This window comes from Peromyscus maniculatus, chromosome 4, assembly GCF_049852395.1.
Source record: "Peromyscus maniculatus bairdii isolate BWxNUB_F1_BW_parent chromosome 4, HU_Pman_BW_mat_3.1, whole genome shotgun sequence".
In the NCBI taxonomy this organism is placed as follows: domain Eukaryota; kingdom Metazoa; phylum Chordata; class Mammalia; order Rodentia; family Cricetidae; genus Peromyscus; species Peromyscus maniculatus.
The window spans coordinates 63,336,498-63,480,676 of NC_134855.1; the positions used below are offsets into that span (position 1 = coordinate 63,336,498).

Here is a 144,179-nt window from a genome sequence, read left to right on the forward strand (position 1 = left end):
GCTTAAACAGAAAGCCACTATAGTCTGTGTAGCACAGTGGTGACTAGAAATAATGAGTCCAGCTACACCAGTGCTATACTGTTCCCTCTATGTGACCACTAATATTACCTGTTTTCTTTTTCTTTTGTTTTTGAATTGTAAATGGACATCCTTCAGCCCAGAAAAAGCAAGAAACTCAGATTAATTCTCCTACTTAAATAAATTCATGTAAAGTAGAATATAAGGTAGAAATCATATTTAACTACATCTGAAAAAATAATGATCTAATCAATTAAAATTGACACATTGTGGTGTTTAGAATAGGAATGGCCCTCGTTGGCTCAGATATTTGAATGCTTGGTCCACGGTTGGTGGAACTGTTTGGAAAGGATCAGCAAGTGTGGCCTTTGTGGAGGAGGTGTGTCACTAGTTTTCAATAACTCAAGCCATTCCTACTTAACTCTCTCTGCCGCATGTTTGTGGAAAAGATGTAAACTCTCAGCCACTGCTCCAGCTCTATGCCTGACAGACTGCTGACATACTTCCTGCTGTGCTGGTCATGAACTCTAACCCTTTTCAACTATGAACCCCAAATGAAATGCTTTCTTTTATGTTACCTTGGTCCTGGTTCTTTATACAGCCTAGGTCAGAAACTAAGACAACATGAATTTGAGTTACCTCTCAGGGTTTCGTTCTTGTTACATAAGAAATGCTCACTTAAACTGTACATATTGTCATGGACTGTGTACAATGGAATATTTACTTTGAAACATGTTAGATGTTCAACCAAGTCAGGTGTTATAGGTATTTTTAACTGTTTCAATACATTGACACATACTTATAGAGAAAGACACACACATACATGCATATATAATTTAGAATAGCTTATTTTATGAACTATCTGAAATATATTTACTTTCTGGGTGATGTGCTTGAAAATATGCTGAATTTTAAATTTGAATAAAATTGTATGCTTTACATTTCTACAAGAAAATAATGTCATCATAACTCTTTCTAGTATGTAGAGCAGTAATGACTCACTGGCAACTACTAGCCACTGTAATAAAACTTTTCTGGTAGGTTGTCCATGCAGCAAAGGTTTACCCCATAATGATGCACATATGCGCATCACTATTTTGAATTCAAAAGTTATGAAAACAGAAGATATGAATTTGGGAGAGAGATGTGTTGGGAGGAGAGGTCCAATTTGAAGAGAGAGAGTAGATGGTAGATGTCTGATTGACATATACTCTATATATGTAGGAGATTTTTGAAGAACACATTCTTAAAATGTCCAAGGTTTGCAGATTTCTGGTGAAATTTCTTTTAGTTTCTACAGGATAAATTATTTAATCTCTAAATGGAGGAGGGCATATGACAATGAATGCCAATGCAAGATATCAAATTATATTGATATGTAAAATTATCTTCATATATCTTCTATACGTCTTATAAGAAAAGTACAGAATTAAAATTAGAGAGTATAAACACAATTCTACTTGCAAATTATGTAATTTTGCTGCCTTCCTTTTGCATGTTTCAAAAACAAATTGACAGTAAAATCATGAACTTTCATGGTCAGTTTCCCCACATATTTTATAATATATTGTGTTTATTTACAAATCTTTTATTTATTTATTTTTTATTTTTTTGAGACAGGGTTTCTGTGTATACCTTTGGAGTCTGTTCTGGATGTCACTCTGTAGCCAAGGCTGGCTTTAAACTCACAGAGATCTGCCTGCCTCTGCCTTCTGAGCACTGGGATTAAAGGCGTGGACCACCACCACCCGGCTCATTTCCATTATTTTTTTAAAGTTAAAAAGCAAAATAAGTCTTTAGAAGGTTGTTCTGTGTGAAATAAGTCCTGTCCCTGAAACAAGAATGAAGAACTGCCATTAAAGTATGTGATTGCCACCAGGGTGACGTTTTCTAAGGCAGGAACACACCTTTTTCCCTCAGGACTGACTCGGACACTGAGAAATGTCATTTTTATTCTTCACATGCAGTAAAATCCACATCATCTTCCAGAATTGATGGCTGAAGTGAATATCTCCTATGTCACTGAGTTCATCCTCAAGGGGATCACAGACCGGCCAGAACTCCAGGCCCCATGTTTTGTGATGTTTCTGACAATCTATCTGGTCACAGTCCTAGGCAACGTTGGGTTGATTATTATTATCAGGGTTGATTCTCGACTCCACACACCTATGTACTTCTTCCTCAGTCACCTGGCCTTTGTTGACCTCTGTTACTCGTCGGCCATCACACCAAAGATGATGGTGAACTTTGTGGTGGAGCACAACACTATCCCTTTCCATGCTTGTGCTACACAGCTGGGCTGCTTTCTTACCTTCATGATCACAGAGTGTTTCCTTCTGGCCTCTATGGCTTATGATCGCTACGTGGCCATCTGCAGCCCCCTGCATTATTCAACATTGATGTCGAAGAGAGTGTGCATTCAGTTAGTGGCAGTTCCTTATGTGTACAGCTTTCTAGTTGCCCTTTTCCATACAATCATCACCTTTCGCTTGACATACTGTGGGCCTAACGTAATCAATCACTTCTACTGTGACGATCTTCCCCTCTTAGCTCTGTCCTGCTCAGACACACACATGAAGGAAATTCTCATCTTTGCTTTCGCTGGCTTTGATATGATCTGCTCCTCTTCCATAGTCCTTACCTCCTATCTCTTTATCATTGCTGCCATCCTGAGAATCCGCTCTACCCAGGGGCGACGCAAGGCCATCTCCACCTGCGGCTCCCACATGGTGGCTGTTACTATTTTCTATGGCACGCTCATCTTCATGTATCTACAGCCCAAATCAAACCACTCCCTGGACACAGACAAAATGGCTTCAGTGTTTTACACAGTGGTGATCCCCATGTTGAATCCCCTTATCTACAGTCTAAGAAACAAAGAGGTAAAAGAAGCCTCTAAGAAAGCTTTAGATAAAGGGTATGAAACCTTAAAAATATTAAAGTTAAGAAAATAAGGACAGCATGTTTTATTATGTATGTGTAGGAAAATAAATCAAACTTTCAATTGTATTTCTTTTCCAAGCAGTTGAAAATGCCTTTCTTACTTGAACAGACTTAGACATTTTTTGTGATGTTTCAAACAGATCATGGGATATCAGTATGATAGATTCATTTTCCTCATAGTTGGATTATTGCATAAGTGTAATCCCAAGAGTTAGGAGAAAAATGCAAGAAGATTGTAATTTTTAAGCCAGCCAGGGCAGCATAGTGCAATACTGAATCAATTCAGTGAAACAATAACAACCCAAAATGACACTGCTCAAGTTCTTAAAGTCTGGACAGACAAGACAAGTCACATGCACATGTTCAAATTACACACCACACAGTGAACACAAGTGTTACAAGCAAAGGAGAGGTTTGTTCTAGTTTAAGGCCAGGATTTTGAACAAGCCTATGAACCCATTCCTGGTATTACATAATATTTATTTTGATTTCCCCAAATAACACAATGTTCATCTTTAGGAAATGTTTAGAACGAGGTCCAGTGGGAGCAAATGTGTTGTCAAGTGTCAGTTATGTGGATGTTGTCACATAAAGCTAAAGATTTAATTCATGGGGATTTGGAGAGTTTCCATTCCTTATGAAGAACAAAACCCATTTGAGTTTCCTGGTGCCTTTCTGATGCTCATTCAAATAATGGTACTCTTTATCATCGAAAAAAGCTATGAGGTGTGTGGCGTTTATCTACAATCTGCCTAACTACATAAATAGCCTTGTGAACATCGTACAAACAAGTTCAAGTATATATGAGCTATGCTTCTGGTGAAACTGTAATTGTGAAAAATGACAAGTATTAGATAACTTAGAGTAGACTGGTGCTGTATTGAAAGGCAAAGAGCATTTCCTTTTTTGAGATAGGTTTTTTGAGACAGCACATGCTGATGATGTACTCATTACATAACCGAGGATGACACTGAGCTTCTGATCCTTTTCCAAATACCTCTTAAATGCTGTGATTATAGGCAAGCTAGCAACTGAACCCAGAATGTCATCCATCCCAGGCAAGCACTCTGCCAAGGAGAATACACCTCCCACAGATTTTTTTTAAAAATAATTGAAAGAACAGGACTTATAAAAAATAGACTTGCAAATTCATTTGTATATTTATTTAATTAGAGTTACTTTATGTTTTCATGACGTCTATTTTTTCTTATATTTTTTTCAAATACATTTGTAGATCATGACATGAAATGAAAACCAGTGATTCAATAGATGTACACATACTGTTTGGATATTTCAGAAGAGTAATCAAAATAGTCAGTTTCTATTGTCCTATTATTTTTCCATTTTATAAGATTATGACAGCCATCTCATAAGGTTATCAACCTTCAGTGGTAATTTCCTCCTCTGTACTTTGTAGGTGAGTCAGATAGGCTTCTCCAAAGCACTGTCATCATTGTGAGTTCAACAAATTCGCTTGCGTGCTTTTGTTGCTGTTTGTATGATTTACTGATTTGTGGTATATATATCCATATATCCCAGAGTTGTTTCAAATGAGCTGTGTGGTCCAGGCTGGCTTTAAACTTGTGATCTTCTTGCCTCAACCTCCTGAGCACTTGGATTCAGGCCTAGCCACCATAGCTGACTTTTTTTATTTTGAGGAGATCACAACAGAGGAGCAGGTTGCCTTTATTACTTTGTTTGATATTGTACATATTTGTACATATGGATGAACACAATATACTCATCTGCCACAAATGTGAACAAAACTGTTTCTATGAGAAACAAGCCTTCCCAATGTTTTTTACTAATTGAAGGACTTTGGTTTTCTTGGTCTTTTTGTGTCTGTCACCTTCATAGAATTATTTATTTTCTTCAGTGATCCTTAAATATTGGACTAGAATTTTTATATTGATTTCATAGTTTACATTCCTTATTGTTAGTAAACACATATTAATGTAAACCATGGATTTTTTGGGAAATGTTCCAAAAGACTTTGGCTACTCACCAGCCATATTACTAAGCTTGTTCCAGAGCAAGTTATACATTCCTAAATTGTCTCTGGAATTTGTCTTAAAAGAATAAGCTTAACTTTATAAGTGGTCCCTTACCCGAATTTATTACTATCACCTTTGTCTCATGTATATTTAAATAAATATTTAATTTTTATACTTCTGTCTGTGGCATTTGTGAGGTTCTTAAATGGATGTGAAATATGTATTTTATTATTATTATTATTACTATTTTCATGTTCATGTGCACATGTGCATGTATGAAAATAGATGCATATGTGGCATATAACACAAGTAGAGAATGGATAATAACTTTTATGAATCAGCTCTCATAAAAAATTATACAGCATGATTTAAAAATTAAAATGGTGAATTTTTAGGAGGAACAAATTTTGTGTACAATATGCCTCTTTTTGGAAAGTCTGGATGCAAATTTTCTATTCATAGGTTTATGTTATAAAAAGATAAAACTAAATACAAAATAAAATAATAAAAAATATTCATTTCACAATAAAAACCATGAACATTTAAATAATGATTATGTTGATGAATGAAACCGTTTTATATTTCTTTTTATTGTTTATTCATTTTACATACCAATCAAAGATCTCCCTATTCCCTCCTCCTGCCCCACCAGCTTCCCCCTCCCAATCTACACCCCATTCCCTCCTACAAGAAGGTAAGGCCTCCCATGGGGAGGTACATTTAGTAGAGGCAGATCCAAGCCCCTCCCCTGCCCCAAGGCTGTGCAAGGTGTCACATCATAGGTAGTGGGCTCCAAAAAGTCTGCCCATGCACCAGGGATAGATTCTGATCCTACTGCCCGTGGACCCCTTAAGCAGATCAATCTACACAACTTTTTAGCTTTGCAGAAGGCCTAGTCCAGTCCTGTGCAGGTCCATAGATCTTGATCTAAATTTCATGAGTTCCCACTAGTTTGGTTTGATAGTCTCTGTAGGTTTCCCCATCATGATTTTGATGCCCTTGCTCATAGAATCCCTCTTCTCTCTCTTTGATTGGACTCCTGGAGCATCAGCTTGATGTTTGGCTGTGGATCTCTGTATCTGCTTCCCTCTGTTACTGGAGAAAGGCTGAATGATGACAGGGTATTCACCGATCTGATTACTGGGGAAAGCCAGTTCAGGCACACTCTCCACTATTGCTAGTAGTCTAACCTGGGGTCATCCTTGGGGATTCCTGGAAACTTCCCTAGGAACTTCCCTAGAACCTGGTTTCTCCCTATCCCCGTGATGCCTCCCTCTATTATGGTATCTCTTTCATTGCTATCCCACTCCATCCCTGTTCCATATTGACCATCCCATTCTCTTATGTTCTCATCCCCCATTTCCAGCCCTCCATTGCCCACCCCTCATCCGCAGTTTACTCATGGGGATCTCATCTATTTCCCCTTCCCATGGCAATTCATGTGTCCCTCTTCCGGTCTTTGTTGTTAGTTAGCTTGTCTGGAGCTATGGGTTGTAGTCTGATGATCCTTTGTTTTACACCTAGTATCCACTTATGAGTGAGTACATACCATATTTATCCTTTTGAGTCTGGATGATTTTTTCTAGTTCAATCCATTTGCCTACAAACCTCATGATGTCATTGTTTTTCACTGCTGAATAGTATTCCATTGTGTATATATACCATATTTTCTTAATCCATCTATGGTTGAAGGGCATCTAGGTTGTTTCCAGGTTCTTGCTATTATGAATAATGCTGCTATGAAATAGTTGGGCATGTGTCCTTGTGGTATGATCAAGCATTTCTTGGGTATATGACCAAGAGTGGTATAGCTGGGTCTTGAGGAAGATTGATTCCCAGTTTTCTGAGAAATTGCCATACTGATTTCCAAAGTGGCTATATAAGTTTGCACTCCCACCAACAGTGGAGGAGTGTTTCCTACAGAATGGGAAAAGATCTTCACCAACCCCACATCTGACAGAGGGCTGTTCTCTAAAATATATAAAGAATTCAAGAAACTAGACATCAAAAAAACAAACAATCCAAATAAAAATATGGGCTACAGAGCTAAACAGAGAATTCTCAACAGAAGAATCTCAAATGGCTGCAAGACATTTAAGGAATTGCTCAACATCCTTAGTCATCAGGGAAATGCAAATCAAAACGACTTTGAGATACCATCTTACACTTGTCAGAATGGCTAAGATCAAAATCATAGAAGACAGCTTATGTTGGAGAGGGTGTGGAGCCAGGGGAATGAAACCTCTTAATGAATAGGTCAATGTCTTTTTGTTGTTTTGCAGAGATCTGAAGCGTCTCTAGTCCAGTTTCATGTAACAAAATTTATTCAGTTTTGTTTTGTAATTTTTTTCTAAAATTCCCAATTTTTAGATGAAGATTATTTCTCTGGTTATAAAGCATGCTTTTCTCATGTTGTAACCAACAAAAGTACACAGTAGTTAAAGAGAACGCGGATTTTAACATTTGTGATCTCATAACACCTCACCCAGCATGTTTAGTCCTGGTAGCCTAACTGGGGAATGAGGAAATGAAAAAGAACAGACAGACATGCACACATGCAGAAAAGCTGAGGTTGTGTTGGCTGTGCCCAATCTGTTGGAATGGTAACAAACATGTGGTGACCAGAAACCTCAGCACTTATGTGCAATCCAAAGGAGGGTTTAGCTAGTCTTAGTAAGAGGTCTCTGCACTGGAGCAGTCTCAGATGGCAGTCATTTGGGAGGAGGAAGCTGCTGTGGTTAACTTCTGCAAACTCTGGCAGCATCTGCATACAAACCAGAGAAAGGCATTGCCAATTTCCTATGGGTCTGAGGCTTTGGTGCTTGTTAGTAATACCCATTCACTCAGGACTTCATCTCCTCCTTACATAGTCACTCATAGATTCCTCTCCTCCCTACACCACATTGTTAGACTTTGAAGTAACAGCTGAGAACCTGTCTTTTGTGTTTGAAAGAGTCACACTGATAGCAAATGACAGCTAAAGGCAGACAATGGTCTGCCTTCTGTGTGGTGACTTTTCCCTTTATTTATTTTTTTCCAATAGGAAAGCATCAGTATTGAATGATTCAAGATTGCTCTTCCAGAATCAGGTTTTCACATTTACTTCTGAAGAAATTTAATTTAAGTCTTGTAGATGGGGTCATAGAGCAACATACACTGATGGAAACTTCTTAGATGACTGAAGTTAGTCTGCTCTTCAACATCAGTTGTGCATTCAGGTCTGATGAAGGAACAAAAATAGGATCAAAGCTAGGCATCACTGCTTCATATTGCATCTGTGTCCTTTTCCCCTAAGCTTTTAATTGGATTTCTGCTCAATTCTTCGCAAACTTTAATAGTTCAATGACTGTTTAAAACAGGAAGAAAAATGCTACCTTAAACTAAATTTACCTTGTCTTTCTCCTACCACCAAAACAAGGATAACTAAGACATTTTCGAAATGTGGAGGAACATCACAATCACTAACTTATTAACCACTACTGCTGTCAATGTCCTGCTCCAGACCATGGGAAGAGTGTCAACGGCCAGCCAAGTGTACCAACTATAGCCCATTTTGTTCTTTATTTGTCATTTTATGCTTTCCAGCTTCTTTAGTTCTAGAAAACAGCTGCCTTGCATGCAACCATCTTCCTTGGGTATCTGGAGCTGAGGTAATGATCCAACATTCTCACTTTGACCAAATTGATCAAATATGCTCCTCTCCTGCCCCTACTACTTGTGCTATTGTCAATATCTCCTGGAGTGTTTACCCAGGATGTCTCTAGACAGAACTCTCTTCTCTGGGAGGTTACACTGAATATAAATTTTATTTCAGCTTCCTAACACTTGTCTCTGGTTAGTCCTTGTCTGTTGGAAACCCCACCCACCCCCTGATTCTGGCCTTCCAGTTAGAACTCTGGAAACATCGATATGGAACTATTGGGAAATACATTATAGCCAATAAAATTAATCTTTACAATTTTTGGAAATTAGATCCAATCCTAGGTTCTTCCATTTGCCAGATATATGTGTTAGTGAATCATACAAACTACCTTGCATGTATATACACTTTAAATACCGCCTCAATTGGCATTTGAAAAAAATTAAATGTAGCACTTCTTTTAAAATGATTCATGCAGGGTAATACAGGAAAATAATTTAGTAAATGTGGTAAGGTATTTTATAATGAAAAGCTGGAAACTAAAAAAATACCATTTTTATTAATGTAATCCTTGCTAAACATAACAACATTGCATTCTTTTTGTTCTTGGTGATAAATATTTTATGTAGTCTATTTAAGAGTACTTAAAACACTATTTGAAAATATGTTCATGCAAAAAATTTCAAATTCACTAAATATTTAAAAGTATTATAGTGAAATAACTCTACAATCTTTATTTGATTTCACATAAAAACTCTGTGTGCAGGTGTGTGTGTGTGTGTGTGTGTGTGTGTGTGTACTGTACATGGTTGGGTGCAATGTATGTGAATGTATGTGCATTTGTGGAAGTAGAGGTAAACAATGGGTATTATTCTCTATCTCTCTTCATGTCATATATTGAAATTGTTTCTCTCACTGAATCCAGAGTGCACTAACAGACTGATCAGGCTGGACAGGTTTCCTCCTGTCTCTGTTTTCTAGGTGCTGGAGTTAAAGGGGTGCAATGGCATACTGATTTTGTTTTTAATGTGAATGCTGAGGACCTGAACTAAAGTCCTTACTCTTGGGCAGCAAGTGCATCTCTGATACATATCTGTCTCTCCATTCCCTTATCATTTAAAACCTAGCCTACATTTCAATGTGTTCATTTTGTTTACTTTAAAGTGAAGAATACTGTTTCCATCTACTTCTCAACTAGTTATTACACAACTACCTGAAGCTAGGAAAAATAAATCCTTGATATTGTTACATGGTAATCAAACAAAAGGTCCAGAGATATTTTGAAAACTTTTACTACTTCCAGATTGTCTACATATTAATTTGAAATAGAAGATGAAAGATGTTGAGCTGTTACAATGCAAGCTGAGATGTTTAACATGGTACATTCATCAAAAAAGACTCTATTCCCATATACTATATTCATCAATGGAAAATATATGCATATATGTGTACATGTGTATATATAATATATACTTACAATTAACGATGATGTGGTTCATTGAGATTAAGATAAATTTTGACAGAGATATGTGTACATCACTAATAAATCTCTACTACATCATATGCAAAACTCTGAGTTTCACCATAGGCTATACACACACATATAGACATACATGCACACATGTATATGCAGATACAAACATACACATATATACACTTATAAAATCCTCAAGCACACACACAAACATACACATATATACACACATGCACATGTGCATACACACATACAAACATATACATGCATACACACACATGCACATATAGCACACATACACACATGCATACATACACATGTATCTGTGCCATTCCAATGAGTCATAGAGCTCAGCATGAATGGTGGAGCTCTGTCACCTAGCATTGTCATTTCAAGTAAGACAAAATTAAATGTCTTCTGACTACTTCCCAGTGTTTCTTGGATTAACGAGTGGGCAAAGACAATTTATCAGTAATTCTCTTCAGGGCGCTTTTTACCTCCTTATTTCTCAAGCTGTAGATCAGTGGATTTAACATGGGAATCACTACCACATAAAACACAGAAGCAAATTTATCTGTGTTCAGAGAATGGCTTGACTTGGGCTGCAGGTACATAAAAATGATTGTCCCATAAAATATGGTGATGGAGGTCAGGTGGGATGCACAGGTAGAAAAGGCTTTCCTTCTTCCATCAGCAGAGTGAATCCTCAGGATGGCAAAGACTATGAAGATGTAAGAAATGACCACAATCACCAGAGAGCAAAGGGTGTTGAAGCCAGCAATGATTAGCAACATCAGCTCCTTGACATGCGTGTCAGAACAGGCCAGAGCCACTAAGGGAACGTCATCACAGTAGAAGTGGTTGACCACATTGGAGCCACAGAAAGACAAGTGGAAGGTTGCCACTGCCTGTGCAAGGCCCACAGAGAATCCATAAACGTATGTGCTGGCGATCATCTGAAGACAGAGCTTCCTAGGCATGAGGACTGCATAGAGGAGAGGGTTCCAGATGGCCACGTAGCGATCATAGGCCATGATTGACAGCAAGTACATTTCACAGACTACAAATGTGATGAAACAGCACACCTGAGTGGCACATGCATAAAAGGTTATACTTGCGACTTCTTGAAGAAAATTTATAACTGTGTTTGGGGTCACTGAGGATGTATAACAGAAATCAACAAAAGCCAAGTGGCTGAGAAAAAAGTACATGGGGGTATGAAGCTGAGGACTGATTTGGATTAACACAATCAGTCCTAGATTTCCGATGACAGTAGTTAAGTAGATGACTAGAAACACAGCAAAGAGGATGACCTGAAGCTCTGGGTCATCTGTCAGCCCCAAGAGGATGAACTCAGACACTGCTGAACTGTTGTCTCCAGCCATAGACTGTACAAATGTTCGTGGTAAAGAGCCCTCACAGCACACCTTCCGGACTGTCTTCCTTTGACTATAATCATGTAGAAGACAATAGTTAATTCTGATTCATTGATCTTATGTTGAACACATTCTGAGAAATATCTTTACATTGAGTAAGGATTTACTGAAAATCATTTTTCCAGTTTAGAAATCCAAGTGTGAAGCTATTAGGAATTTTTTTTTAAGTAGAAAAATGGTCTTTTATACTTTTATATAAATATACTATCTATACATAAATATCATAGTAAGAGAAAATTTACAGTTATTTGAATATAGTGTATTACATATATTAGTGTATTATTTGAATATAGTGTAATCATCTGAATATTTTTTAGAAATTTTCATCCCTTCCTCTGGAATATTTTAATTGTAGATACAAAATTTAAAATACTGACTTTAGAAACACTTATATGAAAGATTCTCAACAGATTTTGAGTTACTAATGATATCTGTACCATATAACCTGGACAAGTTTTTAATTTTAAAAATTATATATATATTTATATATATATATAATTCTCAAATATATATAAAATATATATTTATATATATATATATAATTCTCAAATTTCCTTTAGCTTAGCTATTATGCAGAATTTGCAAATTATATGAAGGATATGAATATATACATATGTCATAAGTGTATGTGTGTATGTATATTCTATATAGGTGTGTGTGTGAGCATTCATATATATATTTATATGCTGTGTATGTGTCATTTCTATCATAAAACATTTTTAAGATTATTAGAAAGACAGAAACAGAAAAAATCATATTTATCATGTGTTCCATATGTCTGAATATAAAGCAGCAACTACAAACAGCTTTAATGAGCTTTTAAATGTAGAAGCATATTCCTGGCTCTTTAAAATGATGCAAGGCTAAGTAAATCCCTCAGTGAATTCAAATCACAGACTCTATGTAAAAACAAAACAAAAAAACTAGGTATAGTGGTGCATGCCTGTAACTCCAGAACTGGAAAGCAGAAGCAATAATATCCAAGGAGGTTTTGCCTAGCTAAGCTAGAAAAAAAATGGTGATCTTGTGGTTCCATGAGAGACTTTACCTCAAGGTAATAGGAGGGGAGTGATAGACAAAGACACCTGATATCCTGGTTGGCTTCTGAGTGCATGTTCACTGAATTGTACCATCACCCTCATCACCCTCATATGCATGCAATGCACATGTGCGCGCACACACACACACACACACAACACAACACAACACAACACACACACACACACACACACACACAGACACTATGACACACAACGCTGATAGTTTTTAAGTTTCTTGACTAGATTATTGTAAGAAAGAATCATCACGTCTGGATTCTGTAATCTCAACTTGAAGTTGATGAGATTCTCCTTCATTCACAGAGGCTATAATTGCACTCTCACCCCAGGCTCAGGCAGCTTTGGCAAGGCAATATATGATTTTATCCATGGTGAGGGCAAAGAACAGTGGATACCTCATATTTCATGACATATAAATCAATTTTAGTTCTCTATCATATTCAAAATGATCAGGCTGAAACTTAATCTGAAGAAGTGTCCTGCAGTCTCCTCGTAATTGCAACTATAGGAATTGAAACTCTTTTTTTTTTTTTTTTACAGTATTCTATCATTTCCCTGCTAACTCAGAACTCTAATGATTATCTTTCCCAGTTCTCCCATTTTTTAGTATTTTCCCTGGTATTTTGTGGTCTTGTTTACCTTTGACTGTGATATTAACCATCTCCTCTATATTTTTAATCCTAGGGTTGAAGTTTAGATTATCCTTTAAAATTGCTTCCTTTCAGACTAGTTCTTTGCTTATTTTCAAACGCTCTACACACATCACATTTTGCAGTAGGCTAAACTAATGTGTTATTGAGACCTGAAGCATTATGCTACACCTATTATTTTATAATGCATAGATGTTTTATACCTAATTTTTGTTTGTCTTTTCACTTACCTCTTTCGAGGCCAGTTATTTGTCCACAATCTCTCATCTGTAGCCACATACAGCTCTTGTTTAAAACAAGGCTCTTAACATCTTCATCTGAGCAACCTCATCACTATTCTATCTGACCTTCCCATCTCCACAGACTCCGTTTGAAAATTTGTCCTCTGAAAAATAATCAAATGATAAGTGTTCAAAATTAAAATATTAGTTTATGTTCACAATAGTTGGCTTTTGTCTTTTTTTGTTCATTTGCTCATATTCATACTTTGAACCCCACGAATTAGTTTTTACCTCGTTAGTTGCCTCCTTATTCAATGTTTATCCTACATAGGTACATTATTAGTTACTCAAGTATCCTTTCCAATATCTAAAACTGTCTTCATATCTTCAGCATTTTCAAATTCAGATATTTGTGAGATATTAGAACTGTGGTGCTGGCCATGACACAAGGGACAGTTTGAGTCCTGAGGTGGAGGGTGCTGCTTGACAAAGTTCCAGAGAAACTTTACTGAGAGAGTCAGTTGCAGGTGTACTGGTTTTTTGTTTGTTTTTTTGTTTGTTTTTGCTTTCACTCTTAGGAGAAATTGTTGTATAATGAGGAGTTCTCTGCCTATGTAGCCTCTGGGGAAATGTGTTCATGCTCTCAAAAGAAATCTTTGAAGACAGGAGGGTCACAGTAGAAAGAGGCTTCCTTGCACCCCAAGGATTATGCTACCAATAGTGTAGATTCTGAGAAATTTCTTGCTTAGTTCTGTATATAAGATGTCACAAGTATATCCATTGGCCTATCCTGTAGCCTATATAGAGGGAATAGGAATAATGAGTGGAAAAAGAATGGGATACCAGAATCTTCCCTTCTGGGAGCGTATGAAAAGAACAGGCTCTTATTATAAAACTGAGGAACAGAAACATGCCATAATCAGTCAATTAAATGCTTATTGTGAAATATTCTTTAAAGCTTACATTTTACAAAATGTCAATGAATCTACATGTAACTTGGTTAAGATAAAAATAATTTTAATCTGTTTAACATTATTATAACCCCATGAGTAGCCACCCTTGACACAGGTGGTAAAATAGAAAGTCCTATGCTTTGCAGACCCTGAGAAACTTGTACCTTTCTGATTTGACAGATGTTGTCTGAAATATTGTTTCAGATAAGCCTCTCTGTTTTGTTCTTTGCTTCTTTACTCTAGATATTTAATGAAGGAGCGAAAAGGAGATCATGGGCTCTGATGCTTGCCAAGGACTTATGTAATCAATATGCTACATAAATCAAGACTCTCTGTGATTGAGAGAGCTGCTGAACACTCAGATGTGCATTTATCCCCTTCCTCCCACCCCCACCCCTTGATGCCACACCTCCTCTTTGGGACCTGAACTCCACTGAAACTGGACTTTGGCAGAACTATTCATGGCTTTGACATTTTATTTGAACTAGCAAAAATGCTATTTACCATTCGCCCAAATATTAACTTTTTACCTTCAAAATTAGTCATTGTTGTCTTCTGTTCTCCTAGTAGATGGGATCGTTTCTGACAGGAGAAAAGACACTTCAACCTTTTCATCTTACTGTCAGACATTCCACAGACTATCCACTCCCCTGCCCTGAATTATTTCCAGTTTCATTTGTGGGAAAGATGAGTGTACTTAACAAAATTTTCACACCTATACTTTGTTCCTGTATTCATCCCTGTGAATATTTTCCTCCTATTTTAATTATTCCAGTCATTTGCATTAGCTTAAACTATGCACAAGGCTTCCCCATCATTCCCTGCTATGTGTCCTTCTACTTTTCTACTCACCAGTTATGTTCTTCTCTTTACTCTTCTAGTCCTAGTCTTCTAGGAAAAGCCAGTGTAACTCAAATGTATACACGTGTATGTTGTATCCACTATTTTTCTTGTGCATCACATAAAAAGGCAATTTTTTTCACATTTTTTTTTCATTTACTCAGTCTGACACCCCAGATTACGGAATGGTATCACTATATTAGAGACAGACGGATCTTTCTTCTTTCGTTTTCCCTCTTTTAAAATACTCTAATAACCAGCCCCAAATCTAATCTCGTCTACAACAGAAATAATTCAACACATATCTGTGGTTATTGTAGTCTGAAATTTGCTCTCAGCAGTCCAGGTAGTTGTTCTCTTCAAGTTCACCAGATCCTCCTTCTTCCCAACTGTAATGTGATTTCTCATTAGAAGCTTATTTGAGGCAGTAGGCCATTGGTAGCCCCTCTCACAGTGAAATAATGACTATTTGGGCTATTCTTCACCCACATCCCTGAATTTTCAATTATTTCTTTTCATCTTTATGTAGTGGCATGGATTCCTTTAGTTATGCTTAAATTAACACCCTTACCTTCATATACCAATTCACATTATACAAGTACATTCTTTATAGATATTGTCACCTACCACTAGGGGACAGCTGTCACTTTTTTTCTTGGTGAAGCAAAAGTATAGATTTCTATACTAAATGCCTGCTCCAACTCCAGCTATACATATCCAACTGGCTACATATACTTCTCAATTTTCATATTCCGCAGGCACCTCAATTTAACATATATACATTCAAAGAAAAGCATTTGATTAAAAATATCTCTACCCCAATAATATACACTGGCATACACACACAGATAATTCTTCTAAGCTTGGTGTGCAATTCTAAAATATATGTAACTTCTACCAAGAAAATTTAATAGCTGAATGTGACTCATTATTTAACATGCAACATGTAAGCAATCAATAGAAACTCTAAATAAATTACCAATGAGTAAAATGTTTGTTCCTCTAAACCCCCTTTGCCTATTTAGCTATCTTTGAATGTTTTTCTCCATAAATAATACTTTTGAAAAATTCCCAGTAAGTGAGTCTGATGTACCTTGAGGCAAGTTGTGTGTATGCCACCACTTGCTAATTTTACTATTATTTGAGTGCATTTCACAGTTGTCTTGGCACTATTTAGTGTTTTCCATGAATGACATAATTCTACATAAATTGAGCTAGAAATATGATGCTGTTCCACAAACATGAGTAATTATGCCGTGGTTGATCTGTTGGGACCTAATTTTTAAAATAGACAAAATAACATATTACCTGACAGATTAGTATACTGATCCCAGGTGTAATAATATATTAGAAAGCAATAACACCATTTTATTTAACATATGAGAAATAATACACAAAAAGTGTTTCATTAGTTTCTTACAAATTTTAGTTTTTATAAGTTTTATTTTTGTTTGTTTTTATTAAGAAATTTTTTATTCATTCCACATACCAACCACAGATCCCTCCTCATCCCTCCTCCCGCTCTCCTCAGCCCCTCCCCATCGCAGCCCACACCCCTTCCCATCCAGAAAAGTTATGGCCTCCCATGGGGAGTCAGCAGAGCCTGGTACACTCTGCTGAGGCAGGTCCAAGCCCCTCCTCCTGCATCAATGCTGTACAAGGTGTCCCACCATAAGCAATGGGCTGCGAAAAGCCAGTTCATGCACCAGGGATAGATACTATTCTCACTGTCAGGAGCCTTTCAAACAGACCAAACTACACAACTGTCTTGCTTATGCAGAGGGTCCAGCCCAGTCCTATGCAGGCTCCACAGCTGTCGGGCCAAAGTTCATGAGTTCCCATTAGCTTGGAGCGGTTGTATCTCTAAGTTTCCCCATCATCTTGATGCCTCTTGCTCATAAAATTCTTCTTCCCTCTCTTCTCCTGGACTTCTGGAGCATGGCCTGTTGCTTGGCTGTGGCTCTCTGCATCTGATTCTGTTGGTTACTGGATGAAGGCTCTATGATGACAGTTAGGGCATTCACCAATTTGATCACCTAATATTCAGCCCTAAGTAGTAAGTCCTAAACACATTTACAACACCACATAGATGGGCTCAGTAATGCAATACTGATAATAATAATAATAATAATAATAATAATAATAATAAATATCCTAACATATTACTAATAGAGAATTATCTTATAATGTCTCTCAAATTTTACACTTTACATCTAGTGATGTAAAGTGTAAAGTGTAAAATTTTTTTCTGAGATTCTTAACAAGGAAAACTATAACTATTTAATCTTCAACTCCTTCAGAGACCCAAGAAGGAAATAATATTACCTAATAAAATAAGAATTGCAAGCAAGTGGCTCCCAAAAAAAACAAGTTGACAGAAACAGCCAGCTGCCTGGACAGTCACCTGAGGTTTCTCCGCAATGTTGGGGCATCATCTTTAACCTATAGGCTTAGCATATCTGACAGACTCATTTGTTAAGTAAGATGTACACAAGGCCTACAGCTCAACCTCACATTTGGTACCAGTTTTCCATGTACCAGATAAACCTGAATTCCACCAATGTCCTGTCATGATTCGGGATTTTAAATTCTGGAGGTTTGCCACTGACTGGCCTATCAGGGTTACCACGACCGTAGGGGGACCTGAGCTTGGGTAGTCAGGAAGGCAAGGATTCGGCGAATGACAGACAGACAACACACTCAGAAGTGGTTTGAATCTGCTGCAATTTTACTTCTGCAAATCAGTAGTTTATATACAGAAAAGAAAACTATCAAGTCATACAAGGAACAACAAGAGCTTGGCAATAATTCAATTACATCATCTTTAAACACAGTAAGCGTATAATTATTAATTAGCGCTAGACATATCCCTTCACTCACAAGAACTTTACAACCCAAAGAGCAGTCTGTGTTTTATAAACTTAGTACAGTCCCTAGACTTGTGTAGGCTTCTTACAGCTGTGTCCTTCATCTTTATCTCAGCTGCTCGCTAGTTTATTATTCATTTTTACTTTTCTGGTTCTCATGACCCATTTAGCCAATTTGGATGCTGCAGATCCTCCCTAAGTCTTTCTTCAGTTCTTTACCATATATCTCTTCTAATATAAAATCTTTTTACCTGCCAGAATATGGACTCTTGTACTTTTACACCTGTAAGGGGAAGGGGTTCTGCTGTAGTCCTTAAGTTTTCCATACTGAACTTCCTCAACAGAGGGGCCCACTATCTGCCTCCTATGAGATAATGTTTTCTGCCATAAATCACTTTAGTTGGGATTCCTAAAGGATTCCTAGTGGGTGAGTGTTCATTCCCTAGAAGTGCCTGAACTATATTATACTTTCTATTATCTAGCGGCTTGAGGCTTGAGGTCTTTAAGAAATAGTTCATTCTGCTATATCTAAATAAGGTCCATGTCCAGCTTCCCCTTTTCTCCATAGTTCACAACCCAAGCATTCATTAATTTTGGCTGTGTTTTATATATTAATTAGAACATTATCAGAAAAGCAGTAATACAGAACCCATAGCCCAGGGAGCTCAAGATCTGTGAAGCACATCTCCTTCGAGAAGGAGGCATGACACGGGCACTCTGCCAGGGACCTCCAGGGAGCTTAGTCCCATGGGACACGTATCTCCCGTCTGCTATTATTGACATAATTGTTCATGTCACACGGACGATACTGGAGTTGGTGTGGCAGAGGTTGTTTGTGTTTTTGGAAGTTGGTTGTCCATTCTTCTTGGCTTGTGGGTGGCTTCATCTCAGCATCCCATTCGTCTCTACATCCCATTCTTCTTGGCTTGGTATCATATAAACATTGTCTTTGTATTTCAGCATATTGGACTTCCTGGGAAATTTCCACACCTCTAGCTCTACATTGATTTTCTATTGTCTTAGCCTCGTCTCTAAACCACGTATGCCATTGCAATTGTGCTCTAGGTTCCAGGACAGCTATTATTAATTCCTTCCAGTCCTGAGGAATAATCCTATTACAAGTTGACCACAAGTTTAACATTTGCTTTACAAATGGAGAATGCATGCTATAGGATACTATAGCTTCCTTAAATCTCCCCAAACTTAACATTTCAACTGGAGTCCAGTTAGCTTATACACCCCCTTGAGCAGGTAGTTCCTGTATAGCTACCAGATAAATTAAGTTTGATTGTTTGAAAACAGGCTGTCTCTCTGTAACCTTATAATTCAATCCTGAAATAATTTCACCTTTAAATTCTTCTGTCTGGGTCTGAATTTCTCTATAATTCATTTTAGTAGGTTTTTCTAAAGCTTTTATCTCGGCACTTAAATTGACCAACTTTTTAAATACTAAAATAAGGATAATTAAACAAATAATATGCATAATTTATGTTACATACATCCCATCAACATTAATTATGCTCTCATTTAATTATTCCATTTTCAGACTGCCTAATGTATTATCAAACAAAGACCAATTTCCTTCCATTGTAAATGTATTTCCCATTAAGCCAGATATAGGGGTGAAAGCCTTAGAGATCAAGGAAATGGGAAAAGTCACCAGCCAACCTTACCTCACCAACTCTGCAGTTTCCAAATGTGAGCTACTCTCTGTCTACCCACACCTTTATATGCCTTGCTTTTTTGCCTCTCACTGGCTCTTAGCCTAGCTACCTCACTTCCTTGTTACTGTCTGTCTGTATAGACCTCCAGGTCTCTATGGTTGGTACTGGTATTAAAGAAATGTGTCACCATGCTTGGCTCTGTTCCCTAGTTTGGCTTTGAACACACAGAGACCCTGACTGATAAGTGATTGGATTAATGGCATGTGTCCCCTGACTTTGTTTACTTAAAATGGCTGGCCTTTTCCCCTGATCTTCAGGCAAGCTTTATTTATCAAAGCACAAATAAAATATCACCACATTTCAGCACAAATAAAACATCACCACACAAGGCAAAGAGTAAATTAATAGAAATGGGTTAATTTAAGTTATAAGAGTTAATTTAGAAACAAACCTAAGCTAAGGCCTAGTTTCATAATTAGTATGTCTCCCTGTCATTGTTTATGAGCTGAGTCCCAAAGAAAAATACATCTACAACTCCTTGTATTTTACCCTTTTATTTCTAATTACTATATACCTGCCATAATGATATATTTTCCAGGATAACTGAAATAAATTCAGTCTAGTTGGAAAGATATCTGTATAAACATGGTAATTATGAGATTCTGAAAACTGCTAAGCATTTATTTTAGAAATATTAAAAGATCAGTTTTCATCTGTTCAATTAAGCACAAAAATCATTTGCTTTAGAGCATAAATAGTCTAGATTTTATGCATATTGTATTTTCATTATATTAATGTATAACCTTGTATGATGTTTTTAATTCTCTCATGTATCCTTAAATTTGTTATATATTAATTCAGCTCAGCCCATATATCTTATTTAATCATTGTGTTGATTTTAAATTACATATCTTATAAAACAGAACCATTAGTATTTATACAATTGTAGCCTACATAGATTTTTCCCAAGCCTTCTTTTTGGAAATTACTTTGATTTGCAAGTGTGTTAGATAAGGACAGAAGGTTAGTATTTTATTTTATTAAGAATTATATGAGTTGAGGAGCACTAAAGTTGTTTTTCCTAATTTGCAATTGTTATTGAGGAGATTATTTCTAAGAGTGGGTAATGGACCATTTCCAATATTTTAAACTAAGGCAGGAATATAACAGCAATGAATATTCAGTGCTGTCAAAGGGGGAAATGAAATATGATTAGACATTGTATGATCAGATATGAATCTGACTTGTGGACATATGAACCAGTCTCATAAACATTTGACATTAATATAATTAATAGCAAAGAGAAAAAATCTTCTGCCTTTTATGTGGTGATTTTTCTTTGTATTCTTTCCACAGAGCAAAGATTTTCAGTATAAGGAGGTGAATTATTTGTGTCAGAATGAGGTTAACTTGGCCTTCTGACTTTTTTTAAAAGTAATACTTTGAGAAGTTGATACATCTTGTGGTCCTGTTTACAATCCTTCTCTATTAATTCCTTCTGCAGTCACTGGCATCTCCCTACCCTCCCAACATCAAGTCCTTCTCCCCCTCCTCCTCCTTTCCTCCTCATTTTCTCCTCCTCCTCTTCCTCCTCCTCTTTTCCTCCTCCTCCTTCTTGTTTTTCTTTTCTTCTTTCAATAACTCTATAAAGATTTTAAGTGGTTGTAATAGTTGGACCTAAAATGATTTTCATGAAACACACAAAAATGAATAAATTGCTCATGAGATAAGAATGAAATAATTCATGGACGTTTGTACTTTTATTTTGTACATTTTAACATTAAGAATATCACATTACCGCTGGGCGGCGGTGGCGCACGTCTTTAATCCCAGCACTTAGGAGGCAGAGGCAGGCGGATCTCTGTGAGTTAGAGGCCAGCCTGGGCTACCAAGTGAATTCCAGGAAAAGGCACAAAGCTACACAAAGAAACCCTGTCTCGAAAAAACAAAAAAAACAAAACAAAAAAAAAAGTATATCACATTACCAAGGATTTCCTAAAAAGCTACTGTTAAACTGAAATAATCTACAGGAGAAAGTTATAGATCACCACACTTTATTAAGTCACTTAAGAGTATATTGAGTACTCTAGCCAGGGGAAAGTTTTTGGTGGCAAGAGAAAGGAGAGTGGGATTTTTAAAGTCAAAAAGGATGGTTTTACATCAAACCTCGTGCCAACCAAGGGGGGTTTATAATGTAAACTTTGATCTTGCAAAAAGTCACCTAAGCCCATTCCTCCAGAGGAACCAAACTGTGTTTACATATCAGGATCCTTTCTCAGCAGGAAAGGATGTCTCTTTGGAGTACAACACCTTTTCAAGAGGAGAAGCCATTTGTTTGGTCTCAAACGTGGCTTCCAAGAAATTGGGAATATTAGGACAACCTGACATTTTTTAAGCTGTTCCAGCACAATGACCAAAAGTAAAAGAATCCTTGCTATAGCTATATGCTAAATAAGGAAACTATACACCATGTATGATAGGCCTATGGGCTGGCGACAGTCAATTCTTTCAAATGATTTCATGAGGTCCTGGGTTCAAATACCAGTACTACAAAAAGAAAGATTTTATCATTCGTAATCATTGAATCAGGCCAAGAGGTATTACTTCTTTTTCATATGAAAAAACGGTATAGAAATGTGAAATCATGTATACACCATAACAATTGCTGCTCATGGCAAAATTGTTAGGTAAATTGTTCAGAGTCTAGCTCATAACAGTACACTGATATGGGCAGGTGATGAATTTCAAAGGAATGAAGCACTCCAGTGGTCCAATCTGGTACAATGTTGACCATCACATATTCCAAGTTAAGAGTACTCTGGTAGTTCCATTTTTCTCATAAGAGTAAGGATGAAATGGAGAGGTTGTGGAATACTAATGTAAAATGAATGAATATAATTCTCATCATTAAATTTTAAAGTTATTTCCATACTGTTATGTAACAAATTTGAAATATAAGAAAACAAATATTTATTTATATAAAAAAAAACCCTGAAATTACTCGTTATCCCAGAGCCTCAATTCTACTTCAACTTTCCAACAGTTTCTTATAATATTGAAGATTTTATGGTAAATGCTCTCTCTTTACACTCCTTTCTAAACATAAACTTGAGTGCTACAAAATGCACAAAATCACTTTCATATGTCACTTATTGAGAATGACAGAGCAAAGAAGATACATGTGGCATGTGCATCAGAGAACTCATCATATACATGGGGCCTCTGTCTCTTTCCAGCACTGTCACTATAGGGGACATACAACTGAAAGACACCTGACCTTTTTATCTAGTGTTTCTTAAGTTATTTGATAACTAAAGATAACTTTTCTATAATTCTCTTCAGGGCACCTTTTACCTCCTTATTTCTCAAGCTGTAGATCAGTGGATTTAACATGGGAATAACCACCACATAAAACACAGAAGCAAATTTATCTGTGTTCAGAGAATGGCTTGACTTAGGCTGCAGGTACATAAAACTAACTGTCCCATAAAATATGGTGATGGAGGTCAGGTGGGATGCACAGGTAGAAAAGGCTTTCCTTCTTCCATCAGCAGAGTGAATCCTCAGGATGGCAAAGACTATGAAGATGTAAGAAATGACCACAATCACCAGAGAGCAAAGGGTGTTGAAGCCAGCAATGATTAGCAACATCAGCTCCTTGACATGCGTGTTAGAACAGGCCAGAGCCACTAAGGGAACGTCATCACAGTAGAAGTGGTTGACCACGTTGGAGCCACAGAAAGACAAGCGGAAGGTTGCCACTGCCTGTGCAAGGCCCACAGTGAATCCATAAACGTATGTGCTGGCGATCATCTGAAGACAGAGCTTCCTAGGCATGAGGACTGCGTAGAGGAGAGGGTTCCAGATGGCCACGTACCGATCATAGGCCATGATTGACAGCAAATACAGTTCACAGACTACAAATGTGACAAAACAGCACAACTGAGTAGCACACGCATAGAAGGTTATGCTTTTAACTTCACGTAGGAAATTTAGCAGAGTGTTTGGAGTGACAGAGGAGGTAAAACAAAAGTCAATAAAAGCCAGATGGGTAAGGAAAAAATACATGGGCGTGTGAAGCTGAGGACTCACTTGAATTAATACAATCAATCCAATATTACCCACAACACTAGTTAAGTAGATGACTAGAAACACAGCAAAGAGACTAACCTGAAGCTCTGGGTCATCTGTCAGCCCCACAAGGATGAAATTAGACACTTCGGAGTGATTGTTGTCAACCATTGCAGACAGATGTTCCCTGTCCTGAAAGTCCTCTGTCGAGCTTAAATCAGAAGCTGATTCTGCCTGAGTTTGCATTGGACAGTCATAAGAAGACCTTCACTTGGCTTCAGACAAGGTTTCAGTTTTCAGAATGGCACATGTCACAAGTAGATTTATCAAAATATGGGACTCTGCAGGGACTGATAAAAACAGAAACTTTTGTTTTCAGAATTTTGCCCAATTGAATAATCAAACACGTACATAGTCTAATGAACAGAGAGGGAGAAGGGAGGGAAGGAGGGAGAGAGGGAGTTGGAGAGAGAGAGAGAGAGAGAGAGAGAGAGAGAGAGAGAGAGAGAGAGAGAGAGAGAGAGTAAAGTCCTAAGAGTTACTTGAAAGGACGACAAATTGATTTTGTAATTTATAGAAAATTATTGTAATATAAAATTTTTAATCATCTGGTCTAATGAATATTAAATTTGACTTCAGGAAGAAAATGTATGCAAGATCATTAACAAAATTTTGGATCTATATTATCTCTATACAAACTGTCAGTTGGTTTTGATTTTTCAACTTGTTCTTTTATTAACTCATGACCACCGTTTTCTTTCTGATTAAGTGTGATATTGTAATATAGGAAGTAACTCATAAAATACATTGCTTTGCTTAAAAGAAATCAATAGTTTAAGGCTAAATCATGTAAGAAGTTAACATTTTTGACAGTAGATGGAGACAGATTTTACAGGTAGTCATGAGATTTTACTCCTAGTACAGATTTTACTTCCGTCCGTGAGTTCCCCAAAAACCACCTACATTCACTTCAGTTCTTTCCTTTTACTTTAATTCCCCATGGACAATGTGGGGGACCTGTGTAGTGTCCGACTCTTAATACTTAAAGTTATATTTTGTTTCTGCATTCTTTTATGTCGTATATTCTCTTCCTTTCCTGAATTTTTCAATCCTTATCATCTTAGAATAAGATATGTAAAAAGCCCCCACATGATCTCTGGCCTCTATTACATTCTTTGCCCACTACACCTGCTTGTCTCTGTGATTCTTTAGTAACAAACATTCCGGCAAATATCCCGGAGCTCAGTTTATCTTTCATTTCATTTGCCAGCCTACTAAGATGTCATATTTATCTCTCTTGCAATGTGTTTATTCTGTGTTCACAATCACTCTCCTTTCTCTCAGATCTGGTGACATTTTCTAATTTGACTCCTATGAAGCATGAGACAATTGCCATCACCTTCCATGAGGGAAGCCATCATACTTTTGTTTGCAAGACACAAGAACCTATGGATTTTCCTATGTTTCTTCTCACTATTATTTTCTGTGGTAGTTCTTCCTTTGCCAATATTCAAATCAGTTCCCTTATGTTATGTTAATGAACTCACCTGACTCAAGCACATTATTGGCTGTTTTCAACCAAGTTAAGCAAGTTTCTTCTCTGAATTCTGGACACTCATATCTAATGGTCTCTCATACCACTTCAATCAGATATTATAAAGTGAGTAAATGTTACATAGTCAAAGAAGGTTCATCAATTAAAACCACCCTTCTTGTTATTCACTAATTTTGGAATATTTCTATTCTAATTCAGTGAATACTGCCACCATCCATGTGATCTTCCTTATGGCAAAATGACTGATGTATTTCACATAATCACCTAAATTCTACCAAGAAACATATCTTTTTCTAACATCCAACACATTTTCTTTATTTAGGTCCCAATTATGACAGTCTAGGGTAATCACTGCTACATTGGCTTCCAGTTTACCTCTTTCTGTGGGTGTGGTACTTGGACTGTAGTTTCTAACAAGTGAATCTTAGCTTAGACTAAAACTAAGATTTACTAACATTATTAAAATTTTATTAATAATCTTTTCTTTATAGATTAGTTACAGTAGTTACAAAATGCTTAATTCAATACATACCTATCAAACACCAATAGTTAGTGTTATTAACTATAGTCTTAGCATTATTGAAAAAATAGTTACAGCGTTTCCATTTCTCTAAACCATGTTACTACTTCAATTACTTGCTTTTCATCTCCACCACTTAGTTGCTTTTGCATAATCCACAGAAAGCCCAATAAGTCTAGTGTACCTTGAAGCAATTGTGTGGAAGCCAGCACCACTTAGCATTGCTTTCATATTTGAATATATTTTGTATGATATCTTGATCCCTATAGAATATTTTTCCTGAATTGCATCATTTAAATAATTCCTGAACTAGAAATATAACGACAGTTTGCAACTGAAGCAATTATGCTATGGTTGATCTCTTGGGATGCAATTTACTTAATAGGCAACAATACGTACTCGAATGACAACCACTATGAAGAGAAAGGATAGTAAATATCATTCAAGTATGTGGGGAATACGCAAAACAAACTCTTTAAGAGTTTTCTACACTTGAGAAATTTGAGAACTACCTTTGCATGTATTATATCTGCTGTATGATATTTTGTTTGTGTTCTGACAAATAAAGCTTGCCTGGAGATCAGAGAGCAGAGTTATCCACTAGTTAACAATTGAGGCCAGGCAGTGGTGGCATACATCTTTAATCCCAGCACGTTCAAGAAGGAAACAAGAGTATCAGGGGTTCAAGGCCACCCTGGGCTACCAGAGATTGAACCAGTGTAAAAGAGAAATAGAGCCAGTGGTGAGCAGTGTTGGCTCACACCTTTGAAAACAGCACTTGAGATCTCATTCCTTTGAGCCCAGTAGTAGGTAGGTGAAGAAAGGAATAGAAGATGGGTGGAGACAGGATGCCTCATTCAGGCTGAGATTTCATAGAGATAAGAAGTCTCTAGTTGCTGGCTGCTCTTTTCTGATGTTTCAGCTTTCACTGTCAATATCTGACTCTGAGTTTTTAATTGTTAAGACTAATTAGGATCATGCTTCATATTTCTAAGTAAATTGGATGAGCTTCTGAGAATCTGTAAATCATTTTATTATATAATCATTTCAATAGTAATGCTTCAGATTATTTACCTATATTTTGACACAGAGCTTTACTATGTAGTTCAGACTGTCTTCCTTCATCCTCCCAAGTACGGCATTAGAGGCATCCGTAGTCATGCCTCACTTACAATTTTTTTTCCTTTTCCCAAATCACAAATATACTTTCACAATTTCTTTCTGAAGCTGAATTTGTTTGTTTGTCTATCTATCATCTATCTATTTATCTATCTTTTTATCATCTATCTATCATCTATCTATCTAATCTATCTATCATCTATCTATCTATCATCTATCTATCTATCTATCTATCTATCTATCTATGTATCTATGTATCTATCTATCTATCTATCTATCTATCTATCTATCTATCTATCTATCTATCATCTATGTATTTATTTTGGTTTTTTGAGACAGGATTTCTCTGTGTAGCTTTGGTGCCTGTTCTGGATCTCACTCTGTAGACCAGGCTAGCCTGGAACTCACAGAGATCCACCTGGCTCTGCCTGCTGAGTGCTGGGATTAAAGGCATGCACCACCACCACCTGGCTGCTGAATTTATTCTCAAGATTTATTTTATTTTGTAGAAATGGTTGTTTGAATTCATGCATGTCTGTGTACCAAGTGCATGCAGTGACCACAGAGGCTGAAAGGAACTTTTGATCTCCTGGATCTGGGATTACAGACAGTTATGAGCCATTGAAGTCAGACACTGTAGACCACCAACTCCTGAATAATGACATGGAGACTTTTGATTAATTATGGAAGTTTGGACTTAGCTTGGGATTGTTCCCAATGGGCTGTTAAAACTTAAATTAACCCATTCATATTGTTTTACATTCTGTCAAATGATTCATTACCTCTACTCCATACTATATGTTGGACTTCCACATCTCGTACTGGTGAATCCCACTTCTCTCATTTGAAGAGTTTCTATCTCTTCCTGGAAATTCTGCCTATTCTCTACTGCCCTTCAACTGGCTATTCAGCCCTTTATTAAACCAATCAGAAGGTGTCTTGGCAGAGACACATCTTCACAGTGTACTAAAAGAGTATCCCACAACATTTCCATCCCCATTTGTCTAAATAAAAAGGAAATATTTTAACTCTAACACAGAAAAACTATATACAATAAGAACGATTATCGGGTAAGAATTACATTTACAACATCTGGTCAATTTGTGTTTGGCAAATTTGGAGAAAGTACTCTCTTATCTATACTATCTTGGGAAGTCCAAATTTTATACATAAACCACTCGCTATCCTAACTAGCATTACAAACCTAAAAATACCATTTTAGACCCTAAATTTTTTTTCAATAAACAACTTATACTTTTATGTCTCTCTTTACATTTCTTTTGGAAGTTTTTGTTTGTTTGTGTTTGAATTTGGTAAAAGAAAATGGTAAAACTATAGCTATTTAGTCTTCAACCCTATCAGAGACCTGAGGAGGATAAAATATTACCTGAACAAACACAAACGGCACAACAAGCCACTTCAAAAACTATATGACAAAGATAGTTGTCATATATTCCTCTACCCCAAGATACCTCTACAATGATAGGGCATCCATTTTGGGCCTACAGGCCTAGAATATCTAACAGATATTTCTGTGAAGCAGGATTTTTGAATTACTGTCCCATGTCATTTTGGCAAAGTTCAGCCATCTCCTTCTTTTGTGTCCTACTGGACCAATATGGATAGCATACTATCAGGGGTAGAGGCAAGGATAGTTTCCTGCCCAGTGGCTAGCTTTGCCATATTGAAAGCAATTTTTTTAAATTTAATTTTATTTTACAATACAATTCAGTTCTACATATCAGCCACGGATTCCCTTGTTCTCCCCCCTCCCATTCCCCCCAGTAAACCCCCCATTCCCACCTCCTCCAGGTCAGGGCAAAGCCTCTCCCAAGGACTGAGATCAACCTGGTAGACTCAGTCCAGGCAGGTCCAGTCCCCTCCTCCCAGGCCGAGCCAAGTGACCCTGCATAAGCCCCAGGTTTCAAACAGCCAGCTCATGCACTGAGCACAGGACCTAGTCTCATTGCCTGGATGCCCCAAAACAGATCAAGCCAATCAACTGTCTCACCCATTCAGAGGGCCTGATCCAGTTGGGGGGCCCTAAGCCATTGGTTCATAGTTCATGTGTTTCCATTCGTTTGGCTATTTGTCCCTATGTTTTATCCAACCTTGGTTTCAACAATTCATGCTTATATAAACCCTCCTCTTTCTAGCTAATTGAACTCCTGGAACTTCACCCAGGGCCTAGCCATGGATCTCTGCATCCAGTTCCCTCAGTCATTGGATGGGGTTTCTAGCACGACAATTAGGTGATTGGCCATTCCATCACCAGAGTAGGTCAGTTCGGGCTGTCTCTCAACCATTGCTAGCAGTTTATTGTGGGGGTATCTTTGTTGATTTCTGTGGGCCTCTCTAGCACTTTGTTTCTTCCTGTTCTCTTGTGATCTTCATTTACCATGGTCTCCTATTCCTTGTTCTCCCTCTCTGTTCTTGATCCAGCTGGGATCTCCTGTTCCCCCAAGTTCTCTTTCCCTCCACCCTTGCCCTTTATTACTCCCACTCATGTCCAGTCTGTTCATGTAGATCTCATCCATTTCTCTGTCATTGAGTGATCCCCGTGTCTTTCTTGGGGTCCTGTTTTCCAGGTAGCCTCCCTGGTGATGTGAGTAGGAGGCCAGTCAGACTTGTTCCACATAAAGCAAATTTTATATGGAGGTTCTTTGATGTCCATCGTCTTCTCTAAAGTGGATTGGTGCTTCCAGGAGCAGATGTATCTTACTGTCATGAAAAACCTTATCTCATTAAAACATGTTAAATGTCATGTTTTATAGATCTCTGAAGTGTTTGCAGACTACCTATCTATCTAAAATATATTTGTTTAACCTTGAAAACATGTCTAACATGACTTCAAATTTGATTGTTATAGATGACTAACTACTAACCTGCATTTCTTAATTATCTTAAACTGTTTGTAATAATAGCTTTCAAGAATTAGAACTTTACATTTTTAAATGAGTTTCATAGATACAAAACCTTAAACAAGAGTAGAAGGATATATATATAGTAGGTTGTAACAAAATGATCTTAAATTTGTATCATTATACAAAAATCTATATGAATATAAAATATTTGAAATGAGGAGGTTTTTTTTTAGTAAATTCAATAATGTGCTCTTTTATCTTACCATTCCTATACTCTTCCCCACCTTTTTCTCTCTAGGTAGAAAGAAAGAAGGTTAGAGGAAAGAAAAAGAATCAAAGAAAGAAAAAAAAGAAAGAAATCCCTTAATCCATTCTCCTTTTAGTTTCCTCCCTGAATATGATGAACAACAACCTGCAACTCACTACCCAAAACAATGACAAACATCCAAAAACCCACCAAATGCCCCAAAACCATCCACTGAATCTCTTGGGAATGTAGATGTCATGTTGTTAAAATTACTTTCTGTTGTCTGGGGGATGTCAGCATCTTTAGGAGATCCTGAGAAAATTGGGATAATGGCCAAGTCCTGGAAGAGCTAGCTATATCCTTTGTTGTCCATACTATGTGTGATGGGAAAGTGCAGAGTTTATCTGAAGTCCTGGTAGAGTAGTCTTTGAGATTGGGCCATCTCGGCTAGCTGCTTTGAAGTGGTCCTGGATGCAGATTTTTGAAGAATCTGCAGCAGAGGCATTCTAAGAGCCTGAGACATCAATTTTTTAAATGACTGCATAGCTGCCACACCTGAAGCTACTGATATTTTAACTATTGTCTGTGACCCATGGCCTGCAGTCAGCAACCCACTGCCCAGACCGTGGCCAAGGGATTTCTGTCCCGCTGGTCCTTGCTCTACTGCCAAATGTTGTTTTAGTCTAAGTTCTATTTACCAATAAAGGCTCAGGAGTTAGATGTTGTGGTGAAAACCTGCTTGATCAGAGAAGCTGAGAAGCAACCCAGCAAGACAGAGATCCTTTCGACTGTCCCAAACCAAAAGACTGAAAATCCCTAGGTCGCTCCACACTCCTTCTTGTGTCTATCTATCTGTATTGCTGTGTCCTCTGTACTTTCTATGGCTAATTCTTGTCAACTCTTGGCTGGCTCTGCCCCCTGATCAATCTAAGGTTGTTTTTTTAAAACACAGTCTCAGAGTTTTACAGTGTGATCAAATATCTTGTAACAAGCCATTTTGTGGGAATCTTTTCTGCAACAGCAGCAACTTCTCTTAACTGTCTATCCATCTATCTAGCCCCATATTTAGCCTTTTAAAGCATTATAATTAATTATGGGATCACGATCAGTCCAGATATCACACATTAGCCTTAGTAATTAAATTTAGAACAACATAGATCTTTTATTAGAAAATGGGCAACATTTTTAATATAAGTATATGTGGATATGAAGTTCTCTGTGTTCCATTTGAAAATGGTATTCTAAATAATTACAGTGGGTTGGATGAGTTAATAACTCTGATTAAAAGTACCATAATAACATTTTTATCTTGGCATTCTGGAGGTAGAGAAAGAGGTCCAGAAACTGAAGGTTGTCTCCTGATGTGTGTGTGTGTGTGTGTGTATGTGTGTGTGTGTGTGTGTTTATGTGCGTGTGCGTTTGCGTGTGTCTGAAACCACCCTGAGAAACCCAAGATCTTGTCCTGAAGCAGAAAAAAAGTAGTATGTTTTAACTTCCTGTTTTACTTACCTGCTTTTGTCAGGAGCAGAGTCAAGCTATACTGTTGGTCAATGGCATCGTGTGGCTCTGAGGCAATTTTGCAAGGAAGAATTGTTTTAGATCAGCTAGTTTATAGTAACCTATTAGCTGATGCAAATTCACAAGTGGAACCATATATAAGGCTTTGGAGCATGGCCCAAAACAGAAGCTGTGCATGACTCATGATAAGTCATAAACTCTGTGTATCTTTCTAAATTTTGAACCACTTTTGAATTATTGTTGTATTAATATAAAACATGCACTGTGTAATATGGAAAAATGCTAGTTGTGCATGAGTGCAGAGAAGGTATCCAAACTCCTAAACAAAAGCAAACTGCTATGAAACTCCAGCTGTGTACTGTAAGATGACCTTCCTTCAGCAAAGTCAACTTCTTAGCCTTTTATGTGACATCATTACTACTTAATGATACCTACAGTAAGCTGGTGAGAAGCAAACATCATCAAATATGTTTCATATTTAAGGGCATAATCTGTCTGTCTTTATGAAAATCAGCACACATTTCTGTTCAGGATTGGTGTTTATATCAGCCATGTGGCATCCTTACCTGAAGGCCAACTGTATGCATTATTTTTGCCTTTTTCTCCATATTGTGGTTTCAGGATGAGAGATGCTTTTCACAGCAATATACATTCATATAACTGTTAATCACTTATCATATACACTGTCACATGGAAGATTATACTAAAACTGTACTCCCCACTCACAGCTAGAATAAAAGGTAGTTGACCAAGGAAAGAAATAAGAGTGATGTCCCTCTCATTCTCCTTAATGATTCACTTGAGGAAACTGTTTTCTGCCTCTAAAACCAAATGCTTCTTGGTTATCAATTTGGTTCCCAAAGAATAGAATTTTCCTAGAGACACAGAAGTTCCATAAATGAAAGGCATGACTGTCACATGGATACCTTTTATTCCTTTTGCTAGTGAATCAGATAACTGAGATTATTTTGTTGGTGGGATAGGATAACCAACCCAGTCACATGAAGAACTTACGTTTCTATCACAGAATGTGGACAGATATTTTCCATCTATGTGTTAGAGGATACACTATAGCATGTCATATTATTTGCAAGCTCACAGATATCCATTGGTTATTATTTTCATCAAAGATAACATTGTAAATGCAAGAAACATGTCAGATGATAAGATGCAGGTCTAGTGTTCTCCACTGAGAAAATCAAATCTACCAGATTTACTGAGATGTGTGCTGAGGATGAGGCAAGTTAGTTTGGACTGGTTGAGCAGATGGATGAATAACATCAATTCTACCTATGAAGGACACTATGTCACTAGATTTGCCATACTTTCAAGATTGATGTTCTGTGCAACTTGATAAGAGTCATTTCTGTATGAAAAAGCTCTCTACATTTTGATTCTGTAGTCTGGTACCTTGTATAAGCTTCCTCTACCCTGTGCTATTCCACTTTATTTTCAATATTTATTGTTCTATTATTTTATGTTTCCAAAACTGTTAGCTACTTAAACTTTAAGTGTTTCATGTTGCTGTTAAGCAGAGAAAGAAACAAATTAAGAGAAAGTGGGAGATAGACTCGAAGAGATGGCTCATAGTTAAATGCACTGGCTGTTCTTCCAGTGGATTCTTGTTAGATTCCCAACAGCCACAGACTGGCCAAAAACATTTGTAATTCCTGTCCCAGGGTACACAAAACCCTCTTCAGGCCTCTGCAAGCACCAGGCACACATGTGGTGGGTGCATAGACATACAGGCAGGTAAAACACTTACACACACACACACACACACACACACACACACACACACACACACACTCTTTAAAAAATAGAAAATAGAGAAAACTTCTGAGAGTAGAAGAAATTCCAAGGTAGAAATGTTACTTTGATTGTTATTTTTGGTTTCCAGGTTTCCAGGGAAAGCTGAACTATATGTGATCTGGAAGACAGAGTATTCTTACAGATTATATAACATATAATGCTTTATTTTACAGATTAAAAATGTGTATCAGAGTCATTAAGTGTCTTGAAGAAATTGTGGTGTGTGTGTGTTGGGGGTACACATGAATGCATGTGAACTTCATGTTATAATATGATTGGCAGTATTATGAAATGCAAGTGTCTGCTCCAAACTGAGGATCTGCTACTCTCTGCCTTGTGGATACTTGTGACATTGTGAACATTAAAAAAAAAAAAAAAAACTTTTTTGATTCTTTGGAGGACAATAATATAGTTCATGGATTAATTCACTATATAGAAATTTGTAAATTCATGGTGATGTGAAGTTATATGATAAAATTGAAAATGATTGATTAATTACTGTAAGCATACATATGGGCACAGTACCATTTATCAAATGTCTCTGCTGATTTCTTTGTTTTTTATAATGAAACTGTTCATATCTGTCACAGCATTATTGTTCTACAAATATCTGGAGTAAATAGATATAAAACTATTACTACAAAATCAGATACACATTAAGCATGCAGTAGAGCTTAGTTTTTACTATTTGTAAAACCTTGACAAAACAACCTTAAAAGTTGCAGGAATTTTAAATTTAATCTTCATAAAATATATTACTTCTTTTTTATTTTAAGTGGTATAGAATGTAGAGATGATCAAATTTGAGGATAACCGCTCTTTCTCAGATATGGAAATATTTCCTCATTAAATTGTTCAAAGTGCTTTGATGCTTATTATATTTAAATGATGGCTACAAAACAGATTATTATCTTTCTACTGATAGTTTTACATTATATAAAGCAACTATTTTGACACTCAGTGAGGGCATAGATGCAAAATGAGCTGGGCAGTCATTTTATTAAGAAACAAATGCTTTACCCACTGTTGTATAAATAAGCAGAATTAGGTAAAAGGTGTTATGTTAATCTTGCAGACCGAATGAAACAAAACATATTACAAAACAGCTGTGTGACAAGTTGACTGTTTTTCTAGTTATCATGACTTACAAAACTGAAGGGAGACAAGTAAAATACAACATTTTTCTTTCTTTCCTTTTTTTTACACCAGATTTCCACAGAGCCAGACAGTAAATTGTTGGCAGAATTTAATGACAGAAAGTTATGAATGAATGGTTTATCCCTATCTCCCCATCTCCTCCCAGCATCATTTATTTTCTTGATCATTTCTTTCAATTCACATTAAAGTTTTAATATCACATCATTTTGAAAACACCCTATATCAAATCATCATCATTTTATTGACTATAATTTTAAAAAAAAATCATTAAACCAACATATTGACTCCAGTGTGCTACACCATGGGCACAGTTGAAGCATGGGGAAAGAGCGCTGAAAAGGATATGAAGGCAGTGTTGGTGTACACATGTATGAAATTCTCAACAAATTGCAATTAAACCTACTCAAGCACTTTGTCTCCTTCTGTCACAGTATTTTAAAGTAATTGTGAGAAAAAATATATATGTGAGAAATTAAGCCCAAGGGAAAAATGTTTATTTCTGTTTTCTTCTAGTGGTTTTTGTCATTTTGATTCCAGGCAAATTCAGACACACTGGTAACTTGGATCATTTACTAATACTCAGAGGAATCTTCTCTATACTTCTCTTTAATGCATTTTTCACCTCCTTATTCCTTAAACTATATATTAATGGGTTTAGCATGGGTATTATCACTACATAAAACACAGCAGCAAATTTGTCTGTATTTAGGGAATGGCTAGATTCAGGTTGTAAGTACATAAAAATTATTGTCCCATAGTATATGGCAATAGAAGACAAGTGAGAAGCACAGGTGGAGAAGACTTTCTGTCTCCCTTCCCCTGAGTGCTTCTTCAGGATTGCAGACACGATGAATAGGTAAGAGACGAGGACGATGAGGAGAGAGCAGCATATGTTGAACCCAGCCATGCTTAGCAACATCAGTTCCTTGACTTGAGTGCTTGAGCAAGCTAGAGCCATGAGAGGAATGTCCTCACAGAAGAACTGGTTCACTAGGTTGGAGTCACAGAAAGACAAAAGGAACGTTGTCACTGTCTGAATAAGTGCTGTGACAAATGCATAAAGGTATGTGGTAATGGCGATTTGAAAGCAGAGTCTCCTCGGCATGATGATTACATAGAGCAAAGGGTTGCAGATGGCCACATACCTATCATAGGCCATTACAGACAGCAGGAAGACTTCACACACAGAAAATGTGGTGAAGAAACACACTTGAGCTGCACATCCATAAAACGAGATGCTTTTAATCTCACGCAGAAAATTTACCAGAGCATTTGGAGTGACACAAGAGGTGTAACAGAAATCAACAAAAGCCAGATGGCTGAGGAAGAAATACATGGGGGACTGAAGCTGAGGGCTGATTTGGATTAACAAGACTAATCCTAGGTTACTCATGACACTAAACAAGTAAATGATAAGAAGGATTACAAAGAGAATGACTTCAAGTTCAGGATCTTCTGTAAGCCCCAAGAGGATGAACTCTGTTACTGCTGAGTGGTTGCCTTTGGCCATTCAGTACATGAAGAGTGTTATATGATCACGAATCCAGATGGTACCTTCTGAGTGATCTTGATTCTGTAGGAAACCATTCAAGTTTATATTAAAAGAGAGGAATCAAATATATTACCTTCACTCAAAAGAGAATTGTGGTTTGCACTCTGTTTGTAGGGTTTTGCTTGCATGGTAATTTTGACATGGACTAAATAGGAACTCAAAGACCAGAAATTCTTCAGGGAATAAAGCATAAGTTCAAAACTACATTTACTGCTTCATTACTTGAAATAATAATCTTGAAGTAGCATGTACACAATAAACTGGAAAAAGAAAACCTATGAATAAATATTGTTCCACAGAGCCTATAGGCAATAACATTAAAAAATACATCAAATATTTCTGTGTATAAAAATACTTACCATTAAGAAATGGTAGTGTACAAGGCCTTGAGACAAAGTATTAACCAAATATTTCTCTAGGGCATACAGTTAGGAACATTTATATAATTTCTTTTTTTATATATATATCTAACTGCTCTGAATTTCCTTCTGCTATGTGTGGTATTTATGAATTTCAAAAAAGAAGAAAGAATATCAATAATGGTTTAAAAGTAATATATCCAATATCCATAGATGCACACACATGCATATTCATGAATAGTTTTTCTAATTTAGATAAATAATATGTTTTAGTTAATTCAGTAATATTGGTTTATCATATACCTTCAAGCATTCGGCATCAGAAGGAACAAAATAAAATCAATATTTTTTTGACTTTTGTTTGTCTAGATTGCTCTCTGGTCAGTGGAAAGATGGTGGATTACAATTCTTCTTTTAAGCACAGCAGAGGTCGTACTGTTTCCACTTACCCTACTCTCAGTATCATCCCAGTCTTCTCACCAGCCTACTAGATTGACAGTGTATATAATAGGTATACTTATTGATACAGAATCTGCAATGCTTAGGAGAGAATATGTGACCCTGAAGACACTTATATTAGAAATTATAACCAATACTATTCCAGGTCCCTGTCCATAGCTAAAGGAAAAAAAATCACTGATTTCTGGAAAGGCCTGAAGGTTTACTTGTTTTAAAATTTTGGATTACAAAGGAAAAGATGAACTGAAATGATACCTGAAAAATTTCTAAAAGCCTCAGCGCTATTTCCAAAACCCAGAGACTTCCTTATTTTATTAGGACATGTTGAAGGTTTGTAGCTGTTGCTTGGGAAGCAAAAGAGCTATTGATACTTCATATGATCCAAGAGGTAGGATAGCTTCCATAATAATCAAATGGAGAACATTTGATTGTCTCATGCCCTAGTAGCTTGTTAGGCTAACATACACACACACACACACACACACACACACACACACACACACACACACACACACTCACACACTCTGCAGGTTTAAAACATAGATAGATATCTAACCATGTATCCTCCTCTAGCCTAAAAACTGAACAAAAAGTTATAAAGATACCACTAGGTTAGAGTCTTTTTTTTTTCTAATTTCTTAAGATTTTAATTATTTTACCTTTCTGTTTTGAAATTAAAATGTAATTACAACATTTCTTCTTTCTTTTCTTCTCGCCAAAGTTTTCTATATACCCTTCTTGCTCCCTCTCAAGTTCATATCATTTTTTATTAATTGTTATTGTATGTATATACATATATATTCCTATATATAAACTGCTCTGTTTGTATAATGTTCATTTGTATTTTTTAAGGACAGACCTAGTTGCAATACTCAGCATGCCAGTGAGAGATAACTATGATCTTGATTTTTGTGTTCTCTTTATGTATTTTCTATATAATATCAATCAGTCATCATATTAAGTATTTTTGTCAGTATATATGAACAAATTTATAAAAATGAAATCAATGATTTTGTCTGAAAAAAACAAAAATGTTACTTTAAGTACGCAATAAGCAACCATTAATATTCTTAATTTTATTTTTGATATGGGAAACTTGATAAGCTCTATTTTTCCATAAATGTAGTAAAATGGTTTGGCGTCTTGGGATGCCTCACAGAAAGTTTCTTCCTTCTACTGGGTCTGTTTCCTGGAGAGTCATCAATGCGCTATACAATTTCTTCACAGCTATGAAAATCACTAAACACTTGTAATATCTCCAACATTTTTTACTCTTTCTTTATTCAATAAGTGACTATCCAATCAATGGGACTCTATATTGTCTTTTTTTACACTGTGATATGCTATATCTATCTACTATAAGTAAACTTCAGGGACCCTAGCAAAAATGGTCATACATTATAAATATAACTATATATGTATAAATGATAAATGAGCCATCATTTGATATATATATGAGAGATAAATGAATAGGTGACAAAATGATGATAGATGGTAGATAGTAGGTAGATAAATAGATGATTGATAGCTAGATAGAAACATACAGAGATAGAATAGATAGACAAAAGACAGATTCATTTTTGGAAACATTAAGAATACTTTGACAGATAATTTCTAGATAATTATTTTTGTCTCATCATACTTCAGTCAGGAAAACCACACCACTTAAATACAGAATTATGAAATAAAAGTGACTATTAAGACTGGCAGTAATTTTGTAAGAAACAGGAAATTAAAGATCAAGAGGTCTGAAGCTGTCCCATCAGAGAACATCACATTACACCAACCTGAAGGAAATGCAAGGAGAATAATTCTTTCAATATGGAGAAGTAAAGGAGCTGACAGTGTCCACAGAGTATGTTTCAGACATACCTGTAGAAACTATGAACTGTGAATGTCACTATATGAATGTCTGTGTGCTGTCAGCTATGAAAATAGCCTCTGATTTTGTTGTGTCTTTCAGATTTAACATATTACCCATACATAAACTTGAGCTAGAACTTTGACAGAAAGGGATTTGAAAAATCACTGTTCCTCAATTCTGTTAGAGCCTCTGGTTCCAATGAAAGCACAAACTAGAACATCTGCTTTCTCTGTCAGTTCAGTACTATCACACATTCATTATAAATGTTTGGCATTCAAATAAATGTAAGAGTGTTCATTGTATAATGCAATTTTCTCATAGTCCTAAACCGTATCTAAATCCTTTCCAGTAGAACAGTCACAGAAGGCTCAAATCTTGTTTTAGATATAAAAGAAAGTTCATTAATCTCTCAGCCCAGCCACTCTCTTGATTTTAAACCCTCCAAATTCTTGTGAATCAAATCTGATGACAAAGTGCTGAATATCATTAACATACCTCAAATTAAGAATAATTAGAGCAAAGTAGGAATAAATTTTACCATTAAATAGAAAGTAAAATATATGAATGCCAAGTGTAGTTTAATAATCCCAGCATACCGGGCAGTAGTGGTGCACGCCTTTAATCCCAGCACTCGGGAGGCAGAGCCACGCAGATCTCTGTGAGTTCGAGGCCAGTCTGGGCTACCAAGTGAGTTTCAGGAAAGGCACAAAGCTACAAAGAGAAACCCTGTCTCAGAAAAACAAACATAAATAAATGAATGAATAAATAAATAAAAATAAATAAATAAATAAAACAATCCCAGCATATTCATACATGTCATCCTTTGAAATTTCTCTTGATCTGGGCATGTGGAACATATTGATTAACCTTTAAAATTTATGGCACCTGATTTTGGTGATGACTTACATCTCATTCTTCTGTGCACTTCTTACCACCTGTTGAGTAACTCAAAAGAATACCTGATCCAGTTTGGATCCAGAATAATGATTAAACATACAAATTAATAAGGAAAGGCTCCAAATCCAGTTCTTCTAGTTGGGTCGACGCCTCCACAGACAGAGCCTGCATCTCACAGAATGCCTACAAGTCTTGAGATGTAGAAGATGCAAGTTCATATGAAGGTTTGTTACAACCCTGAAGGGAATTGCAGTTGATGTAATTATGATTTGGGAGGAAAGTGGTAATTTTTTCAATAGACAATAATTTGTCTTCTGAGAGTATAGTTTCTGGCTAGGTATTAGGCCCTTGGAGAGACTGAAAACTTAGCACATGATACCTTGTTCTTCATGATACTTAAGCTGTTCATTGCAAAGTGGGTATTTTCTGACTCAAGGAGGACGCCCTAACACACACTACCACTCAGTGACACTGGGTTTGGATTTGTCCTGAAAGCATGATGATATGACTCAAATGTTCAGTTTCTATTGTGTAAGTTTTCTTCATATGGAGACAAAATTTAAAAAAAATACTTCAGCCCAATAGGAAGATATGTTCACACATCATGTATGTGCTGCCAAGAGAGGATGGCAGTATTCATTTTAGAAAGAGGAAATTAATGTTCAGTATTGTAAAAGTGAGATATCTCTCTCTGTCTTTATCTCTAGGCAAGTGGTGAACAGGTTTGCTTGTAGCTCATTCTAAAAGACACGTGTTGCATCAGCTCAGAATCTTTAGCTATGACTTCACTGTTTGTGAGGTAAAGCAAATTTGTTTGCATGCTCCTGGGACTTTCAATCCAATGGAAATGGAGTGAGTTCAGAGCTCATACTGGCAAATATTAGTAACTAATTTATTGTCTACAGGACCCCTATGTTTCCTGTCATAGTTCATGAAACTGCACTGGACTAATTTTTTAAAAAATTACATACAAGTTATAACTTTATAGTTTTCAAAATTATTTTCTCTTTTTGATTATAGAAGAATGCTGATAGAGACATGGTGCTCTTTCACAAAGCCATATTACATTCTGTTATGCTATCATGCCATGCCTTAATAAGAAATGGCTGATTCATCTGGGTATGATAATTCTTGCTACTGGCTACATGGTCTTTATTGTTTCAAATATTATGAGTACATTTGCTTAAAATATGATGTCCTTCCATAGGGATTCTATCTTTGAATTATATTTTTTAAAAGATAGAATGGGAATTATATAACACATACTAAGGGTCATATTAAAATATTTTACCTAAAGAGTTACTTTGTAAAGTCTACTCAAAACACTTATGACAATAGAAAGAGCTAACTGCCACAGACTCGCCCACCGGGAGTACCACGACCGTAGGAGAATCAGGGCTTGGGTAGTCAGGAAGGCAAGGATTCGGTGACTGACAGACAGACAACACACTCAAAAGTGGTTTGAATCTGCTGCAATTTTACTTCTGCAAATCAGTAGTTTATATACAGAAAAGAAAACTATCAAGTCATACAGGGAACAACAAGAGCTTGGCAATAATTCAATTACCTCATCTTTAAAAAACATCAAGCACACAGTTACTAATCGGCGCTAGACATATCCCTTCACTCACAAGAACTTTACAACCCAAAGAGCAGTCTGTGTTTTTTAAACTTAGTACAGTTCCTAGACTTGTGTAGGCTTCTTGCAGCTGTGTCCTTCATCTTTATCTCAGCTGCTCACTAGTTTATTATTCATTTCTACTTTTCTGGTTCTCATGACCCATTTAGCCAATTTTGATGCTGCAGATCCTCCCTAAGTCTTTCTTCAGTTCTTTACCATATATCTCTTCTAATATAAAATCTTTTTACCTGCTGGAATATGGACACTTGTACTTTTACACCTGTAAGGGGAAGGGATTCTGCTGTAGTCCTTTAGTTTTCCATGCTGAAATTCCTCAACAGAGGTGCCCACCATCTGCCTCCTATGAGATAATGTTTTCTGCCATAAATCACTTTAGTTGGGATTCCTAAAGGATTCTTAGTGGGTGAGTGTTTATTTCCTAGAAGTGCCTGAACTATATTATATTTTCTATTATCTACCGGCTTGAGGCTTGAGGTCTTTAAGGAATAGTTCATTCTGCTATATCTAAATAAGGTCCATGTCCAGCTTCCCCTTTCCTCCATAGTTTACAACTCAAGCATTCATTAATTTTGGCTGTGTTTTATAGATTAATTAGAACATTATCAGAAAAGCAGTTATACAGAACCCATAGCCCAGAGAGCTCATGATCTGTGAAGCACGTCTCCTTCGAGAAGGAGGCATAACACAGGCACTCTGCCAGGGACCTCCAGGGAGCTTAGTCCCATGGGACACGTATCTCCCGTCCTCTATTATTGACATAATTGTTCATGTCACATGGACGACACTGGAGTTGGTGTGGCAGCTAACCAATCCTTGACATGAATGGAATTGGAATGTAGTAGTACTGTCATCAATAACCACAGTTTGTTAAATTCATGAAGACAAGACAGTTTTAGAGTTTCATATTTTTTTTTCAAGAAATTAGAAAAAGAGGAAAAAATTTACAGTGTTTCTTTTCACATGGAATATTACTAGTGTAGAGTAAAAGTACTGAAGTAGGAGAAATAGTTGAGCATTTCTGTGAGTTCTACCTCTGTCCATATAAACATTAATAGTCACAGAGTAAAGAATAGCAGGGTACAAGTGATCTGATCAGGGAAAGGAGCTGTATACAGAATATGGTGGAAGTAGAATAAAGGAAATTTAAGTGATCAGATAGGGGAAATGAGAAAAAGCAGACTTTTTTAGGGATAGTGATGGAGTTAAATATAGAAAAAGGGGGTAGGCAGGCAAAATAACAAAAGGATGTCTGAAGAAGTGACAGGAATCATAACATTAACTATTTAACTAAAAAATTATACATGTTATTCTGTATACACACATGTGCACGCGCACGCACACACACACACACACACACACACACACACACACTTATATTTTTAATAAAATTTTCTCAACTGGGCTAAAAGTGCTCTGTAGCTGGAGTCATCTTCAGTCCAGTCTGGGCCCACAGCCACTCAGACCCAAATAAACACACAGATGCTTATATTATTTAAACTGTTTGGCCTAATGGCTCAGGCTTCTTGCTATCTAGTTATTATATCTTAAGTTAATCCATTTCTATTAATCTATAAGTTGCCACATGGCTTATGGTTTACTGATACATTACATCTTACTTCTCATGGCGGCAGTGGTTGGTAGTGGCTCCTAACTCAGCCCTCCTCTTCCCAGAATTCTCTTCTCTTTTTGTCCTACATATACTTCCTGCTTGGCTACTGGACAAATAGCACTTTATTTATTAACCAGAGCAACATATTCACTGCATACAGATATCCACTGCAGTGCTCCCTCCAAGAACCAATGATCACTCAATGGCACACATGAGAAGTCTCCTTTCAATTATTAGCTAGGGCTGTCCAATGGACTCCTGAAACATACAGCCTGTTGCTATTGCCCTTGGTTTCCCCCAACAGGTAAAAAAATATGTCTCTATTGCTGGTGACACTACGCACTTCATAAACAGAACTCTAAAACCCACGAGGTAGAACTGACATGAATGCCTCCCTCTGAGGACTAGCTTTCATAGTACCAGAAAGTACTATGCAACATTCCAAAGAAGGAAAGTAACCAACAGTCCCATGCAATTATGATGCCTGTGAACTACACCAGCCTGACATGATAACCTTAAGGGTGTAGTAGTGGATTCTGGTCCCAATAAATACTTCTACAAAACACTCTTGCATCCAAGCCTCAGGAAACACTGGGAAAGATGGGAAGAGTGTGCAAAAAGATTGTAAGAACCAGAGAATCCAAGAGTTTGCCATGAGAGTGTATCTTCAAGTAATATCAGAAACTACACCCATGGAATCTCACCAATATTACTTCCTCAACAGGAGCTGAACAAGGATAACACTAACCAACATTCCAAACTGGATGGAGAAAAGTCCATGAGGTTTTAACTTTGCAGAAAGATCTGTAGGTAACTAAGGAAAGCTGAGAGGAGAAGAGGTGGTCTTCTCTATGGAATAGTACACTAACAGTTGTCCAGGGCTATACAGTCATCCCTGAAAACATACAGACAAAAATATAGCTACACACACACACACACACACACACACACACACACACCAACAACAACAACAACAACAATTAGTGTAAAAAGAGTCCATGAATTTGACGGAGAACTTGGAAGGGTATATGGAAGTGTTTGAATGAAGGAATGGGAAGGAAGAAATACAGTAATTATATTATAATCTTAAAACTAAAATTAAAAAATAAAAATAAAAGATTACCATTTCAAATATTTTTTTCACTTGTAAAAGGAAAATTAGATATAAATTATTATCACCAAAATAATTTTTTGTTGTTTATTTTCATTTCAGAAATGAAAGAATGGGTTTCAAATTATTGCAAATATATATATTCTACACTGAAAATTTCTCTATATAGGAAAGACATTTTCCTTACACACATACAATATATTAATAAGGAGATATGTTAATAGTATTTTATTGGAAAAAGATGGAACACATAGTCCATTATTATTTATTCAAGTAATTTTCTTAATTTCATGACAGAAATGTTTGGTTTCTACTGATAATTAATTTCTTCAGAGCATCCTTCACTTCCTTGTTCCTTAAGCTGTAGATCAAGGGGTTCAACATAGGGATGATCACTGTATAGAAAACAGAGGCCATTTTGTCTGTGTCTAGAGAGTGGTTAGAACTGGGCTGCAAGTACATAAAGATGAGAGTTCCGTAGAAAATGGTCACTGCCAGCATGTGGGAACCACACGTGGAGAAAGCCTTGCGTCTTCCCTCAGCTGAGCGCATCCTCAGGATGGCAGAAATGATGAATGTATAGGAAATAAAAACAATGAGAAGAGAGGATATGAACATGATGCCAGCACAGGCAAAGATCCATAGCTGTTTGGAGCGAGTGTCTGAGCAAGTTAGCCTGAGGAGGGGCATGTCATCACAGTAGAAGTGATTGATGACATTGGAGTGACAATAGCAGAGGCGGAAGGTGAGGATGGCATGAAACAGTGCCACCAGGAAGCTGTAGCAATAGGGGGCAGCTACAAACTGAAGGCAAATTCCTGGGGACATTAGGACCATGTAGAGTAGAGGGTTACAAATGGCCACATACCTGTCATAGGCCATGGAAGCCAGTAGCAGACACTCAGCTGTCATGAAGGCTAGGAAACACCCTAACTGAGCAGCACATGCACTGAAGGATATCACTTTTTTTGGTACAAGAAATTCCCAAGCATCTTGGGTGTAATGACAGAAGAGTAGCAGAAGTCAACAAAAGCCAAGTTGCTGAGGAAGAAGTACATGGGTGTGTTGAGCCTTGCATCTGTTCTAATGACCAGAATCAAACCCAGGTTGCCAACTGTTGTGAAAAGATAGATGGATAAAAACACAACAAAAAGGGGCATCTTCAACTCCTGGCGATCTGTGAGGCCCACAAGAATGAATTCTCTCACCTGGGTGCAGTTTGTCTGAGCCATGACTCTTCATGAAATCGATGTGCAAATTAATAGAAAAGAATGAAACCAACACTGGGACAAGAATATTTTATCTTAATGTAGTAAAACACAATTACATTGTTAACATGAGAATTATAGTACAATTATAAAATGATTAATCCTTTTAGAGTCAAAGCAAGAGATGATTATGAGGAGGTATTTTCTTGGAGACATTTCTCTCACTCTAAACTGAGAGCAGGTTAGGAACCATTCCAGGCTTTTCCTAAGGTTGCTACTTATTATTTACAACTCAACATTAATCTTTTGAATATTTAAGACAAATATTTATCAGAAAATGTTGACATTAATATCATAAAAATTAATCTACTCCAAATGGCATACCATACCTATAAAACATAAACTAAATTTTGCTTCAATAAAAAACATACAGAATTCTCTTTACTTCTACACCTACTATATACCCTACAGAAATTATGATAGCTAATTATATGTTGGCAGTCAGATAGCTCCTATGCTTTTTCAAAGGCCCCGATAAAAGGACAAAGTGAGCTTTAGTTGTTTGTTCTTGTCTACAGGCAGACTTGGCAAGCCCAGATTAGGTCAGAAGTCACTGCCTTGAAGGACTAAAGGCTACACTTTCTAGGAAACTGACTTTTTCCTTTGGGTTGTGGTTGTTAGTCCTAAGGTGACTGTGTCAGAAGTATCCTGTGTTCTCTTTGGAAACTTGTCTAATTTAGCTCGCTGTTGGCCTTGGCCCATTCCTCCCACTGTAAATAGTACACAGGATGCTGTACATTTTAATAAACTCACTTGGAATAAGTCATCAGCTTATGCAAAAGCCCCTGGTCCCAGCTATTATTTTGTCTTCTTTATCTCTCCTGGATCATCCCACTTGACACCTCACTGTTTAGAATCTTTATCCTATGGGTTCGAGTCACTTACAAATGTTTATAATTATCTTAGAAATGCATATGGGTAGCATGATAACAGACACCATAATGTGCTTTATAGACTACTTATTTCTCTCTCTTTTCTTTTTTTAACACTAACCTCTTGTAAAATTATAAATAAAAAAGAAGATTCTCAAAAAGGTTTAGAATCTGAAGTAGTTTAGACAACTGGAATTCAAAAATATGCTTTCTAGGCCGGGCAGTGGTGGCGAATGCCTTTAATCCCAGCACTCGGGAGGCAGAGGCAGGCAGATCTCTGTGAGTTCGAGGCCAGCCTGGACTACCAAGTGAGTTCCAGGAAAAGGTGCAATGCTACAAAGAGAAACCCTGTCTCAAAACAAAAACAAAACAACAACAACAAAAATATATGCTTTCTAACAAGGTCCAGAACATCTCATGATTATATCCTCATTATGTTTGTGTATCTTCCGTCCCAAGGAGGTACAGATAATGTACAAGTGGGAGATAAGGATAGTCAGAAGGAAGGATCAAAGTGTGGTGATGCATGCCTGTAATCCCGGATTTTGAGAAGTGAAGGCAGCAGGAATCAGGAATTCAAAGTCACCCCCATTTATATATAGAAAGGCCAATCTGGGCTACCTTACACTCAGTCTCAATAAAAAAAGCAACATAGAGCTGGGCGGTGGTGGCGCACGCCTTTAATCCCAGCACTCGGGAGGCAGAGGCAGGCAGATCTTTGTGAGTTCGAGGCCAGCCTGGACTACCAAGTGAGTTCCAGGAAAGGCGCAAAGCTACACAGAGAAACCCTGTCTCGAAAAACCAAAAAAAAAAAAAAAAAAAAAAAAAAAAAAAAAAAAAAGCAACAAAATGGAAAAAAAACAAACAAATAAAAAGGATACCCAGAAAGGAAGAAAAGAATATGATAAGAGCACAGGTAATGATCCAAAGGTGTTTAGGGTATCCGCACCAGTAACTCCACCATTGCATGGCTAAAATATTTCTCCTATTTTCTTGTGACGTAGTTATGAAGTAATCTTTATATGAGACACATTACATGCTCACACTCATTGCATTTATATATATTTTAAAAATAACATTAATTAAACAGTACTATTGCGACTGAGGGAACTGGATGCAGAGATCCACGGCTAGGCCCCGGGTGGAGCGCTGGGAGTCTAATTAATGAGAAAGATGAGGGTTTATATGAGCGAGAATTGTTGAGACCAAGGTTGGATTAAAGCACAGGGACAAATAGCCAAACGAATGGAAACACATGAACTATGAACCAATGGCTAAGGGACCCCCAACTGGATCAGGCCCTCTGAATGGGTGAGATAGTCCATTGGCTTGATCTGTTTGGGAGGCATCCAGGCAGTGGGACCAGGTCCTGTGCTCATTGCATGAGTTGGCTGTTTGAAACCTGGGGCTTATACATGGTCGCATGGCTCGGCCTGGGAGGAGGGGACTGCACCTGCCTGAACTGAGTCTACCAGATCAATCTTAGTCCTTGGGGGAGGCTTTGCCCTGGAGGAGGAGAGAATGGGGGGTGGGCTGGGGGGAAGGGGAGGGGATCCGGAGGGGGAGAACAAGGGAATCCATGGCTGATATGTGGAACTGAATTGTATTTTAAAATAAAATTTAAAAATTGAGAAAACATAAAAAAGTACTATTGCTTCCCAACTTGTTTGTCAACTCACTTAGATCATGTCAATTTCTTTGTGACTGATGTACACAAACATGCACACACATGCATGCACATGCACACATTTACACACACACAAAGACAGACACATGAACTATATCAATGTTGTTTCATCAGTATTGTACTTCAAGTGCAGTGTCTTCATATATTTTTGCCTGTCCTTTTGGAACTTTCCTATACACCAGATAATCTAACATATGCAGTTTTTCTTGCTACCAAATCTCATGATTTAATATGTTTCTCTATGAAAACTTAAAATTTTAAAAAAACATAAATGACTTTATAGACATCATATTTGATAAAACATTATGCAAACAACAATAGGCAGTTTCTGATTTTCTGTAGTTAGTTTGATTAACTCTTCTACTCTTTGGTCTTTGGGGGTCTGCTACCAAGTTTCCAAATAAATACGCAAAAGCCTGTTCTTAATTATGAATGACTGGCCTTAGCTTGACTTGTGCCTAGCTAGCTTTTCTTAAATTAACCCATCTACCTTTTGTCTCTGGGCTTTTACCTTTCTCTATTCTGTATATCTTTTCTTTGCTTCTTATTCTGTGGCTGACTGAGTAGCTGTTTGGCTGGCCCCTGGTGTCCTCTCTTCTTCTTTTCTTGTTTCTCCCCCTTTGTCCTAGATTACTCCTCCCATTTATTCTACCTGCCAGGCCCGCCTATTATTTTTCCTGCCTTGCTATTGGTTGTTTGGCTCTTTATTAGACCAATCAGGTGCTTTAGACAGGCAAAGTAACACAGCTTCACAGAATTAAACAAATGCAACATAAAAGAATGCAACACATCTTTGCATCATTAAAACAAATGATGTTCCACAGCATAAATAAGTGTAACACATCTTCAACTAATATACTTCAATAATTTTCTTTCCAACTAATGTATTTAAGTATCTCAGGATGATTTCAGATAATGAATTATTTCTTTGTTTTAATTTGAGATGTTTATAGGACAAGTAATACTTATTAGATAATTATTTTCAATTTATTTTATACAAAGGAATTGCGTTATAGGATTTCTTGAGATGGCTTGATGCCTAAAGTACTTTCTGGCCAAGCAAATGGACAGGTTTGAGTTCAGATCCCAAATACCCACATTAGGGGCAGGAATAGTGGCAGCATGCATCTGTAATCCAGGTACTGGGTGCACAGACACAGGAGGATGCCTGAAGCTCATTGGCCAGTCAGTGTAGCTCAAACTGAGAGCTCTATATCTTTTGGGAAATCTATCTCAAAATAAGGTGAAAAGAAGTTAAAGTTGAGATCTCTTACCTTCACATTTGTATGCACATGTGCACTCACAAACGTGTGCACACACAGCATCTCTCTCTCTCTCACACACACACACACACATACACACACACGCGCACACGTGCATTTCATTCTATACCATTTTTAAGCACAGAATATGAATTTTTAAATGCATGGAGAAAAATACAAATCAAGGAAAATTTCAGTCTCATATGATTTGCTTTGATATGAAGAAATGATGATCAGTCTTCAATTTAAGAGAGTATTTTCAAAGAAGAAAAAGAAAATTACACTCTAGTTTGTAAATCTGCTTGATGGTGGCATAAGCCATGATCAAGCGTTGAAAATCTGTTACAAGTTGCCACAGGCTGGGCAGTAGTGGTGCTCCTAGCGCTTGGGAGGCAGAGACAGACAGATCTCTGTGAGTTTGGGGCCAGCTTGGTCTACAAAGTGAGTTCCAGTTGAGACATGGCTGAAACATGACAGAGAAACCCTGACTGGAAAAAAACAACAATAAAAAAGAACTGCCATAGAACACATGAAAATATCTAAAATTATACCCTCATATATAGAGATGTGGCTGTCCAAATCTTGAAGGATTACTGAACCCACATTTTTCTTTGCTAAAAATATGTTTCAATGAAAGTGCAGCATATTCACCATTTCACAGGGTTTCATTTTGTGTATGTTTAGCTCTTCTCTTTTCTCCACCCAAGGCCTGTCAATCTGGCCACCAACTCTAGGAACCCAAACATCATGCATGGCTTCCCTTTAAACATTTCCTGGTTTCTTGGGATAATTTATTTTATTGCTTTTCTGAAACATTATATCATGTTTCCATATACCCAGAACTTTCAACAACCATTTTGATCTTACAGTCTTGTGCAAAAAAAAAAAAAAAGAAAGAAAGAAAAAAAAAAGGATATGCATGTACTTACAAAATTGTTTATGTATTTGCTTTAGCATCATACATCTTTTTTTTTTTACTTTGTGATCCCTTCTTTTTTTTCCTTTTATTTTATTTTACAATACCATTCAGTTCTACATATCTGCTATGGATTCCCTTGTTCTCCCCCCTCCTACCCCTTCCCCTTCCCCCCAGCCCACCCCCCATTCCTACCTCCTCCAGGGCAAAGCCTCCCCTGAGGACTGAGATCAAGCTGGTAGACTCAGTCCAGGCAGGTCCAGTCCCCTCCTCCCAGACTGAGCCAAGCATCCCTGCATAATCCCTAGGTTTCAAACAGCCAGCTCATGCAATGAGTACAGGACCTGGTCCCACTGCTGGATGCCTCCCAAACAGATCAAGCCAATCCACTATCTCACTCATTCAGAGGGCCTGATCCAGTTGGGGGCCCCTCAGCCATTGGTTCATAGTTCATGTGTTTCCATTCATTTGGCTGTTTGTCCCTGTGCTTTTTCCAATCTTGGTCTCAACAATTCTCGCTCATACAAACCCTCCTCTTTCTTGCTAATTAGACTCCTGGAGTTCCACCCAGGGCCTAGCTATGGATCTCTGCATCCAGATCCTTCAGTCGTTGGATGGGGTTTCTAGCATGACTATTAGGGTGTTTGGCCATCCCATAACCAGAGTAGGTCAGTTCCGGCTGTCTCTAGACCATTGCCTGCAGTCTATTGTGGGGGTATGTTTGTGGATATCTGTGGGCCTCTCTAGCACTTTGTTTCTTCCTTTTCTCATGTGGTCTTCATTTACTATGGTCTCCTATTCCTTGTTCTCCCTCTCTGTTCTTGATTCAGCTGGGATCTCCCGCTTCCACAGGCTCTCTTTCCCTCGACCCTTGCCCTTCATTACTCCCACTCATGTCCAGGCTGTTCATGTAGATCTCAGCCATTTCTCCATCATTGGGCGATCCCCGTGCCTTTCTTGGGGTCCTGTTTTCCAGGTAGCGTCCCTGGTACATCATGAATCTTTTAATACTGAATCAAAGTCATAAGAAACTCTATCATCTTTAGAGAAAGTTTTACAAATGCCCTGTAATTTCCTAGCATTTCTACAACATAGATGCTCAGTGGCTCCTCACAAAATGGATGTGTTAGACAAATCTCCAATTCCTGTCTACACTAGTGGACTTTCTTGATACTGTAAGTCTGCTACACAATAGCTAGCTCATTTATTTTGAATTATTATATTTTTTAGAATTATGACGTAATGATATTATTTCCTACTTCCCTTTCTTCTTCCAATACCTCCTATATAACCCTCCTTACTCTTTTTCAAATTGATGGTTTCTCTTTTCACTAATTATTGTTATATACACATATTTGCATTTATATTCCTAAACACACACATACCTTCTAAATCTGTATAATGTGATTTGTACATATGTTTTTATGGCTGACCTTTGGGTATTGGACAACCAATTTGTGTGATGTTACCTGGGGAGATTATGTCCCCAACTCTCAGCATTGCTTAGGTGTCTGTACTTCTTTTTGTAGATCTGAGTCCTTGCTGGCTTTCTTCTGTCTGAATTGGCATGTCTGATGTATTTTTGTCACAATAATAACATAGCATTAAAAGTTGAGGCTAGTGATTAAATTAGAGCAATGCCATGCACTGGTGATTTTGTCCCTTATTTAGAATTGTTTGACTTAGGTACTGAAATATGAAATAGAGGTAAGCTCCTCCTTAAAGCATAGATGTGAAATTTCCTTCTAGATTAAATACTCATGCCATTTTATCAAAGAAGAAAAGAATTATAGTGGAGTTTTAAGTCTAGGCATTCATACTGGTTCCCTAATCTACAACTGCTCTTCTAATGATAAACAACTCTCAAAAGAGACTTTTTAAAAAATGAGGTTATGCCCAGCAGTGGTGGCACATGCCTTTAATCCCAGCACTTAGGAGGCAGAGGCAGGCGGATCTCTGTGAGTTCGAGGCCAGCCTGGTCTCCAAAGAGAGTTCCCAGGAAAGGCGCAAAGCTACACAGAGAAACCCTGTCTCTAAAAAACCAAAAAAAAAAAAAAAAAAAAAATGAAAGAAAGAAATGAGGTTATGACAATTATAACCTTTTTTGTGTGTCTACCAGTTTCAAAATAACTTAATAGATTTTATAATTCTCAAATCTTTGCCCATCCCAATCTAATTATTCATTTTATATACATACACAACTAAAATAAAACAAGAAGAAACTTTAGCATTGTCACCTACGATGTTTTGGTTTAAAGATCATTATGATCTTCAATTTTAAAACACTTATTTTGACACTAATATAAAAACCTATCCATTGAACTTACTTGGAAAACATGAGTTTCTGTTTCTTCTGCACGTAATATTTGGCAGCAAAAAAATATGGGCTTTTATCAGTGACACTATCCCAAAGGATCTACTTAGAAAAATGATGTAAGAAAGATTATCAAGAAAAATTATAGTCTATGCCCCATGGACACTCCAAATCAGGTGAGAGATAATTAATATAAACCATTGGTTTGTAGAAACCACAGCTTTTAAACTCTATTTTATCATATCATTACTCTAATATTCTGATTTTGGAATTGTCTTTTTTTTCTGATTTTCATTGTTACATTGTTTCTGTTGCTTAGTAATAATGATTTTATTTATCTTTGTTAAAAAAAGAGAAGAATTAGTCCTTTGTTTTATTTGGTTTTTGGTTTTTCTTTTAAATTTGGTCTTGACTTTGGGGGCATGTTACAAGGGCAGAGGACAGATATGAGGAGATGGGGAGATAAATGGGATTGGAATACATGTTGTGAAATCCACAAAGAATCAATAAAAGTATAAAACAATGAAAAACATTACAAATAAAGTAAAACAAAATAAAATAGTTTTGGGCTGGAGAGATGGCTCAGTGGTTAAGAACACTGGCTGTTCTTCCAGAGGTCCTGAGTTCAATTCCCAGCAACCACATGGTGGCTCACAACCATCTGTAAGGAGATCTGGTGCCCTCTTCTGGCCTGCAAGGATACATGCTGACATTACACTGTATAATAAATAAATAATAAATCTTTAAAAAAATAAAATAAAATAGTTATGTAGAACAACAACAAAAATTACCTTGTAATAATTCTTAAAATTTACATATGGTTTGGAAGAACTAAGTTCCAAGAATCTAGGTCAGAGGATTGTAAAACATAATGTTCTGTGTTTATTTGCAGTTTTAAAATATTCAACAAGTATACATTTCTTATTCTAGACTTTTGGTTTCTGATATTGATTTACTTCCTTAACTATATGATCTAAAGCATTATGTTTTAGATTATTTTATTGGTCAACTCATGGAAACTCCATGGAAAGAACACGGTTTTAATGTATTAGGGACAATGATCCTTGAATGGACTGAGCTTTTTCCCGAAGATCATGTGTTAAAAGTTTCACCACTAATAAAATAGTAGCTTGGTTATCCTATACTTTACTTCTAATATCCACTCATGAGTGAGAACATACCATGTTTGTCTTTCTGGGTCTGGGTTATCTCAGTCAGAATGATTTTTTTCTAGTTCCATCCATTTGCCTGCAAATTTCATGATGTCATTGTTTTTTCTTTATCTATTCTTTAGTTGAAGAGCATCTAGATTGTTTCCAAATTCTGGCTATTGCTAATAATGCTTCTAGGAACATAGCTGATCAAGTGTCCTTGTGGTATAATTGAGCATCCTTTGGGTATATGCCCAAAATTGGTATCTCACGATAGATTGAGCCCAATTTTCTGAGAAACTGCCATATTGATGTCCAAAGTGGCTGTACAAGTTTGCACAACCACCAGCAGTGGAGGAATGTTCCCCTTACTCCACATCCTTTCAACGTAGGCTGTCATTAGCATTTTTTATCTTAGCCATTCTGACAGGTGTAAGATAGTGTCTCAGAGTCATTTTAATTTGCATTTCCCTGGTGACTAAGGATAAATGCAAATGTGGGAGAGGAGGAGGGAGGATAGAGGAATGGAAAGTTGAGGGAGAGTGGATTGGGTAGGGTTGGCGAGTGTAGCTGAAGTTTACTCCAGTCCTGCACAGCCCCACAGACCCTGCAACCACTTATAAAATAATCACTCAGAAGCTTATGTTAATTAGAACTGTTTGGGCATTTGCTCAGGCCTGCCACTGACTAGCTCTTATACTTAAATTAACCCATAATTCTTATTTATGTTTAGCCACGTGGCTTGGTACCTTTTCTCAGTTCTGCCTTCACATCTTGCTTCCTCTGTATCTGGTTGGTGACTCCTGACTCAGCTTTCCTGTTCCCAGAATTCTCCTCTCTGCTTGTCCCACCTATACTTCTACTTCCTGCCTGGCTACGGTCCAATCAGCACTTTATCAATAACCAATCAGAGCAACACATTCACAGTCTACAGAGTGATATCCACAGCAGGTGAGTGTGTGTTGTGGGTTGGGGGCAGAACATGGAGGAGGTCAGAGTAATGAAAGAGACCTCTTGATAGGGGGCATTTGGGGATTAGGGAGAAAACTGGTGCCAGGAAAACTCCTAGCACAAGTGGTAAGGGTGCCTGAACTTGCCATATACTGTAATCTGACTGGTGACTACCCTGATTATTATCAGAAATACTCTATCCAGTAACTGATAGAAGCACATGCAGAGACCCACAACCAAGTACTAGGCTGAGCTCTGGGAGTCTTGTTGAAGAAAGGGAGGAGGGATTGTACTAGCCAGGGGGCTTCTGACAGGGAACCCACAGAGACAGCTGACCTGAGCTTGTGGGAGCTCATGGACTCGGGACCAACAGTTAGAGAACCTCCATGAGACAGAGCTAGGCCCTCTTAATGTGTATGACAGTTGTGAAGCTTGGTGTCTTTAAAGTATGGCTCCTAGCAGTGAGGTGAGGACCTGGTCCTGGTGCTTGGCTAGCATTTTGGAACTCCCCATGCAGGATTACCTTGTCCAGCCTTAATGCAAGGGGAGAAGCTAGGTGTGCCATGCTCTCTTCAAGCCCATGGGAGACCTGCCCCTTTCTTAATGGAGACCTATGAGGAGTGCAAGGGGAGGGGCTAAATTGGAAGTGTGAGGTTGGGGGGCATGACCGGGAGGAGAGGAGGGAGGGAAAACAGTGGTTGCCATATAAGATAAGTGGAAAAAAAGTTAAAAAAATAAAATTTTAAAAATATATATAAAGGTAGACACAAAGCTGGTAGAGAGTGAAAAGGAGAGTGGTAGATATTGAAAGAGTTAGGTGGAAGATGCAGAGGTGAATATGATTAAAATTAATAAAATATGTTAAAATTAATGACAAACACTTGAAACACAGCATTTAGTACTTTGAGAACCAATATATGTTCAGAAATAACATAAAAATGTTCATTTCAGAAAAAAACTGCATCAATTGTCTTTCCCAGAGTTGAATGCTTCAAACTAAAAGACCAAACTACCAGGCAAGATATAGCCACTGATTCGGTAGTAAAACAACTGTTAACCATTCACTCTCTGGATTTCAAACACACCTTACAAGAGGGAATCTGTAGCCAGCCGCTCAGACCCAAGTAAACACACAGAGGCTTATATTAATTAAAATTGCTTGGTTATTAGCTCAGGCCTACCACTGACTCGCTCTTATGTTAACATCTATATGTTGCCACATGTTCCATGGCTTTACCTGTATGTCATTACATGCTATTGCCTGAACAGTAGGTTGGCATCTCCTGATTCAGCCTTCCTTTTTCAGAATTCTCCTTGTCTGCTTATCCTGCTTATACTTCCTGGCTGGCTACTGGCCAATCATTAATTAACCAATCAGAGCAACACATTCATAGCATACAGAGTGATGTCCACAGCAGGGAATACATGCCTGGTACTGTCTAACCGGAATAAAACAAAACCTGATGTCAGAGGATGTCATTAGCCCAAGAAACAACAGATATACTACATTTCTTTTCTTTCTTTCTTTCTTTCTTTCTTTCTTTCTTTCTTTCTTTCTTTCTTTCTTTCTTTCTTTCTTCTTCTTCTTCTTCTTCTTCTTCTTCTTCTTCTTCTTCTTCTTCTTCTTCTTTTTGAGACAGGGTTTCTCTGTGTAGTTTTGGTGCCTGTCCTGTATCTCAATCTATAGACCGGGCTGGCTTTGAACTCCACCTGACTCTGCCTCCTTACTGCTAGAATTAAAGGTGTGCATCATCACTGCCCAGCCTACAAATTATAATGCTGATTTGCCTTCTGAATGTTTATCTTAATATCTACAGACAAATACTGCTTCCATTCTTACTTAAAGAAATATCTCTTTGCAATGAATGGTAGCAAAGCAATGACACATCACTGCTAAGGATGTTGAGGGTAGGGAAGACTGAGTGCTAAGCAGGCCATTTATACTTCTATAGCTAAGGATCAGGGATCATGAGCAAGGGAGTAGAAAGTACTTAAGGTGGAAGACAAGGATATAGATGTAACCAACCATCTTATTAAATAAGAAACACAGAACCAATGTAAAGAAGAAAGCCAAGAGGTCAGAGCTCAGAGCTAAAACCTTACCCTTTTTCCTGCGGTGGTTCTACCTCTCCAAAAGAGACCTACTTCCTGTGTGTTTGTCTTTATATAGTCTTTCTGTTCTGCCTTCTCATTGGTTGTAAACCCAAACACATGACTGCCTTGTCACTGCCTGTATGTACAGCCCTCCAGGTCTTAAAGGCATGTGTCTCCAATGCTGGCTATATCCCTGAACACACAGGGACTTACCTAGCTCTGCCTACCAAGTGCTGGGATTATAAGTGTATGCCACCACTGCCCTGCTTTCCTATGGCTTACTAATAGCTCTGACCCCCGGGCAACTTTATTTATTAACATACAATTAAAATCACATTTCAGTACAAATAAAATACCACCATACAAGGAAGAAAAGCAAGATAAATTTATTGGTTGTCTGTAAGAGACACAGTTTATCTTAAAACCCAAAAACATTTTGGAAGTAGACAGGTGGAGTATGTGTCCCTGAAATCTACCTGCAGGAGGGGAATGGAGTCATTATTTTAAAGTTAGGGGAAAAAATATGATGAAGAAAGGGCACAGAAGAAATTTGAAAAATTTAAAAAGCCCTGATATGATATTATAAGGCAAACCCCAAAACGCCACTGAGTTCATTTTCTATTGGCTATCTACATCCGGGAATGTGGCCTACCATGAAGAGTGGTTTGTTTCCTCATTGGGATTCCCTCGGATAAAAATAATCTTTCATTCCCAAGTAGTTATCAATTGGAGACAGCTTCTGAGTTAGGTATGGGGGCATGTGTCCACATTTTTTAAGCTCTAGGACCCCATCTGGTGCACACCCATGCAGGCCCTATACATACTGCTTCAGTCTTTATGAGTTGATATGTGTGCCAGCTCTCTTGTGTCTACCTTGATTACTTGGTATTTTCCATTCTCTCTGGCTCTAACAGTCTTCCTGCTTCCTCTTTTGTGGGGTTTCCTGAGTCCTGAAGGGAAGGGGTTGATAAAGACATTTTTATTTTCACTTTTAAGTTTTTTTTTAAATAATTATTTTTCTTCACACTACAGGTTTGTTATGGCTTCTGGTTTTGTATTTATATGGGATTTCTGAGCATGCAAGAATAAGTGAGTCTCTGCATCTATATTTGTTTCTTGTGCCTTTACTTGGGCTCTTTCCCTTCTGTTTGTTCTAGTTCAATTTGTTTTTTTTTATTTCATATTATTACATAGCATTATTATCCCTTAATTGCCTGTTTGTTTTCTAATGAGGAACAGAAAGGAAGTGGATCCAGATGAAAGGGGAGGTGGAGAAGAACTGGGATGAGTTGAGGAAGGGGGAACTATAATCAGAATACACTGTGTGAGAAATAATTTATTTCAATCAAAAATATAAAGAAAAGAGAGGACACAGAAATGTTTGATTTTATAATGAACAGATTTCCATTGAACACCAGTTAAGTATAAGACATTAAGCTCATTTTACTAATATTGGGGGAAAAGACCAAGAGTGAAAGTCTGTTTATTAAAATCATTTTCTTAGTTCTCTTATCGCAGAAGTCTGATTTCTACTGTCTATGACTTTCTTCAGGGCATATTTCACATCCTTGTTCCTGAGGCTGTAGATCAAAGGGTTCAACATGGGGATGATGACTGTGTAGAAGACAGATGCCATCTTATCTGTATCAAGAGAGTGTTCGGAACTTGGCTGTAAGTACATAAAGATAAGAGTCCCATAAAAGATGCTCACAGCCATCATATGAGAGCTACAGGTAGAAAAGGCTTTGCGTCTTCCTTCAGCTGAGCGCATCCTGAGAATGGCAGAAATAATGAACAAGTAGGAGACAGAAACAATCAGAACAGAAGAAATGAATGTGATTCCAGCACAGGTCAAAATAGACAGCTGTTTATAGTGAGTGTCAGAGCAAGTTAGCCTGAGAAGAGGCATGTCATCACAGTAGAAGTGATTGATGACATTGGAATGACAATAGCACAGGCGGAAGGTGAGAAGAGTGTGAACCAGTGCCATCAGGAAGCTATAGCTATAGGGCACAACTACAAGCTGAATGCAGATTCCGGGGGACATTGTGACCATATACAGCAGAGGATTACAAATGGCTGCATATCTGTCATATGCCATGGAAGCCAGTAACAAGCACTCTGATACCATGAATGTGAGGAAGCAGCCTAACTGGGCAGCACATGCATTGAAGGATATGAAATTTTTGCTATACAGGAAATTCCCAAGCATCTTGGGTGTAATGACAGAAGAGTAGCAGAAGTCAACAAAAGCCAGGTTGCTGAGGAAGAAGTACATGGGTGTGTTGAGTCTTGCATCTGTTCTAATGACCAGAATCAGTCCCAGGTTGCCTATTGCTGTGAAAAGATAGATGGATATGAATACCACAAAGAGGGGCATCTTCAACTCCTGGCGATCTGTCAGGCCCAAAAGAATGAATTGTGTGACTTGGGTGCAGTTTGTCTGAGCCATTAGACTTCAGGACATCTGTAGAAGTAGAGAAAAATCCAAATGATACATTTCCACTTTGCATAACACAAGTGGTATTTAGTACTTTACTATCTCCTAAAAAGAGATCTTTTTCTAGTCTTGGAAACCCAAATTGTATACAGATTTTATTTCTATGGAACACACCAACAACACCATTTTTTTTTCTTTCTTTCTTTTTATTGGTTTCTTAAAAGACAAGGGTCTTGCTATTTAGCCCATTCTAGTCCAAGCTCTGAATCTTTAGGCTGGTGTCATAAACCTTAACCATCAAGTGTCATCTCTAAATCCTGAGAAAGAGAATGGTCAAAGGAAAGGACTATTTATTTATATAACCTAATAATATCATCTGGAATAGCATTTATATTTGTTTTCCAAGGAATTTGTACATTTCTTTACAGATCAATTTACAAGTGATATCCTTTTTCATGGTTTTTAATATCTTATTCTAAAAAGAATATTTGAGCTATGCTGTTAACATTATTTTCCTGTTATAGCTGAAGTTGAAAATCTCTGTCTTCCTTATCAATATTGCCTCAATTTTATAATTGAATTTTTGCATCTAAAAAGATGCTTTAAATTGTAGCTCCTCATTCAAAACATTATATGCTAAAATGTTTGGTGATATTGTGTCCCCCAATACATTATGCACCTTAATACACTTATCTGGGGTCAGAGAACACAACAGCCACTAGATAGACATAGAGGTCAGAAAATGGTGGCACATACACCTTTAATCATAGCATTCTGGAGGTGGAGATCCATCCAGATCTCTGTGAGTTCAAAGCCACACTGGAAACAGCCAGGCATGGTGACACACAACTTTAATCACAGGAAGTGATGGCAGGAAGCAGAAAGGTATATAAGGCTTGAGAACCAGGAACTAGAGTCTGTTAAGCTTTTAGGCTTTTGAACAGCAGTTCATCTGAGATCCATTTGGATGAGGACACAGAGGCTTCCAGTTTGAGGAAACGAGATCAGCTGAGGAACTGGTGAGGTGAGGTTAGCTGTGGCTGGTTCTGTTTCTCTGATCTTTCAGCATTCACCCTAATTCCCAGCTCCAGGGTTTGTTTTTATTAATAAGACCTTCTAACAATTTGTATTACAAAGATGTTATTAATTTCAGCAGAACATAGACTCTGAAGGGAGCTCAGGGAAAGACACTGTAACCCAGACCAGAGATTAAAAGGTACCTTTCCGTGCTCGCTCCGGCAGCACAAATACTAAAAGGTACCTTTCCACTATGGCCTCTTTTCACTTTCACTTGTATTTCTTCCCTTTTGAGACTCAAAACACTGAGTTCCTCACATATAATATATTGTTGTTCAAATCTTAAATAGACCAGAGCCACGTACTTGGTTAAAAGTTGAAAGATCAGAGAAGCAGAACAAGCCACAGCCACCACCTATATTATCTCACCAGCTCTAGGAATCCTCTGACTGAAAGCCTCTGAGTTCTCACCCAAATGGGTCTCAGCTGAACTGCCTTAGTTCCTGTTTCCTCACGCCTTATATACCTTTCTCTGCCCTGCCATCACTTCCTAGGATTAAAGATTTATGTGCTTCCCAATACTGGGATTAAAGGTGTGTGCCACCACTGTCTGGCTCTGTTTCCAGTGTGGCCTTGAACTCACAGAGATGCAAATGGATCTTCGCCTCCCGAGTGACAGGATTAAGGGTGTGTGCCACCACTCTCTGACCTCTGTGTCTAATCTAGTGGCTGGCTCTGTCCTCTGATCCTCTGGCAAGCTTTATTGGGGTACACAATATATCACCACAATATATTTACATTTACATTTGTCAACTTATATGTGTATATAACAATAATAATTAAAGAATAAGGCAATTGATTTGAGATGAAGGGCTCATGGGAGGTTGTCAGAGGGAAGTGAGGGAGTGAAAAATGATGTATGTAATTACAGTTCTCAGATAAGAAATTCTCAAAATTGTATCATATACCTTTTACATTTCAAAGAGAATGTGATTTTTCATACTGTGCACTTGACATTTTTATATTCTTCATTTCATTCAAAATCACCAACACTAAATATATCTACTAATCCACTGTATGGATACAAACCTAATTTGGTTCCTTTCTGTTTGTTAATAATAACATGTCCTTTGTCTTATACATTTCCTTATATTTTTGTTTATAATATACAGTTTTTTTATCTACCAAAAAATATGGGCATTGAAAGGAACAACAGTCATCACTTATCTATCAACTATATTGAAATATACCTTAGAACAACACAGTTGGATTTTCCCTCTCTTGTTAAATACCTTCTTTTATGTTTTTCCTATAGAACCCTGGTGACACATCTATCTCACCTGTGCCTCTTACCCTCTCATTTGTACCCACACTTTTTCCTCGGTCAATTTTAGACACTTAACACTTGAGAGCAACAGTATTTCATTAATTTCCTAATATAACTGTTTCTGGATAATAGAGAAATGGAGGAAATGAAAATGAATTTTACTAAGAATATTTGAATAGTCTTCCCTGTACTCTTAAGGCATATTCTTTTCTTTGCAAAGTATTGTCTAGGGCCATATTAGTGACATTTGTCTATATAATTTTCAGTAAAAATCTATAGGTACTGCAAGGATAAGACAGTTTGCACATGGATTATATTCTGGTTAAATGTGAGCTTGATTTCCCCTAACTATTACTTATAAACTGGATTTGATGAGTTTATACTTACGATATTTCATATTACAACTTGTAACCATATATAAAAGGCCGAACCTACCAGAGAAAATACTCTTGACATTATCTAACAAAATGAATTCCAGTTATATTCCAAACCACTGTGTTGCATTGTACTTAAGCTTCATCTTCAAACACTATAGTAGTGTTCAATCTCACAGAGATACTCTTTCAACCTACCCAGGCAGGATGTTCTTCTATGTCTCCTCATAGTGCATGCACAGAGAAGCTGGCTGCATGGCTTTGTTAGTGTCTCTGTCCCAGAGGCTCTTACTCCAGAGAATAAGAAAATGAGGCTATCAGAAAAATGAGAGTCTATACTCCTGTGGGAGATACATTCAAAAAAGTGCTTATCTGTATATGAAGAATATTTCTATAGCATTGCCTTCAATATAGTGTTTTTACAGAGGGTCTGATAACTTCTTTCAAGGTGAAATAAATGACATTTCTTTTAAAATTATTAATAATTAATTAATTTTCCCAGCCCAATCACAGTTTCCCTTCCCTTCCTTCTGTCCTCCCTGTTTCTCTCCCCCAAACCTCCACATCCCTGCCCCACCCCTTGCATCCACTCCTCCTTTCTCTTCAGAAAAGTACAGTCCTCCCATGGATATCAGCCAGCCATGGCATATCAAGATGCAGTAAGACTAGGAACCTCTTCTCTTAAGGCTGGACAAGGCAACCCAATAGGAGGATAGGGTCCCAAAAGCAGGCAACAGAGTCAGAGATAACCCCTGATCCCTCTGTTAGGAATCCCACAAGAAGATCAAGCTACACAGTTGTAACATATGTGCAGAGGGCCTAGGTCAGCCCCAGGTAAATTCTCTGGTTGTTAGTTCAGTATCTGTGAGACCCTATGAGCCCAGGTTAGTAGATTCTGTTGGCTTTTTTGGTGGTGTCCTTGACCTCTCTGGATCCCATAATCCTTCCTACCCCCTCATCCACAGGATTCTCTGGGGTTCACCTAATTCTTGGCTATGTGTTGTCACATCTGTTTCCCCCAATTACTGGGAGAAGCCTCTCTCATCACAAATGGGCTAGGCAACGATCTGTAGTATAGCAGAATGAGTATAGCATGAGTACATCATCTAATTCTTGGAAGAATTTATTGTCCACAACTCTTTTATGTGAAAAACATTTGGTAAATCCCTGTACAGACACACACACACACACACACACACACACACACACACACACACACACACTGAATTTCAATCATGCAGAATGAAATTTTGGTATGACCATAAAATGAATGGGACAGAAAGGCATTGTTTTTCTTTTTTTTTTGGGGGGGGGAGGAGGTGTTGAGACAGGGTTTCTCTGTGTAGTTTTGGTGCCTGTCCTGGATCTTGCTCTGTAGACCAGGTTGGCCCGGAACTCACAGAGATCCGCCTGGCTCTGCCTTCTGAGTGCTGGGATTAAAGGCATGTACCACCTGGCTGACATTGTTTTTCTTTATACTTCTCACCTTTTGTTTTATAGTATGATATAAAATAAATATTAAATTACTAATAATTAATAGATGTCATTTGATTGAGGGGGTATGAAAAGTGCAAACTATAGTGGTTTATCTATAGCAACTATAGTTCATCTATTTATAGTTGCGAACCTATAAATTTTGTGTAGTGAGCACTGCATATATTTTATTTGATGGCCTTGTTTATATACGATATGAGGAAGAATAAGGGGGTAGGCAAAAGGACATGTGGGGTATGAAAAAATGAAAAGATCTCAGTGATGGAGGCTACAAGGGGGTGACTAGGGTAGCAGGGGTCAAGGGGGAGGTCAGGGAGGAGAGCCACAAAAGCACATGTTGTTAGAAAATGTCATAATGGTATCTAGCAAGATTAAAAAAAAAACATCATAAAGCTTTGATATTTTGAATTCAAAGCTTCACATGTTGTAAGCAAATACATAAGTAAAAAGGCATGATTCAGTTCGTGGTGTACCTTACAATTCTTCACAGTTGTATCTCATCACAAAATTTGTGACATTGTTTATATGACAAAAAATGTAGTAAAGATCAGGCTTTATCATATTGCTGCTCAAACTGATAAAAACAGTGAATTGTAACTTTATGTAAAATGAAAGTAAAATAGCATTATTAGTGAGTGGGTGCATACCTGAAAACACACTTCCCCTGAGGTCTTGATGTATGGGGAAGGAATACAGTTCCTGCTTTAGGACCAAGAAAATGCTTGGCAGAGCCAGCAATGGACTAGGGCCAGGACTTGGTAGAGCTTTGACTTCAGAGCCTGAGATTCCAACTCTTCCTACCATAAGGGGCTATGGTTTTCATTTCCAAGGTCACTGAGTGCTTGGTCTCTATATCCTTGAGATTGCAGAGTAACAGGCCAATGGAAAACACCCTGTTCTTGGACTGACCGGAGCTCTGAGTCTTGGAAATCTGCTATCTCGAGATGCAGCTTTAAGAGACAAAAAATGTTTCCGAGTCAAGGCTCTCGATACTTCTTACTGCACTGTACTATTCCACTAGTTCACTGCACATGCTTACAATATTCTAAAATAGCCTGGCCCTCCACGCAGCCCTTTGCTGTCTCTATTTCTGCTCAGAGACAGCCACCATTCTATGCCTTTCTTCCATAAGTCTCTTGTGTGAAGTTTGTTGCCTGGTGTGACTTTGTGGTATTCCTTGGCTGCCAACTGCCAAGATGCGGTTGGACCCAGAAAACCCTGTACAGAGATATTATATGTTCCCCTTGTGCAACATTGTTTGTTTTGTGTATGAAACTTTTTTTTGTTTTCCTTTTTTCTACTGCAAGTAGCACATAATAAGTTGTACTTCTTAATAAACATGCTTGGCATAAGACAACAGTTTATGCAAGATCTTCTGATCCCAGGTTTCCATCTTCCTTATCTTCTCATCTCCTAGCACTCCCACTTAGGATCCTGTCACTGAAGAATGGCCTCTGGTCCATGTCACTTTTTTTTATGATTTCATCATAAGAACCTAAAATAATACTTTGTACAAATAAATACAGAAGTAGCTTTGAAGTAGTTTAGGGTGAAAATAACCTAAGGGATATTGACTTTTTAAAGATGATTTTGTCTTTGAAAAGTATTTATTTTTAATGTGTATGGATGTTTTGCCTGCATGTAGGTATATGTCCCACATGTGTGTAATACCCACTTTCAGAAGAAGGCATCAGATCCTCTGGAATTATAGTTACACATGGTTTGAATCCCTGTTTGTGGTGGGAATTAAACCCAGGTCCTCAGGAAGAGCAGCAAGTTTTGTTAACTTCTTAGCTGCTTCCTTAGCCCTGAAGTAGTTTTTATTATGTAGATGACAAAATTAATCTATGACCAGTATTCACTCACCATGTTCCTATTAGATATAGCCGCTGAAATGTCATTCCTTTAAATTTTAGTTAACTCTTCATGGTCTATCAAAGAGAAAAGATTGTTATTAATTTTATTGTAATTATGAAATAGCATTAATGATCATTTACTAAATGTAAAATATTCATTTAACAATATTTTACTTGTTTTTATAATTTAACAGATTTTATTTTCTACGAAATTTCTATAAAAGTTTTCATAGTTTTGATTTGTTTTATTTTTCAGAAAAATGTGGGTTATAGGTAGGCTTTGAATTTGAGACATGAAATTTGAGGTGTGTTTCTATCTGTTGTGATGTCTTACTTGGTAAATAGAGTTGTTTGTTTTAAAATGTATGTTTTTGTTTGTTTTTATACCATAATGATGAAATTATCAGAATTAACTTTGGTACAATGGATGATATTTCAGAGAGTACAATAGATTTGACTCCTACACTAAGTAATCAACCAAGAGACATCTCTTCATACAACCATGTCACTGATTGGTAGAGTTGTAAAGTGGCCTGCCCAGGTGTATTAGTTAATTTCCTTTTGCTGTGATAAAACAGCATGATCAGAAGAGTCTTCAAGCAGGAACAAGTTACTTGGCCTTATGGCTCCAGAGGGGTTAGACTCCATCTTGGCAGGAAGGTATGGCAGCAAAATGGCTACAGAATAGAAGCTGAGAGCTGATATCTTCAAAGACAAACACAAAACAGAGAGAGCACACTAGAAGCAGCCCAAGGCTTTTAAAATCAAAGGCCTGCTTGACCATCCCATTCTCTTATGTTGTCATACCCCATCTCCCACCCTCTATTACCCTCTCACCCCTAGTTTACTCATGGAGATCTCAACTATTTCCCCTTCCCAAGGCGATTCATGCATCCCTCTACATAGCCAGACAGTTGTCTAGCATGATCTGCTTAAGAGACCCCCCAGGCAGTAGTATCAGGATCCATCCCAGGTACATGAGCTGGCTTTTTGGAGCCCATTACCTGTGCTGGAACACCTTGCACAGCCTTGATGCAGGGGGAGGGGCTTGAACCAGCTTCAACTGAATGTACCAGGCTATGCTGACTCCCCATGAGAGGCCTTGCCTTGGAGGAGGTGGGAATGGGGCTTGGGTTGTGAGGGAAGGCTAGGTAGGGACAGCAGGAGGGAAGAGAGGGGGATCTGTGATTGGTATGTAAAATGAATAAAAAAAATTCTTAATAAAAAAATCAAAGACCTGACCCAGTAACTTACTTCCTCCAAACAGCCCCAAAAGCATCACTAACTGGGGACCAAGTGTTCAAATGCCCAAGATTAGGGAGACATTCTGATTCAAACCACTCTGTCAGGGTATTGAGTCTATTGAATCCAGCATCCTGTATAAGCACAGAGAAGTTATTCTTTGTATTTTCCAGTGAACTCCAGTGCTGATTCAGATTAAGGGAGAATCTGTACTTACTCTAAAGTGTTTTTTTATATATATATATTCTTATTTGAATGATTTAAGTTTGTAAAGTTTCCTTATCTGAATTCTAATTATCAGGCTCTTGAAACAAAAATGTATGTCTTCCCCCACAGGATGTGCTAAATTACAATGAGACATTTTTATTAATCTGTTATTCCCTTCTGAGTTATTATGTGTGAAAACTTCATGATAGGCAAATTAAATAAAGTTAATTATATTAAGTAATTTAGAGAGTTTATAACTTCAGAAATTTATAATGCCACTAATTAAATATATATTTGTTATAATTTCAAATCTGTTTATCTTGATAAAAATAAACATCAGGTAAATCACTGAAAAATAAATAAAAATGCAAAATGATGTCCTGAAATAAAAATACATACCAACATAGCTAAGATGTTTGAACTCTGTGATTTTTCTTTTTTTGTCATTAAGAAATTTTCCATACCAATCATAAATCCCCCTCTCCTCCCTCTTCTCTCCCCCCAGCTTTCCCCCAAACCCACTCCCATGCCCACCTCCTCCAATGCAAGGCCTCCCTTGGGGAGTGAGAAGAGCCTGGTACATTCAGTTGAGACAGGTCCAAGCCCCTCCCGCTGCACCAAGGTTGTGTAAGGTGTCCCACCATAGGTACTGGGCTCCAAAAAGCTTGCTCATACTCCAGGGGTAGATCCTGATCCCACTACCTGGGGGCCCTTTAAGCAGGTCAAGCTGTACAACTCTCTTGCCTATGCGGAGGGGCTAGTCCAGTCCCATAGATGCTCCACAGCTATTGGTCCACAGTTCATGAGTTCCCACTAGTTTGGTTTGGTTGTCTCTGTACATTTCCCCATCATAATCTTGATGCCTCTTGCTCATAGAATTCCTATTCTCTCTCTTCAACTGGACTCCTGGAGCTCAACCTGGTGCTTGGCTATGGATCTCTGCATCTGTTGCCATCAGTTACTGGATGAAGGCTCTATGATAACAATTAAGGTATTCACCAATCTCATTACTAGAGTAGGCCACTTCAGGCATCTTCTCCACTATTGCTAGTAGTTTAATCTGGGGTCATCCTTGTGGATTCCTGGGATTGTCCCTAGCACCCTGTTTCTCCCTATCTCCATGATGTCTCCCTCTATCATAGTATCTCTTTCCTTGGTCTCCCACTCCATTTCTGTTTCAGCTTGACCATCTTGTTCACTTATGGTCTCATCTCTTATCTCCTACCCTCCATTACCCCCGCCCCCTCAAAGAAGAATCTCAAATGGCCAGAAGATATTTAAGGAATTGCTTAACATCCTTAGTCATCAGGGAAATGTAAATCAAAATGACTCTGAGATACCATCTTACACCTGTCAGAATGGCTGTGATCAAAAACAATGATAACAGCTTATGTTGAAGAGGATGTGGAGCAAGGTGAACACTCCTCTACTGTTGGTTGGACTGCAAACTTGTAGAGCCATTTTGGAGATCAGTATGGTGGTTTCTCAGAAAATTGGGAATCAATCTACCTCAAGACCCAGCTATACTATTCTTGGGCATATACCCAAAGAATGCTCAGTCATACGACAAGGACACATCCTCAGCTATGTTCATATCAACATTATTCATAATAGCAAGAACCTGGAAACAAAGTAGATGCCCCTCAACTGAAGAATGGATAAAGAAAAATGTGGCACATATACAAAATGGAGTACTACTCAGCAGTAAAAAAAAACAATGACATCATGAAATTTGCAGGCAAATGGATGGAACTAGAAAATAGCATCCTGAGTGAGGTAACCTAGACTCAGAAGGACAAACATGGTATGTACTCACTCATAAGTGGATACTAGATATAAAATAAATGATAACCAGACTACAACCCACAGCTCCAGAGAAGCTAGCTAACAAGGAGAACCCTAAGAGGAATGTATAGATTGCCCAGGGAAGAGGTTATAGATAAGATCTCCTACATAAGATTATTTTGTGTGGGTGTGTATGTATATGAGAGAGGGATGTTTGTACACATGTGTGCAGTGATATGTGAATGATGACTTTACATCTTGTTTTATTTTATTTTCTTTGTTGTTTTAATGTGGTGTTCTCTTGTCACCAGCCTCATCTGAAACACACACACACACACACACACACACACACACACACACACACACACACACACACATTCTGTGTTCAAGTCTTATTTAATGAATTGTGCTTCCTATCCAAAGCAGTGCTGGGATCAAACCTAGGGCTTTCATGCATACTAAATAAGCACTTCACAAACTCAGGGACATCCCCAAACCCCAGATTTTATTTTAAAATAAAAGTCCATATGATGACAGGAGAAAAGAGGGGATGCTATGGTTTGTCTCAACAGTATATTCGATGAATATCATATATTTAATTACCATTCATAAATTACATCTTTTACTCAGAATTTAGTTTTATATCCATTAGGTTCAGACATACCATCCAAAATAGGCATGTACTTAGTTTATTTTATTTTCTTAATGTCCTCTGTGCTGTAACAGCCTCTCTGGATGTTATGGCTTCTTGGGGAATATACTATTTTCTGCAATGCTACTCTGTTGGGTTTCTTCTCAGTATTTCTTATACTTGGATTAAAGTTCTAGGATTAGCAAGGACTGAGGAATCTGGATGCAGAGATCCACGGCTAGTCCCTGGGTGGAACTCCGGGAGTCCAATTAGCGAGAAAGAGAAGGGTTTATATGAGCTAGAATTGTTGAAACCAAGGTTGGATAAAGCACAGGAACAAATAGTCAAACGAATGGAAATACATGAACTACGAACCAAAGGCTGAGGGGCCCCCAACTGGATTAGGCCCTCTGAATAGATCTCTGAAGTATTCGAAGGCCACCTGGCCAAGCATCCTAATTGTTGTGCTAGAAACCCCATCCAGTGACTGAGGGAACCGGATGCAGAGATCCAAGGTCAGGCCCCAGGTGGAGCTCCAGGAGTCCAGTTGGTGAGAAAGAGGAGGGTTTGTATGAGTGAGAATTGTTGAGACCAAGGTTGGAAAAAGCACAGGGATAAATTTACAAACGAAAGGAAACACATGAACTATGAACCAATAGCTGAGGAGCCCCCAACTGGATCAGGCCCTCTGGATAAATAAGACAGATGATTAGCTTGATCTGCTTAGGAGGCATCCAGACAGTGGGACCGGGTCCTGTCTTCAGTGCATGAACTGGCAGTTTGGAACCTGGGGCTTATATAGGGAATTTAAAAAATGAAAAAAAAAAAGTTCTAGGATTAGGTAAAGATATAAAAGCAGTGGGTTGCTATCTTGTTCACATCATGATGAATAACCCCATTGTAGATTTATCACTGGTAGTGTTAATCTACTTCCTAGCCGAGTTAGTGTTTGTCATTTTTCTCCACTGTCATGTCGCACTTTCACATATTACACTATTTGGAAGGAAACCCCTGGGATAAAGTCACATAAAATGAGCTATCAGTTCAATCCCCAAGGGCAGAGTATAAACACAATCAATAGGAATTCTCCTGTATGGAGCAATTGTCTGTTTCTCATTACCTATAAAGTACGTAAACATTTATTTAACATAACATGGAATCTTATCATCTAGATAAGAAAATATTTTAATTAAAATCTACGTGTTTCCATTTTTCAACTGAAATTGTTTTGGCTTTGTCTTGGAAAACCCTGTGAGTGGCCCCCTGTACTATTTCGATCTCAGTCATATTTTCTGTCATTCTCTCTTTCTGTCTCTCCTTGCTCCTCCCTTCCCTCTTTGCTCTCCTTATTCCCTATTGTCTTTCTTTTTCCCTTCTTTCTTATTTCGTTCATTACTACACTCCCTTCTCTCTTTCTCCTTCCTTTTCCCCTTTATCTCTAATATTCAAGTTTACTTAACATTAAATACAAAATATTCAGGAGGTCATAAATAATAATTAATTGAAAGGGGAAAAGGAGAGTAAAATTGAGTGAGTGAGGGAGATGGTCCAATAAGAGTTCTTAGGAAGAATAAGAGTAAATAGACTCTATATCAATGAATTAAAAAAAAAAACCTGATATCTGTGTGTTCTTGCAAACATTTCTTCCAAATTAGTTAACAGATTGCTAATGGGTAGTTATTCACATGTATGTGTGTAGTTTACTGTTATAACCAGAAGAGTTTCTGTTTATTTTGTGTCTCCAGTTCTGGTTCAGTCCTTGATCCTTTTGTTGCCCAGGACTGACTTTAAACCTGTATGTCAGCCACCTGACTTTTTATCACACAATGTTGAGTGATCATAACCTTGTCTTTATTAACAAAGGTGTATAAAAGTTACATTGATTAGCCGGGTGGTGGTGTCGCACGCCTTTAATCCCCACCCTCCACCCACCCACCACCGACCCTGAAGGCAGAGGCAGGCAGATTTCTGCGAGTTGGAGGCCAGCCTGGGCTACAGAGTGAGTTCCAGCAAAGGCGCAAAGCTACACAGAGAAACCCTGTCTTGAAAAACCAAAAACAAACAAACAAATAAAAAAAAAGTTACATTGATTTGAAAGAATTACATGGATTTGTCACAAATCTCTTTAAAGCATCCTTCACGTCCTTGTTCCTCAGGCTATAGATCATGGGGTTCAGCATTGGGATCACCAATGTATAAAATACAGAGGCCATCTTATCAGTATCTAGTGAGTGGTTAGTTTGAGGCTGCAAATACATAAATAACAGTGTCCCATAGAAAACTGTGACAGCCATCATATGTGAAGCACAGGTGGAAAAGGCTTTTTTCCTTCCTTCTGAAGAACGAATCCTTAAGATAGACAACACAATGTTGAAATAAGACACTAGCACTATACTCATGGAAAAAAACAAGTTTGTAGCTGCAGATACAAAGACTACAGTTTCTGGAAGGTGGGTGTCAGAACAGGACAGTGCTAACAGAGGGACATTATCACAGTAAAAGTGGTTGATTTTATTGGAGGAGCAATAAGACACAGAGAACACACAAGATGAAACAACAATGGCCGTGCAAAAGCCATATAAGTATGTGAGGGACACCAGCAGAAGGCAGACCCGCCGAGACACCACCACCATGTAGAGCAGGGGGTTGCAGATGGCCACATAGCGGTCATAGGCCATCACAGCCAGCATGAAGATCTCTGCTACAATGAAAATCAGGAATCCTCCCAGCTGGGTGGCACATTCATAGTATAAGGTGGTTTTCTTACTGACTAAGAAGTTGACCAGCATTTTAGGTGCAATGACAGTGGAGTTTCCAAAGTTGATGACAGCCAGGTGTCTGAGGAAGAAGTACATGGGAGTTTGAAGTCTTGAGTCCACGGTGGTGAGGGTGATGATGCCCAGGTTTCCTGCTGCTGTCAGCATGTAGATGACCAGGAAGACAAAGAAAAGTGGTACCTGCAGTTCTGGACGATCAGAAACACCAACAAGAATGAACTCAGTGACATGAGATAAATTTCTAGGAGCCATGTAAAAGTTGTGAATTCATCTGTTTGGAGAAGGAAAGAATTGTATACAAAGTTAAGGAAGTATTTTCTACAATTGCCCTTAGATAGGAGGGTCCCGGGTTGAGAATTTTCTTGAATTATGAGTGAGTTGCAATTCACTTACAAAAGTCAAGTTTTGCTGCTTGAACCTGTGCTGCAGAGGGTAATCAAGGACAATGAATTAAATAAACAATACTGCATCAGGTAAGGTTTGTAATCTTCTTTACGTTCATATGGAAGTACAGACATGCTCTTAGGCTGCAGTATTTGAAGCTACGATTCATATCTTATCTCTTATTGAGTAAGAGAAGGGCATGGGGATTTGTATGATATTCAATAATCCAAACTATCATTATACTGATACTTGTTTTATCTGAAGCACACATGTTTATAGATGGTGTCCTTTACATTTTCTAGAGACTGTCATAAAAAGTTTCTAGGTACAAATTTTACTTACAGATTTTGCCACTGCATCTGTTAGCATTTCTTTTATTTCCTGCCTTATTAACTAATACAAAAACCACATGAAGATATGTCCTTAGGCACTTAGGAATATTATTCAAAGTGTTGAATCTCTACTTTCAAAGGGTTGTCAAGATGTTAGCATTTTATAACACCTTGACATTATTCATAGGACATACTACCCTTGACTACACTTTCCATTTTTTGTCCTATAAGCTTCATATTCTTTCTATTGTGTTTTAATCAATAATAATCTTATTACATTTTGACTATTTTATAATGTATGAAATTTGTCTTCTAATTTAATCATGTATATGAATATTTCAATATTTTATTATAATAATACTGGCCATCTTCATATAATTCCTAAGATAATAATATGCATATTGTCATAGACTTTCACATCACTTTCATATGTTCAGAATGTTGCTAAAGTTGTTTACAGGATGACCATTTATCCTAACTAGATAGCCGGGGTCCCTTCAGCATTCACAACTGATGGTGCTTGTCTGTTACACAGTCATCCTCCATCTACAAATTTGCACTTAATGTTTGGAGAGTCATGTCATAATTATGTTTCTACAAATGTCTGGTAAAATCCAAGAGATGTTGACATGTTCTCTCTTTCTAAAATGGACAGGAAAAAACATGGACACTTAAGCTGCAATTAGAAAAGAAAATTTAAAAAAAATGATACTGTGAAAAATCAAATTAAATCAGATAAATAAACCCAACTGAAACATAGTATTGTAGGGCAGCTGATACCTTTGTCTCTGACAACAAGCACTACTCTGTCCCCTTGGTTTCTTTGTGACATTGTTGTTATTTATTTGTTAACCACACATCTCCTGAGTTTCTGCTTTGGGATAAAAAACATGTTGAAGTTTTATATAAATCATTTGTCTTTCCTCATGCACCTAATGTTCCATGTACAAACCCAGGAAACCAAATTTGTAAATAAACCTGTAAACAAGATCACTGCAGTAGCTACCAGGTATGATCACTAAACTACAGGTAGGGTTTCACTGAGGCAACCAGGGAGAGTAATTTGACGTGGAATAATGGGGAGCTTGTTTTTGCAAAAATAATGTTTGAATTTAACCCTAAATAAACATATGAAAACAATTATGTAAAGAATCAGACGGAAAAAATTTCCAGGGTTTTGGGCCATAAGAAACATGGGAGAAATGCCATTCTCTGTGATAGGAAATGTTTTACCAAGCACAAGCTTTCTGTGTGTGAGAAGGGAGAGCTTAAGAGGAGAGAATTTGACTAGGTTTTTATGAGGAAGTGGGGAATTAGTAGTCTCTCGTGTGATATTACATTGGACGTTACATTACTATAGGGATTTTGCACTTCTTTCCTTGTTTATGAATCCTAGAGAAATTTTAAGGGAGACAAGTATTTGATTTCGATATTTGAACCACAGTATTTTTTGCTGTTGTGATGATTATGAACTGTAGGGTTTTGGGAAAAGGCTAGAGGTTGGACCAGAAAGAAAATTTAAAGCATAGAAAAACCACTTAGTTATTTTTATGGGCTTTTTTGGAGTGAGATATTACTGGGTAGGCCGATGTGGAGAAGATGGAGTTTGAAAGACAAATTTGACGGCTATAAGAAGAATAAGATGGTATCTTCTATATAATCTTTGAATTGAATCACATGGAGTGGGGAATGACAGCTTATGCATATAATAGTGATTTGGGGGGGGATACTTAAGAATAAGGTCAATGTCCATGTAATTGTTTGATTTTTCATAGGATATTATTTAAAATGTAGTAATACAAGTTCTGTTTTCAGTATACTGTGCTTTTCAAGCTTGTGAAATATTTACTAGGCATTTAGGGAATCAAGTATTAGTAGTTCCTTTATTATAGGTACTTGAGAGACTATAAAATATGTAGAGGGATAGTATTAGGCCATGTATCACAAGACATTTCTGTCTTTAATTTAAAACAAAGTTTGATATGCTGTCCAGCAAATCTCTATCTCTGATCACTGATAACCAATGCTTTGAGTTTAGAAAACCTGGCTTAATATTAAAAGAAAATGTTAAGTTTGGTGGTTGGTACTAGTAATCACAGTGCTCATGAAGCTGAGGCAAGGGGACGGTGAATTACATGTCAGTTTCCAGCCTAGTTTCAGTCACATAGCAAGCAACTACCTCAAAAAGAAAGAAGAAAAGCAGGGAGGGGAATGCTTTAGAAAAAATAGCTCTCTATGTACACCTGAAATATTTATAGCACATAAATTATGGACACTCCAACCCCTGCCTGTGGAGCCCGAGTACTGAGAGGTGGATCGATTGTTCTAGGGCTCCTATAACTGGACCAGCGAGAAGTGGGGTGATGCCAGACCCCTCAAGATGTGGTTCCTGGATCCCTTTTCCTGTGGATGGAGACTTAGGCCTCCAATAAAGTGCATTCTAGGCTTTTTCTAACAAAAAAAAAAAAGAAAGAAGAAAAGCAGATCTGGTGGTGTAAGGCTCTACTCGCTGGACTCAAGATGTGGAGGCAGGATGATTGGCTGTCTAAGAGCATGCAGAGCTTTGCTCTCAAATGTGCTTGAGGGGGGCAGAGGAGAAGTTTATTCTGAACTTTCTAACTCGTAAATGAACTAAGTGAAAATTTCAGAAAGCATGTTTGCTTCCTGGGAATGTTACCCATGACTATGAAACAGGCTTCATCGTAATAAACTAGGGTTCTGGGATTCCATAGTTAAAGTCCAGTCTTTTAGAAGATGTCCCTTTCCAATGTGACCCAGTATTCTGACACCTCATCAAAGTGTTTCCTTTCAACAGACTCTTATCTGAAATGTAGGCAGCTTCATCTACTGTCTGATAGATGACTTTTGTAAATGTGTTTCACTTCTTAGTTGATTGCATATTTTAAAACACTATATGAATTTGCATATGTGGCATCAAATATTTTCAATGTCTTTATGAAGCAGTCTCACTCTCTATTGCTGACTCACCTGTAACTGACTAGCATGTTTCCCATGTTCTATTTGCTTCAACCTCCTATAAACTTAGATTATGTCATGTACCACTGTGCAGGAATATCATTCCTTTTAACTTACATTTTTCCAAAGAAATTTACATCCTCAAGGAAGAATGCAATTTGTTTGTACTACTGTGTATCTACTTTCTTAAAAAATGTAGTGATGAAAACATAGAATTTCCTATTTAGATAATATAACAACAATAAAGTAACAAAAATTATTCACCAAGAAAAGTGCATTGTTTAAGGAATATGATTTACTTAATACATGAGACAGTTGAAAATTCAATTTAAAAGCACAGATGGCTGATCATTACTGCACCCTGTACTAATAAATACAGTTACAATCTTCTGAATAAATGCTGTTTAAAATATTTTACTACCTGATTATCAGCTGTTCATACTTCTAAAATTAAAGGGGGTGGTTTGTTTTAAGACATTATGTGGGTTTTTAAAGTCCTTATAGAAAAATATGGAATATTTTTAACCAACCTGAAATGAACATTGGACTTCATGTTCTTGGTCAAAATCTCTACATGGCTGCATCCATGAGTTGACTCAGTGCTATAAACCTTTGAGATTCAAAATGTGAAGCACAGTGATGCCAAGATCCATAAATAGTCTGTTGCATCCCTGGGGAAGATGCTACAAGGACTGGTTGTTAAAAAGACTCCCCTGTAGGAATTAATCCAGTCATAAACAGATACTTTCTCTCTTCTTTAAGACACGGTTTGACAGTGTATCCCCATGATGAATGGGAACTCCCTATCCTCCTACCTTTTGGGCACACACTTAGTTTCCTTTGCTGTAGTCTGAGCCTGTATTACTGAATTGGATTGAATTCAAATAAATGATATCTAAGGGGAACAGAGATTAAATTGCATCTGTTAAAGGACCTCCCTTCTTTGCTAGGATTCCTTATTGCAAACATGGATTATTTTAAAACCTAAGAACTAGTGGTCTAGCAATAAAGTGAGAACAAGTTGTATCTCCAAAGGATGTGCCAATCATTCTACCATCTGTTTTCATGCTTTATTCCCCTTTAATTCAAAAATAGAATTGATATAGTCATTACCTCCCGGCATGGTATGAAGTAGATTTTAAAATACAACATCCATGGCCTAAGTAGATGATGGAGTATGTAACAGTGTTTGCAGCACCCACAGCTCCAGTGAGGCTAGCTAACAGGGAAAGACCCTAGAAGAGACACATTGATGACCCAGCGAAGGAGAAATGAATGAGATCTACATGAGTGGACTGGGTGAGTGGGGGGTGGCAGAGGGTGAGGAGTGGGGATGAGAACATAGGGAAATGGGAAGGTCAAGCTGGAACAGGGACAGAGTGTGAGGGCAGGGAGGGAGATACCATAATAGATGAGGACTTCATGGGAAAAGGAAGAGGCAGGGTGATGGGGAGGCTCTCAAGAATCCACAAGGATAACCCCACCTTGGACTGCTGGCAGCCGTCTAAAGGGTGCCTGGACTGGTCTACTCTGGTGACCAGTCTAGCAAATAACCTAGCTGTCATCATAGAGCTTTTGTTCAGTGACTGATGGAGGCAGATGCAGAGATCCATGGCTCAGGCAACAGGCTGAGCTCCAGGAATCCAATTGATGAGAGAGAGGAGGGATTCTACAGGCTGGGGCCATCGAGATCATGACGGGAAGATGGGCAGAAATGACTGGCCACACACACATATGGAAGCCCATGAACTGTAGACTAGTGGCTGTGGAGACCCCATGGGACTGGACTAGGTCCTCTGCATAAGGAAGATGGTTGTTTGGCTTGAACTGTTTGGGAGGCACCCAGGCAGGGGGATTGGGATCTGTCCCTGGTGCATGGGCAGGCTTCTGGAATCCGGTGCCTGTGGTGTGACAACTTGCATAGCCTTAGTGCAGTGGGAAGGGGCTTGGACGTGCCTAGGCTCAGTGTGCTGTGGTCTGCTGACTCCCCATGGGAGACCATGATTTGGGAGATGTGGGATTGTGGGGTGGCTTGGGAGAGAGGGCTGGAGGTGGGAGGAGGGAGGAGGTTGGATCTGTATGTGGTATGTAGAGTGAGTAGAAATTTTCTTAATAAAGAAAAATGAAAAAAACAAAACAAAAACAGTGTTTGCAGTGCAAGTATGAAGACTCCAGTACCTACATAAAAACTCAGAGAGTAATGGCTTCATTTGACTAGCAATCAGCATTGGGGGGTGAATACAGGAGATCCCAGGTGCTTACTGGCTAGTTAGCCTACTCAAATGCAAATTCACAATTCAGGGAAATCCTGAATCAAGACAATAGTGGGAAAGCTATAGAGAAGGACACTAGATGCATTGTTATGGCCTCAGTATGTATGTGCATGGGTACACACCTGCACACCCCCTTGCATGCACCAAACACCTGTACCCACCCATTCCCACTTACAACTACAGACAACATAACAAACACATACAAACTTCCTACACATGTGTTTCATGTATAAAAACACTCTTTTATTATTTATTTAAACTTCTATTTCAGTAGAGGTTAAACTAGACAGCTATTAGAAAAGAATCAAACAGTATTGCAAAGTGAAATCTTGCCTTTTGAATATGACTATATAGTTTTTATTAAAAGTTCATTTTGTAACCATGGAGCATTTAGATTTGTGTGCTTTTCACATTTAATGTCTAATACAAATCTTATAAAATTTTATCCAATGAAGGCATTCTTTTCTGTGTAGATTGTCTTTTGTGTCTGTAAAAGAAAGCATCCATACATGAATATGTAATGTTTTGATGTACTGAATTATGGACACTTTGAAATTATGAACACTCTATGTATTTAAATTTTAATTCCTGGTGTCTAAGAAGAGAAATGTATTTATAAATTGGAGTCTAAAAGTTAGGTGATTGGTAAAAATGGGCATATATCTGTTTGCATATTTATTATAAACACTTGCATATTGCGTGATAATATATGCTTTTTAAGATTGTGAGAAGCCAAGAAGTTAGAAATTTTGGTATGGTTACCTGCTGCTAGTGATATTTAGATAAAGAAATAAGTACAAGACCAGATGTGGTAGCACAGGCCTTTAATCTCTTCACTCAGAAGGCAGAGGTAGGCAAATTTCTGAATTTAAGGCCACCCTGGTCCATGTAGGGAATCTAGGAAAGTCATAACTACATAGATAGACACTATCTAAAAACAAAACAAACAAACAAAAAGAACAAAAACCAGAAAAGAAAGAAAGGAAGGAAGGAAAAAGGGAAGGAAGAAAGGAAGAAAGAAAAGAAAAAAGAGAGAAAGAGAGAGGAGGGAGAGAGAGAGAAAAGAAAGAAAGAGAGACAGAGAAAGAAAGAAAGAAAGAAAGAAAGAAAGAAAGAAAGAAAGAAAGAAAGAAAGAAAGAAAGAAAGAAAGAAAGAAAGAAAGAAAGAGGAAGAAAGAAAGAAAGAAAGAAAGGAAGGAAGGAAGGAAGGAAGGAAGGAAGGAAGGAAGGAAGAAAAAGAAAGAGAAGCACAATGCTATATTAATTATAGTGGGTGTACACAAATAATTAGCACAGACAAGGATGCTTGTGGGATGAAAATTATGTATTTTTTCATGTCGTACAAGTTCAAAGACCTACGTCCCCGCAGGTAGGGCCTCTCAGGTTTGCTTTATTTTCAGTCTTGCATACAGCTGCCTTCTCACAATCCTCACATCCTCTTACTTGGACTGATTATGTGTTGAGTATATCTCTTGCCTGGGTCCTAACTTCTTTTTATTTTTGTAGTGTAATAACATTTTAATTAAAATAAAAACAGAGAAACTGATCAGCTGGAACTAAAGTGACCGCAGTCAAGATGGCAGAAACTCCTAAGTGCAAGTCCAGGCCCTCAGAAGGAGCCGGCAGCGGGAATCAACACTCCGGGCTGACCAGTGAGCCTTGCGGAGCGGTGAAAAGACACTTAAAGGTGGAGACACCTTTCAAGGAGGAGCCAAACCAAAGCATGGAGCTTTGCCGGACCCTGGCTGTCAAGCTCAGTCTAGAAGGAGACATTAAGAGAGAACCCACGGTGAAGGACCCCAAGAGAGGAAAGAATAAGATGAAGCTCAAGCAGTTGTCAAAGAAACAGAGAGCAGCTGAGGCACAGTGTGTGCAAGTTACCTGACAGCGCGCTAGCACCAGGGAGCCTTGGGTGTGAGCGGAGCCTTTATTCCAAGTGGTACCTTTTTTCCAAGGGGGGAGTTGAAAATGGGGGGCTCACCATTCGCTGGGTCTTGCATCAGCCTTGAGTTCTACCACTACATAAATTTGAACGAGGGCCACCATAGGGAGAACCCCAAGGAGTCCTCTCAAGAAGCCATCCCCAGGCTCCCTGAAACTTTGAAAGCTTTGGAGAAGCTCAAACTCTCTTCTGGGTATCTCTGAAACTGTGTCATGGTGTGGCTGGGGATGACAACCTTATTAATTCCTCTGCCTCTACCACAGCCATTTTGGGGGATTCTTACTATATATTGTGGATGTTTTGTCTCTGGCTTGGGACTTGTAGCTTTTATTTCCCAGTTGCTGGGCTTAGAAGTGTCGTGATTTGGTGGGATTTTTTCCCCCCCATGCGATTTTTTTTCATTTAACATTCATTTTTTTCTTCCTTCTTTTTCTTATTATTAAGAAATTTTCTATTCACTTTTATCTCCTTTTGTTTTTGCCCCTTTAAGATAGTTTCACACATCACCTTGTCCTACCAGTGGCTCTTTTTGTTAAATGTTATTCAGCTTGCTTGTTGGGGGAGGGGTGTTGGGCTTTGTCTCTGTATGGTAGATTGATAATAAAGCTTTATAGAAATTAAAATAAATAAATAAAAATAAAAACAGAAATGAAATGGAGTTGGACTTTTACTGAGTAAAGTAATACTCTAACAATTTTCTTTTTAATTCACATTTAAATTGCATTCCCTAATAAAAATAGATGCGAATATTTTCACTGTTGTTGCTGCTGTTGTTTCTAAGTGAAAAGATCTAGACTTGTGTGGGAACAGATTTATGGAAAGCACAATGCACATTTTGTCAAACAATTGCCTTTGAAGCACTAACATTGCCATTCTTTGTGAACACCTAGCTATAGGTGATTTTTCTCAACAGAAGTATATTGAAGCTGAATTAATAGGAGACATTTACATCTAGAGTAAAAGTGTAAAAATCCAAAGCAAAGACAGCAAGATTATTAAATGTCTGAAAGGCATCTCTTTTTCAAATTAATTATTTTTTTTAGTTATTTCCCCCACTTTTATTAAAGCTATATTCTTTCCTTATACAATATGTCCTTATTACAGTTTTCTGTTCCTTGTTCTCCCCATCCCAGTTCCCTGCCACCTCCCCTCCCATCCATATCTATTCCTTTTCTGTCTCTCATAAAAGAACAGGCTTCTAAGAGATAACAACTAAACATAACAAGATAAAATATATAATAAGAAAAAACAAAAACCATCACATGGAAGTTGGACAAGGCAAACCGCAGAAGGAAAAGAGCCCCAAGAGTAGTCACAAAAATCAGAGACCCACTCATTCACGTATGCAGGAGCTCCAAGAAAATACTATGCTGCAAGGTATAATATATAACACAAAGGATCTGGTGCAGATCTTCCTCAGCCCTGTTGTTGCTGCTTCAGTCTCTTTGAGTTCATAACAGCTTTGCTCAGTTGATTCAGAAGGCCTTATTCTGCTGGTGTTCTCCATCCCTTCTGGCTCTTACACTTTCTCTGTCCCTTCTTCTGCTTGGGTCCCTGAATTGTGAGAGTTGTTGCTTCTTATTTTAAGAACACATAGCATAACACAATGAACCCATTTTAATTTAATTGTTTTTCAAAAGTTCAATTACCATATGCATTTACATTCTGATATATTAAGGATTAAGATATAAATATGTAAATTTGGAAAATTTGAGATAAAACACAAATTCATGCATCAAAAAGTATCAAAAATAAATACAAAAGAGGGCATTAATGAACCAATTATGATAGCAAAATGAAAAAAACATGCTAATTATTCTGAATCTCACACTTTAAGCCCAATTTAAAAAAATTGGTGGCATCTTTAGGTAGAAACTTGATTCTGGAAAAGCTATTATAGAAAAGCAATACAGGTGTTAAAATGTATAAATAAAAATTATAGTAAGAACATTATTTAGAAAAATGAAATACTGGAAAATAAAATAATGCTGAAATTTTACTGAATAAACTGTACTCATGCATCTTATCATTTTTTTTTACTTTTTCTTTAGTTTTGAGATTGTAATGCAATTACATATTTTTCCCTTTCCCTTTCTACTGTCCTAGCCCTCCCATATAATCCTCCTTCTCTTTCAAACTCGGGTTTGCTTTTTCCCTTAGTTATTATTGAAAGTATATATGTATATATGTATATTGCTAAATATAACCTGCTCAGTCTGTATAATTTTATTTGTATGTATGTTTTCAGGGCTAACCATTTGCTATTGGATAACGAATTATGGTGCTCTTCCCTGGAGAAGAATGTTTCTCCAACTCTCAGCATTCCTTAGTTGCCTGTAGTTCTTTGTGTAGGATTGAGGCCTCTTGGGCTTTCCCTCTTCCATTTGGCATGTCTTTTGTTGTTTTCCTTATTAATATTAGATAGTCATGTTCATGAGACTTTATAGGCACACTGTGGGACATTACTAGGAGACACAATCTCATACCAAACTTCTTGATCCTCTGGCTTTTACAATTTCCTCACCCTTCTTCCAAAACATTTTCTGAATCTTAGGTGCAGGAGTGTAGATATATTCACTGAGTGGTAACTACAACATTGTTTTGTAATTGTTTGTGGTTTTCTCTAAAAATATTACTCTGTTGCAAAGAGTGGTTTCCTTGAAGATGGATGGGGATTGTACTTATCTGCATATATAAGGAAAAATACTTAGATTGTTGTTAGAGATTATGCAGGTTTAGTAAAGTGGTACTCTTCCAATATCCACAACTTTACTATCCCTGAGTAGCTAGCTCGGTTTCCAGTACCAGGCATAGTTTCCCTATAGCTGAATAGATGAGTCAAATTAGAGAGTTGTTTGTTTTCACCAATGTATGCTTACCACTACTCTGGTAGGGCTATCATGCCATGCTAGTTGCTGTTGTGGTTCATACTCATCATGGTTACATGGAACTGTTTCTTGCTTCTCTCCTTTGGAAGCTTGTCTGGCTGGTGCCTTCTAGTACCCTGAAAGCTAATCCTTAGTGAGGACTCACTCAGGTTAATTCAAGCTAAGGGCCTTATTTCTGTAATGCATGATGTCTTCAGCAATAGGGACACACCTTCCTGCTCTCAGGAGCATCCAAGAGAAATATCAATATGCTATATGTTTTGGGAGTCCCTTGGAAAGTCCTACCAACAACTCAAAAGAGGGCTTCTTGTGTCTCATAATGGTGTTTTTGTTACATGATCTTTGTCTCTTTGAGGGAACATTGTCAGTTCATATGAAAAACTTTTATTTAATCTATACCTGCATATTTATATATGTAATTACTGGTATTATAGTTATTTTAGACAGTCAATAATGTTATTCCTTATAATCTTTTTAGACTTCCTCTTTCCTTTAATTTTTTTTGGAGTAAGTTATAAACATATACCTTTTTTTAACTTTTGCTATAGAAAACATGTATCAAATATTACAAGGGCCTACAAATCAACACAAATCAATGTCAGACACTTCTTGAATACTCATAGCCATTATCACAGCTTGCATAAGACTTGTGCAGGCCCAAAACAAACCAATCTTAGCACGAAAAAGGGAGTTGGGCACCAAGTTCCACCTCTAACAGAGGAGCTATTGGAAATCATCAGCTTTAGGTAGAGGAAGGGTCAATTTTCTCAAAAAGTGGAGCCCCTGATAAGTCAACAATAATCCAGTGGAAGCCACATATCTAGGAATATTTAGACAGCACAAACCAGCCTTGAAGTGAGAACAAAAAAGATAAAAAGTTTGTTGGAAAAGGAAGGTGGGTAGATATGGGAAGAATTAAGGGGAGAGAATATGTACAAAATTATCAAAGAACTAATGGAAATATTTATAAAATTAGAAAACATATATAAATGGACTAGTGTACATGGATGACATTTGAAAAACATTTCACAAGAAACGGAATATTGCATCACCCTAAAATGACGCCCTGTATTTCTTCATAATAAAATCTGTCATGCCATAATCCAGGTAATAACAGATTAATTTAATCATTTTACAGATTAATCTAAATATAGCACGGTGCTTATATAATGATATTTGTGTTCATCTATGTGGTTGAATGTGGAGATCATTCATTTTGTGTTATTTCTGAGTAGTATTTCATTTTATGAATATATTTTATTTTATATTTTAAATACTATTTTGAGTATACCTATTTGTTCTATTCTGGACCTAGTGAAACAGATGCATATAAATACAAAGATATGGGCATATTAGGCATGATTTAGTTGTTCAAATTTCTTAGGTAATACATAGATCTCCTATATATACATGCATTTTGGAATATCTATGTTTTGCCATTCTTGTGTCTGATTTAAAATGTCAGCTCTTGTGTATTGAAGTTTTAGCATATTTATGAGTCCTTCCATTTTACTCTTAGTTAAGACTGTTTTAAATAGTGTGAATCTTTTATGCCTGGGTTCTGATCCTGAGACAGGGAAGGGACTCCAGTGTGAAGAAATGAACTGTCTGACCACCAGATGAGTTTCACACAAGTGGCTGGCCCGGAATAGCTCCAGCCATCTTTATTTATACATCAAAAACAAACATGCTTTTCCATACTAACAAACAAATTTTTCCTATCCTCCAACATTAACCTCTGGCAAAAACAAGTATGTCAAATATAATTTTTCCCAACTTTTATAAATCAAAACAACTTTAAATAAAAAATAACACATCATTTTGCTGTCTTGGCCAAATATGGAGCCAGGTACAGCCTGTCTTTACAAAACTAAAAGGTAATTGATATAGGCACACATTTTCAAGAACAACAGTCTCTTTCAAATCATATTTACCGAAATATGGGTTATTTGCCTCTGATCCTGTCAGCGTCGAATCAGAACAACTCTTGGAATATGAAGTGGCAACTGGCATCCTCAGACAAGAAACCTGAGAAGCAGCAGATCCCAAAAAATTTTAGGGGAAGATACTTGAGGGAAAAAGGGGGTTTGCAAGAATGGTCACATCTGTCCAATGCATGATAAACAAAGTGACACTAAAACCACTGAGAGAATCATCAATATTATGAGAGAGAAGTGAGCTTTCAGGCTGTATGGTCACAGCAGGATTCTCTGTTGTCTCAAAGTCCACTGGTCCTTGAAGAATGAAACTGTCCCTCATCTGGAAATCCATTGGACAAACACTCATATACTGATTGGAGGCCAACATTTTAATCTAGAGGAGCATCATAAACCACACATGAAACATTTTGATTTTATTCCTTGTGGACACTTGTGGTAGTAGATTTTTTTAAATTATTAAAACGGATTTATATAGGAAAACAGACCTTTGAAACTGCACTTTGATTTCAAACATGTTTTATTGAATTCAGGGATGAACCAGGTCCATACTTAGGATAGTCTTAATAGAATTTTCTTTGCCTAACTGTCCTTAGCAGCTTAATCACTAGATGCCTCCCCATTCCCTGCAGAAAATTGGATATCTTTGAGAAAAATGCATCAAGGAAGAGAATGTATTAGTATATGATTAAAGAAACTGTGAGATAAGAGCTGAGGCTATCCTAATTGTTTGGAAACATGAAAGAATCAGTGTTTCAGAGTCTATGCCATTTTATATAATCTTTCCAATGGGACCAAGACACTTAGGGTGGTTACACAATTACTTCTGAAGTAACAGTTATCTTCCCTAAATAATCACTATTATATATTTTTAAAACATGTTCATAATGTAGTAGTTCATGGCCAGATGACCATAATTCATTTTCAGTCTTAAATCATTGCATCATGAAACTATAAACCCAAACTTACATAATGAGAACTCTCCATGGTGTCTAATAAAAAAAATCTTTCTGTATGTACAATTCATCCTTAATATATAAAATATTATAAGTTGAATGAAACTTCATTATGATTTCTATTCCTTTGTTTGACCCTTAGCTTAGATTTTTTATTTCGTGTTATAATTTATGAATTTAAAAATATATACAATATAAGATTACCTATATCACGTTATGGATATAATCTAGTGGTTCATCATGATAAACAAAAATTAACACTTTTTGAAAACATCTTATTAGCTAATTCTCAGCACTAATTTGTGAGATATAAGAGCAAAGAGAGCAGATTCTCCAGTGAAATAATAGAAATAGAGCCAACAGCATGGCTCCATTCAGAAAATTCATCATGTAATATAATATGGATTAAAAATGATTTTTAGCTTTAATACCATTTTTTCTTATTTACTGTTTAGCTGGCATCTTCTTTGTGGCATAATCTTATTTAACTTTAATATTCAATGACTACTGTAAAACATATATTACTAAGTCTATACTTTGCATTGATTAATTTCAATTAGAAATTATTTTTACTTTTTCAAGACCAAGCTGAAACAACAAAAACTTCATTTTTCCATATTTATAAACTATAATTTCCAATGTGATCTTTGAATAGCATTTGAAGATGTTGTTTTTAGTACTATGTGCTTTATTCTTTTGAGTTGCAAAAGAAACAGGAGTTTGTGTAGAGGGAATTGGTTATAAAGAGACTTAAGCTTACTGTTTATTTCTATTATTTGATGATCTCTTGTGTCTTGTGGTCTGACAAAATATGAAATCTATGTGACTGAATTTTAAGGTATTAAGCGGGGATTCTGAATCCATGAGTAAAAGTTCTCTTAAGGGCCTCTTTTACTTCTTTGTTTCTGAGACTATAGATCAATGGATTGAGCATAGGAATGACTAGCGTGTAAAACACAGAGGCCATTTTATCAACATCAAAAGTATGGCTGGATTTGGGTTGCAGGTAAATAAACAGCAGGGTTCCATAGAATACAACTACTACTGTCAGATGAGAGCTGCATGTGGAGAAGGCTTTGGACCTCCCCTCCTTGGAGTTCATCCTGAGAATTGCCACAAAAATGAACACGTAAGATATGAGAACGATTAAGAGGGAGGAGAGTAAATTACAGCCTGAGAAAATTAAGATGATCAGTTCTAATTCATGTGTGTCAGAACAGAGCAGAGATATCAGAGGGACACAGTCACAGTAAAAATAACTGATGACGTTAGAGCCACAAAAGGACAGTGTAAATAACTTAATTGTGAGAAGTAGTGACACAAAGATGCTGTAGAGGTAGGGTACCAGTACCAGCGCCCAGCGCACTTTCCCTGCCATGATGATCACGTAGAGAAGAGGTTTGCAGATGGCTACATAGCGATCATAGGCCATGGCTGAGAGGATAAATAGTTCAGTGATGATGAAAATCTCAAAGAATGTCAGCTGTACAGCACACCCCGTGTAAGAAATAGTATTTTGCTGCATAACAAAGTTTACCATCATTTTTGGACCAATAACTGTGGAGTAACCAAGATCAGTGATAGATAAATGTCTCAGGAAAAAGTACATAGGGGTATGTAGTTTAGAGTCCAAGTGAGTCAGAATAACCATGCCCAGATTGCCCATCAGTGTGACCAAGTATATGATTAAAAATATTCCAAAGAGTGGTGCTTTGAGGCCAGGACTGGTAGTGAGTCCCAAGAGAATAAACTCAGTAACCTGGATCTTTGCAGTGTGGTTGAGTTTCTCCATTGGGCTTAATAGTGGCAACCTGTGTAGGAAGTAAGTTTAATGTAAGTTATTTTTGCAATGATGTATGTCAGAGAAACTATAGCATGGCATATAAGATACGGTTTCTTCACTTGAAGTCTCTGCTTCATTTCTGAAGTATAGAAGACAACAAGTATATTCCCCACAACTATGATACAGTGAGCTTTAAAAAGGCAGAATATGAGAAGTATTAGAATGGTCTTGATTTTGTTTCCTTGTTTTGGTGTCTGTTCTGAGACTGGGTCTTGCTATGTAGCCCAGGGCGACCTGAAGTTTGGTTTCATACTGTCTCTGCATTAATGGAGTCTTCTGCAGCTCTGTCTGGCTTCAAATTCATAGCATAGCTGAAGATGGCCTAGAGCTTCTGATCCTGCTGCTTCTACCCTCTGAGAGCTTGGATTACAGGTCTGTGCCATCACACCCAGCAATAAAGTAGTCATTTTGATAAAAGAATTAATTGCTACTTCATTTGTTGCCAAGTTTTTTTGAATTATGCAAAGACGTTTCTTATTTTATTTCTTCATTTAAAATTTTCAAGTTTTAAAGCACATACAGGCACTCACACATAAGAACACACATATGTGTGTTGTTGTTCTTGTGTGTGTGTGTGTTAGAGAGAGAAAGAGAGAGAGAGAGAGAGAGAGAGAGAGAGAGAGAGAGAGAGAGAGAGAGAGAGTTCAAAATTTTCCTTTGTTTCTTATCAAGTCAAGCCGATGCTTAAAGAAGTAATAAGAACTACTTACACACTACATTTTACACACAATTATATACATCTTTGACTAAGGATGAATGTTTCAGTACATCTCAGCTTGTTTACTAATGTTCAAAACCTAATTCTAGAGACTCTTCAGAATCTAACACCTCAGTCTGATTTCCTGCCACTCGTTTGTTCTTTGTGATGAATCACTATTTCTAATGATCTCAGAACCATGCATCTCTCTTTTGTGAAAACAAGGTCCTGATTGAATATCCTGAATGCTGTTAAATTGTGACAAATTGTGGAAAGAGGTCCAGTGGAAAGAATATCGATGCCAAGAGAAAGAGGGAAAATGCTGTGTGCTGCATATACTTCTAAGCTCTTTACCAACCTGAACTCATGTGATATTCACAGTACACTAGGAAGTATCATGTCTTCTCTACTGCTATAGGATGCAAATAAACTGAGGCTCAGAGGGCTGTAATACTTAATAAAGGTCCACTCAAATATAAGTGGTAAAATCAAGATTCAAATACCTCATCTAATATATGAATATAGTCTCATAAACACTACATTCTGCCTCTCCTGGAAAGGCTTCCCAAGTAAACATGAGATATACAGAGATGATACCAGATGGGTAATAATAGAAAAAAGATTCTGGTTAAAACAGATGACTGAGTAGCAAGACAGTAGGTTTTAAGTGAGCATTGTGAATAATGAACACAGACTACTAGTGACTGCAGAAAAGGTCTGCCCTAGTTATTAATACTATTAATATTTATGTTTTGGGTAGTAGTTGAGTTTAAGTATGTTTCTTAAAAACTATCAAAGCCTACTGTTCCTTCTTACCTGTGTGGAGACCCTGCTTAGGAATCCAACTGCTTTGATCTTAGTTTGTAACTGAATGGATTTAATGTATTTTCCTTTATATAACCTTTCATTGCTAGTCTCAGGAGACTCACTGTACTGAAGTTCAAATGCAAATGGGTAAATAAATTGTACATGATTTCCTGGGGGATTTAGAGTGTCTTGTACATCTATTAATTGTTCTTTGAATATATTATTAGGAAAAGTAAAATCCTTCATGCCTTAGTTTAATAGAATATATAAACTATGCAATATCATTAAACATTAAAAAATCACAAATATAACTTTATCAGCATCTTAGACACCTAGCATGATAGAATTAGCACTACCCTTTCACAATCTACAAATAAAAGGTACAATACATTCATATATTATAGATACATAAATATGACAAGATATGGAAACATATCTCTGGAAACAAATCTTGTGAGATATATTGTTTCTAATAAGTAACCTATAGTGAATAATAGTGAATCATAACATAGGTTTATAAAATATTTAATATGTGATTACCAGAAAAACTGGCTTGGATGGACCTCCATGTATTTTCACACATATGCCTTTTATTGAATTTATTTTAGCTTTGTTGGTCCATAGAATTATATTTCTTTTAAAAAATACATTGGAAAAAAGAAAACCCTAGCCAACATTTCTTCTCACATTTTCCTATCTGATATGATATCTTCTTTTCACTAGGATGGATCTATAAATTAAGCCCGTGTTAGGGAGATTGCTTTGTTCTTCAGATTACTAGGAATATTTCCATGGTTTTAACTACTGAATTTCACCAAATTTTTAATGAAGAAGTCACATTAATTTTCATCTATTTTTCAAAATGGAAATGGAGGACATTCTTTCAGCATTAGCATAACTGTCAACGTTACTTTTATAATGCAATCAGTCAGGGATATAACAATGATAACACATCTATAGACTAATATCCCTTTAACACAGATATAAAACTTGACAACAAAATTCTAATAAGGCCTGGGAAACAACTCAGTGGGTGAAAGTGATTGCTGTGCAAGTGCAGCAACCTGAATTTAATGTCAAGAAACCATGTTAAAATAAGTACTGCTATGAATTAAATTTCCAGAACCCACACAAAGTCAGAGGCTGAGATTCTGTAATGTCTATGCTGCTTCTGAAATGCAGAGAAAAACACCCAGACATTCCCAGGCTAGCTAACTTGGCATATGCAGCAGCAACCATCAAAGAGACCCTTTCTCAAATAAAATGGAAGGCAAGGAGAGACACAGAGGTTGTCTTGTGAATTCCCATGTACTTTGTGATAATCACATGCATACTATATTTTATTTATGCCTGCATTTATGCAGACTCTCTCTCTCTCTCTCTCTCTCTCTCTCTCTCTCTCTCTCTCTCTCTCTCTCTCTCTCTCTCACACACACACACACACACACACACACACACACACACACACACACACTCACACACACACACACTCACACACATACAATGCTAACAAATAAATCCAAAATGTAATCCATTACTTGAAAAATTTTTATTAATATATACCTAGTATGTAGTGTGACATTTCAATTAATGGTCATCAAATCCACAGACTTTTTATTCAAAAAAATGTTAAATTTAATATTATACATAGTGTAGAATCATGGGCAGTAATTTGTAATTTGGAAAGTCATTGTTTTGCATTTTATTTTTTTTGTTTCATTTTACTGATGAAAAAGAAACTTTTGTATTGGGCTTAATTCACTTTGAATTGCAATAATAAATTATGTTGCAAACATTACTGATTAGTTTCTCAGTGTCTGCTATTGAAGATAAGAACAACTCACTTGATTTTTAACAGTACATATCATACATATAGTCATAACAGATTCTGTTATATTTCATTTTGTATTAGTCAACAATTTCAAAACTTAATAATATTTTGTTATAAATGCAATTTTGCAGTTAAGGCTAATTAGACAGTGATTTTGAACAAGCATGGAATATTCTCATGATCTGATAATCCAGTCCTCAAGAAGTAAAAGAATGTTTTATAGCAAATAGACACCAGAATTGTGACAGTATTGGCCAATAGGTAGGGTGTTTTTATTTTCTTATATTTGAAGAGAGATATCTATCACATTTCACATTTATATTAGTTGATCTTTTTTTGTTCCAGCAAATAATTTTAATGAATAGAACGTAAGAAAAGATTAAGTGACTCAAGTGGAGTCAATCAACTAAAAACACAACAGTTTAAATTGAAATTCAGTATGTATGTGGCAATTCTGAATTTGATTTCTGTTCTTAAGGCAGTTGATTCATGAAGAAAATGACTGTTTTTGCTTTATAAGGTTTGGAGAAAAATGGGTATATTGGATAATGTTGGACACTGGTTTATATTTGGTATTCCCAGATGACTGGCAAAGCAGCTATATTTTCCAGTATTACATTATTAAGCACTTTGATATTACATATAAAATATACTTTCAAGGAATTGACAGGTTGAAAAAGAAGGCAGATCAGCCAAAGATCCTAAGACTCAAAAAAAAGTCAATGATTCTCTTTTATTGTGTATATTTCCTGTTTCTTGAAGTGAAATAAGCCAGAAAACTGATGACTACTGTAACAGAATAAAACAGTGAAAATGAGTGTATGCAAAACCAGATCTCAACATACAGAAAAGAGCTGCTTAGCTGTGATGGAAAGCAGTTCTTCCATAACAAAGACCATAGAAAAAACTTTGGATCATTCCTAACCACAAGGACCACAGAGAACAGGTAAGTCCGTGAGCTTGAATTTTGTGTTGTAAGATATCAAAACCAACCTAAGTTGGAATGGTAACTACTCACTAAGTACTGAGTCATCGACCATGTACACATTTCATGTATTATAGCATGTGCCATTTGGCGTTTTAAAGAATAATATGCAAAGTGTTTTATTCCTTATTAACAAGGTCTTTGGAGACACCAGGCTGATTATGAGGTAAATAGTTTTCTAAGATAATATGGTACAGAGGTGGGTTCAACATCTCTGTAAGTACTCGACTTTTGTTTTCTCTATGTGTGCCACTTGCAGATCCCCGAAATTAAACTTCAGGTAGTTCTTTTTCCTAACTGCTACCATCTTTCTACATCAGCACCGTGGATCACTTCCCTTGTGCTTTACTAAATTGACATCACCCCCATTCCTTACTTCCCAAGTGGCTCCTTTCTTCAATTAAGAAAATATGTGCAGTTGGAATTTGGCCACTGGGAATATTAAAATTATGAATAATACAATGTTTTAAATCACAAAATATATCTTATTGTGACATGCAAACATTGTGTATGTTTCATGGAAGTGCTTTTTCTCATCTTATTCTGCTTATTCTAGAATAGCAGCATGATGCTAATAAGTCTTAATTTGCCTGTCACACCAATTGGAAATGTTTTTATTATGTATGGACTTCCTTGTACAACACATGGGGGTTCAATAAAGAAATCTTAATTTAAAAAAAGTCTAAATATGGAAACAGATGAGTGTCCATTCTTTCAGCTCCATAGTTTTACAATATCAGGAACCATTATGCTTTCATTTTGCTGTGATTATTTTGTTCATGAATTTATTTTAAAATCTTAAAATGAACTTGTTCTTTGACAATTTCATACATTTATAAAATCTACGATCCCTGGCCCTCTTTAATCTCCCTCCCACTCCTATTACCATCTCTTTCTACAAGTCCCTTTCATATATCCATTTGTATTTTCTTATTTATTAAATACTTACTTTTTTTTAAAAAAAAAAGAGGTTTTATATTAAGAATTTTTAAGATTGTAATTGCATCACTTACCTCTTTCTTTGCTTACTCAAAGTCTTTGATTGCTGTCTTTCAAATTCATTGTGTCTTATTCCCTTAATTGTTACATTCATACCTGTGTGTGTGTTTGTGTGTGTACTCCGAAATACATAAATAGAAACTTCTCAGTCTGTATGATATTCCATGTGTGTATTAAAACATTATCTACATCCTTTCATGGCTGACCATATCAAAAGCTACACCCAAACATCTTACCAACATGGCTGCCTAAACATTTCCTGAGCAAGAATGACAATAATAGATAACTAACATGGAAGAGGGAAGCTCACAAGGCCTAAACTCCACACAAATGCTGGAAACAAGAGAAATGATCTTTTCTAGAGAAAAGGACACTATTTTTTAAAATCAAGGTCTGCTGAGTTTTAATCAGGGTCATGGATGTGATCATGGGTTTAAAAGCATTGATTGACAGCTAGTAGATTATTCAAAGGGTACACAAATGAAGAGAGGATGTAAGAGCCAGAGGAAAGGAAAAAGGGCTGTGAAATTCAGTCTTAAGGGCCAATAAAGTTCCAATAAAGTTGTGACATTACAGCAACTGTGACTACTTGCAAGGGGCCTACACAGAACTGGGCCTGACAACAGTAGATCATTAGTTTGCGAGCTCATGAGTTCCTAAACCTCTCTGCAGAACTATTGGAAACAGATGATTTTTTTAAAGGCAGTGCTTCCCTATGTAGATCAGGCTTACTAAGAATTCATATGTCACCCACATTGGTCTTTAGAATGTGGCAAGTACACCCTGTAGAATCTGGTGAATGCTGTGAATGCTGTGACATTAGGTATGAGCTAGCTCTCCCAGAAATATGTCATTGTGAATCTCACTGTTAATTTCCTGGGTGGCTTAAATTCATATAAAACTACTCAAGTCCAAGCCTTAAAATTTTATGAAGAAAACTTACTCTCTTATTGAGCTTTTTCTGTGTGCAGGAAATTTATCTCTTATTTTCTTCTTGTGAATTATGTATTCAACTAAATCATTAGCCACAGCTTTTATTAAAAAATCTTTTCATTCTTCCTTTGTACAAAGTGGCTAATCCTGAAAATACAGAAATCAGAAATCAAAAAATTCTACCGTTTTTCTTCTCTTTTCTTCTTCTTCTTCTTCTTCTTCTTCTTCTTCTTCTTCTTCTTCTTCTTCTTCTTCTTCTTCTTCTTCTTCTTCTTCTTCTTCTCTTCCTCCTCCTCTTCTTCCTCTTCTCTTCCTCCTTCTTTCTTTTTCCCCTCCTCCTCCTTGGTACATTTTAAACTACTTAATACTAATTTCTGCTAACATTTTTCTAGGTCCATCTGATATATGCTACTCAATAATGTTACCTGGAAGTCCTAGGTAGTTTGACTACCTTAAAGACAATATTTAATTGCACCAATTCAACTGTATGGTGTGATGCAATTTGAGTATTTTTCATTTTTTGCAATGAAATGACTCTCAAATATTTTGCATGTTTTCAGTGCAATGACTCTTTAAATTTTCATTGAATGTATATAGAATTTTAAAATAATTATTTTTATGTGTATGTGTGTGTGATTACATGAGTTTCTGTGCACTAGATGTATTCAGCTTCTCATAGTGGACAGAAGCCCTGGAATTGCAGTTACAGACAGCTGTGATTCTTCAGTGTAAGTGCTGGAAACTGAACTCAGGTCCTATGCACAAGCAGTAAGTGTTCTTAGCTGCCGTGCTATGTCTTCAGATCCTAAAATTATTTCTAATGAAGGCAAATGAAGAAACAATGCTCAGACGGTTTTTAAAAGATACCTGGTGTGAGAGCTAAGGTATTTAATCAGAGTACTTGGAAGGTGAAAGGAGGAGAATTGCTACCCATCTATACCAATTTGCATTACATATTGAGTTTTATGCTTATCTGAATTATAGCATGGAGTATTGTCTCAGAAATAGTTTTTAAGGTCACTGAAATGATGAATTATCAAATTTTCCAGGCCCTATATTACCCCTTTTATTATTTCTGCTATTGCTGTTGTTCTTTGTGTCATTACACAGTTTTGAATTAATTTATTGGGTCACTTCTTTTGAGCTTGAAGAACTAACATAACTTGATATTTCTTAAAAAAAAAACTTGGTAGCAAGTTCTCAAAAATAACACAATTTTTTTTTATGCAAAAAAGTAGGCATACTTCCACTGGATAATGTGGAGAATGGCACTGAACATGGATGGGTAAAACACAAGCAAATCCTTATATGCCAGACTCACTGTAACTTTGATAATACCATTGAAGAGTACTTGTATAGACTAAAGGAAAAATAAACAAAATATATACTATCATTTGACTTGCTTTTCATGAAATGAACAATATATTGATACTATCAACCAATGAGAATTGATGAAAATGTATTTCCATATTGGCTAATAATGAGGCAATAACCATACTGAAAAGATACAAAAATACTTCAATGCAGTATTCATACAGAAATATATAAATATGTATTCTTTGCCTGGGGTTATCATATCTCTGTAGATAATTTTAAAAATCTGTAATACTGGGCAGACAGTTAATAAGCAAGGACAGCAACAGGAATACAAGTATACCCCTCAGCACATTCATGAAGGGCTTAAGAGTACTAATCATAAATGACAGGTCAATGACTGTCAAGAAAATTGATTAAGTAAGACAAGATCATGGTACAGTAGGGATATTTACATTACTGAGTTATAGGTAGCAGAATTATATGTTGAAATGAAAATATTGACAAAGAACGAATGTAATAACAGTGTTTGGGATAGTCATTTTTTGGCAAAGTAATGAGAATTCTATTTCATGTAAACAAACAATATGTGGTATAAATGAATAACACTATATTGAAAAATAAAGGTTAACTCTGAGAGAAAGCAATTACTAGACAAAATGAACATGCCAGGGACAGATACTTTGGGCTTTCTCCCGGAAAGTGATAAACATACAAGAAACTTAGCCATTTTCTTTTTGAAATTCTCATTATTTCTGATGTTGCCTCTTCATGTCACTCTCCTTATTGCTCGTGTGTGTGTGTGTGTGTGTGTGTGTGTGTGTGAGAGAGAGAGAGAGAGAGAGAGAGAGAGAGAGAGAGAGAGAGAGAGAAAGAGATTAGGTGAGTGGTGTCTAGAGTGTATTCTCTCTATTTTTGTATAAAATAAACTTATTGCCAAAAAGATTTATTTACTTTTTTCAAATTTTGTTTTTATTATTAATCTATTCATTGTAACACTAATTCTGAAAGGTCTTTTAATTAAAAAAAAATCCTGATGCCAGATATTGGGGAAAATGCTGAAAGATCATAGAGATAAAGGAACAAGTCACACATAGCCACCACACCTTACCTCATCAACTCCTCAGTCTGAAAAAGCCTCAGCTGAGAGGTCTCTAGTTGAAAGGGACACTTCTGCTGAAAAGTCTTTAGTTCCTGTCTCCTCCCACCTTACATATCTTTCCCTACCCAGTTATCACTTCCTGGGATTAAAGGCTTGTGTACTTCCCAGTACTGGAATTAAAGGTGTGTGCTACTACTGCCTGGCTCTGTTTTCTCTCCTAGACTAAGTCAATCTCATGTAGTTCAGGGTGGTTTTGAACTCGCAGAGATCCAGATGGATCTCTGCCTCCAAGTGCTAGGATTAAAGGAGTGTGCCACAACTGTCTGGCCTCTATGTTTAATCTAGTGGCTTGTTCTGTTCTCTGATGTTCAGGCAAAGTTTATTAAGGCATACAAATATATCACTACAATTCATAATAGTTAAAGTAATATAAAAATAATGCATTGTACAAATTCATATTGAAACAATTATGTTTTTAATGTTTTCTGAATATATTTAATTGGGAAAATTTATATTTTAGGAAAACCTAAAGAAAATAATTTGCACAAATTACTCAACGTTCTTTGCAGGGCATATTTTACATCTTTGTTCCTCAAGCTATAGATCAAGGGATTCAACATAGGGATAACCAGGGTATAGAATATGGATGCCACCTTATCAGTGTCAAAGGAGTGGCTGGAATTGGGCTGCACATACATAAATATCAAAGTCCCATAGAAGACAATGACCACTGTCAGGTGGGACCCACAGGTGGAGAAGGCCTTCCGCCTGCCCTCAGCAGAGTTCATCCTCAGAATAGCTATGAGGATTAGCAGGTAAGAAACAAGGACAATCACAAGAGAGGAAATCAAATCAAAGGCTGCTAAAATTAGAATTATCAGTTCAACTTCATGTGTATCTGAGCACAGCAGAGATAACAAGGGAAGACTGTCACAATAGAAATGTCTGATGACATTGTAACCACAGAACGACAAAGTGAAAATCTTAATTGTGACCAGAAGAGAAACAAATGTGCAATAGAGATAAGGAATCGCCACTAGTACCCAACATACCCTTTGTGACATGATGACAGTATAAAGCAGAGGCTTACAGATGGCCACATAGCGGTCATAGGACATTGCAGACAGAATAAAAAGCTCACTAACAATGAACACAAGAAAGAAAGCAAGTTGTGTAGCACAAAGGTTAAATGATATTGTATTTTTGTCCACAACAAAATTCACTAACATTTTGGGTCCCACAGATGTAGAATAACCAAGATCTGTGATAGCCAGATGTTTGAGAAAGAAGTACATGGGTGTTTGCAGCCTGGCGTCCACTGTGGTGAGGATGATCATGCCCAAGTTGCCCATCAGTGAGATCAGATAGATAATGAGGAAGAGTCCAAACAATGGGGCCTGAAGCTCAGTGTGGTCTGTGACGCCCATCAGAATGAACTCTGTCACCACTGTAAGGTTGTCTTTCCCCATCCTGGCTTATCAGAAAACCTGTTCAGAGTAGAGACACCAGCATCAACAATAGCTATCCTGTACTATCAACTGGCAGATACTTAGTATACAACATTAGTATAATTAGCATATATTCATATTTTAAAAATTTGTGACATGTGAGTATAAACTCACTGTTCTTAAATGACAATAAGTGTCATAGAGTTAGACATGCAAAAATAGACTGAATGCTTTATTTGAGTTTGATTTCATTCACCAAACATTTTTTACATTGCATATACATTTCTTATATGTAATTTGAAGATAAGCTTCTTTTGCTACTATAGAATTGAGGACAATTAAGTTTAAATACATTTCATATATCAAATATCCTTTTCTCAATAATAGCACATAAGAATATTTCCTTGATGCTATGAAACATGATAAATTCTATATACATATAGAGATAAATCACAGTTAGATAGTAGAAGATTTAGATAGATAGAGTAGATAGATAGATTTATGATAGCTGTGTGGCAGATATGACAGCTATTGAAATATAAGGCAAATATTTATAAAAGTCATAATAACACTCAACATTCAGCTGGAGAGGACACACACTCCTGTAACTTCAGGACATGAAAAGGTGACTAAAAGTGATTGTTTATTTAAAATCAGTGTGGGCCTCATTGTTGTGGAATATCTTTCTGTATATTGTGAATATGTGTTGCTACCACTGTCTAATAAATAGTGCTATTTTGGCCTATGACAAGGCAGCTTAGAGGCATATGGGAAATCCAAGCAGAGATACCGAGAGAAGAAAGGAGAGGTAATTTTCCTATGCTAAATTAAAACTTTCCCTTTTGATTAGATAGAAAAGGAGAAGTGTTGTGGGATGTCTTTCTGTATGCTGTGAATATGTGTTGCTCACACTGGTTAATAAATAAAACTGTTTTGGCCTATGGTAAGGCAGCTTAAAGGCAGTCAGGAAATCCAAGCAGAGATACTGAGAGAAGAAAGAAGAAGAGGGAAAGATGCCTGGCTGCCAACCAAGGAGCAGCAAGATGCCAGAAGACCAGTAGCACCACTTGGCAAAACAGATTAATAGAAATGGGTTAATTTAAGATGAAAAAGCTAGCTGGTAAACTGCTTGCCATAGGCCATACAGTTTATAAATAATATTAAGCCTCTGAGTGATTATTTTATAAGCAGCTACATGACTGTGGGGCCAGGCAGGACCAGAGAAGCTTACCATTACACCACATAGTGTGATCTTGTCTAAGAAACTCAGAAATAAATCAAAAGAAAATTAAACAAAAAATATTCATTTTCAGTATTTAAGAATGATGATCCTCCTTCAATATTTGATGAGTAATTGTAGTCACATAGACAATCTAATTTGGATAAAGATAACATTTAATAATAAAGATTGTATTCACTGAAAAACATTACTATTTCAGTCATGCAAAAATGTATAGCTGTGTTTTTTAGAAATGACTAAAACCATCTATTTCAGTATAATCAATTAAAAATTTTATACCTCAGCCGGGCGGTGGTGGCACACACCTTTAATCCCAGCACTCGGGAGGCAGAGCCAGGCGGATTTCTGTGAGTTCAAGGCCAGCCTGGGCTACCAAGTGAGTTTCAGGAAAAGGCGCAAAGCTACATAGAGAAACCCTGTCTTGAAAAACAAAAAACAAACAAACAAAAAAAATTTATACCTCTTGTTCGTACATGTCAAACTTCAACAACTGGACAGATGTTGAATATATTTATAAATAGGAGCAATAAACAATGTCACCCTGCTAATCATTTATATGTAGTGAAGAAAATATCAGAGGGTTTTTATGGAGATATCCTCTATATTATTCTCTCCCCTCTTTTATGAGACAGGATCTCATTATATACCCCAGTTACTCTCAGACTTTTAATACCTCTTACCTCAACCATCCTGAGTGCTTTGTTTACAGACGTGTTGTCAACACCTGACCTTATGCTGTACTTAGTGTAATGGTATATTCAAATACTATTTTTGGAAAATACCACAATGACTAAATAGAATATACTATAGAAGAGACACACAAAATTCCTGAAAATGATTGAAATCCTTTCGTTACTATAGGATAGGCAATAAGAATTTCTTCATATTAAGATATAGTGTGTGATAAGACAGAAAAGCTTATAGCTAATCAAATGGAACTTAGCTGAATGCCATAAAGATAAAAAGTTGGAGTTTGAAGTAGAATGCATGTTGATGGATAAGAATTACTATCAAATTAGTAAAATGATGAGATCTGGTGCTTTAAAAGGAGAAATAAAAATGATGTCTATTATGAAAATTATAGTAAAAGTCATGTCTAAATGAGACATGAGCAAAAATTAAAATGAATAAATGAACATAAAATATTAATGTGATTTGCACTTAAATTTTTAAAAATATTCCTTCTCAGTTTATACTGCTTCCCATTTTCTTACCATGCCTCTAGTATGGCCCATTTATTGTATAGACATATGCCAGGAAGCATATGAAATCAATATGCTCAAGGATTGCAATAAGAGCAATATGAGACTTTATTTTGTTAACTTATATCTTTTGTAGTTATTTGTGACAAATATAAAACAAAATCACCTTTTGTAAGTCCCTGATTATTTGCAAATTTATCTTCACTAAGATTTTTAAGTTAGTACATAAATTAATGTGTTTCTTTAGGGAATACTTGTGCGTGTAAGTAATTATTCTTTGTTCCCATTTGTCATCCTTTCTAGTTATCCTTTCTTCATCTCCATTCTTCATCTACAGCTCTGGAGGATCTCATTTTTTTTCTTCAACTTCTTCTCCCTCATGATCTGAGAGCAGAGAAGGGTAATGGTTTTCTTGGGAAGTGTGAAAACAGCCTTGACCTCCCTTTCACCAGCTTTGGAGTTCTATTTGAAGAACCAGATTGCTTTTTCAGCTTTCACTATCAGTTGGGTCACTGTCATGTTTTAGTTCTGTACCAATGCTTTATCCTGTAAGAAATTTGTATCTAAGTTTGTCAGACCTCATCGAAAATCAAATGAATTTTGGATATTCTATTTTACCATGAGACTACCTTCTTAACTATCTACTACAAATTTAAATAATGAATGAGAATAATATTATCCTTGCTTTCTAATTAAAAACCCACATTTTTAGTGTCACCAGAGCCTAGACACTAAGTAGTTATTTGTAGGGAAATCAACACGAGTTATCATTGCTGTCAAAAACTTCATCATGCCATTTTAATATCCATATCATTATGCTTATCTATTATTTACTCTCAATTTGTGTTTCAGTTTCAGATAAACATATAAATTCTCATATATTTATATAAGCAACAGAATGATATTTTAAGAATGTATTTTATTCCATAAAAGTATATAAAATATAAGGAAATGTTCATACGAATTCAGGAAAATCATATAGTATCTCAGTTACATTTGGTGGCAGGAAGCACTGAACACTGAATAATAAATGGTGACAATTTTCTTTGTCTTCACTATTTAAGTGGAACTATACATATGTCAACAAAACATTGTGGATATCTGTGACACATTATACTACATGATAGTATTGATTTTCTTTTCCTTTTCTTTTTTTTTTTTACCTGTGATGAAGCTTCCATGTTCCCTTTCGTGTGCTTCTCACATGGAAAAAAAATGAGCATAGCTTATATGTTTTCTCACCTTTTGAGGATGTCTCTTGAGAGATGCCAATCAATACTTTGAATACTCCCAGAGCATTTTAGGGTAAAACTAAATGTCTAGAGGATGCTCATTAACAATGTGAATTTATGTACACTAGTTGTAATGATTCATTATGATATATATATATATATATATATATACTTATATAATATATGTAATATATTTATATATAACATATAACTATATATATATATATATATATATATATATATATATAAAACAATTAAGTACTTTGAAACTTCATCTCTAGATAATTATAGAGAATATAGCCCAGTAATCATTCTAATACTTTGGGTAAATAAAGCTACAAATATAAAGCACTTCCATACTAGAAGCATGAGGATATCTGTGAATTCATCTTCCTATAAAATAAACAGAAAATTATGTTAAACACTTTACTATTTATTTTAATAAAACTTACGAGGAGCCCCCAACTGGATCAGGCCCTCTGGATAAGTGAGACAGTTGATTAGCTTGAACTGTTTGGGAGGCCCGCAGGCAGTGGGACTAGGACCTGTCCTTAGTGCATGAGCTGGCTGTTTGGAACCTGGGGCCTATGCAGGGATACTTGGCTCAGCCTGGGGAAGGGGACTGGAACTACCTGGACTGAATCTAGGAGGCTGAACTGAATCCCTGGGGGAGTCCTTGCCCTGGAAGAGATGAGAATGGGGGGTGGGCTGGGGGGAGGGCGGGGATGGCCTGGGGTGGGAGGAAGGAGGACAGGGGAATCTGTGACTAATATGTAAAATTAAATCAAATTATAAAGTAAAAAAAAAAAACCTAAAAAAAACCTTATGAAATTACCACATTTTAGCAACCATCTGGAGTGCTTGTTAAAAAAACCTGCCAAATCTTGTAAGAATAATAAAATTTGTAGTAATGTTTATTTAAATTAGTCATATTTAATGACAAGATACAATGGATTAAAGACAGATACTAGGCAATAGCATTGACAAAGTAGTGAACTTACAGTAGCTGTCTGAGATAGAAGATCAACTATTATCAGTTTGAAGAAGTCATTTTTATGGTTCTTATCCTCACCTTACTTGACTAATTCAATGAAATAGTCTTATACCTGAAATAAAGGAAAAGAACACTATGCAAATCTTGTTTAGGTTGTATATACACACATGTGTATAGCAATAACAATTAAAGAAGAAGTCATGAATTTGAAAGGATGTCAGAGTGGCAGCAGGGATTGCAGGAGAGGGGGAGGGGTGTGAGAATAATATAATGGCAGTGCATTCATGTGAAATTCTCAAAATATAAAAGAAAATATCATTGACAATGCTGTTAATCATAAACATTATTTAGGACAAAAGTCTGGGTCAATGACTAAAGATGAATCTTATGAAGTTATTCAAAAGGGGCTTTAAGAAGAATTTTCTCGTATTGAGGAAGCATAGTAGGCACACTTACCTTTAGGTATTAGGTTAAGATTCAGAATGTAGTGAGAGGGTATGCTGCTGTAGGAAAGTAGCATAGAAGGTTGCTTTCGAAGATTCATGACATCACTAGACCTGAGAAGCTATGTTTCCAGTACCAAGACTAGTTTCCTTCCTGCTGAATATGCCTTAAATCCAATTAGACAGCTATTGGTTGCCACCAACATGTGGGTGGCATCAATGTTAAATTTTAAAACTCAGCACATGATTTTTCTGAGCTAGAGTGTTGAATCCATTCTCTTAGTGAGGCTGGCTGGAATAGCCAGAAAACTAGAAAGTGGAGGCTTAAACAGAAATGTCAGCCCCTAAGCATTTGTCTATGTTTCTCAGCTATAAAGAAATACCTGCCACAGGACCACTTATAAGGAACAGAAATGAAGTTCCTTATATTTGGGAGCTTTTAAACTCATGATCAAGATGACTACACGTATGATGTCTATCCTAAGTCTACCTCTCATAGACAACTGGCTAGTTGTTTTCATATTGCCTAATGTTCCCTCATGTACAATGTTATTGATGCTACTTTCACTTATATTGTGTAAATGCTCTTCCTACAGGACTTAATTAGGTCATTAAGGACCAATCTCGATATCACCATTTTGTCTATTATCTTAGTCACTTTTATACTGCTGTAAAAAGTACCACAACAAAGACCACTTATACAAAAAAAGAGTTTATTGGGGGTTACAGTTCATGACCATGATTGTAGGGAGGATGACAGCAGGCAGGCAGGAATCGTGCTAGAGCAGTAGCAGAGAGCTTACTTACATTTTGATCCACAAGAGGCAAGGAAAGCTAACTGTGAATCACATGAGGTTTTGCAACCTCCAAGCTGACTCCTAGTCACACACCTCCTTCAATAAGGTCACACCTGCTTATTCTTCCCAAGTAGTTCTACCAACTGGGGACCAAGAATTCAAATATATTAGCCTATAAGAACCATTCTTATTAAAACCACTATAGTTATTCATTCAAAACACATAAATTTGGGGGACACATCAGACCACAACAGTGTTGATTGTGTGACCTATGAACAGATACCAACATAGGACAGAATACTGAATTCATGGATGGAGGAACTTAGAAAATTTTCTGACTAATTACTAGCTTATGTCCAAACCAAATGCACAAATATTCCTATCAAGCACATACAAGACAAAATGTAGACTTTGTGTCATAAAATTCACTAAGCAAACAAAAAATAGCAATAGAAATAATACTAAAAGCACCAACTCTAGTGGTGGTGTTGGTGGGGATTCAACAGTGCGTGTGTATTATTTCTGTAAATTGTTAAAGCTATAATCTCCTGGTAATTCTCCTAAAGATCTTAAGAATATTCAATATACACAAAATTCAGAATATAGCTACAGACTTCTGGAGATCTTTTCAAGAAGAAAATAGGACCAGAAATTGATGAAAATGCATGACATTCAGAAAATAAAGGACAATATATAATAAATGTCATCCATCATCTAGAATTACTTTAAAAATAAATAAATAATATTGAAATTAAATATAAAAGTTCTGTAGGATAGAAAATAAGAAAAATTAAAATTATACAATGTTCAAAGACACGATCTCTACATGGCATTGACTTTGTTTGCAGTAATTTTAGGTTTAAAACATAAATGAAAACAAGATTAAGCAGACAAATGTCCAAACACATAAAATAAAAGAAAACAAAAATCCCTGCAAATCTAACAACCAAACACATGTTACAGAAATATAATTAACCATGTGTCACCATTTGTATAAGATGAGAGCAGTAGAAATGCTAAAGACATATTGAATCAAAACCTATAAATGTTGGGAGGAAAGTGACATCTAATGGAGTTCTGTAACTACTTAAGAACTATTTTTTTGACTACAAGTGATACATTACAATGTTCTATATATTATCATGTGTTTTTCTTTTTTGTGAATCAAGAAATATACTGCTATAAATACTAGTATTGACTTATGCTTCCTTTACCACATTTTATTAAAACACTCCATGTTATATATTAAGTACAAAGTTTACTTAGGTCCTTAAAGACTCTTAGAAAGGCGTTTTTCACTTCTTTGTTTCTAAAGCTGTAGATCAAGGGATTAAGCATGGGAATCACTAAAGTATAAAACACAGATGCTATTTTATCAGTTTCAAATGAGTGAGTGGATTTGGGCTGTAAGTACATGAAGAGTAGAGTCCCGTAAAATACTACCACCACTGTCAGATGAGAACCACAAGTTGAGAAGGCCTTTTTCCTACCCTCTGCAGAATGCATTCCATATATGGCTAGTAGAATCAGAAAGTAAGATACTAAGACTACAGAGAGAGAGGAGATCAAATTAAGTGCTGAAAATAATATGATCAACAATTCTATATCCCGTGGATTTGAACACAGTAAAAGTAACATGGGGACGTTGTCACAGTAGAAGTGGCTGATGACATTTGAGCCACAGAAAGTCAGTGTAAAAATCTTACTAGTTATCAGCACAGCCTGGAAGATACTGTAGAGGTATGGAATGCCCACCAGCACATGACAACGTCTCTGAGACATGATCACACTGTAGAGCAAAGGGTTGCAGATAGCCACATAGCGATCATAGGCCATGGCAGACAAGATGAAAAGTTCACTGATAATGAAAGTGATGTAGAATGCCATCTGTATGGCACAAGCATAGTAAGAAATGATATTTTGATCCACCACAAAATTCACCATCATCTTTGGGTAAATTACAGTACAATTGCCGAGATCAATGAAAGCCAGATGTCTGATAAAATAATACATAGGTGTGTGAAGGCGAGAATCCAACTCTGTCAAAATGATCATGCTCAGGTTGCCTATGACGGCGATTCCGTAGGTGACTAGGAAGATCCCCAAAAGAGGAAGCTGCAGCTCAGGCCTGTGTGTGATTTGTGTCAGAATGAATTCAGCTGGCGCTGTTGAGTTCCTGTGGCTCATTTCAATCTTCTGAAAAGATACACAGGTGCCATTAACTTTTGCATAGAATTATTCAAGCAAATTCAAAGACAAGACAAAAAGCTGCAGTTAATGGCTCATAGAAAAATGATTTTAGTATCTGATTCTAAATGTTAAATAAAGTTTGGAAGACCTACTTCCTAAAAGGGGAAGTCCTTGTGAGATACACTCAGAGTTATTATTTATATTATTACTAGAGTCAGTAAAATAAAATATGCATCCTAATGGCTGTGAGAAAAAATGATTTTATTATTTGCTCAGATACTGGCAATGCAATCATTAGATACTTGTGTAGAAATATTGAATATATTTTATTCATCTAGAAGACTACAATTTTTCTAAATAAACTTTCTCTTATGTATGATAATTCTCATGGATTTTAGATAAGCTTAAATATAATGGTGGATACAACATGAAACTAATGACATTTCGATTTAGTTTTGTGTTTGGACATTTAAGGTCCTATGTAGGGCTTGTAATAATTGGTATAAAAAAGGTATCACTATGTCAAACTTGTAAAGCAAGCTATGTTTTTCTAATATCAAATCATTAGTCCTGAAAACGTACATAAAAGTTGTATGGAACAAACAGGATATATTTAAGAATACATATACACATATATTATTGTCATAGACATAGTTATTGCATATATATACATCATTTACATATATGTATATGCATATATACATTTAATAAATTTTACTGAAAAGGAAACCATGAATTTGAAGGAGAATGGGGAGGTTTATATGGGAGGGTTTGGAGGGAGGAAAGGAAAAGAATAAATGTAATTATATTATAGTTTAAAAAATAAGAGTCGCCGGGCGGTGGTGGCGCACGCCTTTAATCCCAGCACTTGGGAGGCAGAGCCAGTTGGATCTCTGTGAGTTCGAGGCCAGCCTGGGCTACCAAGTGAGCTCCAGGAAAGGTGCAAAGCTACACAGAGAAACTCTGTCTCGAAAAACCAAAAAAAAAAAAAAAAAAAAAAAAAAATAAGAGTCAATTAAAATCACTTCCTCTTTCCATTCTGAATTTTGTCCATTGTATTTTTGCTGAAATCATGAACCTTGTCTACAAACATTTGTGGGGTCAAATAAATGGTCAATAGTTAGTTGATGAGGCTGTTTTGTGATAATTACTGGGAACATTTAAATGCTTGAAAATTACTAGATATAACATGAAACAAAGTCATATTCCAATAGAGAACTGATGTTAAAAATCTTTGTTTTTTAGTATGTGAATGTGAATCTGAAATTTCATTAATAAAATTATTATAATATAGTGTGTTGTTTGTACTAGTCACTTACTACAACTGAATTACATATTTTCTACTCTGAATAAATATTCACCTTTATTTCTTCAGTGGTATGTATAACTTCTGTGTTTATTTCCTTCATGTAATATATGTATATATATCTATATCAACAACAAAATTTTAAAAAAGGAAAAATAAGAAACAAAAACACAATAAGACAAAAAATATTAATTTAAAAATAAAATAGTAGAGGATTTAAGACACAAAAGGGGAATGTTTTCTTTATAGTATATGTGGTTTATGTTGTTATATATGGATCATTAATATTTAATTATATATACTTTATGAATACATAACACTACTAAGACAGACATTGTAATGAACCACTTTAACACAGTTTTAAGCATTCATTAAGCTTCATAGTAATAATTAATTATTTATAGAATTTTACAATAGAGTATTTAGAATATATGATTCCTAATATTTCCATATCAAGTACCATTAATATGGAAAACCAGTTTAAAAAAATCAAATCTGTTCTAATTAGTGACAGGAAAACTAATTCAGTCTAATGTTTTGAATGTACCTTCTGTCAAACTCGGAGTTGCCGCCAGGAGATATAGACACAGGCAGCTGCAATTTTCAAAGAAAGAGGAAACGGGGTATTAAAAGTCTCATATAAAATACACAATAAAGTTGTAGAAATATATTGCCTAGGTATTGGGTAGAAACTTTAGGAAATCTACATTAAGACCTCAAATTACAATTTGGAATAGAAGCAATGTAGTGTAATCTATAGTGGTTAGGAAAATCACAGAAATCAACTTCGTTGGTGTTGGGTTTGGCTTTCTGACAAAAAGGTCTGGGGAAGAGTGTGACTATCTATTGCTGGGATACCTCTGTGCCATCTTCCTAGATGAAGTGGTCTGCTGCTTCACCATTGAGTGCTACTCTTAAAGACCCTTCTTTGCTCATAAATAACAACAAAAAAAAACCCTACTTCTAATTGAAAATTTTGATTTTAATTATCAGGATACAGAGACTGCTATATTATTGTGGTATGAGATGTGTTGGACTGAGTAAAATAATTCAGAGCTGGAAAAGAAGTTTTCTTTCTCTTTGATGTGTCTAACTTGTTCCAACAATTCCTCAAGCTCATTCCTTAAGAGTGCTTTCAGTTTCACTTTCAGCTATTATATCCTGAAGATGTCTAGATTTCATTACCGTTCTAGTCTTTCTCCTTGACAAAGAGAATCCCTGGTTTCCTTTGAGTATCTTAAGATACATAAGCAAAATAGCCTCACACAGGATTAACCTTAAGGCTCATAGAACACGAAAGCTATAAAGTGGAGGCACTGAGTTTTCAACCTTATGTGTGCTGATAACAATTAAGAATTAATTAGTGCTCACAGTTTTCTCAGTAGCTTCACAACTATTAAAATCACTTCATTTGCTCAATGTTTACAATGTCTGATACTAGAAAAATATCAGACGTTAAGCAGTTTTGTGGAACATTAAAACAAATGATAAAAGCCTGTGAATGTTTGTGCAGGTGATATCCAAAATTAAAATGATTTTCACTTTATGAAATTGCATGAAATACCTTAAATACTTCATTTTAAAGTGGGGGTTTATATAGTAACACTGAAATTACATGTTATTTATAAAAATCGGGTAAAATATACTAATTATCACTTTTCATTTATTTGAAAATCAAATGAAACCGGACATTTTATTTTTTACTTGGAAACATGTTATTAATGATTTTAACTGGTGAGATCAATGATATTCTTATTTTTTAATTTTGTTTTTCACTTACAATATCTAAATCTCATATTCACCTCTCAAAGAGCATGCAGTAACTGTTCAATTCATAGGATTTCATATATTTTCCAAAGAAATACTGATGTAGGTGATAACAACTATCAAAGCAGATATTTACCTTCTGTAATATACCTGAGAGGTACAGCTCTTGCAGACAGTGAAAGAATCAGTAGGCTCTAAGAGTCAATGAAAACTGTGAGGCTCCAGTTGCCCTAAGACCTGCGACACTTCCTACTCACAAAGAACCTGATTTCCTTTTCCAAAATTATTCATCCTTTTGCTCCAGTGAAGGAAATTTAATGTTCTCCTCATTATTTGTGATGTTCCCAGAGGTGATAGCATATAATTTGTTCAGTTTATTATGCTTAAATTATCTGAGAGATTTTTAAACAAAATTGCATTGATGTCATTCAAGCTTTTCCCTAGTGAAAAAACATAGTCAGCTCATAAAAAGAATCAAAGCAACAAACTGATCTGAAGATTTCCAGGGAGACCCAAAAGATTTATGGGCCCTGACTGACTAGGTTACAAAGTCAAGTATTGAGGCCTTAATGGAAAACACTGTAGCACCAGTTTATTTGCATTAAATGGAGAAGTATCATGCTGGTCATGGCTTTTTAAGTGAGGTTGTTATCACACAAAAGATTTTAAATGCGTTTTTCTTTTTTTTTCCTTTTAAATTTTTTTATTTTATAATTTAATTTAATTTTACATATCAGCCACGGATTCCCCTGTCCTCCCTCCTTCCACCCTCCCTGCCCCTGCCCTACCCCCAGCCCACCCCCATTCCCATCTTCTCCAGGGCAAGGACTCTCCTGGGGATTCAGCTCAGCCTGGTAGATTCAGTCCAGGTAGGTCCAGTCTCCTCCTCCCTTCACCCAGGCTGAGCAAAGTGTCCCTGCATAGGCCTCAGGTTCCAAACAGCCACCTCATGCACTAAGGACAGGTCCTGGTCCCACTGCCTGGGGGCCTCCCAAACAGTTCAAGCTAATCAACTGTCTCACTTATCCAGAGGGCCTGATCCAGTTGGGGGCTCCTCAGCTATTGGTTCATAGTTCATGTGTTTCCACTAGTTTGGCATTTGTCCCTGTGCTTTTTCTAATCATGGACTCAAGAATTCTCGCTCATACAATCCCTCCTCTTTCTCGCCGATTGGACTCCCAGAGCTTCACCTGGGGCCTGGTCGTGGGTCTCTGCATCTGCTTCCATCAGTCATTGGATGAGAGTTCTAGCACGACAGGGTGTTTGGCCATCCGATCACCAGAGTAGGTCATGCATAGTAAGTTGTCACTGGTTTTGGAAGGAGACAAGAGAAAGGATGCTCTCACAGCAGAGTTGAAATGCATTATGTGCATATGATTCATCCTCAGCTTCTTTTTACTTATAGACATTTCCTTCTCATGAGTAACTAAACCAAAATTGATAACTGTCAGCATGGCATAGCTTTTTGTTTCCAGATGCTCACTGACACAGAAGGATTATTGCTGTTAGTGATAGCCAATGTTGCTCACTGTTAACTCTAATTTCATAATATGGTCATGAGAAAATATGAAGTTCTGATCATTGTGTTGTGTGTAGGGAAATGACCATCTCACTGAAACACACTATTGTATATTCAGCATATTTAAGAAGAGTTGCTCACAATGTTGGAGATAGATCTACATGAACATATTCATAACTGATTGCTTTACATCACCAAAGTACTTCACAAACAGGAAGCACAAAGTATGACTGTGAAATATATCAGCCTAATGTGTAAAAGCTGACATAGCCACAAATGTGCTCAGATGCAAGACAGTCTCAATTGCTGCAAATTTAATTCAGTCTTTGATCCCTTCACGAGATCCCTTAACTCATCCCTTTGTGACTTGTACTGTCCCTTACTCTCACTCAGCATATTCATTTTCCATATTCATCGTTTATTCATCAATACAAATAAAACACATTCTGCAAAACTGAATCATGTCAATTTTGCAAGTAAAATATTGATTTCTCTGAAGGAAGGCTAATGTTAACTCATTCATTCATCGAGGTGTTTAATCTCAGGGAGAAAATGGGCATGTTTAAGACTAAATGTAAATATATGTAGAACTCCTTCATGGCTACTACTTATCCAAGAGACATTCAGAATATGGTTTATGCTGCCAATCACATTAAATATAACTTTACCAAATTATACTTTATCATAATATTTAACACCTTAGGAACATGTCAAATCATTTTCTGAAGTTGTAGATAAAAAAATGACAATATAAATAAAATAAGGATATAAAACACAGAAGCCAATTTTTCAGTGTCAAAAGAATTACTGGACATGGGATGCAAAACCTCAATACCAAGAAATTTGGCAGTGTAATGTAGGAGTAGAGTTTATTTTGATAAGCACCCACAATTATTGACATTTTGAATCACCGAGTTAGGTCATAAATTGAATCAGTGAATGATATTTGTCTGCAAAAAAATGATAAATGGGTGTTTACCCTGGAGAAGATGAGAAATCATATTCATGCTGATCAGAATTGAAACTACAAAGACGGTGAGACAAAAGACAACAAACCAGCAAATGTGACTGATGTAAATGCTCAATAGAATAAGGTTGTTCACCGCAAGCACATTGTCTTATTAAATACTGGCTTAGAAAAACTCTGTGACTAAATATTCTGGTTTGCTGAAACCAAACTCACAGAGATCAGCCTGCCTCTGCCTCCCGAGTGCTGGGATTAAAGGCGTGCGCCACCACTGCGGGCTGTACAGTTGCTTTTAGGGTCTTCTCTGCCAGTAGAGCCAGTAGGTTACAGCTCTCAGTGTAACTGTCGCTGCAGAGTTGTGCAGGACTGAGAAACAGAGTGCATTGTTTATTTTGGAATTGTTGCTGCTAAATAACTACTCTCTGTTTATTTAACACAGCAGTTGAATTCCTGAAGAAGTCTCAGTGACTTTATTATATGTGAACGCATCTGTTTCTCCTCACAAATTGTTTTACTGCTGCATTTTTTGTTCGTTTTTTTCTTTTTTATATTAAACTGCAGTGTTTCCTGGAATGTATATTTAGCTTTGCTTAGCAGTAGAAACTTGAGCCATCTTGAACACTCTAAGTTTGTGCTACATATAATTTCATAGGAACATTGGCCAATATAGTAGCTGAGAGATTGGCAGCACAGTGTGTCTAAAAAGCATGCAATGTGAGAGTTGATTCAAACAAGTGAATATCAGACATTTTTGGATTCTTACATTAGACACCAAGAAATTAAAAACCAAGTTATTTATTTTTACCTTTTCCTCATTTTAGAAATGTCTACTGCATATTCGTATGCTACTTCCCTTGGTTAACTCTTTTACACTGTGCTTTTAGTTAAATTTTAACCATAGAAGTCATTCAAACAGGAAATGCCTTGCTGCTCTTTGTTTTAAGCACATTCCTTTTATTAGATGATAATTAATTTTGAGGAACAGTTTCCTTCATTTGGAGGCTGTGTGTGTTTCAATAACATTCACTTGGAATCAGCTGAAAGATGTACTATGTCTTTAAAATATGCCATGATAAATTAGAAATGAGAAATAAGAATCCAGAGGACTGCTCTAAAGCATTGTATTATCTGCTCATCAGACACTAACTAGTGTAACTTTAATTATGCATCTCCTTGAACATCACAGACACTTTGGAGTTGGTAACAGTTTTTTAGGCATTTGTGTTCATTTTTAATGACTGTTGGTTAGTGCATCCTATAACTATAAATCTTAATTGAGATATTTTGAAATGGTCATATGCATTTTTACCTTATATCATGAAAATAGTTAAAACTTGATTTTTGTCCTGCCATTCACTGTAAACTTTCAGGGTCCTTTCATTTCTGTTCAGGAAATCCTGTCGTTTATTGTTGTTGTTTAACAGTATTGAGTTTTTGTATATTTCATTGTAACTTTATTTGTGAATAATGATTGTGGCATGTTTGGGGATGTCATTTTAATATTTCACAATTCTGAAATTTTAATTAAAAAAAAAAGTCCTGGAAGAAACAGATTCATGTATAATGGTGAATATCAGACCACTACTGTTTTTCACATTTGTCAACTGGTTTTATGTTAAACTTTTGTAGCCTAACTGCTGTTACTTATAACTGACAGACATGTGTATTAATATTGTAATTTGAAGGTTATAAATATTATGTGAAAATTCCTTCATTCTGTTTTGAAATTTATAATAACTAAATCTCTGTGTTATATGAAATGTGGAAAAAAAAACCCTCTGTGAATCAAAATATCACTGGGTGAAATGGATTTCATGTGCTATAATCTGGGGAATATTAAATAAAGAAAAATAAGATGGATTAACTTTTCTGACATTTGATTTTTGAGAATACCACTATGATTTACAAAATATATTAAATACTGTCAAAGATAGAGATAAAAATTAAACAGAGGTTACAAAGAAGATTGACTTTATTAGTACTTAAGGGGTTACTAAAAAAAGAAAAATGAGAAGGATTTGAAATTCGGAGGGCATGTTAGGGGAAAGTTGGTGGAAATGGGGTGGATCATTTGATCACATTTCATTGTATACATGAATAACAATTCCAAAGAATAATCTAAACATCAATAAATAAGTTATTAAGCTAAGAAAGCAAAATTTTCAAATATTTTAAGAAGCTAAATTCCTCGTATGTAACTGGGAAGACCACATGTAAAATCACATGTCCTGCTACTTTCAACATTCAGAGGTAGATATCTATCTAAAAAAAACCAATAACCCTAAAATTAGGTAACCTTGAAGAAGTCAGTGATAGACAGATGAGTACTTTTAAATACATAAAGCCAAAATAAGAAAATCCTTATAACAATATTGGATTTACAGTTAAAACAGAAAAAAATAAGTATAAAACCTTAACATTTGCTATTTTTCATATATAAAATAAACTATACACTGACACTTCAATATCAGCTGTTTTCTTTTTTGTTTGTTTGTTTTTGTAATAGCCTTGAGAAATATTATGTTGATGCAATCCCAATGCAGCATCAATAAGGTGTTGTATTTATGTGAAAGAGGAAGAGGCAAACGTGCTGTCACATACAAAAAAGAGTGAGCAAGGCCTCAGAGACAGCTCAGCAGAAAGAGGCTTGCTCCTTTAATATCTCTATTGATTAGTTCAAAATTTGCCATAACTCCAACAACTGTAGGATCCAACATCTCTTACCTTAATGAGGGGATCTACATAAGTACACACACACAAACGATCACATACACAAAATTAACATGTTATAAAAACATCTTTGAAAAAGTAACAGTAGTATATAAAATTAATGGATATTTATATTAAAATAACCAGAAAAACACTTTTACTAAAAGTGAATGTTTTTAGAATGAGTCTTTAACATTTATTAGTTTATATCTGTGTGGCAAACAGGTTCTCTGAAAGTGTCAAAGACACCATTTTCATCATATTGCTTTATTTATTAATACTTCTAAACAGTGAAGATAGATGTGTCCCCCCCCCAAAAAAAAAAAAACACTGGCAAAAGAAAATATAAGATGTTGATATAGAGTTTACCATTTATCACATTTGGTAACATATAAGCTTATTTCACTAAATGAAATATTTATTCTGAAGCAAAAATTAATAGTAAGGATTCAATATTGAATTGTGATTTAAACTATTACGGGGAGCTTGAGTACATATAAGTTAAGCAATATCTGTCAACATGAACTATAAGACATTTTACATGGGGTTAAATTATGCAACTATTTTAGAAATATTATCACAGGACAGTCACAGTTATCAAAGATTACTATAGGATTCTTTAATACTGGACAATACCAAGTCTTTATAGAGTCTTAAAGACTCTATGAAAAGCATTTTTTACCTCTTTGTTCCTTAAACTGTAAATCAAGGGGTTAAGCATGGGGATCACTAGAGTATAGAACACAGAAGCCATTTTGTCAGTTTCAAATGAGTGAGTTGATTTAGGCTGCACGTACATGAAGATTAGAGACCCATAGAACACCACCACCACTGTCAGATGGGAACCACACGTGGAGAAAGCCTTTTTTCTACCTTCTGCGGAACGCATTCGAAATATTGTTAACAAAATCAGCATGTAGGACAAAAGAACGACAAAAAGAGAAGAGATTAAATTAAAGGCTGAAAACAATATAGTCAACAATTCTGTCTCTTGGACTTGTGAACAGATCAAAGGTAGCAAGGGGACAACATCACAATAGAAATGGCTGATGACATTAGTGCCACAGAAAGTCAAAGTGAAATACTTAATAGGGAACAGCAGAGCCTGGAAGGTGCTGTAGAGGTATGGAATGGCAACAAGTGCATGGCAGCGTCTCTGAGACATGATTGCACTGTAGAGCAAAGGGTTGCAGATGGCCACATAGCGGTCATAGGCCATGGAAGACAAGATTGAAAGTTCGCTGACAATGAACATAATGAAGCATGCCATCTGTGTGGCACAAGCATAATAGGTGATGGTATTTTGATCAACAACAAAATTCACCAGCATCTTGGGGCAGATGGCAGTGGAATTTCCAAGATCAATGAAAGCCAGGTGTCTGATAAAAAAGTACATAGGGGTGTGTAGGTGAGAGTCCACCTTGGTCAAAATGATCATGCCCAGGTTTCCCACCACGGTGATTGCATAGATGGTGAGGAAGACTGCAAGCAGAGGGAGTTTCAACTCAGCACTCTGTGTGACTCCCATTAAGATGAACTCAGTTGGCATTGTTGCATTTTGTTGGCCCATTTTGTTGATCCAGAATTAACTCTTCTTGAAGAAACTATGTAAAGATTTATTAGATCTTTTTCATTGCCATATAAACACTGTAGTAGTTATAATTAGAACATAATTTATTCACAAAATAGAAAACACATGTAATTTTTACATATTTTTGAATAAAATAAAATTTTGCTTTCCTGAAATAGAGAAAATGTATGAAGTACATAAAGGAATAGGAATGATTAAACTCAAGACTCAGCAAGCGTTGATATAAATACATAGAAAATAAATGCCATGTAAGTAATAAAAATCCATTGTCGTAAGAGGCACACAGTCTGTCATAGCAGATTTCCATTCATTCTGAAAATTCATATACAATCTCTATTTTCTCTAGGCTATGGAACTGTCCAATGAAATCACACAATCATGTAATCAATTAACTACTGTATAATAAGGATTTAGCAGTTTGTCTTTTAGCTATAACTGTCATATGGAAGCATTAGCCCATCCCACTGAAGTCCAAATGATTATTGTGTATTTGGTATTTAGTGAGTAAATTAGGGTGGTCTGAGTCAATGACTTGTACTAATTAACAAAAATGGCTTCAAAGAACATTCCTACTACCAGTGTCTGAAATGTGTCTGCTATTTTGTTAATAAAATAATCATATTTATATATTGGGTTATATTTTGGTAATAGTGTTTTTATAATAGGACACATATATTCTATAATCTAGACAGTCACATTTATGTCTTAACTTACTCATCCATTTCATTTTTAACAAAGAAAACCTCAAAATTAACATAAGAGTCACATGATTAGACTCTAGTCCTGAAAATATGTATGATTTAAGACAACATCCAAAGAGGTCAAATGCTTAATTCAATATTCTTTATTTCCTTCCTCACTGTTGAAATAAATTCTATAAAGTAGTTAATCAATTATTTGAAATTTTATTTAGTTAATAATTTCTATTAAATTCTGAAATTTTATATCACATTTATGATGTGTAAAGTTATTATTTTAAAAGGTTTCAATGATAATAACTTCATTTGTATAATAAATTTAAATAATTAGAAAAGATGTCATGAATAGTATAGTTGATTTACCCTAATACATTTGGTAATGATACATTACCATTATATTCTGTTTGATCTCAACAGAAACCAGTGACTCTGTAAGCACAATTTTAATAAGAGTAATAACTATCAAAATATTCTATGATGAATGGTGACATAATGTAAAGCCAGTTGTAACTGGAAAATCTAGGGTTTCACTACAAGATGAAAGCCTTCAGTTTGAAGCAGGAACAGACTGCAACTAGCTTCTTGAAGTTGGAATCAATCTAAAAATCTGTAATTGGTATTTATTTTACCTTTCTAATTCTTGAGATAGGATCTGAGGAAAGGTGGTACATAAAACTGCTGGCTATTTCTCTACACTCTTCTGAGATTTAAAGTTATACTTAATTTATTTGTGTGTGGAGGTCATGTAAATATCATGGATGGAGTCAGTGTGTTGGGCAGAGACAATTTGCAGGATTCTGATCTATCTTTCCACCATATGTATTTAGGGAGTAAACTTGGGTTGTCCCCATGGATATCTAGTTTCATTACTTTGAAACATCTTGCCAGCACTATTTCCACTTCTGAACTGAGATTTTCTGCTGTTTACTCTCTAGTTTCAAATATTGTTTCAGATCCCTCTTTACCACAAATAAAAATCATAGCCTGTCATCTTTTGAAAATGATCTTGTGAAGTGTTGTTATCATAGTGTTTTATGATGGAAAAATGAGAAGTACCAGGTGAAGAAAGGGACTTAGAATTTTCAATTTTTTAATGGTTTCTCCCACAGATTCTCTAGTTTGTTGACTGTCTCTCTTGTATCCATCTTAGTAGTTAACTTTCTTGAATATAAGTGAATTTTCTAACTCTCACCGTTCTTCTTGTGTGGAAAGTAATTGATGTTTCATTTTTTTTAAATTGACCTAATAGGTATTCTAAGAGGTAAATGTAGAAGTGTATTTATATTACACAACTCTTAACATTTTTCTATACTTGTCATTATTTACTGACTATTCATTATAAATTATCCCATTAGTGAGCAACCTGCTCAGAAAATTAACTAGGCAAGAAAATATTCTACAAATGCATGTAATGTCATTATATAAAAACCACTGAACTTTTAAAATATTTCATGAGAAAAACCCCAAATATTTAATCTTCAAACACTGCACAGCAAGCATTTATTCTAAAACAATATATTAGAGATTGCATAGGATATATGCTACAATTTACTGATGTTTATCTGAGAATCTAGTATGATTGAGCATCCCATATATTATCTGGAAATCTAATTAATGATAAAAAATTTTAAAAGTAAGATTGATTTTGTTAAAAACATTCAGCTATTCCTAACTTCAGCTTCACTGAAAAATTTTAACGATCGCCATCATTTTTCACAAATAAAAGTGAAGTAGCACATCTGTCTATTTTATTACTCTGAACCTTAAAATACCATACTGCTCCAGGGAACCTCAGTTAAAACGGAGAAGCTGTGTGGCCCATTTGAGGAGTTCATTTCTTACTTGTTTGTGTAATATTTATGGTCAGACATAATAGTAAGTTCCCCACACCTAGTAATCAAATCTGAAATAGTACATAGCTACTTACCTTTAATAAACCATCAGATTTTCCTTTCTAACACTATACATATTATCTTTGAGGAAGGAGATTTTATAGCTTTCTTCTCCCTTGGTAAATCTCCCTAAGGAAATTTCATCTAATTCACTTACCTCATTGTAACTAAATCATTTGAGCAACTTAAAAACAATGCTTGATATTTGGTGCTAATTACCTAGGATATCCTACATGTTCCCCCTGTGAGAAAATGTAAGGAACAATTCAAAGAGAGAAACAAAATATTGTAAATGATTGGTGCAGTCCCAAAGAGATCTAGAATGAAAAGGCACTCTCACATTCACTTCTATGGAAGTTATGATTAAAGTACAATTGTCTAGCATGGAGACTATTACAACTGGAGAGAAATTTTAATGTACTAAAAGTAGATTCACTATTAGGTATATGGAATATAATTCTTACACTGTTAGGTACTATTCACTCTGACTTATCAGAAACAAAATCTACTGTTAGGTGTAATAGCTCAAGTCCCATAACATTGCATATATTTTCTCTTTATGACTTCAAAGTAGAGAAAATTGAGAAAGAAACTGGAGTGTAACATAAATATACCCTTAAAATAAGTATTTAATTTTGATCTATTTACCATTCTTTAAAATAAGACAAAGGACATGTTAACAAAAAAAAATCTGCAACCATGCTTTAAATTGTCCTACCAAACATCCAAGAGAATTAGGAATTTTTGCTTGTGGAGCTAGTCATAGGACTATGTGGCTATAGTGCCAACAGTGAGGACACAGGCAGGGGATCATGAGTTGAAAGACATTCTAATCTACACAGTGAGTTCCCAGTCATCCTGAGACATACAAGATTGTCTAAGAAAAAGAGACGACAGAAGTAGAAATACACAAGGAAATTATTTTCTGCTTTTACCCCTGAAAAATAGTTTCCCAGTGTAAGAAAAGAGATAATAGAAGTAGAAATACACAAAGAAATTATTTCCTGCTTTTATCCCTGAACAACAGTTTCCCAGTGCCAAGCAACTGAATGTCATTCATAGATTTTTTTTTTCTGTTACTGAGTTTCACATTAATGGAAACACCAAATACATACTCCTTATTTTCTTTTATCAATATTCAGATTACTAGTGAAAATCACCCAGGCCTTGATTGTTTTGTTGTATCAAGCTCTGTGGTATAAAGTCTCCTACTGATGGAGATTGTAGTACTAGATTCTTTTGGAAACCTGATACAAATGTTCCTGTATATTTGTTGATGTCTGTTTCAAACATTCCAACAAAGTCTTAGCTATAATACTTAGAGCAGAATCCTGGATAATGGGATCTTCAATGGAAATTTTTTAAGACTTGTATTACTTTCTATTACTGAGTCAATTTATAGCGGTCTCATTTCCTTATTATTAATACTAAATGTGCATTTGATTTAATTTATTATTTTAACACAGAAATTAGAAGCATAAAATATTTTCTTACTTTTTAAATGTTCACTTACATATAATGGTAAAAGCTTTTTAATGTAGAGTTATTCATTTTCATAAAGTGTCTAAAATTTTGCCAATTTTTGGTGAAAATTTATTTCCATTTTTTTTCCATCCAGACCCACCAGTTTTCTGTCTCTCATCAGAAAAGAACTGGCTCCTAAGGAAATAATAATAAAATATAGCAAAATAAAATAGAATGTAAAACACAACATCACATCAGCATTGGACAAAGCAAACAAAAAGAAGGAAAAGAGCCCCCCAAAAGGGATAAGAATCAGAGACCCAATCATTTGTATGCCCAGGAATCCCATAAAACAAAAATTAACTGTGTTGTGGAGATCCTGTAGCTTTGAGTCTGTGGATCAGGTCCCTTCACATGCTCCAGCAGATCATAGATGAGGTGATTGTTGGGGTGAGCCAAGTCATAACCTGGGATCTGGGCCTGGGCATCTGAAGGGTTGGTCTGCCAGACAGTCCGCCCCTGGGGTTGAGCTCTCTAGCATTGCCCTAGCTAATTTCCCTCTTTACAGCAGTGAGCAAGGGGTGGTGACAGTTCATAGGGCCACAACGGCATATCCAGGAAGAGTCTTAGTGAGGACCAGGATCAATAGTGTGGTAGAAAACAGAGACGTCCAACCAGATCAATGATCCTTTGCAATGAACACTTAAAATAAAGATACATGGACAAAGTATTTACTATGTGATTCACTGTGTCACACTGCAGCTTCCATGATGAGATTTAAACTTTTTCCCCTTTTAAATTTTTTCCTTTTTTACCTTAAATTTTGTTTTATTGGGGGTGGGGATCCAGGGGCAGAGGGCAGATGTGAAGGGACAGGGAAATAAATGGGACCAAGATACATGATGCAAAAGACACACAGAATAAATAAAAAGAAAAAAATCAAAACCCCTCACTAAACTAGAAGCCATTATATATATGCAGAGGACCTGTTGTAGACCTATGCAGGCCATGTGCTTGCTCTCTCAGTCTCTGTGAGTTCATGTGAGTTTTGCTCATGTTGATTCATAGGACTTTGTTTTCTTGGTGTATTTCATCCCCCCCCCTGGGTCTTATACTCTTTCTGCCTCTGCTTCAACAAACTTGCCTGAGCCCTGAGGCTGGGGATTTGATGGAGACATCCTGTTTAGTGATGAATGTTCCAAGGTTTCTAACTCTTGGCATAATGTCTGGTTGTGAGTCTCTGCATTTTGTTTTAATCTACTATAGGGGAATGTGCCTTTGATGATGGTTGAGCAAGGCAAAGATCAATGAATACTAGTAGAATATTGTGAGGGGTCATTTTATTGGTAAGTTAGTTCAACAGAACAATGGTATTTTGGGTTTCCCCGAGGTCCCTGAGCGATCTAGTCTCAGGTTCTTGGTCACCCAAGCATTGTCCAGTATGGGTTCCATCTTGGAACCCTTGCCTTAAGTCAAATAAGATACTGGTTGCTTTGTGCCACCATTTTACTAGCGTATCTTACAGGCAGAAAACAAAAGCTGAAGAAAAAATGGAAATGAAAAATTTAGAAACTCAACCAGGAATCTCAGAGGTATGCCTCACCAACAAGAGATGGAAGAGAAAATCTCAGACATTGAAGATATGATAGAAGAAATGTATACCTTGGTAAAAAAACAAAAGTTAAATCTAAAATGAAAAAGGATCCAGGCACAAAACATCCAGAAAACCTGGGACACTGAAAGAACCTAAGCTAAAAATAATAGGAATGCTGAAAGGAGAAGAATCACAAGTTAATGACTCAGAAAATGTTTGCAAGAAAATCTTAGAAGAAACAAGATACACACAGACACCAAATAGATTGGACTAGAAAAGAAATTCACCTTGGCACATAATAATCAAAACACTAAACATACAGAACAAAAATTATTAAAAGTTGAAAGGGGGAAAAAGACTGAGTAACATAAAGCCAGACCTATTAGAATTAGTTCCTTTGCATAGGCAAGTTGTTCAGCTTTACTTGTTTAAGGGGCCCCTTAAACAGTGGGATCAGGATCTGACCCTGGTGCATGAGTGGGCTTTTTGAAGTGGGACACCTTACACTCTCAAATATTATTAAAGGACCAGCCTTAATAATATTCTTCCCAGGGGCCCAGAAGAGAAGCTGCAAATGGGAAGAATTATTTTCAGGTAAAGAATGTAAGTACACTGAGCTCTTTTGTCCATCTACTTTACCCTTTGGGCTAAAATTCTGTCTACATAGATTCAGTAGTGTTCTCATGACTAACTCCTTTCTTGCCTGATTTCTCTATACATTTATCTTCTGTCCTTTCCATGTTCCATCTTAATTCTCTCATCTCAGTTCTGCCCATCTTGGTCTTTCTCATCTTGTTCTTTCCCATCTGGCTCTTCCTTGTCTTCCATCTCATTCTTCTAGTTTTCCAATGAAAATCCTCTCCCAGTCTTTGAGGTTTACAGTTCTATACCCATGCAATAGCAGTGCTCTAGTCAAAGCAAGGTCACCAGGCTTGAATTCTTACAGGGTCATAAAGGCAGATAAGAGTTTTCCTCAGGGGGTGACTGCCAGGCTTTCTTCTACAATCCAAAAAGGGAGAAGTAAAGGAGGAGGTCAACTCAGAGCTAAGATCGGTTAATATATCAGAAAGAGGGAATTTGTATGCGCAAACTACATTCCCAGGGGTGGTTAGGTAAATGATAGGAGTCTATGATGTTAGTATAAAAACACCACTAAGGCTGTATAAGAAAGTAGGGTCTCAACTTAAATTGCACAAGAAATAATGCTATCTGCCTGACTTAGGATACAGGTATTGTTTCCATAAGGGTGTTATGTAGTACAGGAGATTGTTTGGCCTTGGGTGTTTAATAGGTATTTTACATAAACACATTGCTAGGAGTACTTGGAAGCACACATAGCATATAAGGAAATCATTACAGGAATAGACTAATATATATACAAAAGCTAAAATATGACCAAGGCTTCTTAAGCCATGGCTTGACCTTCAGAAAAGTCCTTGACTTTTTCAAGTAGTAGCTGTTGTGACAGTAGCTGAATTCCATTACATTTTCCTTGCTGCTTGCAGCATTCCACAACCTTGGTTCACGGGATTGGACCTGCCTCAGTTGAATGTACCAGGCTCTGCTGACTCCTCACGGGAGTCCTTGCCTTGGAGGAGGTTGGATTGGGGGTTGGTTGGGGGGAAGGCTGGGAAGAGGAGGAGGAGGGAAGAAAGGGGCAACTGTGGTTGGTATGAGAAATGAACAGAAAAATTCTTAATAATAAAAAAAAGAAAAAAGAAAAATAATTAAAAAAAAAAGAATTACACCTGACTTCTCCATAGAGAGTCTTGAATCCAGAAGGGCCTGGACAGATGTGCTGCAGATGCTAAGAGACTATAGAAGCCAGCCCAGAGTACTATACCCAACAAAAGTTTCAATCACCATAGATGGAAAGATGAGCCATTCCATGATAAAACTGAATTTAGCAATGTCTATCTACAAATCTAGCCCTACATAATGTGTTTGTAGGTAAACCCCAAGCTAAAGTGGTTAAATACACACAAGAAAACACAGAATAAATAATTCCATGCCAGCAAAATCAAGAGAGAGACAGAGACAGAGAAACACAGAGAGAGACAGAGACAGAGAACAACAATGACAACAAAAACAAAATAACATTAAACAGCAATGATTGGTCATTGATTTATCCCAATATCAATGATCTCAATTCCCTGATAAAAGCTACAGACTAACAGAATGGATTAAAAAACAGGATCCATCCTTCTGTTGCATCCAAGGAACACACCTTGATATCAAGGATAGAGATCACCTCAAGGTAAGAGGATGGAAAAGACATTCCAAGGAAATAAACCTAAGGAGCAGGCAGGTGTAGTCATTTTAAATATCTGAAAAAATAGACTTCTAACCAAAGCTAATTAAAAGAGATAGGGAAAGGAAAGGGCACTACATACTTATTAAAGAAAGGAAAAAAATCCACCAAGAGAACATTGCAATTCTTACCTTTTGCCAAATTTTAATTGCATTTTTTTTTTATTTTAGGGGTGTCCTAAATTAAACTGACTTCTCAGATTTTAATATAGAATGTATTATGATATTTTTATTTCTGTAGGCCAATATTCTTTAGTAGTATAAAAACAACTTGTTTACTCATTTGAGGGGACAAAAATCTTCCCTTCATTCTAGATTTACTCATATAGAAAATTAATTGTAATTCAAGGAATAAATTAAACACCACAAGCAAGTTTTAGTGAAATTTTAATTCAACATTCATATAGTTGGGACCCTCTTAAAGGTAACTAGAAGGAAAGAAGAGAGCTTGACTCAGTATCTACAATAATTTAAAGTTTTTCTGCACATTTTGGCATTGAGAAATGTGGGAAAAATATAGGATATATCTATGATAAGATAAAAGGGTGAATTGTTGATCCCCCCTTTTAAAGAGCAATTTGTTTAAAATGTTTTACATTGTTATAGATTTTAGTTTATTGATACAAATTTATAGTTAATTTTTCTGTACTGTATGTATATTTCTATTCTTTTTTAAGGTATTATGTTTGTACAGCTCATTTAAATTATAATGGATAAATAAAAAAACAAATTAATAATTAGTCTTCTATGATAGTCAAAATTATAGTCATGTTAAGCTTCCTAGGTATACATAGATATAATTCAATTAGGTAGTAAATCTTCAAATGCTTGAAAGACCTACAAAATATGGTATTTAAAATGTTTTAAAACTTAGACTTTCTCGACAGTGATACACATCTGCTCCTGGCAGCACTGATTTACTTCAAAGAGAAAGATGGGCATCGAAGACACTCCATGTGGAATTTATCTTCTTCTGGTCAAAAATAGCCATTTGGGCAAGAAACTGTTGCCTGGACTGCTTAACAAAATGTTGTATCGATTAAACTTTTATGGCCCATAGAAAGGTGACCACTAAACTTTGCAAGACAACAATGTCCTTTTGGTTCCTGCTTCATGGAAGAAACTGCAATCCACAGGACACAGAGAGAAGTGACTGAGAGACTCTAGGCCTGTGGGCTAAAAATAGATGTCCCAATGTTGCAAAAGAACTTTGGATAACTGTCCAGGTAGCCAGCTGTCTCTATCATTCTAGATTTTTGGAAGTTGCTTACAATGCTCTTCCTGTTTACTTAGGTAATATTATATCCTTCTGAGGTCTTTGACGTAGTTAAAGACTAGATATTTATAGTTGTAATTTTCCTTGGTTATAATAAAAGATAAGTTAAATATAAAACCTTGAACTTACAAATATAAGATAAATAAAATATTTTCTTTAAATTTGTGAATATAAATAGACTAGATATTGTAACTATAATTCTTGCTTGATAACTGTTTTGTTATATATAATTTTACTATGTTAAAGTTAAAACTTTCCTTTTTGTTTAAACAGAAAAGGGGAAATGCTGTGGGATAATGCTTTTGTACACTGGTTTAATAAAATGCTAGTTGGCCAGTAGCCAGGCAGGAAGTGTAGGCAGGATAAACAGCCAAGGAAAATTCTGGGAAGAGGAAGGCTGAGTCATATGATGCCAACCTGCCATCCAGGGAGCAGCACGTAATGGCACACAGGTAAAGCCACAGAACATGTGGCAACATATAGAATAACAGAAATGAGCTGAGTTTAAGTGTAAGAGCTAGTCAGTAGTTAACCTGAGCTAATGGCCAAACAGTTTTAATTAATATAAGCTTCTGTGTGTTTTCTTGGGTCTGAGTGGCTGCAGACTGGGTGGGACACACACACAAAAAAGCATAGAAACTTTAGATTTAAAGCATTTCCAAAATGTTTTTTTCTGAATTCTGTTCTATCTCTCCAATATCCTTCTTTTCGTCATTGCTGTCATTAATGTGGACTCTTTTGTTTGGTTAGTTTGCCTAAGGGTTTGTTGATCTTGTTTTACTTTTCAAACAACCAACTTCATGCTTAATTGATTCTTTTTTAATTTTTATTTTTGAGATATAATAGAATACATCATCTCTCCCTTTCTTCTCCTCCCTCCAAACCCTCTCATATACCTTTCCTTTCTTTTTTCTTTAATCATTGATATATATATACCATGCTCAATGTGTATCATATTACTTGTATACATGTTTTAAAGGTTGATAATTAAAATATCATAATATTTATTTTTTTCTTTTTAGAATTTTTAAATGTTTCTTCTAAAGATTTAAAAAAAATTCCATCTATTTATTTAGGGATTGGATTCTTTTTGCTTTTGTAGGACCTTAATGTGTACCATGAATTTATTTTATTGAGATTTCTCTTCACTAATTTCTACATTAATTCTTTGAGGATTTGTTTGGACCAAATTTGCTCCTGTCTGCAACTCCATCCAGATACACCGCACCATTCCCACTGACCAAATTTGTGTCTTCTTTAAATAAAAATAAAACACTAAGTCCAGTATGTGCTGGCCAAATACACACACACACACACACACACACACACACACACACACACACACACACAAATTTGCATGTGTGACCTTCCATACAGCATGGCCAGCCTAGCCTACCAAGGGCTACTGGCTATCACTCTCATAGCAGTTATTAGTTGATAATACATCCTTAGCTGTAGGTGGGACTTCACATCCACATCACTTCTCTTTGCTAAGATTTGCTCTGGTTTGAGGTTGCAATGTGCTTATGCATAATATTACAGTTCTCTTGGTTTCATATATTCAACTTCCCCATTGGGTTCATGTAACCAACCATCTTATTAAATAAGAAATACATAACCAATGTAAAAGAGCAAGCCAAGAGGTCAGAGCTCAGAGCTAAAATCTTACCCTTCCTGCGGTGCTCCTAGCTCTCAGAAAGAGACCTACTTCCTGTGTGTATATCTTTAAATAGTCTTTCTGTTCTGCCTTCTCATTGGTTGTAAACCCAAACACATGACTGCCTCGTCACTGCCTGTAAGTACAGCCCTCCAGGTCTTAAAGGCATATGTCTCCAATGCTGGCTGTATCCCTGAACACACAGAGATCTCTGGTATTAAAGGCGTGTGCCACCACCGCCATGCTCTTTTTATGGCTCTAATAGCTCTGACCCCCAGGCAACTTTATTTATTAACATACAATCAAAATTACATTTCAGTACAAATAGAATACCACACCACAGGTTCAGAAGACACTCTTTCTTTGTGGTCATCTAAAACTTTTAGATTTATAAATATTTTACCACCTTCAGTCACTGGAAAATTTATGCATATTTCTGTGGGGGGTGTGTATCTGTGTGTGTGTGTGTGTGTATGTGTGTGTGTGTGTGTGTGTGTGTGTGTGAGAGAGAGAGAGAGAGAGAGAGAGAGAGAGAGAGAGAGAGAGAGAGAGAGAGAGGAAGAGAGAGAGAGGAAGAGAGAGAGAGGAAGAGAGAGAGAGGCAGACAGAGAGGAAAGACAGAGACAGAAACAGATACAGAAAAAATTGGCTGTTTCTTCCAAAGAAAGTTTAAGGTAAGAACATTTGTCATGTGACTCGCCTTGTACATATGTGTAGAAACACCAATGGTGTTTATTTTAGTAACAACTCACTTTGTGTCACTGAGGTGACACTTCATCATTACTCAGTTGTTTTCAATTACTGTTTCTGTAACATTTTTAAAATTAATTAATTCATTTTACATTCTAACCTCAGTTTACCTTCCCTCCTCTTATCGCAGTCCCTCTCCCCACCTTCTTTCTGCTCTGGGCCCCTATCCACTCCTCCTTCTTTTCTATTCAGAAAAGGAAAGGCCTCCCATGGATATCAACAAAACATGGCATATCAAGTTGCAGTGAGTCTAAGCACCTCCCCATGTATTAAGGCTGAGCAAGGTGACCCAGTAGGAGGAATATGGTCCCAAAAGTCAGTCAAAGAGTCAAAGACAGCCTCTGTTCCCACTGTTAGGAGTCCCACAGAGGACCAAGCTACACAACTGTCAGATATATTCAGATTGCCTAGGTCAGTCCCATGAAGGCTTGCTGGTTGTAAATTTAGTCTCTGTGAGCTCCTATAAGGCCAAGTTAGTTGATTGTGTGGGTTTTCTTGTGATGTCCTTGACCCCTTTGGCTTCTACAATCTTTTCTCCCTCTCTTCAGCAGGACTCCCCGAGCTCAGCCTAATGTTTTGCTGTGGGTCTCTGCATCTGTTTCTAATAGTTTCGAGATGAAGCCTCTCTGATGACAATTGGGCTAGGCAACAATCTATAACAAAATATTGTTTGGCATCATTATATTGATATCTTTTATTTTCTCTTCTTGTGTTTGGTTCTAACTTAGTTTTCTGGGGCATCCAGCCTCTGGGTTCTTATATTTTAGACAGTTTGTTTTTTGTAACATTTTACTGAATTCAAAATGCTATATGTTTTGTTCTTTACTTGTAGTTAATTATACACATTGGGGAATATTTGAATCATCGGAAATCATGAAGTCCCTTGAGGATACTGTTTCTTAAGGTTTCATCTGCAGCTCCACATGCTGAATAAGCTGCAAGGTCTCACAAGACATTGGCAGAAATATATATATTCCTGATTCTTTTACCTAATTTGCTCTCTTAGAGGATTTTGTTAAATTTTATTCATTTGTTTTTTGTGATTATGTATCAACTGTTACATTTTCCTTTAAATATTTTACTGTAGACCCCCTTCAGTTACATATTCTGATATATTTAATAATTTAAATGTCATATATTAACTAAAATTTATTTTTAGTAAGGTGAAGAAACCATGGAAAAAGGTCCAGTGTCTTTAAAGTTGAACCTATAAATTATTTTTTTTGGTAAGTTACATTTGTATTAGAAAACTTTATCTCTATTTACTTGGATTATTCACATTAAGCATAATATATAGAAATATATTTGTGTTACCCAGTAGTACTATATGTTAATTGAAATATTAGAAGTCATTAACTCAATGTTTAAATGCTTTCTTTTTTTACGTTTTATAAGCTACCTGATACTCAATAATAAACTACAAGATTAAATTTCCATATAATATTTGGAACTCAATTTATTCAAATGTGCCTGTGAATTATAACTATTCTGTAATAATTTCTTTGAGAAAATATCCTTTCTTTCATTACTGCTCTAAATGATGGATCAGAGAGTTAGAAGAGAACTCTACCTATACAACTTCCTGAAGTGTTTCAAAATCGATTACTGCCTATGCTGGTAGAACCTGTTCATAATCACATTGGTCTTTCCATCACTTTGTCAGGAACTAGTTCAAAACCCAGAAATTTAACTTTAGTTAAAATTGTAACTTATTTCATTCCATTTAATCATATGCTTGCAGTTATTGAGTGTTATTTTGGAATTTTTAAATACGATATTCTGTTAAGTTCAATTTTTAGTATTATAATGATATCTTGGTGATTCTTTTAATTTTGTTACCATTATGTAGCAAGTTCAAGGGAGAACATTAAAAAAATTCAGTAAAGTGTGCAGCTTAGTAATTTATCAAAGGAACATATAAATTTATGATTTTCACTTCTTTTTTTTAATTTAATTTAATTTTTTTTCTTTTTTAATACTTTTATAACATTATAACAAACATTTGCATTTATCCTGATACAATATTTCTTGTGTTGCAATTTATAGTTAATTAGCAGTTTCGTGTACTTTAAGTATTCATTTTCTTTTTTCTTTTTCTTTTTTTTTAGTAAATTTATTTTACAACACCATTCAGTTCAACCTAATAGCCACAGATTCCCCTGTTCTCCCACTCTCGCCCCCCTCCCCCCAGCCCACCCCCCATTCCCACCTCCTCCAGATCAAGGTCTCCCCCAAGGACCGGGGTCGACCTGGTAGACTCAGTCCAGGCAGGTCCATTCCCCCCTTCTCAGACTGAGCCAAGTGTCCCTGCATAAGTCCCAGGATTCAAACAGCCAATTCATCCAACGAGCCCAGGACCCGGCACCAATGCACAGCTGCCTCCCAAACAGATCAAGCCAAATGACTGTCTCACGCATTCAGGGGGCCTGATCCAGTTGGGGGTCCCTCAGCCTTTGGTTCATAGATCCTGTGCTTCCATTCATTTGGTTATTTGTCCCGGTGCTTTATCCAACCTTGGCTTCAACAATTCTCGCTCATATAAACCCTCTTCTTTCTCACTAATTAGACTCCCAGTGCTCCACCAGGGGCCCAGCCATGGATGTCTGCATTCAGATTCCTCGGTCCTTGGATGGGGTTTATGGCACAACTATCAGGGTGTCTGGCCATCCCATCACCAGAGTAGGTCAGTTCCTGCCGTCTCGCGACCAGTGCCAGCAGTCTTTTGCGGGGGTATCTTTGTGGATCTCGATGGGCCTCCCTAGCTCTCTGCTTCCTCCCCTTCTCACCTTCTCATGTGGTCTTCATTTACCATGGTCTCCAATTCCTTGTTCTCCCTCTCTTTTCTTGATCCAGCTAGGATCTCCCACTCTCTTTCTCTCGACCGTTGCCCTTCATTGTTCCCACTCATGACCAGGCTGTTCATGTAGATCTCATCCATTTCTCCGTGTCTTTTTTGGGGGTCCCGTTTTCCAGGTAGCCTCACTGGTGATGTGAGTAGCAGTCCAGTCATCCTTGTTCCACATCTAGCATCTTCCTATGAGTGAGTACATACCATATTTGTCTTTCTGAGTCTGGGTTACCTCACTCAGGATGATTATTTCTAGATCCATCCATTTGCCTGCAAACCTCATGATGTCATCGTTTTTCTCTGCTGAGTAGTATTCAATTGTGTATATGCGCCCCAATTTATTTATCCATTCTTCAGTTGAAGGGCATCTAGGTTGTTTCCAGGTTTTGGCTATTACAAACAATGCTGATATGAACATAACTGAGCAAGTGCTCTTATGGTATGATTGAGCATTTCTTGGGTATATGCCCAGGAGTGGTATAGCTGGATCTTGGGGGAGATTGATTCCCAATTTTCTAAGAAAGCGCCATATTGATTTCCAAAGTGGTTGTACAAGCTTGCATTCCCACCAGCAGTGGAGGAGAGTTCCCCTAGTTCCACATCCTCTCCAGCATAAAGTGTCTTCAGTGTTTTTGATCTTAGCCACTCTGACAGGCGTAAGGTGGTATCTCAGAGTTGTTTTGATTTGCATTTCCCTGATGATTAGGGATGTTGAGAAATTCCTTAAATGTCTTTCAGCCATTTGGGTTTCCTCTGTTGAGAATTCTCTGTTTAATTCTAAAGCCCATTTCTCAATTGGACTGTTGGTCATTTTGATGTCTAATTTCTTGAGTTCCTTATATATTCTGGATATCAGTCCTCTGTCACATGTGGGGTTGGTGAAGATCTTTTCCCATTCTGTGGGCTGTCGCTTTGCCTTGTTGACCATATCCTTTGCTCTACAAAAGCTTCTCAGTTTCAAGAGGTCCCATTGATTGATTGTTTGTCTCAGTGTCTACGCTACTGGTGTTATATTTAGGAAGTGATCTCCTATGCCAATACGTTCAAGACTATTTCCTACTTTCTCTTCTAGCAGGTTCAAAGTAGCTGGATTTATGTTGAGGTCTTTGATCCACTTGGACTTAAGTTTTGTGCACGGTGACAGATATGGATCTATTTGCAGCCTTCTACACGTTGATATCCAGTTATGCCAGCACCATTTGTTGAAGATGCTTTCTTTTTTCCATTGTACACTTTTGGCTTCTTTGTCAAAAATTATATGTCCATAGGTGTGTGGGTTAATGTCAGGGTCTTCAATTCGATTCCATTGGTCCACATGTCAGTTTTTATGCCAATACCAAGCTGTTTTTATTACTGTAGCTCTATAGTAGAGCTTGAAGTCAGGGATTGTGATGCCTCCAGAAGTTGTTTTATTGTACAGGTTTCTTTTAACTATCCTGGGTTTTTTGTTTTTCCACATGAAGTTGAGTATTATTCTTTCCAGGTCTGTGAAGAATTGTGTTGGTATTTTGATGGGGATTGCATTGAATCTGTAAATTGCTTTTGGTAAGATTGCCATTTTTACTATGTTTTAACCCTGCCTATCCATGAGCATGGGAGATCTTTTCATTTTCTGACATCTTCTTCAATTTCTTTTTTCAGGGACTTAAAGTTCTTGTCATATAGATCCTTCACTTGCTTGGTTAGTGTTACCCCAAGGTATTTTATGTCATTTTTGGCTATTGTAAGGGGTGATGTATCTGTAATTGCCTTCTCAGCTTCTTTGTCCATTGTATATAGGAGGGTTACTGATTTTTTTGAGTTGATCTTGTATCCTGCTATGTTGCTGAAGATGTTTATAAGCTTTATCAATTCCTGGGTGGAATCATTGGGGTCACTCAAGTATACTATCATGTCATCTGCAAATAGGGAAAGCTTGACTTCTTCCTTTCCAATTTGAATCCCCTTAATCTCCTTATGTTGTCTTATTGCTCTGGCTAGAACTTCAAGTACTATATTGAATAAGTATGGGGAGAGTGGACAGCCTTGTCTCATTCCTGATTTTAGTGGAATTGCTTTGAGTTTCTCTCCATTTAATTTAATGTTGGCTGTTGGTTTGCTATATATTGCCTTTATTATGTTTAGGTATGTTCCCTGTATTCCTGATCGCTCCAAGACTTTTATCATGAAGGGGTGTTGGATTTTGTCAAATGCCTTTTCTGCATCTAGTGAGATGATCATGTGGTTTTTTTCTTTGAGTTTGTTTATATGGTGTATTACATTGATGGACTTTCATATGTTGAACCACCCTTGCATCCCTGGGATGAAGCCTACTTGATCATGGTGGATAATTGTTCTGATGTGTTCTTGGAGTCTGTTTGCCAGTATTTTATTGAGTATTTTTGCATCAATGTTCATGAGGGAGATCGGTCTGTAGTTCTCTTTCTTTGTTGCATCCTTGTTTGGTTTAGGAATCAGGGTAATTGTAGCCTCATAGAAGGAGTTTGGTAATGTTCCTTCTGTTTCTATTATGTGGAACAATTTAGAGAGTATTGGTATTAACTCTTCTTTGAAGATCTGGTAGAATTCTGCGCTGAAACCATCTGGTCCTGGGCTTTTTTTGGTTGGGAGAACTTTAATGACTATTTCTACTTCCTTAGGGGTTATTGGACTATTTAAATAGTTTATCTGGTCTTGATTTAACTTAGGTATGTGGTATCTATCCAGAAAAATGTCCATTTCTTTTAGGTTTTCCAGTTTTGTGGAGTAGAGGTTTTTGAAATATGACCTTATAATTCTCTGGATTTCCTCAATGTCTGTTGTTATGTCCCCCTTTTCATTTCTGATTTTGTTGATTTGGATTCTCTCTCTCTGTCTTTTGGTTAGTTTGGATAAGGGCTTGTCTATCTTGTTGATTTTCTCAAAGAACCAACTCTTTGTTTCATTAATTTTTTGTATTATTCTCTTAGTTTCTAATTTATTAATTTCACCTCTCACTTTGATAATTTCCTGGCGTCTATTCTTCCTGGGAGACTTTGCTTCTTCTTGTTCTAGAGCTTTCAGATGTGCTGTTAAGTCACTAGTGTGGGATTTCTCCAACTTCTTTATGTGGGCATTTAGTGCTATGAATTTCCCTCTTAACACTGCTTTCATAGTGTCCCATAAGTTTGTGTATGTGATGTCTTCATTTTCATTGATCTCTAGGAAGTCTTTAATTTCTTTCTTTATTTCTTCCTTAACCCATTGGTGATTCAGTTGAGCATTATTCAGTTTCCATGAGATTGTAGGTTTTCTGTAGTTTTTGTTGTTGTTGAAATCTAACTTTAAACCATGGTGGTCTGATAGAACACAGGAGGTTATTCTGATTGTTTTGTATCTGTTGAGATTTGCTTTGTGGCCAAGTATGTGGTCGATTTTAGAGAAAGTTCCATGGGGTGCTGTGAAGAAGGTATATTCTTTCTTGTTAGGATGGAATGTTCTGTAGATATCTATTAGGTCCAATTGGGTCATGACATCAGTTAAGTCCTTTATTTCTCTGTTAAGTTTCGATTTGAGAGATCTGTCCAGTGGTGAAAGTGGGGTGTTGAGATCTCCCACTATTAATGTGTGGGGTTTTATATGTGGTTTAAGCTTTAGTAATGTTTCTTTTACATATGTGGGTGCCCTTGTGTTTGGAGCATAAATGTTCAGAATTGAAACTTCATCTTGGTCGATCTTTCCTGTGACGAGGATGTAATGTCCTTCTTGATCTCATTTGATTGATTTTAGTTTGAAGTCTATTTTGTTGGATATCAGGATGGCTACCCCTGCTTGTTTCTTAAGACCATTTGATTGAAAAGTCTTTTCCCAGCCTTTTATTCTTAGGTAGTGTCTGTATTTGAATTTGAGATGTGTTTCTTGTATGTAGCAGAAAGATGGGTCCTGCTTTCGTATCCATTCTGTAAGTCTATGTCTTTTTATAGGTGAATTAAGTCCATTGATATTAAGGGATATTAATGACCAGTGATTCTTCATCCCTGTTATTTTTGGTGGTAGTGTGTGTGTACTTCTCTTCTTTGGGGTTTACTGTTGTGGCTTTATCTATTGCCTGTGTTTTCGAGTGTTTATCTGACTTCCCTCGGTTGGAATTTTCCTTCTAGTGCTTTCTGTGGGGCTGGGTTTGTGGATAGGTATTTTTTAAATCTGGCTTTGTCTTCGAATGTCTTGTTCCTTCCGTCTATGATGATTGAAAGTTTTGCTGGGTATATTAGTCTGGGCTGACATCCATGGTCTCTTAGTGTCTGCATTACATCTGTCGAGTTCCTTCTGGCTTTCAAAGTCTCCATTGAGAAGTCGGGTGTTATTCTGATGGGTTTACCTTTATAGGTCACTTGGCCTTTTTCCTTGGCTGCTCTTAATATTCTTTCTTTATTCTGTACATTTAGTTGTTTAATTATTATGTGTCGAGGGGACTTTTTTTGGGGGTCTAGTCTGTTTGGTGTTCTATAGGCTTCTTGTATCTTCATAGGCATTTCCTTCTTTAAGTTGGGAAAGTTTTCTTCTATAATTTTGTTGAATATATTTTCTGTGCCTTTGAGTTGGTATTCTTCACCTTCTTCTATCCCTATAATTCATAGGTTTGGTCTTTTCATGGTGTCCCAAATTTCTTGGACATTTTGGTTCATGACTTTGTTGGCTTTAGTGTTTCCTTCGACTGATGAAACTATTTCTTCTACTGTGTCTTCAATGCCAGAAATCCTCTCTTCCATCTCTTGCATTCTGTTGGTTATACTTGCATCTGAAGTTCCCGATCTTTTACTCAGGTTTTCTATTTCCAGCATTCCCTCTGTTTGTGTCTTCTTTATTTTTTCAATTTCCCTTTTCAGTTCTTGGACTGTTTCCTTTGTTTGTTTCATTACTTTTTCATGATTTTCTTTCAGTGCTTTATTGTTTTCTTGCAGGACTTTATTGTTTTCTTTTCCAGGAATTTATTGTTTTCTTGGAGGGCTTCATTGTTTTCTTGGAGGGCTTTATTGTTTTCTTCTAATTTGTTTGCCCTTTCCTCTAGTTGTTTACAGCGTTCTTCCAATTTTCTTGTCTTTTCCTCTACACAAGCCTCTACCTTCTTCATGAAGTTACTCATAAGGCTACTTTCTTCTGCTTCTTCCAATTTTTGGTGTTCAGGTCTAGATGTTGGAGGGGGGCTAGGTTCTGGTGATGCTGTATTGCTCTTCATTTTGTTGTATGTACTTCTGCCTTGACGTCTGCCCATCTCCTCGTGGTTCCTTCTTGGTCTTATCAGTATACTTGTTTCAGAAAGAGCTGACAGATTCAGGAAGACTCTCTCTCTTGTCCAAAAGGGAGTTCTCTTGTCCAACTCTGTGGTCCAGAAGGGAAGTCGGGGGCAGGATGGGAGCTGGGGGCCGGTCTCTAAGTCTCAGGAAGTGGCTGGGGTCTCAGGCAGATGGGGGTGGGGGCAGGGCGCAGAGATTGCAGGGGCTGCCGGGGGGCTTGGAGAAGGGGATCCCTCCCGGTGGGGCTAGAAGGGTACCCGCCCGGTGGCCAGAGCCTGTGGCCAAGTTGGGCAGGATTTCCTGGAGTGGCTGGTGCCCAGGGATGGGGTCCTTGTTGGAGCCGGATACTCACCTCTGGTCCAGAAGGGAAGTTGGGGGCAGGATGGGAGCTGGGGGCCAGTCTCTAAGTCTCAGGAAGTGGCTGGGGTCTCGGGCAGATCGGCGTGGGGGCAGGGCACGGGGATTGCAGGGCCTGCCAGGGGGCTTGGAGAAGGGGATCCCTCCTGGTGGGGCTAGAAGGGGACCTGCCCGGTGGCCAGAGCCTGTGGTCAAGTTGGGCAGGATTTCCCGGAGTGGCTGGTGCCCAGGGATGGGGTCCGGGTTGGAGCCGGATACTCACCTCTGGTCCAGAAGGGAAGTCGGGGGCAGGATGGGAGCTGGGGGCTGGTCTCTAAGTCTCCAATCTTTACATTTTTTAATTGATATAATTAATCATTACTGACCTTCTATTTCCTTATTCTAAGACTTTCCATGTTCCTCCTCACTCTCAAATTGATACCCTCATTTTTATTGTTACATTCTGTGTATGTGTGTGTGTGTGTGTGTGAGAGAGAGAGAGATAGAGAGAGAGAGAGAGAGAGAGAGAGAGAGAGAGAGAGAGAGAGAGAGAGAGAGAACAAATGTAGGAATACAACTTGCTGTGTCTATTTTTGTGCATATGGTTTCAGGGTTAGTCATTTTGTATTGGAAAACAATCAGGATGCCCTCTCCCTGGAGAGAGGGTAATTAATTCTCCTTCTTTCATCTGTCATTGCTTGCCTGTGATCCTTTGGCTGAATTTGACCTTTCAGAATTTCCCCTTTCCATGTCAACATGTTCACTGGTGTTGCCATTGTTCCTTGTCTTGTTTATATACCATAGTAGACTTTCTGGTATTCTGGCTCCTATAATCTTTCTATGTCTTCTTCTGTGATGTTCTCTGAACCGCAGATGTGGGAACTTTGATGTAGAGTATTCAGTAGGTTTGGATTTTTCACAGCCTGTTGGTCTTCACTTGCTGTATAAAGAGGCTTTTTTTTTTGATGAGCTATACTTATCTGTGGTTATACAATTAAGATTTAAAATGTATTAAGGGATTATTCTGGTTTAGCAAAGTGGCAGTAGTATAGTATTTTATAAAATTCATGATTTCATAAGCCCAGTGAAGCTGGCTAGGTTCCTGGTATTAAGCATGATTTCCTTCTTGTTGACTTGATCTTAAGTCTGCTTAGACTTCTGATGGTTACTGCCAACATGTATATGCCACTATTGCATATTTATGACTGTCTTTGCCAGGCTGGTTATTGTTGTGTATCATAGTTGAAATAGCTATGTAAGACTATTGGTTGCTTCCCTCCCTTGTCAGCTTGCACAGAACTCTCTGCTGCTATAGAAACTAGGCCAGAGGAAGGGAGCTTTCAGAATAGATGCAGCTATTCCTGTGTCCCAAGTATGTGGTGTCTTCATCAACAGTGGTTTACCTCGAATCTCTTAGATGCAGTAAAGGGCAAAAACAAACAGCCTTTATAGTTTTGAGAATTTTTTTGGAATACCATAACCAAAAGGATTTTCCTCATGCCTAGAGCTAGTATATGGTCCTTGTGGTGCCCATTGTCAGTCCAAGTGGCAGTATTATATGTATTTTTTTTATAATTTTAGGTATATATAAAGTAATATGATTTCTTAAGGCTTTATCAGAAAACTCGGGTGACATTCTTTGACCCTCATCCCTCCTTCTCATCTCCCTTTTCCTCCTCAGCCATATCCACATAACTATTTTTCCAGTTTCCTCTTCACATCACCTCCATTCTGATATTTTCAAATAGAGAAATCTTGGTCAACCAAATCCTCATTTATTTACTATTACATAGTATATGGATGTCTCTGGTTGAATTTAATAAACACCATGTTCCTCTGTAGACACACTAAACCCTTGTCTTTCCCTTCTCAGGTTTGAAGGAAGGGAATGGCTTCTGAGAACTGTACAATTGTTACTGAGTTCATTCTTTTGGGACTGACTGATAGTGCTGAACTGAAGATGGTGCTCTTTGCCTTATTCCTGATGATTTATGCTGTTACTTTGGTAGGGAATCTGGGCATGATTATCTTAATCCGAATCACTCCCAAGCTCCACACACCTATGTACTTCTTCCTCAGTTGTCTTTCATTTGTAGATGCCTGTTATTCATCAGTCATTGCACCAAAAATGTTGATTAGTTTCTTGGTGGTGACGGAAACCATCTCCTTCTCTGGCTGCATTGTACAACATTTGTTTTTTGGAGTGCTTGTTACCACAGAAGGCTTCCTGCTGTCAGTGATGGCTTTTGACCGTTATGTGGCCATTGTCAACCCCTTGCTATATACTGTGGCCATGTCTAAGGGTAAGTGTACCATGCTGGTCACTGGGTCTGTCATAGGCGGAATTATCAACTCTTTGACACATACCATAAGTTTGGGTAGGTTGTCTTTCTGTGGGCCTAATGTAGTGGGTCACTTCTTCTGTGATATCCCATCACTGCTGATACTCTCATGTTCTGATACCTCCATGAATGAATTTTTGCTCTTGATCTTCTCTGGAGTTATTGCCATTGGCACTCTCTTGATTGTGGTCATTTCCTACTTATTCATTGCTGTGGCCATTTTGAGAATCCATTCAGCTTCTGGACGCAAGAAAGCCTTCTCTACCTGTGCCTCTCACCTGACTGCTGTGACTATATTTTATGGCACCTTAAGCTTTAATTACATTCAACCAAGTTCCCAGTATTCAGTAGAACAAGAGAAGGTGGTGTCTGTGTTCTATACACTGGTGATTCCCATGCTAAACCCAATGATTTACAGTCTCAGGAACAAAGAAGTGAAAGAAGCTGCAAGAAGAGCCATAGAAATGAAATTCTCCTCATGCTAATTACACAGTAGCAGCATTTCTGTCACATTTATCACCAGTCTTCACTCAGTAACATTTACATTAACTCAGTCAATTCTAGATTTTGTGTTTAATAATTATATTCTCAATGCTTATTTTTGACATGAAGAAATAAGTTTGAAAGTCAAATAATCCAGTGTGTAATTTCATTTAAAAAGTAATTTAAATGTATTTTGTTTAAAATATCGTTATTATTTGAATTAATTAGTAAATATAATTTTAAAATGTTTTAAAACTTGAAAATTAAATAAATACAAGAGTGCTTGATATCTTTTGGCAATAAATAACAACTTTTCTAAAGAATGAGAAGTTCTAAATTTATTATATAGATTATTATATAGATTTTGTGTTTAAAATGTACATTAATTTTTAAATGCTGGTGAAATTTCTATCTAATAAGGTAATTTAAATGATGGTATTATATTACTTGACATATTTTACCTTGTATTTATTAATCTATTCTCCTTTCTCTTTAGACATGAAAGAATTAGTAAGCAAATATAATAGCATAGAAATAAACAGTATGCATTATTTCTAACATCCTAATAATAGATTTATATGCAGGATGACAACGCTCTATAGTAGGTACAATTAGGCACCTTTTTAAAAAAAATAAAATTTGTTTATTCTATGTGTTCTTTGCATCATGTATCTTGATCCCATTCATTCCCCATCCCTTTGATTCTGCCCTCCACCCCTGCACATTCCCCTGAATAAAACAAAATTCAAGAGAAAAAAAATGAAGAAAATAAAATGAGAAAAATAAAAAGGGAAAGGAATTAAAAATCTTATGGAAGGCACATTGTGATCCAACCAGTCATACCATGTATCCCTTTGTCCATACATCTCTACTTGCAAGTGTTTGTTGCAAAGATTCACTGATCTGATCCCTGGTCTCCAATACAGTTCTATTCTGGGCACACACTAAGACTCTTTCTGGATATCCCACTGACACCCCTGTGTTGTGGAGATCTTGCATCTTTGGGTTTGTGGGTCAGGTCCCTTCACCTACTCTAGCGGATCATAGATGGGGTGGATATTGGGGCAGGCCAAGTAATAACTCTGGGTCTGGGCCTGGGCAGCTGTAGGGTTGGTTTGTAATATGGGAACTTGGGACAGCTCTCCCATGGTCACAATTTCGGCACTGGCTCACTTACACCTCCACTAACAGGGTTGACTCTATTGTGCTGCCCCGGGTGGGGTGCAAGGCCTGCTCTCCAGAGTGTTCTAGCTGGTAGGGATCAGGGATAGTTCTCCCATTCTTACAGGGCCAGGTCTCCCACTTGTCTCTGGCATTGATGAAGAGGGCACTTCTCCCTTGCCCATGTCACCACAAGACAGATGCGTAATGGGAACAGCTTTCTCATGGTCACAGTTTCGGAGCTGTGTTGGCTCACTTGTGCTGCCCTGACAAGGTGCAGGGAATTAGATAACTTTTTAACCCTTGTTTATCTTTAGGAATTTCTTTCACAATCTGAATATATACATACATTTAGAAGTCTTCAAATAATTTGATAATTATAGTATGTACATGCCAATCTGGTATGAATTGTTTATGTAGCTACATAACATCTACTTATGTAAGAGCACACATCATACTAAAAATGTTATGAATAATATCACAGTGGATTCTGTATATTAAAATACATTATATTATCTACTACATTCTGCCTTTTATACCACTTATATATTTAAATGCAGATGTTTAATTAAACAAATGTTTCATAGTGATAAAGCCGGTTTTCATTCCTGGCCCCCTACCTTGCAGTATTTTAGACACTCCATATGCCAGAAGTCAATTTCAAAGTTAACAGCACAACTTAATATTTCTTTTCCTTAGCTGCATCAACATATATTTATAAAAAGTAGGTCCATTTATTTTCTTAAATGAGAAAGAAAGGTTGTGGAGTTCAGTGGGTAGAGAGGAAGGAAGGATTTGGGAAGAGTTAGGTGAGGGAAAAGAATGATTGGAATATATGGCATAATTTTTTTAAATAAGAGAGTTAAAAGGTAGGTAATTTTGCATATAGAGTTTTTAGAATCACTCAGTGATAGATAGTAGGAGGTTTAAAGTAATGATGTTGTTCACTAACATATAATAGAAGTCCTGTTCTACATATAACTCCTAATAAAACAGCCATCTTCATCAGGTATTGCAAACAGTACATTGCAGCAATGAAATGATCAATATCAGTTAAATATTTGGGATTTCTTATTGTTGTGTGTCTTTGTGAGTTTGTGTGCATAGGTATGATCACTTATGTGTGAGGGTGCATATGCAAGTATGTGTAAGAGCTTGTCCAGAAATGAAGTTGATAGCATAAATCTTCTTCAATAATCCTTCCACTTTAGTTTCTGAGGTGGCATTTCTCAATCACATTGGCAGTTCCTTCATACCAATAATTGTACTTGGCAAGTTGCTCAAGAGGTTCCTAATCCTTCCCCATTTTCCTGGGCTGGCATTACAGGTTGGTGTCTATACTTACTTGATACTTAAGTGAATTATGGAGATCAGAGTGTGGTGGTTTTGTGTTCCCCAAATATCGTGCACCCTAATAAACTTATCTGGGGTCAGAGAACAGAAAAGCCACTAGACACAGAGGCTAGAAAATCATGGCACTCACGCCTTTAATCCTAGCATTCCAGAGGCAGAAATCAATCTGGATCTTTGTGAGTTCAAGGCCACATTGGAAACAGCCAGGCATGGGGACTCATGCCTTTAATCCCAGGAAGTGAGGGCAGAAAGCAGAAAGGCATATAAGGCCTAAAAACCAGAAACTAGGCTGGTTAAGCTTTTAGGCTTTTGAGCAACAGTTCAGCTGAGATTCATTCTGGATGAGGACTCAGAGGCTTCCAGTCTGAGGAAACAGGATCAGCTGAGGAACTGGCAAGGTGAGGTGGCTGTGGCTTCTTCTGCTTCTCTGATCTTCCAGCATTCACCCCAGTACCTGGCTGTAGGTTTGATTTTATTAGTAAGACCATTTAAGATCCCTGCTGCATCAGTGTGCCGGTCTTCTGGCTTACCCAGGCAGCACTATTCTCCCAGCCTCAATATTTAAATTTGTGACAATAAGTTTTATTGATATGCATACATTACTATATACTGAAGATTAAATGATAATTTAAACATATAGCTATTTACCAGGGAAACAAACTTGCTGATATTTATGCTTTTGCCATGGACTACATTTGATTTTTCCCAACTATACTTTGGTAATATAATAACCAGAAGCTGCCCCAGGCACTTAAATGTATGATAGCAAATCATCTTTGTGATTGGAAATAACTATTTTAACTTTTCAACAGACATGATGATTTATTGAGAAATCTCTCATAAACTTGGCCATGGGTAAATATCGCTAATCATAGCATGATGGTGCATTTTCTATAAATACATACACAAGCAAATAATGAGCAGATGGTTATCTTTAGGACACTATCTTAAAACTAGTAAATGAAGATATCATTTTAAAAACAGAACTCACAGCCACGCAAATACATATTTGAGCAAGAATTCTATATTAAGTAAAATTTGTCTTAAGAGAATTAATAATCATTAGATGAGTCATAAAGTTACCCAAAATAAGAAGAAAATGTTTTCTACATTGAAAGTCATAGGTAAGTTCAGAAACCTGTTTTTAGGAAAATGTTATAACTGAGTTTGTTCACAGATTTTAATAAAATATTTCTAACTTAAGTTCTTGTTGATTATAAATGCTGAGAATTTAGAATTTGGCCCTTTGTTAGTTGCAAATACTGAGATTATATTCTATATTATAATGTGCATTTTACTATTTCTTTGTTTGATAAGATCGCTTTTTTTATTCTTCTCTCATAAATTACATCTCAACCAAAATTTCCACTCCCTCCATTACTCCCAGTCCCTCCTCTGACCTCCCTTCTGCTCCAGATTCACACCTGCCCTGTTTCCCTTCAAAAAAAAAAAAAAGGAAAGGAAAGAAAGAAAAAAAAAAGAAAAGAAAAGGAAAGGAAAGAATAAAAAAGAAGGCCTCCCAGGGATATCCACCAAACATGACCTAACAAGTTACGATACGACTAGGTACAAACCCTCATTATCAAGGTTGGACTGGGGAACTCAGTAGGAGGAAAAGGGTCCCAAACAAAGGCAAAAGAATCAGAGGCTCCAGCCCCCTCCTTTTCCACTGTTAGGGGTCCCACAAGAACACCAAGCTACACAGCCATAAGATCCATGCAGAGGGCCTAGCTCAGACCCCGTACTGGATCTATGAGGCCTGTTTAGTTGATTTTGCAGGCCATGTTCTCTCCCTCTCTGTGGGGGTTCCCTGGCTCTGCCTAGTATTTGGTTGTGGGTCTCTGCATCTGTTTCTATAAGTTGCTGGATGACACCCCTCTGATGGTTGGTAGGCTAGTCACCAATCTATGAGTATAGCAGAATATTGTTAGGAATCATTTTATGACATTTTTCCCAGTTGTGTTTGGTTTTATCCTAGATCTCTCAGCTAGTCTGTCTCCTGTTGCACTGTTAGGCATGGGCTCCCTCTAGTGGCATGGGTTTCAAGTTGGACCAGTCATTGGTCGGCCACTCCCACAAGTTCTGAGCCCTTTCACATCCTGAAGGCAGGACAGATTGTAGGTTGAAGGTTTTGTGGCTGAATTGATGCCCTAGTCCCATTGCTAGGAGCCTTGTCTGGTTATAGAAGAAAGCCAGCTTGGGTTCTGTATCCCCGACTACTAGGAGACTTTGCTAGGGACTGTCCACTGCACTAGGTTTCTACTTTGACTCACCCCCTGAAAAATCCCTAATTCTAATTGTCTCTCCCAGTACTTTTCTCTCTCCCTCTGTCCCTTCCACCCACTGCCTGATCTCTCCTATTCCCTTTCCTACCTGCCCCAAGTCCATCCAAAACCTATTCTATTTCCCTTTCCTGTGGAAATTCATGTGTCCTCCATTGATCCTTCCTTGTTATTTAGCTTCTCTGGGTCTGTGGATTATAGCATGATTATCCTTTACTGAACAGCTAATATACACTTATAAGTGAGTACATACCATGCTTGTCTTTCTGGATCTGGGTTACCACACTCAAGATGATCTTTTCTAGTTCCATCTATTTGCCTACAAATTTCATGATGTCATCATTTTTAATAGCTGAGTAATAATCCGTTGTGTAAATGTACCACATTTTCTTTATCCATTCTGTAATTAACTTCCTAGGGTTGGAGATTCCCTTTTAGTGCCTTATGTCAGGCTGGATTTGTGGATAGATACTCTCTTAATTTGACATTGTCATGAAATATCTTGTTTCTCCATCTACAATGATTGAATATTTTGCTGAATATATTAGTCTGGGCTGGCATCTGTGGTCTCCTAGAGTCTGCAGGAACATCTGTCAGGGTTCTTCTGGCTTTTAGAGTCTTCATTGAGAAGTCAGGTATAATTCTTATAGGTCTGCCTTTTAATGTTACTTGACCTTTTTCTCTTGCAGTTTTTAATATTCTTTCTTTGTCCTGTATGTTTAGTGTTTTGATTATTATGTGGCTAGGTTTATTTTTTCTGGTACAGTCTATTTGGTATACTGTATCCTTCTTGTACCTTTATAGGCATGTCCTTCTTTAGGTTAGGAAAATTTTCTTCTATGACATTGTTATATATATTTTCTTGGTTTTTGAGCTGGGAATCTTCACCTTTCTCTATTCCTATTATTCTTAGGTTTGATCTTTACACTATGTACCAGATTTCCTGAATGTTTTATGTTAGGATATTTTTTAGCTATAACATTTTCTTTGGTTGATGAATTTATTTCTTCTTTCATATCTTCAATGCCTTATTTCTCTTCCATCTCTTGAATTCTGTTGGTAATGCTTGCATTTATAGTTTCTGTTCACTTACCCAG

At 36.8% G+C, this 144,179-nt stretch overlaps 12 protein-coding genes across 12 annotated transcripts; 2 read left to right on the forward strand and 10 right to left on the reverse strand.

Annotated features, from left to right (window-relative positions):
* The first annotated feature begins 2,012 nt into the window (after nt 1-2,012).
* Or8u3 (olfactory receptor family 8 subfamily U member 3) lies at nt 2,013-3,066 on the forward strand. The gene has a single exon (XM_006989689.3). The coding sequence runs from the start codon at nt 2,013-2,015 to the stop codon at nt 2,970-2,972; it is 960 nt and encodes a 319-aa protein (XP_006989751.2). The 3' UTR covers nt 2,973-3,066.
* A 7,446-nt stretch (nt 3,067-10,512) lies between these two features.
* Nucleotides 10,513-11,454, reverse strand: LOC102922613 (olfactory receptor 5AL1-like). The gene has a single exon (XM_006989690.3). The coding sequence runs from the start codon at nt 11,452-11,454 to the stop codon at nt 10,513-10,515; it is 942 nt and encodes a 313-aa protein (XP_006989752.2).
* An 11,604-nt stretch (nt 11,455-23,058) lies between these two features.
* LOC102922922 (olfactory receptor 5AL1-like) lies at nt 23,059-24,000 on the reverse strand. The gene has a single exon (XM_006989691.3). The coding sequence runs from the start codon at nt 23,998-24,000 to the stop codon at nt 23,059-23,061; it is 942 nt and encodes a 313-aa protein (XP_006989753.3).
* Nucleotides 24,001-35,043: 11,043 nt separating this feature from the next.
* LOC102923240 (olfactory receptor 5AL1-like) lies at nt 35,044-36,420 on the reverse strand. The gene has a single exon (XM_006989692.3). It carries the CDS (start codon nt 36,130-36,132, stop codon nt 35,188-35,190), a length of 945 nt encoding a protein of 314 aa, XP_006989754.2. The 5' UTR covers nt 36,133-36,420; the 3' UTR covers nt 35,044-35,187.
* Nucleotides 36,421-44,338: 7,918 nt separating this feature from the next.
* On the reverse strand, nt 44,339-45,347 carry LOC102923555 (olfactory receptor 8U9). The gene is given in 2 exon segments (XM_016008017.2): nt 44,339-45,092; nt 45,095-45,347. Coding segments are annotated over 2 exon segments (942 nt in total). The 3' UTR covers nt 44,339-44,403.
* A 12,775-nt stretch (nt 45,348-58,122) lies between these two features.
* Nucleotides 58,123-59,082, reverse strand: LOC102923859 (olfactory receptor 8U9-like). The gene has a single exon (XM_006989693.3). The coding sequence runs from the start codon at nt 59,080-59,082 to the stop codon at nt 58,123-58,125; it is 960 nt and encodes a 319-aa protein (XP_006989755.2).
* A 12,002-nt stretch (nt 59,083-71,084) lies between these two features.
* On the reverse strand, nt 71,085-72,102 carry LOC102924165 (olfactory receptor 8J3). Its single transcript, XM_006989694.4, has one exon. It carries the CDS (start codon nt 72,030-72,032, stop codon nt 71,085-71,087), a length of 948 nt encoding a protein of 315 aa, XP_006989756.2. The 5' UTR covers nt 72,033-72,102.
* A 14,207-nt stretch (nt 72,103-86,309) lies between these two features.
* On the reverse strand, nt 86,310-87,263 carry Or8k1 (olfactory receptor family 8 subfamily K member 1). Its single transcript, XM_006989695.3, has one exon. The coding sequence runs from the start codon at nt 87,258-87,260 to the stop codon at nt 86,310-86,312; it is 951 nt and encodes a 316-aa protein (XP_006989757.2). The 5' UTR covers nt 87,261-87,263.
* A 9,225-nt stretch (nt 87,264-96,488) lies between these two features.
* On the reverse strand, nt 96,489-97,448 carry LOC102924795 (olfactory receptor 8K3-like). Its single transcript, XM_006989696.2, has one exon. The coding sequence runs from the start codon at nt 97,446-97,448 to the stop codon at nt 96,489-96,491; it is 960 nt and encodes a 319-aa protein (XP_006989758.2).
* A 7,023-nt stretch (nt 97,449-104,471) lies between these two features.
* On the reverse strand, nt 104,472-105,527 carry LOC102921887 (olfactory receptor 8K5-like). Its single transcript, XM_006989761.3, has one exon. The coding sequence runs from the start codon at nt 105,520-105,522 to the stop codon at nt 104,581-104,583; it is 942 nt and encodes a 313-aa protein (XP_006989823.2). The 5' UTR covers nt 105,523-105,527; the 3' UTR covers nt 104,472-104,580.
* Nucleotides 105,528-114,436: 8,909 nt separating this feature from the next.
* Nucleotides 114,437-115,363, reverse strand: LOC102922196 (olfactory receptor 8K5-like). Its single transcript, XM_006989762.2, has one exon. It carries the CDS (start codon nt 115,361-115,363, stop codon nt 114,437-114,439), a length of 927 nt encoding a protein of 308 aa, XP_006989824.2.
* A 21,986-nt stretch (nt 115,364-137,349) lies between these two features.
* Nucleotides 137,350-138,288, forward strand: LOC102925106 (olfactory receptor 5J3). The gene has a single exon (XM_006989697.2). The coding sequence runs from the start codon at nt 137,350-137,352 to the stop codon at nt 138,286-138,288; it is 939 nt and encodes a 312-aa protein (XP_006989759.2).
* Nucleotides 138,289-144,179: the final 5,891 nt, after the last annotated feature.

Excerpts from the sequence above, each read along its gene's own strand:
- LOC102925106 (XM_006989697.2), top strand. The coding sequence starts at position 137,350 with ATGGCTTCTGAGAACTGTACAATTGTTACTGAGTTCATTCTTTTGGGA.
- LOC102922922 (XM_006989691.3), bottom strand. The coding sequence starts at position 24,000 with ATGGTTGACAACAATCACTCCGAAGTGTCTAATTTCATCCTTGTGGGG.
- LOC102921887 (XM_006989761.3), bottom strand. The coding sequence starts at position 105,522 with ATGAGCCACAGGAACTCAACAGCGCCAGCTGAATTCATTCTGACACAA.
- LOC102923859 (XM_006989693.3), bottom strand. The coding sequence starts at position 59,082 with ATGGCTCAGACAAACTGCACCCAAGTCACACAATTCATTCTTTTGGGC.
- Or8u3 (XM_006989689.3), top strand. The coding sequence starts at position 2,013 with ATGGCTGAAGTGAATATCTCCTATGTCACTGAGTTCATCCTCAAGGGG.
- LOC102924795 (XM_006989696.2), bottom strand. The coding sequence starts at position 97,448 with ATGGGGAAAGACAACCTTACAGTGGTGACAGAGTTCATTCTGATGGGC.
- LOC102924165 (XM_006989694.4), bottom strand. The coding sequence starts at position 72,032 with ATGGCTCCTAGAAATTTATCTCATGTCACTGAGTTCATTCTTGTTGGT.
- Or8k1 (XM_006989695.3), bottom strand. The coding sequence starts at position 87,260 with ATGGAGAAACTCAACCACACTGCAAAGATCCAGGTTACTGAGTTTATT.
- LOC102922196 (XM_006989762.2), bottom strand. The coding sequence starts at position 115,363 with ATGGGCCAACAAAATGCAACAATGCCAACTGAGTTCATCTTAATGGGA.
- LOC102922613 (XM_006989690.3), bottom strand. The coding sequence starts at position 11,454 with ATGGCTGGAGACAACAGTTCAGCAGTGTCTGAGTTCATCCTCTTGGGG.
- LOC102923240 (XM_006989692.3), bottom strand. The coding sequence starts at position 36,132 with ATGGCCAAAGGCAACCACTCAGCAGTAACAGAGTTCATCCTCTTGGGG.